This window comes from Scyliorhinus torazame, chromosome 1 (genome assembly GCF_047496885.1).
Source record: "Scyliorhinus torazame isolate Kashiwa2021f chromosome 1, sScyTor2.1, whole genome shotgun sequence".
In the NCBI taxonomy this organism is placed as follows: Eukaryota; Metazoa; Chordata; class Chondrichthyes; order Carcharhiniformes; family Scyliorhinidae; genus Scyliorhinus; species Scyliorhinus torazame.
The window spans coordinates 340879476-341023654 of record NC_092707.1 but is presented as its reverse complement, the minus strand read 5'-3'; positions in this window follow the sequence as shown (position 1 = coordinate 341023654).

Below are 144179 nucleotides of genomic sequence, written 5' to 3'. Positions count from 1 at the left end.
AGCTGTATCTCTAACATTCAGTACACTGGTAGTGTCTGTGTGTAAAATATTGGTCTTTTCTTTAAATGGGTGTATTTTCCCAGTCTAGAATAATTAAAATTAACATTTAAAATGTGCTTATTTAGTAAAAGCAATCCACTCCCTAATGGGAATGGAAATTCTGTAATGTATCGCTGAGTGTATTGCTGTCTACCTGCCAAGTGTAATATTATACAAATATCCAATGGAGCTATTGTCCAAAAACTGGTAGGCATCTACATTTTCCCCTTGTAAATTGAACGTTATTATAAATTGAGTAATATGGTAACTGTTATTTGTGGCAGCAAGGGAATAATAACTTAAACGCACTAAATTATTGCAATCGGTGAAAATAAGCCAAAAACTTGATCATGCTCTTGGTTTTCCACATAAAACTGTAATTTTCAACCCGAATATTTGAGAAGACTGTAATAGAAGCATGTTGGAGGTCTTCAGTGAGATTGCCTAATTAAGTGTAATTTTAAGCTAAGGTTATATTGGCAAAACTTAAGCTAACCTTAAGTCTGCAGCAAGAATGCAGAGTAATTTATTAACAACACATAAGGAACGAGCAAAAACAAAAGCCCTAATTTTAACTGAGGAGGGGGAGTGGGGTGTTTGAGAATACCTCTGAAGTGGGTTGTACACATGAGAGTGAGCGTTACATTGAAGCCTGGCCTTTTGTAGTCTTTGCACCTAATTTCCAAGCCATTATCAGGGTGGCTGTTCCTCAGTTGTAGGTCACCCTCCCACACATCACAACTTCCAGAGGGAGTTATGCCAGTATTTGAAAAATTGAATGCACCTCTTAAAGGGTAATTCACTGAAGAAAAATACCAGTGTAAGTTGCTGCAGAAACGCTGCAAAAGTTTCAGGATGACTGACATGAAAACACAGGTGGTCCCAAGGTGGCAGTGATCATAATGTGATTGAACTTTGCACTCAGTTTGAGGGAGAGATGAGTGGTTCTCAGACTAGTGTTCCAAACCGAAATAAATGCTTGAAATATAAGAGCTCGCTAAAGTGATCAGAGAAATTAGGTTAAGGGATCGGTCAGTAGAGATACAATGGCATACAATAAATTATGTTTCATAACACTCAGCAAAGATACATAAGTAAGGTAAAGATATATCAAATGGAAGGAAAAAGCCTATAATTCTGTGAAGATTTGTGGCAGGTCTGAAAATTGGACAGAATATTAAAAAAATAAAGAATTACTAAAAAAAAGGGAGAAATTTGAATATGAGAGAAAGCTAGTTAGAAATGTAAAAACAGATAGTAAGAGTTTCGACAGGTGTATAAAAAGGGAAAGAGTAACTAAAGTGAATGTTTGTCTCTGGAGAGTGAGGCTGAGAATTAATAATGGAAAATAAAGAACTAGCGGATGCCCTGAACAGATATATGTCTGTCTTCATTGTAGAAGGCACAAATATCATTCCAGAAATTATTATAAATCAAGAGGTGAAAGGGAGGGAAGAAATTAGAGCAATTACAATCACCAGGGCAAGAGTACTGAGAAAATAATTAGAACTAAAGGCTGACAAGTCCCCAGGTCCAGATGAACTTCACCCGAGAGAATTAAAAAAGGGCTGCTAGGGCAGCACAGTGGGTTAGCCCTGCTGCCTCACAGTGCTGAGGTCCCAGGTTCGATCCCGGCTCTGGGTCACTCTCCGTGTAGAGTTTGCACATTATCCCCATGTTTGCATGGGTTGCGCCCCCACAATCCAAAGATGTGCAGGGTAGGTGGTTTGGCCATGCTAAATTGTCCCTTAATTGGAAAAAATAAATTGGGCACTCTAAATTTATATTTAAAAAAGGGCTGCTGAGATAGTAGATGCATTGGTTTGAACTTTCCAAATTGTCCTAGATTCTGGAAAGATTACGTCAGAATGGAAAATAGCAAATATAACTCCTCTATTCAAAAAAAGAGGGAGACAGGAAACAGGAAACAAGCCAATTGACTTACCATCTGTAATAGGAAATATGCCATCAAGGAGTTTATCGCAGGGCACTTAGAAAATCCTACTGCAATCAAGCCAAATCAACTTGGTTTTGTGAAAGGGAAATCATGTTTGACTAATGTGTTAGAGTTCTTTGAGGAACTTTGAGGAACAAGCAACATAGATTAAAAAAATACAATAGATCTGATGTACTTGGATTTCCAGAAGACATTTGACAAAGTGACGCATCAAAGGTTACTCCAAAAATAATAGCTCATGACATAGGCAATAACGTATTAGCATGGGGATAGAGGACTTGTTAGCTAACAGGTAAGCAATATGCAATGATTTAGAGGCAGCACGGTAGAATAGTAGTTAGCACAGTTGCTTCACAGGTCCCAGGTTCGATTCCCGGCTTGGGTCACTGTCTGTGTGGAGTCTGCACGTACTCCTTGCGTCTGTGTGGGTTTTCTCCGGGTGCTCCGGTTTCCTTCCACAGTCCAAAGATGTGCAGGTTAGGTAGATTGATCATGCTAAATAAGAGAATAAATAGAAAGGACCATTGCAGTGTTGGTGAGCCACATCCAGAGTACTGTGTACTGTTTGGGCTCCTTATTTGAAAGTACAGAGAAGGCTCACTCCTGGGATGAGGGGGTTATCTTATGGGGAAGGGTTCGACAGATTGTGCCTGCATCCATTAGAGTTTAGAAGAATGAGAGGTGATCTTAATGAAACAGAAAAGATCCTGAGGGGGCTTGACAGGGTGGATGCTGAGAGAATGTTTTCCTTTGTAGGAGAACTAGAACTAGGGGACATAGCTTAAAAATAAGGGGTCGCCCATTTAAATTGGAGATTAGGAGAATTTCTTTCTCTCTGTGCTAAGAATGGTTGAAGGAGGGTCATTGAATTTTTTCAGGCCGTTAGATGAACACCCTTGTCAATCAATTATCTAAGGTTATAAGTGTTAGGAATAAATATGGAGTTGAGGCCACAATCTGATCAACCATGAGCTAATTGAATGGCGGAGCAGGCTCGAGAGGCTGACTAGCGTAGCCCTGCTCCTAATTTTTATGTTCATATGTACCCAGAAGGTCACACATCTTCACACCTCTTACCCTTCTTCCTCCTGCAGCTTAATTTCCCTCTGGTATACTATGTTGTGTCGGCCACAGCATGCCACAATGATTCACAGCTAGAGAAACTGTCAGCAGTGCACAAACCTATTAAGGCACCAAGGTCTTACTTTGAGGATCCTAATGTCCAGCTCAGTGATGCAGCTTGGTGTGACATGCTTCTTGTTTTCTCTGTTCAGGAGTGACGGATTTTTAAAGGGTGCCATCACTCACGTCAGAAAGGAACAATCCTTTTACCAAAGAGGCATCATGTACGATTACGCCAAGTTGGAATAGTGGGAGGATATTGGAGTTCTGTAAACTGAAAGTAACCCTTCCTGGATGGCAGGCACAGAGTTGCAAGGGCTTCTCCTTGTGATCACGTAAAAGCTGCACATTTATTGAATGAACATTTATTCCATCATAAAAGCTCCCGGCTTGTCGTGAGATTCTCTGATGGTTACAAGTGTTCGGTCAGTCATGTCCAAGCTACATGTGTGCAGTCAGTCATGTCCGAGCTACATGTGTTCAGTCAGTCATGTCCAAGCTACATGTGTGCAGTCAGTCATGTCCGAGCTACATGTGTTCAGTCAGCCATGTCTGAGCTACATGTGTGCAATCAGTCATGTCCACTCGGAGAAAGCAAAGCAAAGCAGCGAAGTCCAAGTTTTCCTCATTCTGACTGTTTTATCTGTTCTGAAAGAGATATGTTGATTAGTCCTGGTAAATAGTACCTTTGCACTCTTGGATGCACGTGTGGAAAGCTAACTGAGATATTCTCAAGACGAGATATTCTTTTGCGCCCCGACCTCAACCCTGGTAGTCTGGAAGAATTCAGAGACAGACGAATTGAGGGCATTTAAATTAATGAAACAGTGAGATTGTGCATAATAATTCTTCCATTATTACATGATAATTTGCAATTGGGTAATGAGAGTGATTGTCACTTTTACAGCCACAGGCATGGTATGGCTATCCGATCCAGCAGGCAGCAAATTTTATTTAAGAAGGACAAAGGTTTCAATGATGACCTGTCTGAATATTCATAGCTTTCCGAGGCTGACAGCTCCAGGAGGGTGGATTCTATACTCTGTGAGGTGGTTAAGGCCCACATGAGTAAGCCTGAACTTCCACAGCCTACCCAGTTCAACCACTGCCTTCTCGGTGGCCTTGCTGCAGCTCTGTCTTCTTCTTAAGTCCTCTGATCCAACCGCACTTACTGGTGTTCTTTCTCCCCTTGCATCCAGTTCAGGCCAACTAAAGCAGAACCTATTCTAGGTTTTTCCGGCTGCAATCACATAGGGATTCAGAAAATACTGTGGAAACCCAATAAAATGAAAACACATAGCCAGGTTTACTTGGGCAAATGGTTTTATCTCCTTCCATGTGGAAAATTAATATCACCATGGAATTGCCGGAGTAATCACTGTTTCAGATGCCTGCATCTATCTGGAGCGTCCTGCCATAAAATCCATCTACGTTTTCAATGACTAGTAGTTTGCTGCAAAAGGCATCAACAAATCGGCCCATTGGGTTACCAACTGTGACTAAATATATTCCAGGAGGTTTCATCACATGACCCACCTACACGCTCCAGCCCTTTGTTGGCCATCCTTGTGATGCACTGCCTTCATACGCCAATTGAAAGGCAAAAAAACTCATTGATGATGTTTGACTGTCAGCAAAATAGCCTTTTTCCCCCAATTTCCCCATTTTCAATATTTTTATATCAGGTAAAGGGAAGACAAAAAAGTTATTTTAATGTTTGGGGCTTTTTTTTCCAGAATTGGGCACAACAGTCTTCTGAAGATTGATCTTAATTTCTTGGCAATTCAAGCCAATCCTGGAATGTTGGCAACCGTGGTAGTCACAGGTATGGGAAACAGAAACCAGTAAGAGTGGTTTGTATAAGGCAGATGCATATGGGACACAGGGTGGATAAGGTGGATTCAAAATTGGCCTAACTGTAGGAGACAGAAGGTGGTGATTAAAGCCTGCTTTAGTGACTGGAAGTCAGTGTCCAGTGGCATACATACCACAGGGATCTGTGCTGGGTCCACTATTATTCGTTATCTATATAAATGACATAGATGACTATGGGGGGGAAGTGGTAGGATCAGTAAATTTGCAGAAGACGCAAAGATCAGTTGAGTGGTTAGCAGTGAGGTTGCGTTTCTTGGGTTATAGGAAGATATAGATGGGATGGTCAAATGGGCAGATACGTAGCAGATGGATTCAACCCTTAAAACTGTGAGCTGATACACTTTGATAAGGAAGTATCAATGAATGGCACAACACTAGGAAGCTCTGAGGAACAAAGGGACCTTGGCGTATTTCTCCATAGATTTCTGAAGGCAGAAGAGCTAGTTAATAGGTGGTGAAAAAGGCATATGGGAAATTCGTCTTTACCAATCAAGGCATAGATTACAAAAGCAGGGAGATCATGTCGGAGTTGTTTAGAACTTTGGTGAGGCCACAGCTAGAGTACTGTGTGCAGTTCTGGTCGCCACTTTATAGGAAGGATGTGATTGCACTGGAGGGGGTGCAGAGGAGATTCACCAGGATCTTGCCTGGGATGGACCATTTAAGTTATGAAGAGAGGTTGGATAGGCTTGGGTATTTTTCATTGGAACAGAGCAGACTGAGGGGCGACCTGATCAATGTGTACAAGATTATGGGGGCATGGACAGGGTGGATAGGGAGCAGCTGTTCCCCTTAGTTGAAGGGTCAGTCATGAGCGAACACAAGTTCAAGGTGAGGGTTAAGAGGTTTAGAGGGGGATGTGGGGAAAAAACTTTTACCCAGAGGGTGTTGATGGTCTGGAACACACTGTCTGTGTGGATGGCAGAGGCGGGTTGCCTCACATCCTTTGAAAAGTACCTGGCATTCAAGGTTATGGGCCAAGTGCTGGCAAATGGGATTAAGTCAGGTGTTTTACATGTGTCGGTGCAGATTTGATGGACTGAAGTGCCACTTCTGCAATGTGATTCTGTGATAAATACTTCAGAAGAAAACGCACTGCCAAATATAAGTGCTCTCATGAATTTCTCTACCAATGGACCTTCTTTCAACTTGGAAAATTGCCTGCTGCATTGACAGTGTTGTCTATACCTTCTGCATGGTCATCTGTAAATATGCCTTTTTCTGTGGTGTGTTTATATCTCTCTCACATACCTCACAAAGATCTCATCAATGAAACTCGAGAACAAAAGCCACCAAATTGTTGCAAGAATATTCTCTGCACACACATTAGCACAAACAATTTTTTTAAAATAACCAAATGTAGTCTTCTTCTGAGTACCACAGTACATACTCTTGAAGTGGCAGCTACGTCCATGTCTACATAATAACCTCCTTGGATTGAGGTGGCTTTCACCTCTTGGCGGCTGGGATCTGAGACAGACCAATTGAAAGTTGTGACAGCTCCATGACTGTATGGGCCTGCATGCTTATTTGTTAACTCGAGAGAGGTTCTAATCAATTTCTCAAGGGCATGTTCCTCTCTCCTCATTTTGAAGTAATTTTGTTTTTCTGCTGGCCATGAGATATTTACAGGAAGCACCCACCCACTTGCCCATGGATATGTTCAAATGAATGCCCAATACAACGATGAGATTGTGTGTCATACATTAATTTACAAATGTCACAATCAACACCTGAAGAAGCCAACATACTCCAGGACCATGACAAAGAGGCCAATTAGAAGGCGTTTCCAGTACGCTCTACATTGATATGACAAAATGCTGGACCACTTTTCCTGAACAGCTGTTTACTTTGTTGCCTTTTGTCCATTGATTTCTCCACTTCCTCAGAGGCCTTGGCAAGGTTCATTCACCCTGACTACATTCTGTCTCTCCCGATTATTATGGTCCATCTTCTCCTGGAAGAAAACTCAGGCTTGGACAGGCTTGTATTAGGCAGGAAATGCATATGGGCAGATAGGGCATGAAATGCTGCAAACAAACTGAAACACCTTTGAGATGTCTTTGAAGGGGGAGAATGCAGATAACATTGGACAGAAAAGTTAATTTGCAGGTGAGAGTACAAAGGTGTTATGGATACTGACTGCAGCCTTATAATCTGTTGAAGCCATTAAATGCAGGAATGTATTTGAACTCTTTAAAATTACTGATAAGATTGTCCGGCCCCTAACCCCCCCCCCCTTCGCCACGCATTTTCCAGCAGTGGAAACAGGTCGCCATTGGCCACTGGTGGGATCTTCCTGTCCTGCTGATGACTACTGTGTTTTGTGTTGCTCGCCCATCCCACCAGTGGGGAATCCACTGCGGTGGGGGGAGGTTGAAGCCGCCTTCGGTGGGACCGGAAGATCTCGCTGGTAAGAAGGGCTGGAAAATCCCACCCGTTGTTAACAGGGCTGTAACAGCCTGGGCCACGCTGATGTTTTGCTTGTCTCCATTTTTAAAGGATTGTTCCGATAGCAGTCAAAAACACTTAACCTAAAGGGCGAGGTGATAGTGCAGAGGCATTGTCACCCTCGATAATGCCCTGCGGAACGTGGTTCGAATCCCACCATCAAAATGGTGACATTTGAATTCCATAAAAATCTGGATTTAGAAGTTTAATGATGACATGAAAGCATTGTCATAAAAACCCATCTGGTTCACTAATGTCCTTGAGGGAAGGAAATCTGCCATCCTTATCTGGTTTGGGCCTACATATGTCTTAGATCCACAGCAACCTGATTGTGGTTGACTCTTAGAATCCTCTTAAGTGGCCTAGCAAGCCATTCAGTTCAAGGCGAATTAGAGATGGATGATAAATGCTGGCCCAGGCTGTGACGCCGACATCCCATGAATGGATGAGCAAAAAGTAAAATAAAGGACTGCCTCAAGGCTCTGGCACTATGTTCAAAAAATAAAGAGAACATAAAACATCCCTCCAGCCCTCACCTTTCTCACTTCCCACACATTCTCCATCCCACCTCATGGTCATGCATAACAATACCCCTGTTACCACCACCATAGTCCCTCATATCCTCCTATGTCCACTTCGTGTCTACTCATGCAAACACATGCCTTTTACCAAGATGGTGCCGGAGCGAGGCGACTCTCTGCATGCTCTCCCAAACAGATCCACTTTTTACTTAACTTATACTCGTTCTAATCTTTTAAAAATTAATTCTAAAACTAACATTATTACTAACCTCTCTCTTTTATCTTCTCTTGCAGGCTTGAACATCCTCCGAGGCCCTTGGAGACCTTTTGACCCGACCCGACCTGACCTCCGCGACCTGGAAGAAGATCAGGCCTGTGGTGATACACCACTGTACCTCCCTACCATTGTACATAGTATATAATAGTTGTGCGTAACGTGGCCCTGTAATACTGTGTATTGTACTGTAACTCTGCAGAGGTTCGGTCACTGGTAGGTAACCCGACCTGGCCACGGAGAGCTCCGCCTTAGCCACTCCCCCGGGAGTCAGTATAAGAACCTCTTCTGGGACAGCCCCCATTCTGTCTGGGGTCGTCTGTGTCGGGTAAGCCTCCCATGTAGTATATTAAAGCCTGAGTTAAAGTCTCACATGTCTTTGTGGTTCTTGACGCTTAGCGCATCAATTTAATATACTACAGTTATAATGGAGGCTGCTCTGAAACCCGACAAGCTCTCGCTCGACCCCCACGCTCCACGCGCGGATCACCTTTTCAACTGCTGGCTCCGGTGTTTCGAGGCCTACCTGGAAGCATCCTCCGCCTTCGCCAAAACGGACGCCGACCGACTCAATCTCCTGTGCTCACGGCTCGACTACGGGCTTTTCGACCTCATCACGGGAACAACGACCTATGCCGATGCCATCGTGAAGCTCAAAAGCCGGTATGCACGAACTGTTAATTCTATTTACGCCCGCCACCGCCTCGCCTCCCGGCACCAGCAGCCGGGTGAACCCCTATCCGTGTTTGTTCGGGACCTCCGTGCCCTCGCGCTCACCTGCAACGCGCCAGCAGTCTCCGCTGAGCAGAACACTGAGGCCCTGGCGCTTGATGCCTTTGTAGCTGGCATCGCTTCCGTCCCGATTCGCCAACTCCTTCTGGCACAAACTACCCTGACTCTGGACACGGCAGTCACTATGGCAGAGGCCCAACAGGCAGCCTACGACAATAATGCGTCCTACACGCCTGCACGAACTTCCTATGCTCCTGTCCACGCTCCCTACGTGGCCGCTACCTCCCAGCAACAACCACTGCAAGTCAGGGCCCACCCAGCCACTCCAGCAGTAAAAATGCCTGGGCCCCAGTGTTATTTTTGTGGCCAGGCAAAACACCCCAGGAAACGCTGCCCTGCTAGAGATGCTACCTGTTCAGCCTGTGGCAAGAAAGGCCACTTTGCAAACGTCTGCCGCTCCACTGCTGCCTCGGGGTCCAACGCCGCGGTCTGCTACTCCGGGGTGCCGCCGTCCTCCATTCCCGGCTCGCTGTTCAACATGTGCGACGCAAGGGCGCCGCCATCTTTGATCATCCCCGGCCCGGCTCACTTCACTCCCGGTTCGCCGATCGTCACTTCCGGTTCGCCGATCGTCACTTCCGGTTCACCGATCGTCACTTCCGGTTCGCCGATCTTCGCTTCCGGTCCGTTGCCGATCGTCACTTCCGGTCCGTCGCCGATCGTCGCTTCCAGGTCCGCCCCGCCACCGAATTGCGTCACTTCCGGTCCACCGCCGATCGTCACTTCCGGTCCTGCGCACTGGACCGAAATGCTACAAACAAAGGAGATGCAGCCACCAACAGCAACCTGGCCTCCAGCAGCAGCCTACGACGCCTGGGCGCTGCCACCTTCTCCCACAGGCCGCTCCTCGGATCCAGCACCCTTCTCCAACAGCTCCACCATCGCATCCATCGTCCTCGACCAGGACCGACCGCATCAGCTCGCCAGATCCACCATGGAGGTTCAGGTAAACTGTTTCACTGTCAACTGCCTCTTCGACAGCGGCAGCACGGAGAGCTTCCTCCACCCGGACACCGTGCGCCACTGCTCCCTCAAGGTACTACCCACGCGCAGGCATATTTTCATGGCCTCCAACTCCCAGTCGGCCGAGGTTTCGGGCTACTGCGTCGTCACCCTCTCAGTGAACGGCGCGGTGTTCCAGGATTTCAAATTCATGGTCCTCCCTCACCTCTGCGCCCCCGCGCTCCTCGGCCTGGACTTCCAATGCCACCTGCGCAGCCTCACCTTGCATTTTAACGGCCCCCTCCCCCCCCCCTCTCGGTCTCCAACCCCCAGTTCTTCCCTGATTCCCCCCCGGATCCCACCTGTAGTCTCTCCACCCTCAGGATCCCCCCCCTTCACTGTTTGCTAATCTCACCCCCAACTGCAAGCCCGTGGCTACTAAAAGTCGGCGTTACAGTTTCGGGGACCGCCAATTCATTCGAGCGGAGATTAAGCGCCTTCTCTCGGAAAATATCATTGCTCCCAGCACCAGCCCCTGGCGAGCCCAAGTGGTGGTAGTCAAGTCTGGTGAGAAACACCGCATGGTCATTGACTACAGTCAGACCATCAACCGGTACACGCTGCTTGATGCGTATCCCCTGCCCCGCATATCTGACATGGTCAACCAGATTGCACAGTACCGGGTGTTCTCCACCATAGACTTGAAATCCGCCTACCACCAGCTCCCTATCCGCCCGGAGGACCGTAACTTCACGGCCTTCGAGGCGGACGGCCGCCTCTATCACTTCCTTAGGGTACCCTTTGGCGTCACCAATGGAGTCTCGGTCTTCCAACGGCAGATGGACCGAATGGTGGACCAGAACAGACTGCGGGCTACCTTCCCGTATCTGGACAACGTCACCATCTGCGGCCACAACCAGCAGGACCATGACGTCAACCTCACGAAATTCCTCCAAACTGCCAAACGCCTCAACCTCACGTACAACGAGGCAAAATGTGTTTTCGGCACCACCCGCCTCGCCATACTCGGCTACGTGGTGGAGAACGGTGTCCTCGGCCCCGATCCCGACCGTCTGCGCCCCCTTCTCGAACTCCCTATTCCCACCTGCCCCAAAGAACTGAGGCGATGCCTCGGACTCTTTGCCTACTATGCCCAGTGGGTGCCCGAGTACGCTGACAAGGCCCGACCCCTCCTCCGTTCCCCCTCATTCCCCCTCCCGCCCGAGGCCTGCCAGGCCTTCCACCTCCTAAAAACTACTATCGCCAGAGCCGCCATGCATGCGGTAGACGAGTCTGCACCATTCCAAGTCGAGAGCGATGCCTCCGACTTTGCCCTGGGTGCCACCCTCAACCAGGCGGGCAGGCCCATCGCCTTCTTTTCCCGCACACTCCAAGGCCCCGAGATCAGCCACTCCTCTGTTGAGAAGGAAGCACAAGCCATAGTGGAAGCCGTCCGGCACTGGAGGCACTACCTGGCCGGAAAACCATTTACCCTCGTTACTGACCAACGATCAGTTGCGTTCATGTTCGACAACAAACAACGAGGTAAAATAAAAAATGATAAGATATTACGGTGGAGGATCGAACTCTCCACCTACAATTATACTATCTTATACCGGCCAGGTAAGCTCAATGATCCTCCTGATGCCCTGTCCCGTAGTACTTGTGCCAACGCACAGGATGACCGGCTGCGGGCACTACATAATGACCTCTGTCACCCGGGCGTCAGGCGGCTCTACCACTACATCAAGGGCCACAACCTACCCTTCTCAGTCGAGGAGGTCAAGGCCATGACTAGGGACTGCCAAGTCTGTGCGGAGTGCAAGCCGCAATTCTACAAGCCAGACAAGGCGCACCTAATCAAGGCCACCCGCCCCTTTGAACGTCTCAGCATTGACTTCAAAGGGCCCCTCCCCACCCACAACCGCAACACGTACTTCCTCAACGTCATCGACGAGTACTCGCGGTTCCCCTTCGCCATTCCCTGCCCCGACACGACCTCCGCCACCGTCATCAAAGCGTTGCACGACCTCTTCATGCTGTTCGGTTATCCCAATTACGTTCACAGTGACCGGGGCTCCTCCTTCATGAGCGAGGAGCTGCGTCGGTACCTGCTCGCCAGGGGCGTTGCCTCGAACAGGACGACCAGCTACAACCCCCGGGGGAACGGACAGGTGGAGAGGGAGAACGCGACTGTTTGGAAGGCCGTGCTGCTAGCCCTCAAGTCCAAAGGCCTACCAGTCTCCCGTTGGCAGGAGGCCCTCCCGTCCGCACTCCACTCCATCCGGTCTCTTTTGTGTACTGCAACGAATGCTACCCCTCATGAGCGGATGTTTCTCTTCTCCAGGAGATCGGCATCCGTGACATCGCTTCCATCCTGGCTCCTGTCCCCGGGAGACGTCCTGCTCCGCAAGCACGTGCGGACCTCTAAGGCGGAGCCCCTGGTGGAGAGAGTCCGTCTCCTCCACGCCAACCCACAGTACGCGTACATAGCGTACCCCGACGGGCATGAGGAGACCGTCTCCATCAAGGACCTGGCCCCCTCTGGGGCCCCTGCCGCCCTCGCCCCGCAACCTCCACCCCACTCCCTCTCTGCTCCCGTCGATCCCTCGGCCTGTTACTACTCCGTGCCAGCCGCTGTCATCCCGCAGTTTCGCCTCGAGCCAGCCGAAGCGGTGGGGGAAGTCATGCCGCCTCGCGAACCAGCACCACCGACCGCACGGATACCGCCGGACACTACCTCAGCGCCGCAGCTCCGACGTTCAAAGAGATCGACCAAACCCATCGTTCGTCTCGACCTTTGACGACACGGAACCTCCTGATGGACTCTGTTCACTGCTCCAAATTTTCACCCCGGACTTCCTTCTAAACAAGGGGTGAATGTGGTGATACACCACTGTACCTCCCTACCATTGTACATAGTATATAATAGTTGTGCGTAACGTGGCCCTGTAATACTGTGTATTGTACTGTAACTCTGCAGAGGTTCGGTCACATGTCTTCAACTGCATAAAACTTAATAATAACAAACACTTCATTAACATGCACAATCACTTATAACATAAAGCACAGACATTCCTAGTCCCATTTCAAAGAGCCGATAATCACTTGGAGCTCTCAACCAAACTGTGAAATGACAGACACTCTATTGAGATAATGGATGGTTGTGAAATCAGTCATGCAGCAGCGATTCAAGAATGAAAACCCTCAGGTGTTTGTCAACAGCGAGAGTGAAATAGCAAGCAAATGTTTTTTAGCATTCTAGACGTTGGGCCGGATTTAACTAAATGGGAACAAAGTCCCATAGCGGGCGTGTTTAGCCGGGTGATTCCCGGCACTCGCAGTGCTGAGAAACACAACACTATAAAATGCCTCAGCAGGGAATGTGCGGCCAAGATCGCACATAACCCCGATCTTTGGAGCCTCCGAAGCGATCGTTGCCTCCCAAGCCCCAACACACTATGGGAGGGTCCCTAGTGTGGCACTTTGGCAGTGGCAACCTGACATCATGGCAGTGCCAGAGGGCTGGATTCTCCGATCTCCGACGGCGAAATTGCGTTTGGCGATCGGCCGGAGAATCCCCGTTTACGCCGGAATTGGGGGGCGGAGCCGTTTTTGCGATGCTCTGCCCCCTCAAAAACGGCATACTCGGGGAGTGCATCGCAAGACGTATGGATGGCCTCAGGACCTTCCCACTCTCAGAGGGAGGAATGGTGTGGATTAGAGATCAGCAGCGAGAAGATACTGTGATGGAAATATTACAACAACCAAGATCATAACACCTGAAGAAACAGGAAGGTCTTGATTTCAATGAAGAGTAACGCATTAGGAGGATGGGCTGATCCTCAGGGGCCGTCACACTTGCAGGACCACTAACAAGGGAAAGAGGGAGTGGCAACTCTCAGTGAACGAGTTTGGAGTGAACAGAGCCACAACAATCTCAAAAAGAACTTTGCACACATTCCAGGAGATTGGTGGTAAACCAAGGGGTCTATCTCTTTAAATATAGAAGCTTTGAGGAGTGATGGCATAGGATGTGTAGTCAATGGTGGAGGGATAAAGATTTGCAGGAGAGATGTAGGGCGCGATCTAATAGCCTCAACTTGGGATGCAGTGAGGCCAGTAAATCTCGCGAGATGCTCATTACGCTTCATGAGATCTAACGAGATCTTGTGAGGCGTTGTGATCTGGATCTTTCCCTCAATGGGCGTGATCCAGATTTGCATATTCAAGTGCGCAGTTATGTCTGCGCTGGAGTTACTCAAAGCGCGGGATCCAATGGTCTCGGAGACGCCGAGTAGGTGCCGTTTAGCAATGGTTTCCATAAACGTGGAGCAGATATACCAGCATTTGGGGGAGGTCTCCCAATTGATCGAGGCTCCCCAGGTGTTCAGGCTCTTAGCTGGGTGGTTTTCCTGGCACTCCTGATGCTACCCTGGCACAGTGGCACTGCCAGCCTTGCACCCCAGCAGTGCCACCTGGACAGCCTGGTGGTTCCCAGGTGGCACTATCAGGGTTCTCAGGTGGCACTGTCAGCCTGGCAGAGGCACTGCCAGGGTTCCAGGCTGGCAGTGCCACGGTGCCCAGGTGGCATCTTGCCTGGGCTAGGAGTTGGGCTCAGGGTGCCTTGCCCTTGTAACGTGGGGTGCGTGGTGCTCGAGGACCCCGAAATTGGTAACTGTAGCATTGGGGGGCCGGAGGCCGAAGGGGGTGTCCAGAGATCATGGCTCGTTAGTGCAGGAAATGAGCCTAAGTGCAGCCCTGGTGGGGCGTTCTCGGCGCTACAAGCATCCTATTAAACACGCCTAAAACGAGACTGTTTTATTTCTATTAAATCGTGCCCATAGAGTAAAGGATTAACTCTAACCTACGTTAAGAATAACTATTGAAGGGCAGCACGGTGGCACAGTGATTAGCACTGCTGCCTCACGGCACCGAGGTCCCAGGTTCGATCCCGGCTCTGGGTCACTGTCCGTGTGGAGTTTGCACATTCTCCCCGTGCTTGTGTGGGTTTCGCCCCCTCAACCCAAAGATGTGCAAGGTAGGTGGATTGGCCATGCTAAATTGCCCCCTAATTGGAAAAAATGAATTGGGCACTCTGAATTTATTTTTAAAAAAGAATAACAATTGAATATGTGTGTCACGAGTTATGTCAAAATGGTGTCACTCAGAGAGAAAGAGTGAGAAGAATCTAAGAGCAGAACGGTGGCTCTGTCCTATGATCTGTACTCTTGTATATAGAAAAGTTGTGTTCATATAAGTAGTTTTCAGGAAAGATCTTTGCATGCAGCCAGACTACTTACGAGAGTCAGATACCCAATGGTTTTGAGGCAACCCAACAATAATAGAGTATGACCGCAATGACAATTTTAAGGGACACTTTGATGGATTGTGTGCCAACCGTATGATCTAGCTGTAAGGGACGGCAGCATGGTAGCACAGTGGTTAGTACTGCTGCCTCACGGCGCCGAGGTCCCAAGTTCGATCCTGACTCTGGTCACTGTCCATGTGGAGTTTGCACATTCTCCCGGTGTTTGCGTGGGTTTCGCCCCCACAACCCAAAGATGTGCAAGGTAGGTGGATTGGTCATGCAAAATTGCCCCTTAATTGGGAAAAATGAATTGGGCACTCTGAATTTTTTTTAAAAAATAAATGAAGGGACTGCTGTTTGTCATTCCAAAAACATCCCCCAAAATCTGCATCTGTTATTTTGTGAATCATGAAGAGCTGTGTCTTCCTAGCACCACTGTCATCAAAGCTAACAAGCCCTCTCTGAATCCCCTGCCAGGATTTACCTTTGGGATGGCTCAGTGCCAGCACTGACTGGAATTCCTTCGGATTCAAACCAAGGAGCTGAATCAGATGTCTCCTTAGTATCCAAACCTGCTGATTTGATTAAAAAAGGCCTAGGCCTCAAAATGGTTTTGACCTCTTTGTTACTGGAGGTGGCAACCAACTGATACATTGCATCAAGCAGCTGGCACACTCCACCGGAAGGCTGACAGTCTTCCCCCTATTGCCTCCAACCTCATAGTTTTACAATCTCAAACAGCCTGTTTCTACTTCCTTCCTAAACTCCATGAACAAAATTGCCCCGGTGAACCCATTCTTTCAGCCTCTTTGTGCCCCACAGAACTTGTGGGGAACTCAACTCAATTTTTTTCTCCATTGTTCAATCTCTTCCTACTTACATTTTTGACTCTCCTGATGCCCTGCTTCACTTCAACAATTTCCACCTACTTGGTCCAAACTGCGTCCCTTGCAAAATGGACATTTAATCCATCGACACCTTCAGCCCCTGACAGAATCGTCTCAGAGCTCTTCACTTTTTCTCCGGTCGAGGCCCAACCAGTGTCCATCCATTACCACCCTCCTCTGCCTGGCTGAACTTGTTCACACATTGAATGACTTTTTCCTCAACTCCATTCACTTCCTCCAAAGAAAAGGTGTTGTGATGGGTACCCACATTGGTCCCAGTTATTCCTACCTTTTTATGGAATATGTGGAACGTTCATTATTCCAGTCCCTCATCTCTGTTCCTGGTTCATTGATGACTGTATTGGTGCCATTTCCTGTTCTCGACATGAACTGGAAAATTTCATTGACCAATTTTTCCAATTTTCACCCTTTCTTCACCCACACCTCGTCCATCTCTGACTCTTCCCTTCTCTTCCTTTTTCTTCTCTGTCTCCAGTCCTGGAGACAGGCTATCCATTAGTGTTCACTCAAAACCCATGGACTCGCACAGCAAGCTCGACTACACTTCCTCATATTTTGCTTCCTGCGAGGACTCCATTCCATTCTTCCAGCTTCTCCACCACAGTCTAATGTATTCTGATGATTAAACCTCCCACACCAGTGCTTTCGACATATTTTCCTTTATTCTCAACTGAGGATTCCCACCCAGAGTTGGTGACAGAGCCATCTGATGTATCTGATCCATTTCACACACCTCTTTTTCTAACCTCTCCTTTCTGTGCTCCACAAGGACTGTTCCCCCCACAACACTCTGATTCATTCCTCAGGCACCCCTAACAACCCCTCCCTTCTCTCGCTGCAAACATGGGAGATGCAACACCTGCTCTTTCATCTCCTCCCTTCTCACTGTCCAAGGCTCCAAACACACCTTCCAGGTGAAACAGAGATTTACCTGTGGTTCTTTCAATTTAATGTACTGTATCCGCTGTTTATGATCAAGTGACCCCTACATTGAGGAAGCCCGACGCAGACTGGGTGACCGAGTTCAGGCCACCTCCATTCAGTCTACAAGAGTGTCCCTGAGCTTCTGGTTGCTTGTCATTTTAATTCTCCATCTTCCACCCATGCTGACCTTTCTGTCCATGGCCACCTACAGTATTCCAGTGACATTCAGCGAAACTGCTGTCCAGTGGAGGAGTCGAGGAATTATGTTTCATCTTGCCACTCCACAGCCTTCTGGAATCAACTTCAAGTCGAACAACTTTAGATCATAACCTCTGCCTTCTACTTGTTCTGTGTGCATCTTCTCCTTTTTATTGCTTTGTTGAGTCAGCTCTGCCTTGTCTGTTTCTTTATCCCTCCATGTCATGTTCAGATGGTTTGTATGTAGCAATTCACACCTAATTTGGACACAACGAGCGGGATTCTCTGACCCCGTGCCGGGTGGGAGAATCGCCAGGGGGGGACGCGAATCACGCGACACTGCTCCGACACCGGTCCGCCGATTCTCCGCCGACTGGAGAAACGGCACCAATGGCGCTGCCACGGTCACCGTGGCGCCAGTCGGGGGCTGCTCAACATGGCCTCTCGGCGATTCTCCACGCTCGATGGGCCGAGTGCCCGTCGCGTTCGGCTAAGTCCCGCCGGTGTCATTCGCGTGTGGTCCTCCCCGGCAGGACCTCGGCGTTCATGCTGTGGGGGCAGTCCTGGTGTTGGGGAGGGGGAATCCGACTCCAGGCAGGGCCTCCACGGTGGCCAGGCCCGCGATCAGGGCCTACCGATCGGTGGGCGGGCTAATCCCGGGGGGGGCCTATGTTCCTCGGCACCGGACCCTGTAGGGCTCCGCCATGTTGCCCGTGGGCCGGCACGGAGAAGGCAACCCACGCGCATGCACGGACTCGCGCCGGCCGTGGCGCGCATGCGTGGACCTGCACCGACCGTGCTGGCGTCTGTATCGGCAGCTGGAGCTGCGTCTAATGCTTCAGTGCCATGCAGGCTCCCTGTGCGACGCAGGATCACTGCTCCTGGGGGCCAGATGATATCGTCGTAAAATGTTAAGTCTGTCTCTCTCTCTCCAGATGCTGCCTGACCTGATGAGATTTTCCAGCATTTTTTGTTCTTATTCTGGCTGAGACATTCCACCGAATGAGGGCACTCTCCACTGGACAACTGACACACTCCATCCATTAGCTGAAAAGCTCCACTGCGCGGCTGCTGAAAAACGAAAATGATACCATCACTGAGGAACTGTTTTCAGCATGTAGCAGAATGTGAACACTTTTACCTTACCTAGATTTGTGACGTCATTGAACTTTTTTCAGCACTGCACAATTGTTCAGGGTGACATGAAGGTGCTTACCACTTGTATCCGTATATTGTCTTTCTTTCGTGTTTTTGCTGCTTCCTTATAATGCCTCAGAACTTTAAGTCCCACCAGCTACAAGTCTTTTCAAGTCAACAGCACAAGAAGTCAATTCCTCACATTGTTAAAATTAGCTGGCTCTGGGTAGGATGTAGGAATTCACCAGCCACATATGTGTGCAATCTTGCATAACAATTTTGCAGTTTACCATGAAGCGTGTAGCAACTGATTTTTCTATGAATGCTTAAACTACTGCCATGGAGGCCTTGCATTCCGGAGAAAAATTGGCTCTCTCTTCCGATTTTGACATCCTTGCAGATCACCCAGCGTGAATTATGAGGCATGGCTTTATTGATTTCATTTGTGCCATTAAATTTACTGTCACATTGAACACAAGCCATGGTAAAGGAGTGCACAGCAACCGGTGCATGGGTTTAAAGGGGACAGATGATGGCACCATGTCTCAAGATGGCCAAATCTTGATACACTGCCAGCCTTCCGAACAAGGGCACGTGCTAGCCTGCGTGTGAAGGATCTGGCCAGCCTGTTAATTGGTGGATCTATCTCAGGCACCAGCTACCAGGTTCAAGGTCACCTTAATTTGCAAAAGGCCCCTGGGGATACACAGCAAGCAACCAATGAGGAATCAGGGGTTTCAGGGAGAAGGCAGGAGACTAGGGATGAGAAACATATCAGATATAATCGAATAGCGGAGCAGACGTGATGGGCCGAATGGCTTAATTCTGCTCCTATATCTTACGGTCTTATTCAAACTATCCTGTCCGCTTAGGTTTTGTCATGGAATTGCTCTCACTGCTGCTTCAGACCCTGCTGCATTTGTTGATACCTTTGTTCCAGCTAAAGGTTTTATCCCTTCCGGGCCTCCCTGATGCCTTTTTTTACAGGACGAAGTTGTGCAGCATGCATAACGTCACCACAATCCAGAGCTGGACTGCAGGCTGGCTCCAGATCTCTGTGAGTACCTGAAGCACTGCTTCAACATGCTGACCATGTGCTCCAATGTCTCTCTGATGTGTGCATGCATCTTATTGTATCTCTTTTAAGCGATGTCTTTGCATTTCAGAAAAATAACAAGAGTCATAACCACAAAGAATATCCTTGTCCAGGAGCCCTTTGCCATTGTGGATGGGCCAAATATTAGTGGGACAGTGAAATATAGAGCATATTATGTACAATAATACAGGCTGAAAGATCAATGATTTTGGTAAAGAATTTGGGATAGATAAATAATTATTAGTTCAATGCCTTGGAACTGAATGAAGGAAGGATTTCAGTTCCTTATAATGACACAGTACTATGTGCATACAGCCAGGAGGAGCAACACCATCTCTATTTTCATATTTGTATCTTGATATAATTTTCAGTTCTTTGTATTTTTTCTTTTAAAAATGTTTGTTTTCCAATTAAGGGGCAATTTAGCATGGCCAATTCACCTACCCTGCACATCTTTGGGTTGTGGGGTGAGGGCAAATGTTGAGGGCAAATCAACATCTGACATGTGGGAGGCTTTCAAGTGGCAGTTGAAAGGAATACAGGACCGGCATGTTCCTGTGAGGAAGAAAGATAAATACGGCAATTTTCGGGAACCTTGGATGACGAGTGATATTGTAGGCCTCGTCAAAAAGAAAAAGGAGGCATTTGTCAGGGCTAAAAGGCTGGGAACAGACGAAGCCTGCGTGGAATATAAGGAAAGTAGGAAGGAACTTAAGCAAGGAGTCAGGAGGGCTAGAAGGGGTCACGAAATGTCATTGGCAAATAGGGTTAAGGAAAATCCCAAGGCGTTTTACACGTACATAAAAAGCAAGAGGGTAGCCAGGGAAAGGGTTGGCCCACTGAAGGATAGGCAAGGGAATCTATGTGTGGAGCCAGAGGAAATGGGCGAGGTACTAAATGAATACTTTGCATCAGTATTCACCAAAGAGAAGGAATTGGTAGATGTTGAGTCTGGAGAAGGGGGTGTAGATAGCCTGGGTCACATTGTGATCCAAAAAGACGAGGTGTTGGGTGTCTTAAAAAATATTAAGGTAGATAAGTCCCCAGGGCCTGATGGGATCTACCCCAGAATACTGAAGGAGGCTGGAGAGGAAATTGCTGAGGCCTTGACAGAAATCTTTGGATCCTCGCTGTCTTCAGGGGATGTCCCGGAGGACTGAAGAATAGCCAATGTTGTTCCTCTGCTTAAGAAGGGTAGCAAGGATAATCCCGGGAACTACAGGCCGGTGAGCCTTACTTCAGTGGTAGGGAAATTAATGGAGAGAATTCTTCGAGGCAGGATCTATTCCCATTTGGAAGCAAATGGACGTATTAGTGAGAGGCAGCACGGTTTTGTGAAGGGGAGGTCGTGTCTCACTAACTTGATAGAGTTTTTCGAGGAGGTCACTAAGATGATTGATGCAGGTAGGGCAGTAGATGTTGTCTATATGGACTTCAGTAAGACCTTTGACAAGGTCCCTCATGGTAGACTAGTACAAAAGGTGAAGTCACACGGGATCAGGGGTGAGCTGGCAAGGTGGATACAGAACTGGCTAGGCCATAGAAGGCAGAGAGTAGCAATGGAGGGATGCTTTTCTAATTGGAGGGCTCTGACCAGTGGTGTTCCACAGGGATCAGTGCTGGGACCTTTGCTCTTTGTAGTATATATAAATGATTTGGAGGAAAATGTAACTGGTCTGATTAGTAAGTTTGCAGACGACACAAAGGTTGGTGGAATTGCGGATAGCGATGAAGACTGTCGGAGGATGCAGCAGGATTTAGATTGTCAGGAGACTTGGGCGGAGAGATGGCAGATGGAGTTTGATCCGGACAAATGTGAGGTAATGCATTTTGGAAGGTCTAATGCAGGTAGGGAATATACAGTGAATGGTAGAACCCTCAAGAGTATTGAAAGTCAAAGAGATCTAGGAGTTCAGGTCCACAGGTCATTGAAAGGGGCAACACAGGCGGAGAAGGTAGTCAAGAAGGCATATGGCATGCTTGCCTTCATTGGCCGGGGCATTGAGTATAAGAATTGGCAAGTCATGTTGCAGCTGTATAGAACCTTAGTTAGGCCACACTTGGAGTATAGTGTTCAATTCTGGTCGCCACACTACCAGAAGGATGTGGAGGCTTTAGAGAGGGTGCAGAAGAGATTTACCAGAATGTTGCCTGGTATGGAGGGCATTAGCTATGAGGAGCGATTGAATAAACTCGGTTTGTTCTCACTGGAACGAAGGAGGTTGAGGGGAGACCTGATAGAGGTATACAAAATTATGAGGGGCATAGACAGAGTGGATAGTCAGAGGCTTTTCCCCAGGGTAGAGGGGTCAATTACTCGGGGGCATAGGTTTAAGGTGAGAGGGGCAAGGTTTAGAGTAGATGTACGAGGCAAGTTTTTTACGCAGAGGGTAGTGGGTGCCTGGAACTCGCTACCGGAGGAGGTAGTGGAAGCAGGGACGATAGGGACATTTAAGGGGCATCTTGACAAATATATGAATAGGATGGGAATAGAAGGATACGGACCCAGGAAGTGTAGAGGATTGTAGTTTAGTCGGGCAGCATGGTCGGCACGGGCTTGGAGGGCCGAAGGGCCTGTTCCTCTGCTGTACATTTCTTTGTTCTTTGTCTTTGTTCTTTGAGATCCATGCAGACAAGGGGGGAATGTGCAAACTCCACACGAACAGTGATCCCGGAACAGCACCACTGTGCCATCTCAAGGGAGAGTTCTTTGTAAAAATAAAATGATCTGTGATCTGAAAAGCCACAGAATCAAGTTGCCCGTTGCACTGTGTGAGAATCTACTGTTACCAGGATACGATAAATAAGTGGATCATTTCAAGCACTGACTTCATAACTGATCCCCCTCATTTGACAAATACAAATCTATAGTATGACCACCCACTGCGATTGAATCTTTGTCAAATGGAATAAATACTGGTTTGCTTTCAGCAATTGCTGGTGTTAAACAGAAATAAGTTTTCATGATATTTAAGTCTCTGTATTAAGTGTTAATTGTAATGTTTCTTTTTCAGAAGTGTTGAAATTTAGCACAAAAAAGCACGAGAAGTAGGAGCATGCTTCAAAAACTTTGCAAAAAGCGAGTTAGTGATTTTTAGTAAAAGAAATGTTTTACTCTCCAAGCTTTCGGCATTGCATTTAAAATATATATTTTATTACATTTACAAAATGGAAATAAGCCAATAGATAATGATGTAATGAGAACAACTTACATTTATATGGTGCACTTAAAGTAGAAGAATGTTACAGAGGCGTAAAGGTAAAAATGCTCCCAATCCAAAGAACAAGAGATTAGGAGCAGGAATCGAAAGCTAAATGGCCAAAGCGACTTTAACGAGGGGTTGAGGGATGGAATTCCAAAGAGTGGGATGAATTCAGCTGAACAACCGGCAATAGTGAGGCAGAAGGACAGAGGTTCACAGAAGGCCAGAATCAATGAGGGTTTCCCAATGGCGGGTATGGCAAGCCATTCAAATCTCTGTTGACTTTGGCAAGACTGGACGATCCCACCGGTGGGAGGGGTCGGAAAATGCAGCCCAGAGAATTTGCAAGGGAGCTTGTAAGGCTAGAGAAGGTTACAGAGATAGTAAAAATTATTTCCCTCAAAAGGCTGTGGCTGCTGGGACAATTGAAGCTTTCAATTTGAGCTGAATAAATTTTTATTCAGTAAAGTTATCAAGGGTGGAGCTAAGTTGGGCCAATTAAACTGAGATACAGATCAACCGTGATCTAATTGAATGATGGAGCCAGCTGGAGATTTTAAGCAGCCTACTCCTGTTCTTATGTTGCAGAGATAGGGAGGGCCGAGATCATTAATTTAACAAGTAGCAGTGCGGCGCAGTTTCCAGGCTCAAGTACAGCAGGCCTATGAATTAGTAAGACATCTGAGGTGGAACTGTCTTTCCTGTCTTCAAGCTTAAGTACCACTGTTTAGATTAGTTTAGGCTTCTAGAGATAGACTGCTCAGTGGGAACTCTTGCATGGGTGAAATAACACATCATTTCATGCCATGTCCACATCGGCAGCCATATTCTGCAGCATTACCACAATGATTACACTTCAAAATAGATGTGAAGCACTTTGGGATCTCTCAAGGTCATGCAAGATGCGAAATGAAAGCAATTTGTTTATTATTGATTTTATTTTAATCCCCAAAAAAGCTCTGATCACAAGATGTGATGTGCAAGTGGGTTAATGGCTGTTGCATCACATTTGGTTGCATGTTTTTGGAAGGTGGACTGTTCACACCACCTGGAAGTAAAGTCAGCCAGAAGCTGACTCATTCCATGTCAGCATGCCCCACAGCCATGACACATTGCTGACAGGTTAGATTGGTGGTGAGTGGGACTTTGTCCTTCATTCGGGGAGAAGTCCCGCCCTCAGGAGCTGCTGTCCAATCCGGTTGGCCAGCTGCTCCACTGCTCCTGGCAGCGCCAGAACTGAGTCGAGGGGATCAGCAGGGCTGCAGGACAAAAGCTGCAGAGGAACATGGCTGCCCTGAGAAGCTAAGTCCCGGGTTTGAGGGTGGGGAAGATCGCAGAGCCCGATGAGGGTGGAGAGTGGAAGGGGGTCAGAAGGAAGGGGAGTGTTTCCGCTGTGTTCAACAGCACCCACGAATGAGGTGCCCCTTTCCTTTCCACCTTTATCCTTACTAGCCATTAAAAAAGACCTGACTATATCTGCCCAACCTCCCATTCCAATTGTGTTATGTTGAGGACAGGGCATTGATCAGGTTACTAGGCTTGTTAACAAGCCTAAATAATCCTTCTTTATTTACTTACTGATGCACGATCAATAACTCCAGAAGTGAGATTGGAGACAATTGAAGGCTTTAATACACTAGATGTTTCCCCCAGCAGCGCAGGTACAGAAGGAGGCTGCTGGGGCGGCACGGGCTCTTATACCCTGCCTTGCAGGGCGGGGCTAACATACATGCTTAACCAATGGGAACAAATACATTCTCCACCAATGGTATTCCGGCATTACCAGGGACCGTAATCCTAACACAGACTACCACATTCACCCCCTGTTAAAAAAGAGTCCGGCGGGGGTGGTGGCTTTGTATTACAATGTGGTAAAGTGGTAGAAGTTATAGTTATGAAGGTACCGTAATACCTCCGTACAGCGTTTTGCCTTATTACATATTAACTATTTACAACAGTAATGTACATTTCAAAATGAAGCAATTAGTCGATCGGGGGCCCTGGTCGTCCTCTGCGATCGTCGTAACTTTGGTGGGGATGCTGGTGGAGGTTCGGGCGTCTGTGATTCTGGGAGCGTGGTTTTGGCTTCTGTGGCAGCTTCATCACCCCTAGACGGGGCCGGTGGAAGGACCGACTGACCTGGGAAGGGGGCGGCTGTGGGGTGCGCCGGTAGGCGGGAGGGCCTAGACGGGGCCGGTGGAAGAACCGATCCACTTGGGAAGGGGGCGGCTGTGGGGTGTGCTGGTGGGAGGGAGGGTGGGACTGGTGTGTGTGGGGATCCAACAGGCGCCAGGTCCCGTAGGGAGACCGTATCCTGTCAGCCGTCGGGGTACGCCACGTAGGCGTACTGAGGGTTAGCGTGTAGGAGACCCTCTCGACCAGTCAGGTCGGGAGCAAGGTGCCAGAGGAGGACTTCCTGGGGTAGACAAGGAGACGTTCGTGAAGTGTTTGGTTGGTCGTGGTACAAAGCAGTGACCGGATGGAATGGAGGGCATCCGGGAGGACTTCCTGCCAGAGGGAGACTGGGAGATTCCCGGACCGCAGGGCCAGTAGGACGGTCTTCCAGACCGTTCCATTCTCCCTCTCTACCTGTCCGTTTCCCCGGGGGTTGTAACTGGTCGTCCTGCTCGAGGCAATGTCCTTGCTGAGCAGGAATTGACGCAGTTTGTCGCTCATGAAGGAGGACCCCCTATCACTGTGTATGTAGGCGGGGAAACTGAACAGCGTAAAGATACCATGGAGGGCTTTTATGACGGTGGTTGCGGTCATGTCAGGGCAGGGGATGGCGGATGGGGACCGGGAGTACTCGTCAACCACGTTCAGGAAGAACGTGTTGCGGTCAGTGGAGGGGAGGGGGCCTTTGAAATCCATACTGAGGCGTTCAAAGGGACGGGTAGCCTTTATCAGGTGCGCTTTCTCTGGCCTCTAGAAGTGCGGCTTGCACTCCGCGCAGATTTGGCAATTCCTGGTGGCTGTCCTGACGTCCTCGATGGAGTAGGGCAGGTTGCAGGTCTTGATGAAGTGGAAAAATCGAGTGACCTCCGGGTGGCAGAGGTCCTCGTGGAGGGCTTGGAAGCGGTCCACTTATGCGTTGGCACATGTGCTGCAGGATAGGGCATCAGGAGGCTCGTGTAGCTTCCCGGGACGATACAAGATCTCAGAGTTGTAGGTGGAGAGTTTGATCCTCCACCGTAAGATCTTGTCGTTTTTTATCTTGCCCCGCTGTGCATTATCGAACATGAAAGCAACCGACCATTGGTCAGTGAGGAGAGTGAATCTCCTGCTGGTCAGGTAATGCCTCCAGTGTCGCACAGCTTCTACTGTGGCCTGGGCCTCCTTTTCGACTGAGGAATGGTGGATTTCAGAGGCGTGGAGGGTGCGTGAGAAGAAGGCCACGGGTCTGCCCGCTTGGTTGTGGGTGGCCGCCAGAGCTACATCAGACGCGTCGCTCTCGACCTGGAAGGGGAGGGACTCGTCGATGGCGTGCATCATGGCCTTTGCAATGTCTGCTTTGATGCGGCTGAAGGCCTTGCGGGCCTTTATCGACAGGGGAAAAACCGTGGATTGGATTAGGGGACAGGCCTTGTCCGCATAGTTGGGGACCCACTGGGCATAGTAGGAAAAAAACCCTAGGCAGCGCTTCAGGGCCTTAGAGCAGAGCGGGAGGGTGGATTTGGAGGTTGCACTGAAAGTCCAACCCTAGGAGTGTGGCCGCGCAGAGGTGGGGAAGGACGTAGAGTCGGTAGTTTTTGAACTCCCTTCCCTGGACCGTGAGGTTAGCTACACAAAACCCCTTGATCACTACTGCGTGAGATCCGGAGGCCAGGGAGATTTTTTGATTAACCGGGTGGACTGGGAGACAACAGCGTCTTACCTTGTCGAGGTGTACGAAGCTCTCCGTGCTCCCAGAGTCGATTAGGCAGGACGTTTTATGCCCGTTGATAAGCACCGTCGTCGTAGTAGTCGAGAGTGTTCGGGGCCGAGACTGGTCCAGGGTCACCGAGGCTAATCGTGGCAGCAGTTGGATGTTTTCTTCGGGCGGTGTGTGGTCAGCCGAACTGGGGTCCTGGGAGTCCATCCAAGATGCGGGAAGCTGCAGTTTCTCCCCAACACCAGGAGCGCACTGTAGAATTCTTCCAGTGATTTCCCAGGGATTTGTCGCCTCGTCACTAGTAGATGTCGGGCGTAGACCTGGTTTACAGGGCGAATATAATATCCTTTCAGCAGCTCTATTGTGGCATCGAAATGGTCCGCGTCCTCGATGAGGGTGTAGATTTCTGAGCTCACCCTCGAGTGCAGAACTTGTAGTTTCTGTTCTCCCGTGGGTGTGTTTTCGGCCGTCTCGAGATATCTGTTGAAGCACGCTAGCCAGTGCTTGAAGGTTGCCGCTGAGTTTGCCGCCTGGGGGCTGAGTTGCAGACACTCCGGCTTGATTCAGAGCTCCATCCTTTAAAACTAGCGTATTAAATTGATGCACGATCAATAACTCCAGAAGCGAGATTGGAGACAATTGAAGGCTTTAATATGCTAGATGTTTCCCCCAGCAGCGCAGGTACAGAAGAAAGCTGCTGGGGCGGCATGGGCTCTGATACCCTGCCTTGCAGGGCGGAGCTAACATACAGGCTTAACCAATGGGAACAAGTACATTCTCCACCAATGGTATTCCGGCATTACCAGGTACCGTAACCCTACTAACACAGACTACCACACTTATATTCAGTGGGCAGACAGTTGATTTTAGTACCCATGCGTGTGGCGTATTATGGGTGGGAGCTCGGTGTTGGATGGGAAGGTGGTGGCTAGCTACCCAAACTATTTTACATTCCCGCTCCTGCCAAAAGCTAGCCTGGCGGGTGTAGAAATATTGGGTTCCAATAACTGGTGATCAGGGACTAACAACAGTATATGTCTATTAACAGTAACTGAGCAGCTCTTCCATGTTGTGCTTCTGCACACCTGCACTTCTGACACATATCCCCTTTTGAAATCACGTCATCCCAACACCCACATGACCACCCGGCCTACATCTTCCCCAACAAGTTGGGACAACGGGTAGTACAGAGGTATAACCATGTTGGAGAACAGTCAAAAAGTATAAACTATTTACACATATAAAATTAATCAGGCAAAACAATATGTATCTATTTAACAAGGTGCAAAATACTGATTAGGCTACTTGAAGCTGGCCCATTGCCCATTGCGGTCCCCCCCCCCCCCCCCCCCGTTTAAAACAAAGTCCATTCGTAGATCAGTCAGTTCATCACATCGTCATTGAACCTAGGATTTGGTTGGCTCAGGAGCCCACGGCATGTGATTGTACTAGTTGGCGGCACCTGAGATGACCTTGGGTTGGTATCTTCAGTGCGAATGGCTGCAGGTATCCCTGCAGTGTATCCAAAACTGCAGTGCACACAGTATTGGCCTCTGGAGGGGTCTCCATTTTTATTGGTGTGGAAGACCTAGACTTTCGGCTGGATAGGTGAGGTATGGTACATGAGCCTGGTGCTGCAGAGATTATACATCTGGCCAAGGGTGAATTAACCCCAGTGTGCTGCTGTCCCAAAGGCCCAAAAGCGGCTTCACATTTTCGTCAACAGCATAAAACTGAAAAGTGCCCTGCATGCAGCGGAGGGTGATCCATACCTTCTGTGCGGATCATTTTCTGCCAGGTGTCCACCAGATCCACTTGAGCTTTGGGATCTGATGCACCATATGGGTCAATTTCCTGCAACAACTGACTGAGCAAAACATTACACTTAGTTCCTGTGTCGATCTTTACTTTTAGTTTTGCCTTGCTGTAGAACATAGAACAGTACAGCACAGTACAGGCCCTTTGGCCCACGATGTTGTGCCGACCATTTATCCTAATCTAAGATTAATCTAACCTACATCCCTTCAATTTACTGCTGTCCATGTGCCTGTCCATGTGGGCTTAAAAGTCCCTAATGACTCTGACTCCACCACCTCTGCTGGCAGTGCATTCCACACACCCACCACTCTGTGTAAAGAACCTACCTCTGACATCTTCCCTATACCTTCCTCCAATCACCTTAAAATTATGTCCTCTCGTGACAGCCATTTCCGCCCTGGAAAAAAGTCCCTGGCTATCCACTCTATCCATGCCCCTCATCACCTTGTACACCTCTATCAAGTCACCTCTCTTCCTTCACCGCTCCAGTGAGAAAAGCCCTAGCTCCCTCAACCTTTCTTCATAAGACATGCCCTCCAGTCCAGCAGCATCCTGGTAAATCTCCTCTGTACCCTCTCCAAAGCATCCGCATCCTTCCTATAATGAGGCGACCAGAACTGGACACAATATTCCAAGTATGGTCTAACTAGGGTTTTATAAAACTGCAGCAAAACCTCGCAGCTCTTAAACTCAAGCCCCCGTGAATGAAAGCCAACACATTATACGCTTTCTTAACAACCAGGTGTACAGTAGGCACTGCTTAACATAGTAAAAATCTCACCCTTCTCCGTAATGGTGTTGCCGCTCTCACAGAAAAGTAATTTTGGAGGCTCTGTGACTTGGTTACTCTGATTACACCCCAATTCATTGACCATGTTCGCGCTCCGGAACCTGGAGAACTGGCCCGCTGCGATGTCACTGCTGACATGGGCAGGCCGCTGTGACTTGGATCTGCAGCATTATGTGAAATGGTTCCAATTGCCACACTTGTTACAGCATTTGCCAAATGCCAGACATGTTGTTCTGTTCTGTGAGTGATGGCTGCTGCAGTTGGAGCAGGATGTGCCCTGTACCACGAAAACCTTTGTTTCCTTATTAGCTCTTTGCTGCTTATTTCTGTCTGTTTGTTCAGCATAAAAATACTGGCAGAAGATTCCAAGCTTAAACCTTTTTCGCTGGGAGGCTGCTTGTGGACAACATCACTGTGAACCCCACACACCATGCGATCCCTCACCAACTCATCGGTGAGTGTGCTGTCATGTGAGAGTACCTTTAAGAAATGGGTGTTTGAGAAATGTACCTTTAAGAAATGGGTGTTCATCAGTGATGTCAGAGTGTGGGTGGAGCTGGGCTGTCTGTCAGCTTTTTACTTTTGTTTTAGACTGTTTACTGCAGGGTGTGTTTTAGTTTCGTTTTCAGTGTGGCAGCTGAAGCCAGGCAAAGCAGGTGTACTGCTGTTCTCTCTGCCATCAAAAGACTATCTCTTGATCATTTGGTGAATTCAGAATTATAAATGTTCTCAGTAATGAATGTAAATCTAATGTGCTTCTGTTAAAAGGTGTTTCTTTTGTCTTCTGGATGTTGTTTGGGAAGTTATTAAGGATTACTTAGTGTTGTATTCTTTGGGGGTTGTATTTGAATTGATGGTTGCTAAGATGTTCACTGTATGTTTTTATCGTGGAAATCATAATAAAAACAAATTCCTCGAGGTTCAATTTAAGGAAATTTATTTACACAAATATATTTGCGGAGAGAGAGTGTTCCAGAAGCAAAAGTCAGTGCACTGCACTCTGACATTCGATTGAAGGAAGCATATTTTTTATAGTTTGAATAACAGTTTGAAGTAAACAGCCATGTTTATATTAAATAGACCTTGGAAAGTACGTAAGCTGAAATACGTAGGACTAAAAACAACTCGAGTACACTTTTTGTTATCTTTTGGAGGACAATATGCTTTCATAATAAGGCCAAGACCAGAATATTAAGCAGTATTTTGTTTATGTTACCTGACCTACTTATTTTCACTAAAAAGCAGTGTTATCTATAGTCAAGCATTTCCCAGCATGCTTCGAAGTTGGTTTATGTTAATTTCCCTTCCACAATTCCCTCCTTGTTGATCTTTTGATCAACACCTTTTAGTAAATTATCGTGTCCTCCGTAGAGAAGGTGGTTTATAATGTAAGGAGACCAGACGTATGACAGTTCCCTGCGTGTTCTGAGCCTGGTAACAAGGAGGCAAGGCGGCCAGGGCTGTTCTCCCATGTTAGTACAATAAAAATATCTTGCGCAACATTAAAACAGTAACCATGCGACAATCAAGATTATAATGGCGATTATAATCCAGAACACAATCCTCTGTCCTGACAATCCTAACCACCCAAAGCAAGACCCATCCCTCATTTTCATGTAAGCTTGTCACCTCTCTACAAATGTGATCCACCAGATTATCAATTTTCTCTGAGTTATCAGGGATGTATGTGCAACAGTCAAGTACCCCCCTTTTCAGCTAACAAGAAGTCAAGAGCCATTCTATTCTGCAGGGCAACCGCTCGTATAGCAACCAACACAGTTTCTGTCTGGTTAACAGCTTCTGCAGTGCCATTAGCTACCTGATCAAGGATGTCTCGTAGTTCGCTTAGTTCATATGCATTAGTGGCTATTCCTAATGTGGTATCATTATTCCCAGCATTTGTGCACATGTCATAATACTTTGTGTCGCCCTATGATGGGGATGGTCCTGCAGTTGCTGAATGTGATGCACATAAGTGACTACGTATCCCAAATAGCAGGAGCCTTCCCAATTTTCTGCTATGGCCACAGATAAAATACGTGCCGTTATATGCGGTCAGGTTTCCTTTACCATCAGTCATCATTAGTCTAATCGGATCCCCTTCCCAGGAGCCTCCATTCGTTTGATTTTCAACTCCTGGCTAATCAAAGATGAATAACCCTTCAGCTGTAAGGTGGAACATAGGGGGTTGCCAATTCAAGGTCTGGTCACACTGACTCGTGCCTACTGAGTGGGTCCCATATGTTTTATGATTCTTAAAGCATATACTTCCTTTTGGGACTCCAGTATAATTGGGAAGGATCAACCAGGGCGGTTGACGTGTTACATTAAACCTCGGCCCCAACCATTCCTCAAACCTATTCATATCGTATCCAGCTAATCTCCAATCTAACATATTCTGTGTATCTTCCCCATGCCCTGTCTTATTTTGTCTTAAAGCCCATTCTGCTATCTCTTTACTGGTGAATGGGATAGGTCGCACAGGGAAGCCCTCCCCCGAGCATCTGGGAATTTGTGTACAAACCCAACAACTGAATTTATTTACCCTCTCTGCGTATGAGTGAGACATGTATATTAAGGTGTTAATATGCAGTTTACCCTCTACATGATATTGGATTAATATGATAATACATAAGAACAGTAGCGCCGTCGTTCTCTTCAAGCCAGCGTTTCACTAGTACTCACAAAGTTCCGTATGGTGTAGTTTACATAAGTTGCGTGGATCCCATTTGGCTTTTCTTTTACTTTAACGGCTGTTCGGGATGTTAGCACCACTTGGTAGGCTCCATTCCACCAAGGAGAAACATAATCTTTGTTTAGTGCTTTCACATATACTTGATCTCCAGGTTTAAAGGGTGTGTATTTCCCTCTTTTGGATGCATCTGAGCCTGTCGCAACTTTTCATGTTTTACAAAAAAAAAATTTTCAGCGGTTTCACACATGGCCTGGGTATATTTTAGTGATGCCTCATCTGCCCATATTAAGGCTACTGCCGCTGGGGTCATTGGGGGTTTAGTTCCAATTGTCATGGGACGTTCCATTAATATCTCATACGGGGTTAAACCCGTATTACGACTTCTCTGATTTCTCAGGGCATACATTACTATGGGTATGGCATCTGGCCATAGCAGCCCATTTTGTTGACACACTTTTGCAAGTGCAGTTTTAATTATTCCGTTGTTGGTGGTATAGAAGACAAAATGACATTTGTGTCCGGCACCAATGGAGCAATAGTGATAACAATTTTATTGATGGCTCTAAGATCTTGCACAAACCACCACTCGTTGGGTCTTCCCACCTTTGGAATGGGGAGTATAGAGGTGTTACAGGGGCTTTGTGTTCTTTTCAGCACCCCTTGCTGTAATAGTGCATTGATCACTCCCTCTATCCCTTTTTCTGCTTCTGGTGCCAACCTGTATAGTTTTAAGTAGGGCAGGGCAACGTTCTTCTGTAACTGCACCCTATGCGCTGGGGCAGAATGTACTTTTCCAACATGATTTTTATGTTGGACCCATAGATGTGGCAGTACCTGGGCCAGCACTGAAGGGAGTAAATGAAAGGTGGGATCAGACATTAAAGCCAATGTCGAGGGTTTATTGTCATGATTATCCAGTGGATTGGGATAAAGGAATTCCATTCATACTGTTTGCAATTAGGGATGCACCTAATGAGTCAACCAAATTTAGTCCTTTTGGACTAATTTTTGGTCATGAGGTAAGAGGATCACTTAAATTGATGAAGGAAAAATTGGTGAGTGAGAATCAGAAATTACATTATTGGATGACCTGCCAAATTTTAGGGAACGATTAAATAGAGCAGGTGAATTGGCTAGACAACATTTAAAATGTGATGAAACGGGTAGCGGACAAGAAATCCAAAGTCGTAGTTTTGCCAGTGGAAATAAAGTTTTAGTATTATTACCAGTGGTAGGTGAACCTTTAAAAGCTAGGTTTTGTGGACCTTATCAGATTGAAAGGAAATTAAGTGAGGTGAATTATGTGGTAAAAACACCAGATAGAAGGAAGACTCACCGAGTGTGTCATGTGAATACGCTTAAAAGGTACTTTGAAAGGGAAGGAGAGAAAAAGGAGGTTTTACTGATTTTAACTCAAAGTGACGAACCAAATGCAGATGACTGTGAATTAAATTGGAAAATGAGGATGTTCTTAAAAATTGGGATAAATTGTTGAGTTACCTTCGAGAGGAAAAACAAACTGACCTGAAAGAGTTATTGATATCACATGGGCAAGTTTGTGGAGATAAATTGGGAAGTACTAAAATGGCTATACATGATGTAGATGTGGGAAAGGCTGTTCCAGTCAAACAACATCCATATAGACGTAACCCTTTAAAATTGGCATAGGCTAACAAAGAGATTGAGAGTATGCTTAAAAATGGCATAATTGAAGTGGGTTGCAGCTAATGGAGTTCACCCATAGTGATGGTACCTAAACCAGATGGTACCCAACGGTTGTGTGTGGACTATAGAAAGGTTAATGCAGTTACAAGAACGGACTTTTATCCTATCCCACGTTTGGAGGATTGCATTGAGAAAGTGGGACAATCAGCTTTTACTTAAAGGTTTACTTAAAGGTTACTGGCAGGTACCTTTATCTGAAAGGGCAAAGGAGATTTCAGCTTTTGTGACTCCAGATGGTATATACCAATTCCAAGTTATGCCATTTGGCATGAAAAACGCCCCAGACACATTTCAACGGTTAACTAACAAAGTTGTTTCAGGATTATCCAATTGTGCGGTATCCATCGACGATCTGGTAATTTTCAGTCAGACATGGACAGAACATTTGAAACATCTGATGGAGTTATCCGATCGACTTCAGGAGACTGGTTTGGTGATAAACCTAGCCAAAAGTGAATTTGGAAAGGCTCAAGTCACTTTCCTTGGCCATACAATTAGACAGTGTTGAATGGTCACACGGGATGTGAAACCAACAGTTATTGAGGAGTTTTTAATACCGTCAAGACAAAGGGAAATAATACGATTTCTTGTCATGAGTGGATTTGATTGAACATTTGTGCAAAAGGTTTGTAGTGTGAAATTGGTCCACTGATGGTCTTGCTGAAGAAACGTCGAAAATTTCAATGGACAGCGGAGTTTCAACAGACATTTGACTGCCTGAAAGCTGTGATAACCAATGCTCCTGGTGAATTACAAGGGACTCTGATCAGATTGAACTAAAGTATCTGACTTTAAAAAGACATGCCGAGGCATAGATAAATGGATGGATCGTGCAGAGACCTTCTTGTTCAAAGAGACTGTCAATCAAGAAGGATTCCAGTTGGAGGAAGAAGAAAAAAAATGGACTATATTATTATACCTGTTTGCGTGTTGTTTTTTGAAATGACAAAGTATCTTTACTATGTGCATTTGTTGAAGGATAGTGAAAAGGTGAAAAATGAAACCATCTTGAAGTTGATGGTTTTTTTCTTTTTCTTGGGGGGAGGTGTCATGTGAGAATACCTTTAAGAAATGGGTGTTTAAGAAATATACCTTTAAGAAATGGGTGTTTCTCACTGATGTCAGAGTGTGGGTGGAGCTGGGCTGTCTGTCAGCTTTTTACTTTCGTTTTAGGCTGTTTGCTGCAGTGTGTGTTTTAGTTTTGTTTTCAGTGTGGCAGCAAAAGCCAGACAAAGCAGGTGTACTGCTGTTCTTTCTGCCATGAAAAGACCATCTCTTGATCATTTGGTGAATTCAGAATTATAAATGTTCTCAGTAGTGAATGTAAACCTAATGTGCTTCTGTTAAAAGGTGTTTCTTTTGCCTTCTGGATGTTGTTTGGGATGTTATTAAGGATTACTTAGTGTTGTATTCTTTGGGGGTTGTATTTGAATTGATGGTTGCCAACATGTTCACTGTATGTTTTAAAAAGGTTAACTTGAGTTCATAGAATAAACATTGTTTTGCTTTTAAAAATACTTTTCCATTTCTGCTGTACCACACCTGTAGAGTGGGCCGTGTGCTCCCCATATCACAATCTATTAAAAGTTGTGGGTCAGGTGAACTCCATGGTACACTTTGGTGTTCTCTAAACCCTGGCCCATAACAATGCCAAACTCATTTCTTTGCTCAAACTTTTAAGGTCACAGCTTATCACTGAACAGGCTTATCAAATCTTTGGTTGGTTCTATTGAATGCATGTCTATCCCGTATAGTCTTCTTTACTGGCACACATAAGTGATTAACTTTTTTTGGCAATATTTCGGGATCCTCTTTCCCTTCTTCCCATTTCAAAAATCAAGGACTCATATCTCTCAACTGCCCTGGAACCGGCTAAATTCAGGAGAGTGTACGCCTGTACTTTCTTTGATTTGTCTGAGAGGCCGCCACCCGCAGTAGATATGCCACTTTCTTTGGAATTTTTTTCAGTTGTCTGCGATGTTTGAATTAAACACGAGCGGGTCAATGCCACAAAGTCCCTGTGCCATTGTGCCAACTCCTGATGCCATGTGAAAGTATTGGGTTCAAATAACTGACAACCAGAGACTATCAACTGTAGATGTTTATTAACAATAGCTCAGCAGCTCTTACGCACTGTGTCTCGGCCTGGGCTCCGGGAGAACTCCAAGACTCCCGACACGTGACTCCTTTTGTACCTGTGTTATCCCAACAATTAAGATTTTGCCCATTGACATCCACTTATTTTCAGAGCTGTCACCACAGTACTATGTTTGCTGTTTATTTTTATTTCTTCAACATTTAGCGTGTGACGTTGCAATAGAAAACATAAGTATCATGGACTGCTCGGCCAAAATAAATTGTTCAATGCACAAGGTTTCAGTGTTCACCACTCAATTGAAAATCATTGTATAATGATAAGAGAATCTGGAGTGCTGAGTAGCTTCACATTGCCTGGGGCATCGTAAAATAGAACATGCATTAATGTTCCAATTGTTTTCCATGGGAAAAGAGTTACAAACAGTTCATCCTCTCCATCCCATCTGACTTATATAAAGGAATCAATAAAAACACGATTTTCAATTTTAAAGATTCGTACAATGCTTTAGAAAACAAATTATATTGGCAGTGATTTACTCTCTCCTCGAATCTCAGCACTGTGGAATTTATTACCTCCCTCACCCTTTTCCTCCTACAATCTTCATTTTTGCTTTAAAAAAGCTAAATCTTACCATCACCTCATCATTCCTCCCTGATTTACCACAGCTTCACTCATGCTCTTTTAAACCTTGGCTCTTCACGAGTTATTTTACGAAGGTGAAAAGTGCTCTCACAATTTTTAAAAAAAGCTTTCCTACCGTCTAATGTTTTATGTCATAAAATGCAATGCCTTTGAGTTCTGCCATGCCTGGTCACTGAACTCTTTGTATACAGTGTGGAAATACCATTCCCCTTTCTTTTGAATGATGGGCATATCATACAGTAAAGAACAAATGATAATGTTCTATGTTTCATCCTTTGAAGAATTAAAAACTCACATTAGACTCACTGTTCCTCTTTGTAGATATTCTTGGATTACTCGAGTGAGGGTCACTACAAAGCCTGCAGATATATATCATTAGTTTCTGTACAGCTCATGTTACTACCCAAAAGCAATTACGAATAGACCTCCTCTGTTTCAAGCAGGTATTTTCCTGAGACAGCACTCTGTCCGTCTATTCATAATTTGAATATTTATTTATACTGCACTTAAGAACAGCTGAATAATCATTTTTTTAAAAATTTAAACTGAATCAATCACAGTGAAGAATGTTATTCTCCTGGCCCTTTAACGTAACTTACTGTCACCACTCATATTTTATTGTGCTGTTAGAATATTTGGATGGTTGAAACCAGCTTTCTACAAACAACTGTAAAAAGAGCAGCTCTCCGTGCTGTGTTTCAGTGTGTCTGTCAGAGTACTTTATGTGTATTTTCACAGAATTGAGCTTTCTCAAATCACTGCCATCATTGTTAGTACTTGAAGTAAAGCAAGCACAAGACATATCAAAATATAGATTGTATTTTGTTAGGTTGTGGAACTTCAATTTATTCTTCTCTCTTGTGGCTGTACAATTCTCTGCAAATTAATTGATGTGGCTGAGGGGGGTTCAGGGACAACCTCTAAACCTTGCCCAGTCCATTGGCATCGCTTTTCTACCGAGCAAATTGAAGAAAAAATAGACTTTTCAATGCTTTCTCACACATGCCAACTGACAATGTTTCTGAAGGCTTGTCAGTGAGTCCATCCCAGACCCCTCAATGTTTATGGCTCGAGTTGCTGGAGGCTGAAATTGTGCCAGATGTTATTTTGTGGGTACACAAATATAGAACGTTTTTTTGCAGCTGTTGCCAACTTCTGTATGTTGGTGGTATTTGCGCATAGACAAAATTAATAAAGTCACATGGCGAGGTAGGACGCGTGGGTCATGTGCTGGCTTCAGTGCGAAGACAACTTATAATTTAAGGTGGCCGTACTTTTGTACAACAGTTTGGGTCTGTACTGATGTGATGTAGAAGAAATAATCATCATAATATTGTTACCACTGAAATCCATCAATAGCCTTTTCGAGGCCAGAAAATAGTAAATATTGCTTCAATGCAAGTAAAATTCTTTTGATGGCTTTGGTAGCTTAGTTGACTGGTTGGTAAGTGTGTGGTACAGAATAATATCAATAGCTTGGGCTCAACTCCTGTACTGACTGAGCCAGTTCTTGGGACCTACCTCCTTTGCTTTGCTCTTTGGGACCTAAGCAACCCTTAGATGATGAGGTCCTAACATAGAGACAGCAAAAGGTTTAACCAAAAACCTAAACGACCCTCTTATGGACTGACCTCATTAACACTGCACCTCTGTATGCTTCACCCGATGCCGGTGTTTATGTAGTTACATTGTGGATCTTGTGTTGCCCTATTATGTATTTTCTTTTATTTCCTTTTCTTTTCATGTACTTAATGATCTGTTAAACTGCTCGTGGAAAAATACTTTTCACTGTACCTTGGTACACGTGACAATAAAAAAAAACAAGCAAACAAGCAATTTGTCTTGAAACGTGGGATATTTTACTGTTCGTTTTGCCACTTTTAACCCTGTATATATAAGTACTACTATGATCCTAGTCCCTTTATGGAAATCTATGTGAGCAAGTAGAGGATACTCTATTCCAGATTATACAAGGAATATTGGCGAAATTGTCCATTTGGGAAACAAAAGGCATGTTTTAACGGAAACATTTCCAAGTCATTTGGGCGCTATTGTCATTTTGGGAACTTTTGTCATTTTGGACGCTATTGGCGAGATCCTGGCTCATATTTAACAGCACTCAGTGCCGAAATGAGCTCCCATCATCCTCTTACCATCACTGGCTGTCTAGTCAGAATCGAGCCTCAGCGTCTCGCTGCTAACAAGGGGGTCTGCTTTTAAACACTCCCTTGCCACTCACTCCAGTCAACACACAAACGTGGCAGCGTGCAGACCAGCTCCTCGCTTTGGGGATGCCGACCTGACCAGGCTTCTCAACGCTGCAGATGAGACGGGACATCCTGTTCCCCCGAGGGTTGGAAGGCCAGAAGTAGGGTCACCAATGCCACCTGAGAGGCTGTGGCAGTGGCTGTCAGTGCCAGTCGATGTCAGTGCGGGCGCATGACCAGGAGCACCAGCGTCCAATGTCGGAAGAAGACCATTGACCTCCACTGAGCTGCAACGGTAAGTTATCACCTCCCTCCTGGCATCAGTTCTTCCTGCCACCCCTCAAATTCCCAGCCCCTCCCCTCCACAAATCATTGGCTGACACCTCGCGCCCTCCCCGCATCCGATCTTCATGCTTGTTCCTCAGCACTCACTGGCACCCACCAGCATAACCCCTTCTTGTCCAGTTGCGTTGCCTGCACTTACCATATTTCAATGCAAGAGGCCTAACAGGCAAGGTAGATGAACTCAGGGCATGGATAGGTACATGGGACTGGGATATTATAGCTATTACTGAAACATGGCTAAAGGAGGGGCAGGACTGGCAGCTCAATGTTCCAGGGTATCAATGCTATAGGAAAGGTAGACCAGGCGATGGGAGAGGAGGGGGAGTTGCGTTTTTGATTAGGGACAACATCACGGCAGTACAGAGAGAGGATTTATCCAAGGGTTCACCCACTGAGTTTATATGGGTAGAACTAAAAAATAAGAAGGGTGAGGCACTTTGATAGGACTGTACTATAGGCCCTCGAATAGTCAGTGGGAAATCGAGAAGCAAATATGTAAGGAGATTACAGAAAGCTGCCAGAAAAATAGGGTGGTAATAGTAGGGGATTTTAACTTTCCCAACATTAACTGGGAAAGCCATAGCACTAGGGGTTTGGATGGTGAGAAATCTGTTGCGTGTATTCATGAAGAATTCCTCATTCAATAAGTAGATGACCCGACTAGAGAGGGGGCAAAATTTGACCTCCTCTTGGGGAATAAGGAAGGGCAGGTGACGGAAGCGTTAGTGAGGGATCACTTTGGGACCAGTGACCAAAATTCCATTAGTTTTAAGATAGCTATGGAGAATGATAGTTCTGGCCCAAAAGTTAAAATTCTAAATTGGGGCAAGGCCAATTTCAATGGTATTTGTCGGGAACTTTCAAAAGTTGATTGGGGGTGCCTGTTTACAGGCGAGGGGACAGCTGCTAAGTGGGAGTCTTTCAAAAGTGTGTTAACTAGGGTGAGCACATTCCTCTTAGAGTAAAAGGTAAGGCTGGTAGAAGGAGGGAACCCTGGATGATTTGGGATATTGAGGCCATGGTCAAAAGGAAGAAGGAGGCATATGACATGCAAAGGCAGCTGGGATCAAGTGGATCCCTTGAAGAGTATAGGGCTTGTCGGAGTAGAGTTGAGAAATCAGGAGGACAAAAAGGGGACATGAGATTGTCTTGGCAGATAAGGCAAAGGAAAACCCAAAGAGCTTTTACAGATACATAAAGGGCAAAAGGGTGACTAGGGAGAGGGTAGGGCCTCTTAAAGATAAACAAGGTAATCTATGTGCGGATCCACAAGGGATGGGAGAGGTCCTAAATGAATGTTTCTCATCAGTATTTACTGTTGAAAAAGGCACGAATGTTAGGGAAATTGGGGAAATAAAAAGTGATGTCTTGAGGAGTGTACATATTACAGAGAAGGAGGTTCTGGAGGTATTAAAGCGCATCAAGATAGATAACTCCCCAGAACCTGATGAAATGTATCCCAGGACATTGTGGGAGACTAGGGAGGAAATTGCCGGTCCCCTTGCTGAGAAATTTAAATAATCGACAGGCACAGGAGAGGTGCCTGAAGATTGGAAGGTAGCAAATGTTGTGCCCTTGTTTAGGAAGGCTGCAGGGATAAGCCCGGGAAATACCAACCGGCAGATGTTTCAGTAGGGGAGCATTTTGGTAAAAGTGACCACATTTCGGTAACAGTGACCACAATTCAGTAAGTTTTAAAGTACTGGTGGACAAGGATAAGAGTGGTCCTAGGATGTATGTGCTAAATTGGGGGAAGGCTAATTATAACAATATTAGGCGGGAACTAAAGAACATAGATTGGGGGCGGATGTTTGAGGGCAAATCAACATCTGACATGTGGGAGGCTTTCAAGTGTCAGTTGAAAGGAATTCAGGACCGGCATGTTCCTGCGAGGAAGAAGGATAAATACGGCAATTTTCGGGTACCTCGGATAACGAGAGATATTGTAGGCCTCGTCAAAAAGATAAAGGAGGCATTTGTCAGGGCTAAAAGGCTGGGAACAGACGAAGCCTGCGTGGAATATAAGGAAAGTAGGAAGGAACTTAAGCAAGGAGTCAGGAGGGCTAGAAGGTGTCACGAAAAGTCATTGGCAAATAGGGTTAAGGAAAATCCCAAGGCTTTTTACACGTACATAAAAAGCAAGAGGGTAGCCAGGGAAAGGGTTGGCCCACTGAAGGATAGGCAAGGGAATCTATGTGTGGAGCCAGAGGAAATGGGCGAGGTACTAAAGGAATACTTTGCATCAGTATTCACCAAAGAGAAGAAATTGGTAGATGTTGAGTCTGGAGAAGGGTGTGTAGATAGCCTGGGTCACATTGAGATCCAAAAAGACGAGGTGTTGGGTGTCTTAAAAAATATTAAGGTAGATAAGTCCCCAGGGCCTGATGGGATCTACCCCAGAATACTGAAGGAGGCTGGAGAGGAAATTGCTGAGGCCTTGACAGAAATCTTTGGATCCTCACTGTCTTCAGGGGATGTCCCGGAGGACTGGAGAATAGCCAATGTTGTTCCTCTGTTAAAGAAGGGTAGCAAGGATAATCCAGGGAACTACAGGCCGGTGAGCCTTACTTCAGTGGTAGGGAAATTACTGGAGAGAATTCTTCGAGACAGGATCTACTTCCATTTGGAAGCAAATGGACGTATTAGTGAGAGGCAGCATGGTTTTGTGAAGGGGAGGTCGTGTCTCACTAACTTGATAGAGTTTTTCAAGGAGGTCACTAAGATGATTGATGCAGGTAGGGCAGTGGATGTTGTCTATATGGACTTCAGTAAGGCCTTAGACAAGGTCCCTCATGGTAGACTAGGACAAAAGGTGAAGTCACACAGGATCAGGGGTGAAGGCAGAGAGTAGCAATGGAAGGATGCTTTTCTAATTGGAGGGCTGTGACCAGTGGTGTTCCACAGGGATCAGTGCTGGGACCTTTGCTCTTTGTAGTATATATAAATGATTTGGAGGAAAATGTAACTGGTCTGATTAGTAAGTTTGCAGATGACACAAAGGTTGGTGGAATTGCGGATAGCGATGAGGACTGTCAGAGGATACAGCAGGATTTAGATTGTTTGGAGACTTGGGCGGAGAGATGGCAGATGGAGTTTAATCCGGACAAATGTGAGGTCATGCATTTTGGAAGGTCTAATGCAGGTAGGGAATATACAGTGAATGGTAGAACCCTCAAGAGTATTGAAAGTCAAAGAGATCTAGGAGTACAGGTCCACAGGTCACTGAAAGGGGCAACACAGGTGGAGAAGGTAGTCTAGAATGCATACGGCATGCTTGCCTTCATTGGCCGGGGCATTGAGTACAAGAATTGGCAAGTCATGTTGCAGCTGTATAGAACCTTAGTTAGGCCACACTTGGAGTATAGTGTTCAATTCTGGTCGCCACACTACCAGAAGGATGTGGAGGCTTTCGAGAGGGTGCAGAAGAGATTTACCAGAATGTTGCCTGGTATGGAGGGCATTAGCTATGAGGAGCAGTTGAATAAACTCGGTTTGTTCTCACTGGAACGAAGGAGATTGAGGGGTGACCTGATAGAGGTCTACAAAATTATGAGGGGCATAGACAGAGTGGATAGTCAGAGGCTTTTCCCCGGGGTAGAGGGGTCAATTACTAGGGGGCATAGGTTTAAGGTGAGAGGGGCAAGGTTTAGAGTAGATGTACGAGGCAAGTTTTTTACGCAGAGGGTAGTGGGTGCCTGGAACTCGCTACCGGAGGAGGTGGTGGGAGCAGGGACGATAGTGACATTTAAGGGGCATCTTGACAAATACATGAATAGGATGGGAATAGAGGGATACAGACCCAGGAAGTGTAGAAATTGTAGTTTAGTCGGGCAGCATGGTCGGCATGGGCTTGGAGGGCCGAAGGGCCTGTTCCTGTGCTGTACATTTCTTTGTTCTTTGTTCTTGTTGTTCTTACTTCTGTAGTGGGTAAGTTGTTAGAAGGTATTTTCAGGGACAGAATCAATAGGCATTTAGACACGCAAGGGCGAATTAGTGAAAGTCAGCATGGCTTTGTAAGGGGAAATCATGTCTCACGAATTTGATTGAGTTTTTTGAAGGAGTAACCAAGAAGGTAGATGAGGGCAGTGCGGTTGATGTTGTCTACATGGACTTTAGCAAGGCCTTTGACAAGGTACCGCATGGTAGGTTGTTGCAAAAGGTTAAACCTCACGGAATCCTGGGTGAGGTAGCCAATTTGATACAAAACTGGCTTGGCAACCGAAGCCAAAGGGTGGTTGTGGAGGGTTGTTTTTCAAACTGGAGGCCTGTGACCAGCGGTGTGCCTCGGGGATCGGATCTGGGGTGGGATTCTCCAACCCCCCGCCGGGCCGTAGAATCGGCGGGGGGTGGCGTGAATCCTGCCCCCGCCGGCTGCTGAATTCTCCGGCACCGGGGTTTTGGCGGGGCGGAATCGCGCCGCGCCGGTCGGCGGGTGCCCCCCCCCGGCAATTCTCCGGCCAGCGATGGGCCGAGCGGCCGCCCGTTTTAGGTCGGTCCCGCCGGCGTAAAGTAGACCTGGTACAAACCGGTGGGAACGGCTCTGCAGGTGGCCTCCAGGGTCTTCGGGGGGGGCGTGGGAGGATCTGGTTCCGAGGGGTGCCCCCATGGTGGCCTGGCACACGATTGGAGCCCACCGATCCGCGGGCAGGCCTGTGCCATGGGGGCACGCTTTCCCTCCGCAATGGCTGCTGTGGACCTCTGGCATGGCCGGTGCAGAGACGAACCCCCCCTGTGCATGCGCTGGGATGACGCCAGCACAGGCTGGCACTCCTGCGCATGCGCCAACTCGCTCCGTCCGGCGGAGGCCTTTCCCCGCCGGTTGGCGCGGCGTCAATCCCCTTCAGCGCCGTTTGGCGCGGCGCCAACCCCGACGGTGCCAGCCTAGCCCCTGAAGGAGCAGAGGATTCCTCACCTTCCAGGCGGCCCGACGCCGGAGTGGTTCACGCCACTCCTTGGCGCCAGGACCGCCCGCCCCGCCGGGTAGGGGAGAATCCCGTCCCTGGTACCACTGTTATTTATGCGTTTGCAGATGACACCAAGATTGGTGGCATAGTGGATAGTGAAGAAGGTTATATAAGATTGCAACAGGATCTTGACCAATTGGGCCAGTGGGCCGATGACCGGCAGATCGAGTTTAATTTGGATAAATGTGTCCTGATGCATTTTGGTAGATCAAATCAGGGCAGGACCTAATCAGTTAATGGTAGGAATTTGGGGACAGTTACAGAACAAAGAGATCTAGGAATACAGGTTCATAGCTTCTTGAAGGTGGAGTCGCAGGTGGACAGGGTGGTGAAGGAGGCATTCAGCATGCTAGGTTTTATTGGTCAGAATATTAAATAAAAGAGTTGGGAGGTCTTGTTGAAGTTGTACAGGACTTTGGTACGATCACACATGGAATACTGTGTTCAGTTCTGGTCACCCTATTATAGGAAGGATATTGTTAAACTAGAAACGCAGAAGAGATTTATGAGGATGCTACCAGGACTTGATGGCCTGAGTTATAAGGAGAGGCTGGATAGGCTGGGACTCTTTTCCCCTGGAGTGTAGGATGCTTAGGAGTGATCTTATCGAGGCCTATAAAATAATGAGAGCATTGATAAGGTAGATAGTTGACAGCTTTTCCCAAAGGTAGAGGAGTTGAGAACTGGAGGGCACATGTTTAAGGTGCGAGGGGAGAGATACAAAAGAGACCAGAGGGGAAATTTCTTCACACAGAGGGTGGTGAGCATCTGGAACGGGCTGCCAGAGACAGTGGTAGAGGCGGGTCCAATTTTGCCCTTTAAAAAACAGTTAGACAGATACATAGGCAGGATGGGTATAGGGGGATACAGGCCAAATGCAGGCAAGTGGGACTAGCTTAGTGATGGAAACTGGGCAGCATGGACCAGCTGGCCGACGGGCAAGTTTCCATGCTGTAGACGTTTATGACTCTATGACCACCAGTATACACCACCCTGATCCCTAAAATGCGCCGCTTACAAGGCCCTCTCTTTCAGGGAGTACCAGAGATCCGAGTGCTTACCCCTTAGGAACGGACCCTGGAGATCGCGGGGTTCACCAAAGGGAGAGCTCTCACTGACAGCGAGGTTGACCTGCGCCGCAGAGGTGAGGATCCATTGTCCCTTCACCCAGATGACCTGTCTAAAGTGAATTGTTCATGTCAGACAAAATGATCCCTCCCTTTCACTGACCACATGTCAATTCTCTCGCAGGATCTCCATGTGATGGGGCTGAACCATCCAGAGTCATTACCCCACTGCAACCCAAAAGGCAACCTCGGAGGAGAGCTCCGAGGAGATCACCATCAAGGCAGCATAACTATCACTTCCATCTTCCACCAGAGCAGAGACACACACCTCGTTGCGGGTATCAGTGGACAGACATCTGGGGCACAATCTGGTGAGCACCACAAAGTCGCTGATGCACATCAGGTGCAGGCAGGAATATCCAAGGGAGTCAGCAGTCGGAGGTCTGCTGGATCCCAGGACTCAGCTGGGTCCCACTCAGATGCTGAGCCTCTCGACAAGGTTATCCCAGGTCAGCGCCTTGAGTGGTGGTGTCCAAGGCAGGTCTCAGTCTGTTACAACCATGGCTGAGGGCCTCGACATCCATACGCAGGTGGATATTCCCAGAGCTCGCAGAACGTGGCCCAGTCACTGAGAGCATCGCTGAGGGCACAATACCATGGTGCAGACAATGGGGATCCGCAAGGACTTGAAGAGCAAGATGATGCAGGGGCCCCTGGAGCTCACTCCAGCTGCCCCTCTTTCCCATGGAGCCCTCAGGGACCTATGGGCGCCATCAGGGAGGTGGAAGCAGTAGAGGCCAACCCATCGTCTGCCACCAAGGAGTCGACAGCAGACTCCAGTTCTTCTGAAGCTCCTCCTCCTGACACCGGCGCATCTTGAGGACAGCGGGCAGAACAGCGTGGCAAAGCAATGCCTATGACACCTGTAACTTAGCCAGGGCCCTCTGGCTCAAGGCCCTTGAGAGGTCATCCGCCAAGGGCACCAAAAGCCACAAAGCGCAGAAAGCAGCAGACTGCACCTACTGCTGATGTTCACCCCGGGGACACATCTCGATGTAGCAGTAGACCATAAAAGAGCAAGAAGAGAGAGGATCGCTGAGTGGGCACGTGAGTGGGGGGTAGGATGAGGGGGGAGCTATTTTTAGCTAGGGGGAATGGAAATGCCCAATGTTAACATGTCAAACATGTTATACCTGATGCATGTGAAGCCGTTATCATGTTAATCTTCATAGCAGGCCTGCCTGCAACCCCACCCACAGTTGGACACCGCTCCCCCCACCCCTCATTCCCCACAGTGGTCCAAGATCAAACATCCCGATGCAGACCCCATTCAGAGAATGGGTGTCAGCAGAAGACAGGATTGAGACTTTGGCATAATTTGAGGAGTATCAAAGCTTACCTCTCAGTGGGTTATCATCACTCCCCTGCCTTGGTAAATTGTCCCTCTGACGGTGCCGACACAGGCCCATCATGCTAGGATGATATTGCACAGACCCTTGGAGGATGGAAAAGGATAGTCGGGGGCGGGTGGGGGGGGGGGGTGCAGACGAAGGACAGGAATGATGGGGGAGATGGGGGAAGGAGGCGACTAGGCAGGTGTAGGAGAATGGGGGGGGAAGGAGGGAAATGGGGGGAAGGATGGGAATGGGGGGAGGGGGTGAGCTGACAGACAAAGCCGTGTCCTATGAGAAGCAGGTGAGGGCCTCCCTGGTCCTCCGGGCATGCCGGACCCTCACCGCCATCTATCGTCCATCATCTGCTTCCCCCTGCGGGTCCTCTCCGGGCTCGTCCACCATCCCTTCCTGGTCCCACTGCTCCTCCTCCTCAGCCGAGGTCGCATGTCCTTTCTCCTCCTCCTCCAGCATGTCGATCCACTGCTGTGCCAAGTTGTGGAGGGCACAGCAGACCGCCACAAAGCAGGAGACCCTCCGGGGAGTGTACTGCAGTGCACCACCAGAGCGGTCCAGGCATTGGAACCGCATTTTGAACAGTCCAATGCACCGCTCAATGCAAACACGGGTGACAATATGGGCCTCATTATATCGGGTCTCCACCTCAGTCTCCGGCCTCTTCACTTTCATCATCAGCCAGGACCTCAGCGGACACCCCTTATCCCCCAAGGACCAACCCGTCATCCTGGGGTGGCCTCGAAGACATCAGGGATCTCCGAGTGTCTCAGGATGTAGCTGTCATGCACACTCCCTGGGAAGCATGCACCCACGTGCATGGTCCAGAGGTGGCAGACAAGTTGAACATTCAGGAACCCCTTCCTGTTAATGAAGGGCACTTCCTGCTGCCCAAGTGTGTGCAAAGCAACATGCGTGCCACCAATTACACCTGGGCCTGGAGCATCTCTGCGATGTTGAAGAATGCTGCTGTCCGGGTATCTTGGTGGACTTTGTCCAGCTCAAAGTTGATAAAATCTGATGCCTGGGCATACAGGATGTACGTGACCTCATGGATACGCTTGTGGGCTGTAGCTTCTGAAATGCTGCATGAGTCACTGTTCGAGCCCTGGAATGAACCGGTTGCTTAGAACCTCAGGGTTGCGGTGACCTTCAGGGCCACCGTGATGTGGGTGTCCTCCTCCTTCATAGGGTGTCAAGTGCATGAGAACATAGCGTAAGTACCACACTGTCTCTTTGTTGAGACGGAGTCTCCTGCGGCACACACTATCTGTCATCTCCTCGAACGGCCAACGACACTTGTACACGTTGGGCTGTCGCTGGCGTCCCACTCTGGGTTTCTCTCCCATCTGATCAGGGTGTGCGGTGACCCCCTGCACATGGGACATGGGGCACCACCTCCAGCCTGTGTCGGCACTGCTGCCGCCTTCTTCAGCATCTGGCCGCCCGGGTTGCCATCAGCACCCAAGGGCATCCTCTGTGGGACTGACACCACTATTCATTTTGGTATCTGTAAGGAATTGGAGAAGGGAAAGACAAACAAACAGTTCAGGCTTCCACCCCGTGACCCTCAAATCTCGCAATCCTCCCCCACCCTTACATGACCTGCCTCCTCTCAGAGTGCCATCCAGCAGGGAGTGTGCATGACAGCTACATCAGGAGGCCGTTATATTCAACTTCAAATTTGCTGATTGTTGTGTGATGCTTCTTCATGTAGCATAAGCTGCCTCCTTGATGTATGCTCTGACAAAGGAAGGTTCAGACTTGGAGATAGGTTTAACATATTTATTGAACAGTTAACAATTCTCCTACTTGAGTTTGACTCTCCTGCTCATCTTACTGTAGTAACTCAGTCTAACTAACCAGTCTGCTCTAAGCCCCGTGGTGGGTGTGATGCTTCTGATCTGCCCCGTCCTTCTGTCTGTGTCGCCTGTGGAAAGAGAAAAAGCATGTGTGCCCTGTCCCTTTATATGGGTTGCCCCCTGGTGGTAGTGTCACCTCTGGGTGTCTTGGTCTGCCCATTGGTCGTGTCCTATTCTAAGTGTTCATTAGCTGTATGTCTGCATGTCATGATGTCTCTGGTGCTCCCTCTAGTGTTTACTTGGTCTTAGTGTATTTATATTAACCCCTTGTGTATTTACAGTGATGCATATCACCACATCTCCCCTTTATTCGTGTTACATATTTTCTGTACAGTGCTAAAGAAAATTGAACAAAATAGGTAGATAAGTGATGATATGTACAAGTCATGATGACAGTGATGATTACACAATACCAAATAATATTTATGAGTCCAAAGTTTATGAATTGGAATGATCGAGTGGCTTTCTTCTTTTGTTGATGAAGTGTCGATGTTGATGTTGTCATTGCTTTGTGAACGCCGTCAATGACCCTGTGCTTAAGGAACCAAGAAGTCATCAGGAGGTGTGCAAATGATCAAAGCACTTTGTTGTCTGATTTGGACTCTTTTTCTTCTATGCTTGTGGTAGCGATGTAGTATATAATCTGTGTTGAAAGCTGGTTTGCTTGTTCGTAGTGGAGCAAACTCATCTGCCTTGAAAGCTGGTTTTCTTGTTTGTTGTGGAGCAAACTTGAATCGGTGAGATTTGCTGTCATACCATGGTATGGCTGTACTCTTGCCAGTGTTAGGAGCTGTGCTGTTACATGTCCTGCATTTGTAGAGTTGTACCATGTCGTACCAGTCGTTGCTCCAGTGTTGTTGTTTTTGTCATGCTTGTTGTTGACGTTGGTGTCTTTGGTACGCTTCTTGTTGTTGTCTTTGTAGGTTTTGTTGTTTTCGTGGGTTGTGTTGTTGTGTTTGTTGCGCTCAACCGAGTGGAGAATTCGAATCCTTCACAAAATTACTTGTGTCAATGTCCTTTGTGGCATCTGCTGTTTCATTGAGCGTGCCGACTCTGATTCCTCGGCGCTCCCCATCTGGAGTCATGTCCGGTTCACCAGAATTATCTTTGGCTTATCGATGCTCCCCATCTGGAGTCCTTTCTGGTTCACCTGAATCAGCATTGGTTTCTTGACACTCCCCGTCTGGAGTCATTTCAGGTTCACTTGAATCATCTGGGGGTGTCTTGATGCTCCCCGTCCGGAGTCAAAATGTTCAGGAATGCATTTTCTTGTGGAGAGGCTCGAGTGGATGTGATTTGAATTAACGTGGTGTCACTGGTGTCACTAGTAACCTCACTTTGATCGTCGAGTGCCTCTGTACATACTAGCTGAGGTCTGTCAGTCTAGCTGAGATGTCGCACATCTTGTATGGGAATTGTGAAGTCTTTGTCACTTGTCGCACATACAGTGGGTAGACCTTCAGTGTCTTCTTGTCAGTTAGATGAGCTGGGTAGACTGTCAGAGGTTTCTTCTGGTGGCTCAAATAATCTGGGTAGACTGTCATAGCCTTCTTGCTGTTCACTTGAGTGTGGCAGACTTGCATCATCTGCTGCTGGTTGCTCAGATAAGGTTGCTCGACCTTCATGGTCTTGTTCATGCAAGGACGGTGCTCTGGAGTCTTGCGTTGCTTCCATTGTGGAGTCTATCAACGAGCTCGCTGTGGAGGCTTGTACCGCTCTCTCTGTGGCGTCTGGCATCGTTCCCTGTGTGGAATCATGCAGTGGTCTCGCTGTGGAGTCGGTCTGTGTGCTCTCAACGGAGTCGTGCAGTGGTCTCACTGTGGAATCTTTCTGTGTTCTCTGTGTGGTGATGTGCGGTGGTCTCGCTGTGGAGTCTTTCTGTGTTCTCTGTGTGGAGACGTGCAGTATGTTTGAAACTTTTCCAGGACTGTCTGGAAGTCTCCCTTGTCTTGCCCTTTGGAGTACTTGAAGGTCTTGAAGATTTCTGCTGCACTTGCACTCGCAATGGTGAGCAGAAGCTTTACTTTCTCTGCATCCTCCACGCCATCTAGGACAGACGCTACCAGGTAGATCTCAAATCTCTGCCTGAATGCACGCCAGTTTGCACTGAGATTGCCGTGGTACCTGAGCTGCTGTGGAACCGGAATCTAGAACATCTTGCCTGGGTGCTGTTGCTGGTTGTCACGGATATGTTGAGTTTAACTATATAGATTCAACAGGCACTCCTGGAACCATGTTGTGTTATGCTTCTTCATGTAGCATAAGCTGCTTCCTTGATGTATGCTCTGACAAAGGAAGGTTCAGACTTGGAGATAGGTTTAACACATTTATTGAACAGTTAACAATTCTCCTACTTGAGTTTGACTCTCCTGCTAATCTTGCTACAGTAACTCAGTCTAACTAACCAGTCTGCTCTGAGCCATGCGGTGGGTGTGATGCTTCTGATCTGCCCCGTCCTTCTCTCTGAGTGTCGCCTGCGGAAAGAGAAAGAGCATGTGTGCCCTGTCCTTTTATATGGGTTGCCCCCTGGTGGTAGTGTCACCTCTGGGTGTCTTGACTGCCCATTGGTCATGTCCTATTCTAAGTGTTCATTAGCTGTATGTCTGCATATCATGATGTCTCTGGTGCTCCCTCTAGTGTTTGCTTTGTCTTAGTGTATTTACATTAACCCCTTGTGTATTTACAGTGATGCATATCACCACACTGATGAGATGGAAATTGATGCCAATTGGGGTAAATGATACGCTCGCCATAGTTGAGGGAGATCCGGAAGTCGGCGTAGGGAGCGGGCCGGTTAGATGGCAAACTGCTTCATTTTGGCCTTTCCCGCTATTTAACCAGGGTGCCCAGATCCATGCTGGGTGCAACGCGGTGGTTAAATCATGCCCTAAGTATTGACACTGGGACTGAATTGCATGCGGTTCATGTTCCCGTTGGGGGCTCTATTGGGGGATCAATGCAGAATGCGTTTATGGGCCAGCATTCTGCTGGCACAAATTCTGAGAAATGCCTAGCCCAGCAGGCGTTCTAACTGACGGGCCCGGAGTTAGCGCCAAAGGGCTTTGCAACTGGAACTGTTTTTAAGTCCTTCACTTACCACACACTCACTGCAGCTACAAGATGGCTCAGAGAAGACCTGCACCCTGAGGTTGGGAATCCGAGGTGGACACATGCTAGTGAGGAGCTGAGGGACATTTTCTTTCCCAGCGTGGGATGCAGACTCAAGCCTATCCCCCTGAACACTGCCTGGGAGGTGGTGGCAGAGGCATTCAGCATTGTCAGTCTCATCAGGAGACAGCTGGGTGATCCGTAGGGGTGGGGGTCACTAATGAGTCCTCTGAGAGGGGGCAGAGAACCAGGAAGGGTTCCAAAGGCTGCGGTGTAGGTGTCCTCTGGTTGGGGTGAGCTCTGTTGGTCAGTTACTTCCTCTGCAAGGGACAGCACTTCTGACGCGTGCCAACACCTGGTGGGCTCCTGATTGAGCTTGGCCTTTGATGGTACAGCTGGGGTATGAAGGTGTCCAGAGAGGCAGTCGCGGTGGGCTCCCTGATGGCCAGAGGCCTTCTTAGCATTTAAAGGACACAGGCAGCACTGTATGAGCAGCAGGAACCTGTATGTATTTAAAAGGCAGACTCCAGCAATGGCAATCTGAGCCATGCCACCATGATCCCAAGGGGGACACCCCAAGTCCACAGACTTGGCACAAGGTCACTACCCGTTACTACCCTGGCCTGGGCAGTAATCTCCCAGCAAGCCCCTGAGTTTTCAATGGTTTTTCAGTGTTTATTTTAACCTCCTGCTCCCCCTCCATAACAGTGGCACCCAGTCCACGTTTGTAAATACATTCATCTGAGAGGAACGGAACATTGTGGAAGAGCGGAGCATATTGTATCCAACCCGCTAATCACATTTAAATGCATGCAAATGCCAGTTTTGCATGCCCCTACCAGTGTGGGGCACAAACCTTGCCACTAGCGAGGGACTAGAGCATGGCTCCCGAATCGACAGACCTCAATTTTGGCTGGACACTTGGGGCGGGATTCTCCAATAATGGGGCTGTATCCCCACTCCAGCGTCAAAACGCAGGCATTTCACTCTGGGCTTTCCTTAAGAAAGTCCAGAGTGAGTTTCCTACCTGCAGGGAACTAGCAGGGCCCCGGAGTACTCCTAGCAGCTCTGGCTGCGGATACAGGGCCCTGCATGCCCGGTCGGGAATCCACGCAAGCACATGGCGGCGGCCGCCCCGTGCAACATGGCAGACTCACAGTGTGGACCATGATGAATGAAGTAGGTCCCCCAGAGATCGCGCGGGCCCACGGATCAGTGCCGCCCGATCGCTTGCCTGGACGTCTGTGAGCACCCCCCCCCCCGGTGAAGGATGCCCCCACCTCCCACCAGGGCGAACGCGGACTGAGTCCGCAGCCGACACCGGCCGTTCCTGACAGACAAAACGTGGTTAGAACCACGCCATCGGGAACTCGGCCAGTTTTCCTGGGAGAATTGCCGCGGGGGCTTCTGTCAATAGTCCCCTACCCGCGCCGCGTAGACCCTGTGCGCGCGATTCGTGGCTATTCTCCGTGGATCGGAGAATCACGGGAGCGCCGTTAGACCTGATTTCGGTTTTGAAGCCCATTCTCCGCCCCTGCGCCGATCGCGATTTTGGCACGGAGGCTCGGAGAAACCCCCCCCGATTCTCCACCCGATCGCGGTTCACATTTGCAGCATTAGTGGGCGGGATTCTCCGATCCCCCGCCGGGTTGGAGAACCGCCCCAATGCTGGCTGCCGAATTCTCCAGCGCCGGGGTTTTGGTTGGGGCGGAAATCGCGCCGTGCTGGTCGGCGGCTGCTGGCAGCAGCCACCCGTTTTCGAAGGGTCCCGCCGGCGTAAATCAAACCAGGTCCGTACCGGCGGGACCTGGCTCTGCGGGCGGCCTGCAGAGTCCTTGGAGGGGTGCGGGGGACAGGCCCCGGGGGGTGCCCCACACGGTGGCCTGGCTCGCAATCGGGGCCTACTGATCCGCGGGTGGGCCTGTGCCGTGGGGGCACTCTTTCCCTCCCCACCGGCTGCTGTCAACCTCCGCCATGGCCAGCACGGAGAAGAAACCGCCCTGCGCATGCTCTGGGATGACGCCACCACACGCTGGCGCTCCCGCGCCTGCGCCAACTTGCGCCGGCTGGCGGAGGCCCTTCCGCGCCGGCTGGCGCGGCGCCAACCCCGCCAGCGCCGGCCTAGCCGCTGAAGGTGCGGAGGGTTCCACACATTCCGGGCGGCCCGACGCCGGAGTGGTTCACGCCACACCTCGGCGCCGGTACAGCCCACCCTGCCAGGTAGGGGAGAATCCCGCCCATGGTCTTTAGACTTTTAAATTAAAAATTATAAATGCCCCAATAAAATTTTTTCTAAAAAAATAAAATTAGACTTTCAAATTACATTTAATTCAAATTTCACCATCTGCTATGGTAGGGTTCAGACCCAGGATTACCCTGGGTCTCCAGAATACTAGGTCAGTGACAGTACCACCACCACCACCACTCCGGCGTTGGGCCGCCCGGAAGGTGCGGAATCCTCCGCACCTTCAGGGGCTAGGCCGGTGCCGGCAGGGTTGGCGCCATGCCAGCCGGCGCCGAAGGGCCTCCACCGGCTGGCGTGAGTTGGCGCATGCGCGGGAGCACGAGCATGTGCTGGCGTCATCCCAGTGCATGCGCAGGGAGGTTCTTCTCTGCGCCGGCCATGGCGGACCGTTACTGCGGCCGACACGGAGGGAAAGAGTGCCCCCACGGCACAGGCCCGCCCGCAGATCGGTGGGCCCCGATCGCAGGCCAGGCCACCGTGGGAGCCCCCCGTGTCCCCCCCCCCCCCCCACCGAGGACTCCGCAGGCCGCCTGCAGCGCCAGGCATATTTTACGCTGGCAGGGACCCACCAAAAACGGACGGCCACTCGGCTCGCTGCCAACTGCCCCCGTCCGGCACTGCGCAATTCCCGGCCCCGCCGAAAAACCGGCGCCGGAGAATCCAGCAGCCAGCACCGGGGCGGGATTCACGCCGCTCCCCCGGCGATTCTCCTGCCCGGCGGGGGGGGTCGGAGAATCCCGCCCCAGAATTCCGGACAAAAAAGTCACTTGAGCAATTGTGGGTTAATTACGGACAGCGAGCATGCATTTGTTAAAAGCAAATCATATTTGACATGAGATTTTTTGATGAGGTAGTATAAGGGTTGATGAGGATAATGCTGCAGATTTGTGTTTGTGAACTTCCAAAAGGAATTTTTTAATGTACCACCCAGCAGACTTGAGAGCAAAGTTAGGGCTCATGGAATAAATGGAGCAGCTGCAAACATGGACGTGATATTATCTGAGTGACAGGAAGCAGAGAATAGTGGTTAATGGTTATTTTTCACAATGGAATAAGGTTTACAGTGAAGTTCCTTAAAGATCAGTGTTCGGGCCCCTGCTCTTCCTGATATATATAGATGACCTAGAAATTGGTGAACAGGGAAAAATTACAAAATTTGCGGATGATACAAAACTTGGAGCTAATGTGACCATGAGGAGGATTGTGTAGAACTTCAAAAGGTTCATCGACACATTGGGGCAATTGTTGTGCAAGATGAAATTCAATGCAGGGAAATGTGAAGTAATTCATTTTGATTGGCAGGGTGTGGAGAGGCAACATAAAACTAAACATCCAACTCTCTAGGGGATGCAGGAGCAGAGGGACCTTGGGGTATATGGGCATAAATCAATTACAACAGCAGGACAGTTTGAGGAAGCAATTAATAAAGCATACAGTATTCTGGGCTTTATAAATATGAGAATGGGGGAACCTTACGCTCTCGCTGGAGGTAAGCATGGAAGTGGGGAGGGTTGCTGCTTGGCTGCTCTCGATAGGCAAGACCTCCACCCTTGGGGTCCTGTTTTCATGAGAAAGCCTGCTGTTGGTCTCACCACAGCCTGATTGATGCGTGGTTCAGTGGGCCTTCCTGAAAAGTGGCACTGCGGGTCTCTTGTCAACTCTCCAGCCAGAAGGCAAGATCCCCGATGTCTCAGCAAGGTTCTGCCCATAGAATAAAACTACAAGGATGCTGCCTTAAACCAGTATAAAATGCTGGTTCAGCCTCAATGGAGCATCCAGTTCTGGGTGCTACACTTTAGGAAGGATGTAAAGGTAAAAGAGAGGGGGCAGATAAGATTCACGAGAATGACGACAGGAATGAGGGACTTCAGCAACGTAAATAGATTGCAGAAGTTGGGACTGACTCCTTCAAGAAGAGAAGGTGGAAAGGAGACTTGATAGACGTATTGTGATGAATGTAGGATGTTTAAAATTTATATTGTCTTATGTGTCTGTTGCAGTAATGTTATTAAAATAATCTAGGTTAAGGTATCCAGATTGTACGTTTGCTAAAGATGTAATTAAGGGAATAACAGTTAGGCAGGTTGTGATGTCACTCATGGGAGTGGCTGGGTCTGTTTTTTCCATTTTGATTTTAGCCCTGCCCTGGGCCTGCTACTTGTAATTTCATTTATTAGAATTCTGCTTTGGATTCTAAGGAATGGAGGTGTGTTTCTCCAATTGGCTTCTGAAAGCTTCTCCACCAAGGAGTTTGTGAATAAATCTATAAGCCACTGAGTGTTAACTTGATTAATACGTGGCATTTGAGCTGTGTGTGTGGATTTTGTCAATTGAAATTTTAGAAGTAGATAGGAAAGTAAACTCAAAGACCTTTCTTTACTTTTGTGTAAGAATTGTGTAACTGTTAATTGAAAAGCTGTTTTTCCTTGGTTGCTAATGGGGTTAATCCTGTGTTAGGTGTCCTAGACTGGGTACTGTGTAATGAGAACAGAATCATTGGCGACTAGTTATGTAATACCCTTTGGGGATGAGCAACCATAATATGCAGAATTTTTCATCAATATTGATGCGTTGGGTGTTCTGGATCACAAACAGGTCACCAACACTGGAAGTGGTGCAACTCTGTTTTAGTATAAGGTTAACTATATTAACATCCTTGAACTGTGGGTAAATGCAATACCAGCTTTAACTGTTGACCCTTGCCTAGTCCTAACCAGGTGATGCAGTCAGCACATGGTGAATGTCTGTGTTGCAGACTGTGAGCTCTGTGCTCCGAGCTGGCTGCTACTAGAATGAGCGGGAACTCGCCTGTCCCCTGTCTTTATAGTGCGTGTGCTCTCACTGGTGATTGGCTGCGGTGTTGTGTATGCTGATTGGTCCCACTGCATGTCCATTAGTGTGTGTGTGTCTGCACCATAATGTACTGGTGTATATTATGACATCCCCCCTTTTATATAAAGAACATGTGCCTGTGTGACAATAAATATCGTGTAGTGAATGTACCTGACTATGTGTGTGCGTGTTATTTACATGACGATGTACATGAGGCTAATCTATTTGCACGGGAAGGTGCCTGGTGCAGAGAAATAGGGTGTCACACCAACAACAAAATGAACATTATACACAAACTACTGGAACGATGAAACAGGATAACAGAACAGATCAAAGAGTCCAACACTGTAAAACTCATAAGTCAAGTCTCTGAGGTGGGCAATGAATTCTGGTTGTCCGCCTCAAGGGTGGGTCAGGAGCCACCAGCTGAGGAACGGGCTGGGCCACGGAAGAGTGAGGAGGTTGCAGAGTATTCTGAATCTCCACATAGTCCAGGTTGGGGACAACAGGAGGGCGTGGCACCGGTGGAGGATCACGTAGCAGGCGTGGAACGAGATGAAGGGCACACCGATTGCGGTGGCGAATGGAACCATCTGGCAGACGAACCAGGAACGAGCGGGGAGACACCTGCCAAAGAACCACAGCAGTTGCAGACCAGCCACCCTCCAGAAGATGGATGCGGACGTTGTCATCCGGCGCCAGAGCAGGGAGATCAGTCGCCCAAGCGGCATGCGCCGCCTTGTGTTGTGCACGAGACTGTTGCATCCGCTGAAGGACCGGATACGTGGTCGAGGTCTGGGACGTGAATGGACGACACCGTGGTCCTGAGGGTGCGACCCATGAGCAGCTGGGCTGGCGACAGGCCCGTGGAAAGTGGGGCCGAACGATAGGCCAGCAAGGCGAGGTAGAAGTCGGATCCTGCACCTGCAGCCTTGCAGAGGAGCCGTATGACGATGTGGACGCCCTTTTCCGCTTTGCCATTGGATTGGGGTGCAGAGGACTGGATATCACATGCACAAAGTTGTACCTGCTGGCAAAGTTGGACCATTCCTGGCTCGCGAAGCAAGGGCCATTGTCCGACATCACAGTGAGTGGGATGCCGTGATGAGCAAAGGTCTCCTTGCAGGCATGGATGACCGCCGATGATGTGATGTCGTGCAGGCGTACGACCTCCAGGTAGTTCGAAAAAGAGTCTACAATCAGAACATAGTCCCTGCCGAGCGCATGGAACAGGTCAACGCCTACCTTAGACCAAGGGGACGTGACCAACTCATGGGGCTGTAGGGTCTGACGTGGTTGGGCCGGCTGGAAGCGCTGACAGGTGGGGCAGTTGAGCACTGTGTTGGCGATGTCGTCATTGATGCCGGGCCAGTCCACAGCCTCTCGGGCCCTCCATCGGCACTTCTCCACACCAAGATGGCCCTCGTGTAGCTGTTCCAAAACGAGCTGGCGCATGCTGTGCGGGATCACGATGCGGTCCAGCTTCAGGAGGACACCATAGACTACTGCCAGATCATCTCTGATATTGTAGAACTGCGGGCATTGGCCCTTGAGCCACCCGTCCGTCATGTGGTGCATGACACACTGTAGTAGGGGGTCAGCCGCAGTCTCGCGGTGAATGTGGATAAGGCGTTAATCCGTGACCGGCAGATTGGAGGTCGTGAAGACCACATGGGCGTCAACCTGGCAGATGAACCCCTCTGGGTCACACGGGGTGTTGACTGCCCTGGACAGAGCGTCGGCTATGATCAGGTCCTTGTCCGGGGTGTATAGGAGCTGGAAATCGTACCGCCGGAGGGGTCATATCATTCAGTTCTTTTTGTATAATGTTGACCAGCGGGCGATGGTCGGTCTTGACAGTGAATTGGGGGAGGCCGTACACGTAATCATGAAATTTGTCGACCATAGTCAACAGGCCCAGGCACTCCTTTTCGATCTGCATGTAGCGCTGTTCCGTGGGGGTCATGGCACGTGACGCATATTCAACGGGGGCCCATGATGAGGCCTCATCGCATTACAGGAGCATTGCCCCAATGCCGGATTGGCTGGCATCCGTTGAAATTTTTGTTTCGTTCGTGGGATCAAAAAATGCCAATACCGGGGCCGTGGTAAGCTTGGTCTTAAGCTCCTCCCATTCGCGCTCGTGGGCGGGAAGCCATTGGAAGTCTGTCGTCTTCCTGACCAGGTTCCGGAGAGCTATGGTATGGGAGGCGAGATTGGGGATGAACTTCCCCAAGAAGTTGACCATGCCCAAAAATCGGAGGACCGCCTTCTTATCCGCTGGCTTCTGCATGGCCGTGATGGCTGCCACCTTGTCCGCATCCGGCTGCACACACAACCGGGAGATGTGGTCCCCTAGGAACTTGAGTTCCGTCTGGCCGAAGGAACATTTGGCTCTGTTGAGGCGAAGGCCTTGGTCCCGTATTCGTTTGAAAACATGCTGGAGGCGACTGATATGCTCCTGCGGGGTGGTGGACCAAATGTTGATGTCGTCAACATAGACGTGTACACCCTCAATGCCCTCCATCATTTGCTCCATGATCCGGTGGAATACTTCTGATGCCGATATAATCCCAAACGGCATCCTGTTGTAGCAGTATCTGCCAAAAGGTACACAGCTTTCTGCTGGACCTGTCTAGTTGAATTTGCCAGAATCCCTTTGAGGCGTCAAGTTTGGTGAAGATGTTGGCCCGAGCCATCTCGCACGTGATCTCCTCGCGCTTGGGGATAGGGTAATGCTCCCTCATTACGTTGCGATTCAGATCCTTTGGGTCAATGCAGATACGGAGCTCACCGGAAGGTTTCTTTACGCACACCATGGAACTGACCCAGTCAGTTGGTTCCGTCACTCTGGAGAGCACTCCTTGGTCCTGGAGGTCCTATAGCTGCTGCTTGAAGTGGTCCTTGAGGGGTGCTGGGACTCTGCGAGGTGCATGAACCACAGGCACGGCGTCTTGTTTGAGCAGGATTTTGTAAGTGTATGGAAGCGTGCCCATGCCTTCGAAAACATCGTGGTGCTAGTCGATGATGGCATTGAGTTGAGTCCTGAAGTCCGCATCCTGGAAGGCAGACGTGTCCTCTGGAGAGAGAGAGAGTGTACTCGTTGAACGAGTTTTAGGAGTTTGCACGCCTGTGCGCCTAGTAGAGAGTCCTTCGAGGAGCCCACGATCTCGAAGGGAAGGATGGCTTTTTGCGAGTTGTGCGTCACTTCGAGTTGGCATGAACTGGTAGCAGGAATGACGTTGCCATTGTAGTCCACTAGTTAGCAGGTCGACGGAAGAATGGTTGGTTTAACCCAAGGGTCTGAAAGTCTGACCACACTAGGAGATTAGTGGAAGCACCAGTGTCCAGGCGGAATCGTATCTGGGATCGGTTGACCGTCAGGGTGGCACACCACTTGTCATCTGGATCAATGCTGTGCACCGACAGCGGCTGATGGTATTGATTCGGGGACAGCCTGTTCTTTGTTATAACAGCGACTCGAAAAGGCTCCCTCAGGTCCTCAGTGTCACTGATCTGCGGGAAGTCGGAATCGAACTCGGTGAACGTGGGTTGAATTGCCCGAACGTTCCTGCGAGGCTGGCTGAAGCAATGCGAATTGGCAGGCTGAGCTGTTCGACAGCAGGCAGCATAGTGGCCAAGTCTGCCACATCGTAGGCATTGTCGCGATTTTGCAGGACATTGCCGCTTTAAATGGGCGGAGCCACAGTTGCCGAACGTCGTGACGTCAGTACACTCGTTGCGCCACCGCGCATGCGCGGTGCGGTCCTGTGTGACGTTCCTCCACGTCACCGTCCCCTCGTTTGGCGCGTACAAGCGCGGGAGGCCGTGAAAATCGTGCAAAATGGCCGCCCTCATCCAGGCTGCAGCCTTGGAGGTGTTCAATTGTTTGGACCCGTTCCGCCTCATGTGGACCTTGCTGCGCCGTTTCAGCCGCCTGTATGTGGGAGTACCGGCTGGAGGCATTTTCATGCAGGACACAGGTCTCAATGGCAGTCGCTAGGGTGAGTTGCTTAATTTTGAGGAGCTGCTGACGCAGGGGGTCCGACAGAACACCAAGTACGATCTGGTCGCGTATCATGGAGTCGGAGGTGGGCCCGTAGCCTCAGGACTGCGCAAGGATGCGGAGGTGTGTTAAAAAGGATTGGAAAGGTTAATCCTTACCCTGCAAGCGCTGCTGGAACAGGTATCTTCCGAAGCTTTCATTGACCTCTATGCTGAAGTGGGTATCGAATTTGAGGAGAACTGTCTTGTACTTTGTCTTGTCCTCGTCATCTGCAAATGTGAGGGAGTTGAAGATGTGGATGGCGTGTTGCCCGGCCGTGGAGAGGAGCAGATCAATCTTCCTGGTGTCCGAGGCGTTCTCCCTGTCCGTGGCTTCGAGGAAGAGCTGGAAGTGCTGTTTAACAATCTTCCAATTGACCCCGAGATTGCCGGCAATGCAGAGCGGCGGCGGCGGGTTGATGTTCTCCATACTTCAGGATGCCGGAATGCTGATTAGTTGCAGGTGGGTCTCAGAAGTGCTAGTATGCAACCACTCCTTGTACCATGATGTGTTGGGTGTTCTGGATCACAAACAGGTCACCAACACTGGAAGTGGAGCAACTCTATTTTATTATAAGGTTAACTATATTAACATACTTGAAATGTGGGCAAATGCAATACCAGCTTTAACTGTTGACCCTTGCCTAGTCCTAACCAGGTGATGCACTCAGCACATGGTGAATGTCTGTGTTGCAGGCTGTGAGCTCTGTGCTCCGAGCTGGCTGCTGCTAGAATGAGCGGGAACTCTCCTGTCCCCTGTCTTTATAGTGCGTGTGCTCTCACTGGTGATTGGCTGCGGTGTTGTGTATACTGATTGGTCCCACTGCATGTCCATCAGTGTGTGTGTGTGTGTCTGCACCATAATATACTGGTGTGTATTGTGACAAATATGGATAGTGACATAGCTGCTTCTGAGACTAGAGTCCCGAATCTTAATAAAGGATGATGTGGAGATGCCGGCGTTGGACTGGGGTGGGCACAGTAAGAAGTCTTACAACACCAGGTTAAAGTCCAACAGGTTTGTTTCAAACACTAGCTTTCGGAGCACTGAGGAAGGAGCAGCGCTCCGAAAGCTAGTATATGAAACAAACCTGTTGGACTTTAACCTGGTGTTGTCAGACTTCTTACTTAATAAAGGAAACCACGACGACATGAGGGTCAAGTTGGCTATGATCGATTGGGAAATGTTACTTAAAGGGATGACTGGATAGATAATGGCAAACATTCACGGAGCACTTGGGTGAGCTGCAATAATTGTTTATTCCTGTCTGGCACAAAAGTAAAGCAGAGAAAGTGGCCAAATCATGGCTTACACAGGAAATTAGAGATAGTATTTGATTCAAGGAAGAAGCATACAAATTGGCCAAGAAAAACAACAGGGGCGAAATTCTCCGGTATCGGCGCAATGTCCGCCAACTGGCGCCCAAAATGGCGCAAATCAGACGGGCATCGTGCCACCCCAAAGGTGCGGAATGAATCTTGGGGGGCCGAGTCCCAACCTTAAGGGGCTAGGCCCGCGCCGGACGAATTTCCGCCCCGCCACCTGGCAAAAAAGGCCTTTGGTGCCCCGCCAGCTGGCGCGGAAATTACATCTCCGGGCGGCGCATGCGCGGGAGCGTTAGCGGCCGCTGATGGCATTCCGCGCATGCGCAGTGGAGGGAGTCTCTTCCGCCTCCGCCATGGTGGAGACCGTGGCGAAGGCGGAAGGAAAAGAGTGCCCCCACGGCACAGGCCCGCCCGCGGATCGGTGGGCCTCGAGCGCGGGCCAGGCTACCGTGGGGGCACCCCCCAGGGCCAGATCGCCCCGCGCCACCCCAGGACCCCGGAGCCCGCCCACGCCGCCTTGTCTCGCCGGTAAGGTAGGTGGTTTAATCTACGCCGGCGGGACAGGCATTTTCGCGGCTGGACTTCGGCCCATCCGAATCGCGGGGGGGGGGGGGGCGCCAACCGGCACGGCGCGATTCCCACCCCCGCCGAATATCCGGTGCCAGAGAATTCGGCAACCGGCGGGATTCACGCCAGCCCCCGGTGATTCTCTGACCCGGCGGGGGGGTTGGAGAATCTCGTCCCAGGTCTGAGGATTGGGAGCAGTTTAGAATTCAGCAAAGGAGAACCAAGGGATTGAATAAGAAGGGGAAAATAGAGTACGAAAGTAAGCTTGCAGTGAACATACAAACTAGCTGTAAACATTTCTATAGGTATGTGAAGAGAAAAAAATTGGTGAAGACAAATATAAGTGCCTTACAGTCAGAAGCAGGGGAATTTATAATGGGGGACAGAGAACTGGCTGAGCAACTAAATACATACTTTGGTTTTTTCTTCACAAATGAGGGCACAAATAAGATACCAGAAATATTGGAGAACACAGGGTTTAGTGAGAGGGAGGAACTGAAGGAGATCAATATCAGTAGAGAAATGGTGTTCGGGATATTGATGGGATTGAAGGCTGATAAAGTCCCAGGGCCTGATAATCTACATGCTAGAGTACTTAAGGAAGTGGCCCCAGAAATAGTGGATGACCTGATGGTATTCTTCCAAGATTCTATAGACTCTGGAACAGTTTCTACAGAATAGAGGGCAGCTAATGTAACCCCACTATTTAAAAAGGGGGGTAGAGAGAAAACCTGGAATTATAGATGAGTAAGCCTGATAAGTCGTACTGACCCATTTGCATTTATTTAGCGGGCCCAGCGCCCTATGCTCCATTCTCACACGCTACCCCAGTCCCCGCGGCCGGGAATCACATGGACGAAGTTCACTTGTGGTCTCTGCAATTGTGGCCCAGATGTACTGGACCTCGCAGTGGGCCAAGGGGAACCATTACCCTCTTAGCCCACTGCGAGGTCCACCATGCCAGGGCCACGATGGTAGACACCATCTGAGGCCATAAATCTGCACCATAAATCAGCTCCAACCCCCACCTTCCCCCCTCACAACAGCCCCAATCCCTGGATTGCCTGAGCGCTCCCCCCCTCCTACCCCCAAGTAAGGGTGACCCGATAACCCCCCCCCCCCCAGGTACCCCTGTAATAGATTAATCCCCCCCACAATGTCTCTTATAATTGTGGGACTCCCTAGGAAACCCTGAAAAAAAGCAGTGATCCTTGTAATATCTTCTATATTTCGATGTCAATAACAATTTTTTTTTAATATAAAAGGTCCCTCGTTGTCAGTGGAATCACTCGTGGAGCGAAGTATCCTTTCCTCACAGTTTACAAATTTGAAAATAGGTGGGGGTCTCGTAAGGTTTCTTCATTTAAGTGGGGTCTGCTCCAGGTACCGCAACAGTACTCAACATCATGAGGGATCTGGACAGAGTGGACAGGGAGAAACTGTTCCCTTTTTTGTTCCCTTTGATGAAGGACCAAGTACACAGATAGACTTTAATTGGCTAAAGAAGTAATAGTGATACGACAGAAGACTTATTTTACATTGTTATCAGTTAGAATCTGGAATTCACTGCCTGAAAATGAGGTGGAGGCAAGTTTAATCAATGCATTCAAGAGGAAATTGTCTATCTGAAAGGAAGAATAGGCACGGCTCTGTGAAGTAGGTGGGAATTGTTCCTTCAGAGAGCAGGCACACATGACGGGCTAAATGGCCTCATTCACAGATTTTTAGCCTCAATCTTGACCATCAATTGTCAGATTTCTGGGGCGTGTATGATCGGTGAAGTAATTTGCCAACTATTGTGATTTACTAGCTTCATATGTAGACATTCTTTTTGGAGAAGGATTTCTAGTTGGTCCAATTCAACTGTTTTAAAAAGAAACTCTTCAGAATCCAGGCGAGAGATTTGAGTTATAGTCATGGAAAACATGTATAATTTTATAACTGAAGCTGGTCGCAAGAAGGTTGATGAATGATGAAAGCCAAGATGTGGAGATGCCGGCGTTGGACTGGGGTGAGCACAGTACGAAGTCTTACAACACCAGGTTAAAGTCCAACAGGTTTGTTTCGATGTCACTAGCTTTCGGAGCGCTGCTCCTTCCTCAGGTGAATTCACCTGATGATGAAAGCAGCAGAGATAAGTTAAAAACCACTGGGAAATGAGTTTAGTTCTCCATCAGGAATAAGAAGAGAGAATTACAGAGCATGACAAGCTGAGAGTGGAAGTAACGCAAGATATTCCTCTATGGAGGGGAGAGAAATAATTGCTATTGACTGGTGAATACAATAACTCAATAAGTTTCTAGTCTTCAAAAGAGCTATGATTGGGGATTCTTCTCTGATTTCCCATACATTTTAGCGAAATTTGGAGGTGATATTATAATGTTGCCTCTAGTTCAGTGGTCACAGTCTAAGTTTTTAAAAATAAATTTAGAGTACCCAATTACTTTTCTCCAATTAAGGGCAATTTAGCATTACCAATCCACCTACCTTGCACATTTTTGGGTTGTGGGGATGAGACTCACGCAGACACGGGGAGAATGTGCAAACCCCACACAGGAGGGCACTGGTGATTTCTTTAAGTGCATGGCCCCTTTGATTACTTTTCCAGATCTGCAACCACACACAATCATTTAAAGGGGCCGACTTGTGGGTTGCTGATTGGCCGTGCAACCTAGAGGGAAGGTTGCTCAGTGCTATTCTGGAGTGTGCTCAAAGCCTGAAAGGAGCTTGAACCTGCATCCTTCCAAATTCAAAGATGAAAGTGTTACTAACCGAGGCAAACAGTACCCACCGTTTGAAATCATCTTTGCTGTCCTTCCTTAAACTAATTGATTGTATGAACACTGACTGCTGGGATGGGGGGGGTCGAAAAGCTGAGCAAGCTAAACAAAAGTTAGTTTACGCAGGCTACTACCTCAGAATATCGGATTAAAACATTGGCTCTGGCTTTCTTCATTGACGTTTGGTTTATTTTATAAGATTAACTCGATGACAATATCACATTGCTCCTGTAATCCTGCCACTTGAAAAAACTGCGTGCTAAGCTACAAAAAAGCAAAGCTTGTGTCTGGATATCTGTGGCAATGTCTGGAGCTTTTGTAGATATGCTTTAACTATCCTTTCACATGTTTACTCTGGTGTTTGGTGCTTCTGCAGGATGACCTAGAATTTTCAGCGTTTGGATTCCTGCACCTCATCCTGCAAAGGTCATAACTGAATCCAATACCATGCAGACATATATTGTGCTGTTAATTCAGAAATGAACCAATTCACATGTATTTTGAGGAAAAGATGTAGCGACAGTCAAGTAAAGTGAGATGAAAAGTCCTCTACTGAATCGTCTACCCTAAAAAAAGCCCATTGTTTCCATGCTGGAACCACACCTCACTGCATTTGAAAAGCAGAGAGGGAAACACAAGTACCTCTTTGATTCCTCCCTTAATTTTGACCCATTGATTATCTCTGAAATCACTATCACTGTCTGTGTTGCAGGCTGTGAGCTCTGTCCTCCTAGCTAGCAGCAACTCGAATGAGCGGGAACTCTGATGCCCCCTGTCTTTATAGTGCGTGTGCTCTCACTGGTGATTGGCTGCGGTGTTGTGTGTGTTGATTGGTCCCACTGTGTGTCCATCAGTGTGTGTCTGCACCATGATATACTGGTGTATATTATGACATCCCCCTTTTTATAAAAAATGTACCTGCGTGGCAATAAATGGTGTATGGTGAATGTTCCTGACTACGTGTGCACGAAATATTTACAGGACTATGTACATAAAAACGAAGCTATTTACATGGGAAAGCGCCTGGTGCAGAAAAACAGTGTCACAAGAATAACGAGATGGACACTATATACAAACCACTTGAACGATTAAACGGAAGTACAGAACAAATCAGAAAGTCCACAAAGTTCACAAATTAAGTCTCTGAGGTGGGCGCCGAATTCTGGTTGACCGCCTCAAGGATGGGTCGGGAGCCGCCGGCTGAGGAGGGGCTGGACTGCGTCAGGGTGAGGAGGATGCAGAGTGACCGGAATCTCTGCATAGTCCAGGTCAGGGTGAACAGGAGGGCGTGGAAATGGTGGAGGATCACTTAGCGAGCACGGAACGAGATGAAGGGCACATCGATTGCGGCACAGAATGGAACCATCCGGTAGATGAACCAGGAACGAGAGGGGAGACACCTGCCGAAGAACCACAGCGGTTGCAGATCAGCCACCATCCGGAAGATGGATGCGGACGTTGTCATCTGGAGCCAGAGCAGGGAGATCAACTGCACGGGCGTCATGAGCCGCCTTGTGCTGTGCACGAGACAGTTGCATCCGTCGAAGGACCGGAACATGGTCGAGGTCTGGGACAAGAATGGACGGCACCGTCGTCCTCAGGGTGCGACCCATGAGCAGCTGGGCTGGCGACAGGCCAGTGGACAGTGGGGCCGAGCGATAGGCCAGCAGGGCGAGGTAGAAATCGGACCCAGCATCGGCAGCCTTGCAGAGGAGCCGCTTGACTATGTGGACGTCCACTTTGCCATTGGATTGTGGGTACAGGGGACTTGATGTCACATGCACAAAGTTGTACCTCCTGGCAAAGTTGGACCATTCCTGGCTTGCGAAGCAGGGGCCATTGTCCGACATCACAGTGAGTGGGATGCCGTGTCGAGCAAAGGTGTCCTTACAGGCACGGATGACTGCAGACGATGTGATATCGTGCAACCGTATCACCTCCGGGTAATTTGAAAAGTAGTCTACGATCAGGACATAGTCTCTAACCAGCGCGTGGAACAGGTCGATGCCGACCTTGGACCAAGGGGACGTGACCAACTCATGGGGCAGCAGGGTCTCACGTGGTTGGGCCGGCTGTAAGCGCAGACAAATGGGGCAGTTGAGCACTGTGTAGGCGATGTCGTCATTGATGCCGGGCCAGTACACTGCCTCTCGGGCCTGTCGGCGGCAATTCTCCACGCCAAGATGGCCCTCGTGTAGCTGTTCCAGGACGAGCTGGCACATGCTGTGCGGGATAACAATGCGATCCAGCTTCAGGAGGACACCATCGACTAACGCCAGATCGTCTCTAATGTTGCAGAACTGTGGGCATTGGCCCTTGAGCCACCCGTCTGTTAGGTGGCGCATGACACGCTGTAGCAAAAGGTCAGCCGCTGTCTCGCGGCAAATTTGGGTGAGGTGTTCATCCACGGCAGGTAGATTGGAGGCCACGAAGGCCACATGGGCGTCAACCTGGCAGACGAATCCCGCTGGGTCACACGGTGTGTTGACTGCCCTGGAGAGAGCGTCGGCGGTGATTAGGTCTTTGCCCAGGGTGTACACCAGCTGGAAGTCGTATCGCCGGAGCTTGAGCAGAATACGCTGGAGGCGAGGCGTTATGTCGTTAAAGTCTTTCTGTATTATATTGACCAGCGGGCGATGGTCGGTCTCGACGGTGAATTGGGGAAGGCCGGATACATAGTCATGAAACTTGACGTCACCGGTCAAAAGGCCCAGGCACTCCTTTTCTATCTGCGCTTAGCGCTGTTCCGTGGGAGTCATGGCGCGTGACGCATATGCAACGGGGGCCCATGATGAGGCCTCATCGCGTTGCAGGAGCACTGCCCCAATGCCGGATTGGCTGGCATCGGTCGAAATTTTTGTCTCTTTCGCTGAATCAAAAAAAGTTAAGACCGGGGCAGTGGTGAGTTTGGTTTTGAGTTCTCTCCATTTGCACTCGTGGGCAGGGAGCTATTCGAAGTCTGTCGTCTTCCTGACCAGGGGCGTCATTCTCTGACCCCCCGCCGGGTTGGAGAATGGCCGTTGGCCGCCGTGAATCCCGCCCCCGCCCCCGCCGAAGTCTCCGCTCCCGGAGATTGGGCGGGGGCGGGAATCCGGCCGCGCCGGTTGGCGGGACCCCCCGCTGGATTCTCCGGCCCGGATGGGCCGAAGTCCCGCCCAGGTATTGCCTGTCCCGCCGGCGTAAATCAAACCTGGTATTTACCAGCAGGACCAGGCGGCGTGGGCGGGCTCCGGGGTCCTGGGGGGGGGCGCGGGGCGATCTGGCCCCGGGGGGTGCCCCCACGGTGGCCTGGCCCGCGATCGGGGCCCACCGATCCGCGGGCGGGCCTGTGCCGTGAGGGCACTCTTTCCCTTCCGCCTCTGCCACGGTCTCCACCATGGCGGAGGCGGAAGTGACTCTCCCCACTGCGCATGCGCGGGAAACTGACAGCGGCCGCTGCCGCTCCCACGCATGCGCTGGGAAACTGACAGCGGCCGCTGACGCTCCCGCGTATGCGCCGCATTTCCGCGCCAGCTGGCGGGGCAACAAACGCCATTTCCGCCAGCTGGCGGGGCGGAAATCCCTCCGGCGTCGGCCTAGCCCCTCAATGTTGGGGCTAGGCCGCCAAAGATGCGGAGACTTCCGCACCTTTTTGCCGGCGCGATGCCCGTCTGATTTGCGCCGGCTTTGGCGCCAGTCGGCGGGCATCCCGCCGTTGGGGGAGAATTTCGCCCCAGGTTCCTGAGAGCCGTGGTATATGATACGAAGTTAGGGATGAACTTCCCTAGGAAGTTGACCATGCCCAGAAATCGGAGGACCGCCTTCTTGTCCTCTGCCATTTTCATGGCTGTGATAGCAGCCACCTTGCCCGCATCTGGCCGCACACCCAACTGGGAGATGTGGTGCCCTAGGAAATTGAGTTCCGTCTGACCAAAGGAGCATTTGGCTCTGTTGAGGCGTAGGCCCTGCTCATGTATACGTCTGAATACGCGCTGGAGGCGACTGATATGCTCCTGCAGGGTGGTGAACCAAATGATTATGTCGACGACATAAACGCGAACACCTTCAATGCCTTCCATCATTTGTTCCATGATCCTGTGGAACACTTCTGAAACCGATATGATCCCAAACAGCATCCTGTTGTAACAATATCTGCCAAAGGGGGTGTTAAAGGTACACAGTTTCCTGCTGGATTTGTCGAGCTGTATTTGCCAGAATCCTTTCGAGGCGTCAAGTTTGGTGAAGAGCTTGGCGCGAGCCATCTCGCATGTGATCTCTTCGCGCTTGGGAATTGGATAATGCTCCCTCATGATATTGCGATTCAGATCCTTGGGATCGATGCAAATTCTCAGCTCGTCGAAAGGCTTTTATACGCACACCATGGAACTGACCCAGTCGGTTGGTACCGTGACTCTGGAGATCACTCCTTGGTCTTGGAGGTCCTGCAGCTGCTGCTTGAGGCGGTCCTTGAGGGGTGCTGGGACTCTGTGAGGTGCATGCACCACAGGAGTGGCGTTCTGTTTGAGTAGGATCTTGTAAATATATGGGAGCGTGCCCATGCCTTCAAAGACGTTGCAGCGCTGGTCGATGATGGCGTCGAGTTGCACCCTGAAGTCAGTGTCCCGGAAGGAGGGTGTGTCATCAGGAGAGAGAGAGTGAACTCTTTGAACAAGGTTCAACAGCTTGCACGCCTGTGCGCCAAGCAGGGAGTCCTTCGAGGAGCCCACGATCTCGAAAGGAAGGATGGCTTTCCGTGACTTGTGAGTCACTTCAAGTTGGCACGAGCCGGTAGCAGGAATGATGTTGCCATTGTAGTCCAATAGCTGGCAGGCCGATGGAAGGATGGCTGGTTTGACATGAAGGCTTTGGAAAGCAGACCACGCCATGAGATTGGCAGAGGCACCAGTGTCCAGGCAGAATCGTATTTGGGACCGATTGACCATCAGGGTGGCACACCACTCATCGTCTGAATCGATGCTGTATACCAACAGCGGCTGGTGTCTTTGCTTCGGGGACAGTCTGTTTTTCGTAACGACACCGACTTGAAAAGGCGCCTTCGGGTCCTCGGTGTCACTGCTGTGTGGGAGGTCCGCATCGGACTCGGTGACCGTGGGTTGAATTGCCCGAACATTCCTGCGAGGCTGGCTGAAGCGATATGAGTTGGCAGGCTGAGCTGCTCGACAGCAGGCAGCATAGTGGCCAAGTCTTCCACGTCGTGGACATTGTCGAGATTTTGCGGGGCATTACCGCTTTAAATGGGCGGAGCCGCAGTTGCCGCACGTTGTGACGTCAGCATGTTCGCTGCGCCACCGTGCATGTGCGATGCAGTCGTGTGTCGTGCGCGCCTGCGCATTACGTTCCTCAATGTCGCCGTCCCCTCGTTTGGTGCGTACAAGCGCGGGAGTCTGCAAAAAGCGTGCAAAATGGCCGCCCTCATCCAGGCTGAGGCCCTAGAGGTCCTCAATCACTTGGACCCGTTCCGCCTCGTGGCGACCTTGCCGCGCCGTTTCAGCCGCTTGTATATGAGAATACCGACTCGTGGCGTTTTCATGTAAGGCACAGATCTCGATGGCGGTCGCTAGGGTTCTGCTGACGTAGGGGGTCCGACTGAACACTGAAAACGATCTGGTCGCATATCATGGAGTCGGAGGTGGGCCCGTAGCTACACGATTGCGCAAGGATGCGGAGGTGCGTAAGAAAGGATTGGAAAGTTCATCCTTACCCTGCAAACGCTGCTGGAACACGTAGCGTTCAAAACTTTCATTCACCTCTACACTGCAGTGAGTGTCAAACTTGAGGAGGACCGTCTTGAACTTCGTCTTGTCTTCATCATCTGCAAAGGTGAGAGAGTTGAAAATGTGGATGGCATAGTCCCCGGCCGTGTAGAGGAGAAGAGCAATCTTTCTGGTGTCCGAGGTGCCCTCCCTGTCCGTGGCTTCGAGGTAGAGCTGGAAGCGCTGTTTGAAAATCTTCCAGTTGGCCCCGAGGTTGCCGGCAATGCGGAGCGGCGGCGGAGGGCTGATGTTGTCCATGTCGCAGGATGACGGACTTGCAGGTAGGTCTAAGAAGTGCTAGTATCCCACCACACCTAGTATCATGATGTGTCACATACAGGTCACCATTACTTGAAATAGTGCAACACTATTTTATTGAATCATGTTTAAACTTACTTAGACTGTGGGTTAATACGATACTAGCTTTAACTAAAGACCTTTGCCTTGTCATAACCAGTCGATGCACTCAGCCCATGGTGAATGTCTGTGTTGCAGGCTGTGAGCTCTGTCCTCCTAGCTAGCTGCAACTCGAATGAGCGGGAACTCTGATGCCCCCTGTCTTTATAGTGCGTGTGCTCTCACTGGTGATTGGCTGCGGTGTTGTGTGTGTTGATTGGTCCCACTGTGTGTCCATCAGTGTGTGTCTGCACCATGATATACTGGTGTATATTATGACACGAGTATCTTCCGCCTGATTAGCTGTTGATGACTTGTTTTGGATTGCGCTTTGTCTGGTACTTCTCCTCCAACCTTGCCATCATGGGTGACTCTGCCAGGAGTTTAAAAAAATGACGGCATCGTTCTTGGGATCAACGGAACGCTCAAGGATCTCCATCATAGCAAAGTGACAATCCCCTTTAGGGAAGGAAATTTGCTATCCTTACCTGGCCTGGCCGATGAGTTCAGATCGACAGTAATGTGATTGGTTGCGAAATGACCGAGGAAGTTACTCAGTTCAAGGGCAATTAGTGATCGATAACAAATGCTGTCCACACCAGCGATGCCCACATCCCATTAAAGAATAAATAATAAAGAAACATGGTTTTCCCATCTATGTAGAGGCTTATGGTTCCAAAGCTGTATTAGGTTTCTTTTTAGCTCTTGATAGGCTTAACGACTGATTGGAAAGAACCATTCTGATATGCTTGAGACTGTTAGCTATGTAATTATGCTGGAAAATAGCATTTGTGGTATAGTGTCTATAATAGGCATAAATGACAACTCTGTTCCTCAGAATGGAACACGCCTGGATCCTCTGCCAAAGCTCTATTGATGTCAGAAATTTCTCAGAGTGAGAGATCATGCAGTTAAGGAGCTTTTGGGGCACAATCGAATGGCCTCATCATGCCTGACTCCGTGACGTGATGAGGCTGTTAAATCTCGCGAGAGGCCTCACGCGATGATTTGCGATGCTCAGAACGTCTCGCGAGATCTTAGATCTCACGAGATGCTGCAATCTCGATTTCTCCCTCGCTAGGCGAGATCCCAATTTACATATTTAAATGAGCAGTCAGGCCCACTTAAATATGTCGTCGCCCGAAGTTCCCGAGGCCCAGGAGCGAACGCCCGCACCTGGGAAACCTCGCCAAGGTGCAATTTAGCACTGGTCCACATAAACATGGACCAGGCATAACAGCACCTTGGGGGGGGGGTGGTCTCTCAGGCCATTGGGAGCCCCCAGGTGGTCGGGCTCTGGGCAGTGTGGTGTCCTGGCAGTCCTGCTGCCACTAAGACACCTTGGCGCTGCCACCCCAGCACCTTGGCAGTGCAACCTGGGCACTCTGGCACTGACAGGGTGGTATTGCCAGGGTGCCCGGCTGGCAGTGCCAAGATGTCCCGGTGCTAGGTTGCCCGTGTCAGGGATCGGGTTCGGGGTGCCTGCCTCTATGAGGTGGGTGAAAGGGGACTCAAGGACCCCCTAATAAGTATATTAGAGAGTTGGGGAGGTCCGGAGACCACAGTGGGGATGCCAAGGGGGGGTCGAAAGATCAGATGAGGACATCAGGAATGGCGCCCCACCCCTTCCTGCACTGATGAGGTGAGCAGGAAATTAAGGCGTTTCCGACTGAGGCCAAAAATAAAATCAGACTCCGGTTTGATAGCGGGGTCGTCCTTGACACTTCAGGCTAAATGTGTCCAAAATGAATCTTTTTTTTCCCATTATATTGCACCCTTTATGTTTGCAGCTGTCCCAGCTCATGGCAAAGTGGCAAAGAACCACTTTGATCCTGAATGTGTACACAAGCGATAATTTGTTTATTCACCTGTCCCTGTGATTGCATTTAAATAAAACACCAGGTTAGCTTCATGAGGACCTGCGTCATGCACTTTGATCCAGGAGAAGCCCCAAAGAACCTAACAATTGGCATTCACACTTATCAGATGTGGGATTATTAAATAATTGACTACATCATTGATGATAGAATACCCTTGCTATGGCTTTGTGTCATGTTTCTCTTGGTGAAAAGATTATTAATTTTGGTAGTTGAGTGGGAAAGTTAAGGCATTATAGGTAGAGAGTATTGGAAAGCTAAATCTCACAGCCCGCTGGCACTACTGCTACTAATCCATCAGATGAAAGAAAGAAAGAAAAAGACATCAACGTCTTCTGATAAGGCTCCTTTGAAGCACTTTAGTCATCAGCGCAGGCTCTAGTAACCCTAGCAACCATTTAAATCACCAGGTAACGGGCAGCATGGTGATGCAGTGGTTAGCACTGCTGCCTCACGGCGCCGAGGTCCCAGGTTCGATCCCGGCTCTGGGTCACTGTCCGTGTGGAGTTTGCATATTCTCCCCGTGTTTGCGTGGGTTTCACCCCCACAACCCAAAGATCTGCAGGCTAGGTGGATTGGCCACACTAAATTGCCCCTTAATTGGAAAAAATGAATTGGGTACTCTAAAAATTTTTTTTTTTAAAATCATCAGGTAAATGAGTCAGTGATACACCGGTGTGGACATCAGGAAATTGCGTGAAGGATGTTAATAGAACACTCGGAGGATCATTAACATATCCAAACATTTAAACTTGGAAGATGCCAGAAGAAAATGCCGCCAGAGATTGTGCTCTTACAGATACACATGTCTACACTTACTTTCCAATCGACATTTTCCAAATTATGTCCATTTATCAGACAACTGATTAGTGAATCTAAGCTTGCATGTCAACAGACTACTTCACTCTGGGGATACCACAGCTGAGCCTGAATTCATTCTCAGCCCATTACTGCACTCATTTCCAGCATTAGTTATTGACTGACGATCAGATGTAGCAATTGAGTCTGAATTCTTTTCACCTCCTTATCCCAGAAGTGTAAGACCAATATTAGAACTCAGGCCACTTCCTAAACTGACTGAAGGATGAGGGATTAATTGCCAATTTTTCTTCAAGCATTTGGCAAGTCAATTCAAATGTGTTCTGTGGCAATTTAGCTTTCATCTGCACCACTGCCTCCCACTGGCCCGGGACCCCGGAAGGAGCCTGGGGAGATCCCGCCTGTTGATGATCCCGGTGGCGTCGAGGCAGGCCCTGGGTTGGTTGGTGGACCTGTGTCGCCCGCCGCACTCAGTGTGTTGGAGGATTCAGACCCGGAGGGCGACTGTCCGAAGGCTGTCAGCCGCCCAGTGTCGGGAGCGTAAGGTGCACATGAGGCTCTCTGCAGTGGTGTGCAGGGCTCACTCGTGCCTGTCACTGTGTCGCCCCTCACCCCCTCTGGGAGACTTCCGGAATCTGACAATCGTAATTGAAGGTTCTTTGGTTTTCCTGCCTCCGTATGTAGTTCGGGCAGTGTCCTATTGGGACCCCCTCCACCAACACCCCGACTCCCTCCCTTCCCCCCCCCCCTCCTTTCCCCTCTCCCCCCCCTCTCTCCTTTCCTTTCTATTGGCACAGAGGCGAGAATATCTGGTCTCTCCAGCACAAAGTTTGGTCCTTGTACCATTTGTTTTTTGTAGATATGTGTTGTGAGCTGTTTTCATAATCAGGGTATCTTACCCCCCCCTCCCCTGTTTCTCCAACACAAAATTAGTGTTAGTACCGTTTGGCCTTGTGTATATTTTTTACTGTTTTAATAAAAAGATATGGAGCACATTTTTTGTTTTTGGTGTTAACAAAGATCAGCTGAGATATCCCAAATTACTACTCAATAATGTATAGATTCAACTGTAAATCTCAAGAAAATGTAATTGAAAGCTTCTAGATAATGACCTAAAAATTACATATTTTAAAAAAGGGAGAAGTTACATTTTATTCATCAGGAGCTGGAACATTTCTAACCTTTTCAATATGAAGCAGCTCAATGGAACCCAGGCCGTGTTGGTGTTTTTTTTCTGTCTGCATTTAGTGTAAATTATATATGCTGAGAGGGATGGATATAGTAGTGTGTTACCATGGCAATGACTAGGTGACTTACACCTGGGAAGTTGCAGTCGAAACTTTAAAACTTCAAACACCGATCATGGAAAAGATTGTTTTCACCTGCTTACACCTGCTGGAGTTTTGAAAGCTTGATTTTTCTATTATTTTTGTTGTTTGGGTGCTTTAATCAGTCAGATGTGCCACATTTCTGTTCTATAATGTTCAAAATTGGAATCGAAGTTTCTGCTTGTGTCTTGAAAACAGAACTTGGATTGACAGAATCCCTTATCACGGCTGGATTCTCCGATTTGAAGACTATGTGCTGACGCTGGTGTGGGAACAGTGGCATTTTACGCCGAAAAAATGGCGCAAAAGCTGCACCGGTCCTCCGTCTGGTGGGGGACTAGCAGGCACGCAACATAGAGCCCCCAGCTTTAGCTGCGGATACGGCTGGAGAATTACCGGGTCTGTGGCCGCGCATGCGCACCGCAGCGGCCTACAGCGGCCGCACCGTGCAACATGGCAGCGGCCGCATGTCACCCGGCGTGCCAAAAACTGCCCCGCCTTTGACCAGGCTCATCACCCCTGACCACCCCGCACCAGTGCCCCTAGCCCCCGCCAAAGCCTCCCCTACCCGCGGAACAGCTCCCCCGACTGTGATGGTGCTGGAACTAGTCTGCAGCCGCCAAACCGGGTTCCCGAAAAAAAATGGCACATGAGTCCTACGCTGTCGGGAACGCGCCCCATCGGTGCGGAACATCGGGGGAGGGCCTCGGGTGACATCCTGAGGCCACCCCGACGGCGTGCAGCGTACTCTGCAAGTACGCCAATGTGGTAGTCGGTACTAGAGGTATTATGGTACCTTGTAATGTTGTAAGACCATTGGTGTCGGAGGTACTGTTTTCGTCGGTTAAGCCTGCCTGCTGGTTCCACCCAATAAGGCGGAGTATAAGAGCCCGTGTCTCCCCAGCAGCTGCCTTCTGTACCCGTGTTGCTGGGGGAAACATCTAGTGTAATAAAGCCTTCAATTGTCTCCAATCTTGCTTCTGGAGATATTGATCAAGCATCAATTTATTGCACTAGATTTTAAAGAATGGAGCTCCGAATCAAGCCGGAGTGTCTGCAACTAAGCCCCCAAAGGGCAAATTCAGCGGCAACCTTCAAGCACTGGCTGGTGTGTTTTAATGGATATCTCAGGACGGCCACAATTACACCCATGGAGGACCAGAAAATGAAAGTTCTGCACTCGAGGGTGAGCCCAGAGATCTACACTCTCATCGAGGACGCAGACGATTTCGAGGCCGCAATGAATCTGCTGAAAGGACACTATAGTTGTCCTGTAAACCAGGTCTACGCCCGACATCTACTAACGACGAGGCGACAAATCCCTGGGGAATCGCTGGAGGAGTTCTACCGTGCATCCTGGCGTTGGGGAGGAACTGTAACTGCCCACAAGTTTCGGCCTGCGAACACACAGAACTTTTGATCCGGGTCGCATTTGTTGCAGGTATGCTGTCCTCCCAAATCCGCCAGCAATTGCTGGAGAAAGAGACACTAGGCCTCAAGGAGGTACGGGCGCTTGCTAGCTCCCTGGATGTGGCCTCCCGAAACGCCCGCTTACGTCCCCGAACGCGCGGTAGCCCCTTGGAACCCCCCCCGCGACCGACTCCGATGCGTCCCCCATCCCCCCATAAGCTTGTGCTGCGAGACTGCCAGGCAACCCCGGGGGGCCCCGCTGCTATTTTTGCAGGCAAGCCAAGCACCCCCGACAGCGCTGTCCGGCCCGCTCAGCCCTCTGCAAAGGATGCGGCAAAAAGGGCCACTTTGTGGCGGTATGCCAGGCCCGGGCGGTCGCTGTGGTCCCAGGAGGCGAATACGGAACACCACCACAACCCTCTCCACAGGCCCCGTGCGGCCAGCGGGAACCACCATCTTCCTCCTTCAGGGCCATCATGTCTCTCGGACACCACGTGTGATGGATGGGCGCCGCCATCTTGTGCACCCCCAGCCATGTGCGACCCGTGGGCGCCGCCACCTTGGCTGGACTCTCAGGACCCCAACTCGGATGACCACACACCGCCCGAGGAGAACATCCAACTTCTGCCACGACTAGCCTCGGTGACCCTGGACCAGTCTCTGCACCGAACAATCACGACTGCAACGACGACCGTGCTCATCAACGGGCATGAAACATCCTGTCTGATCGACTCTCGGAGCATGGAGAGCTTCATACACCCCAACACGGTAAGGCGCTGTTCTCTCCGCATTCACCCAGTTAACCAAGAAATCTCCCTGGCCTCCGAGTCTCATTCAGTGGAGATCAAGGGGTTCTGCATAGCGAACCTCACGGTCCAGGGAAGGGAGTTTAAAAATTACCGGCTCTACATCCTTCCCCACCTCTGCGCTGCCACACTCCTAGGGTTAGATTTTCAATGCAACCTCCAAAGCATCACCTTTAAATTCGGCGGCCCTATAACCCCCCTCACTGTCTGCAGCCTCGCGACCCTCAAGGTCGATCCGCCTGACCTGTTTGCGAACCTCACCCCGGATTGCAAACCCGTCGCCACCAGGAGCAGACGGTACAGTGCCCAGGTCCGGACCTTTGTTAGGTCGGAGGTCTAGCGATTACTGAGGGAATGTGTCATTGAGGCTAGCAACAGTCCCTGGAGAACTCAAGTATTGGTTGTAAAGACCGGGGAGAAGCATAGGATGGTCATCGATTATAGCCAGACCATCAACAGGTATACGCAGCTTGACGCGTACCCTCTCCCCGCATATCCGATCTGGTCAACAGAATCGCACAATATAAGGTCTTTTCCACGGTGGATCTAAAGTCCACCTACCACCAGCTCCCTATCCACCCTAGCGACCGCAAATACACTGCTTTCGAAGCAGATGGGCGGCTCTACCACTTCCTAAGGGTTCCCTTCCGTGTCACTAATGGAGTCCTGGTCTTCCAACGAGAGATGGACCGAATGGTTGACCGGTATGGTTTGCGGGCCACGTTTCCATACCTCAATAATGTCACCATCTGCGGCCACGACCAGCAGGACCACGACACCAACCTCCGAAAATTCCTCCAAACCGCAAAAATCCTTAATCTCACACATAACAAGGATAAATGCGTGTTCAGCACGGACCGTCTAGCCATCCTCGGCTACGTAGTGCATGATAGAGTTATAGGCCTGTGGTGAACCACTGTACACCTGTATTAGGGGATGTAAGGTAGGACCTGTCTTACAGGTTCGCCGGTAGCCCCTGCCGGCTGGCTCCGCCCAGTAGGAGGAGTATAAATATACGTGTCCTCCATTCAGCTGCCATTTCGCCAGCTGCAGCAGGAGGCCACGCATCTGACTGCAATAAAGCCACAGTTGTACAACCTTAGTCTTTGTGCAATTGGTCATGCATCAATTTATTGCAGTCAGATTTTCTACAGGATGGACATGCGTATCGAACCAGACCGCCTGCAGCTGGATCCGCAATCGACCGATGCCAGAAAAGACTTTAATCACTGGCTAGCTTGCTTCGAAGCCTGCATTAACTCAGAGACCACCCCACCGATGGAGGCTCAGAAGATACAGGTCCTGTATTCCAGGTTGAGCTCGAGCTCAAGTGTGTTCCCGCTGATCCAGGACGCCCCGACTTATGCAGAAGCCATGGCACTCCTCAAAGAGAACGACGCGCAGAAAGCGGACACACTCTTCGCCAGGCACGCACTCGCCACTCACTCTCAACTCCCTGGTGAGTCCATCAAAGACTTCTGGCGGGCCCTAATCCCACTTGTCTGGGACTTTTACTGCCAGGCCGTTATGGCCGCCGAACATTCTAATCTCCTCATGCGTGATGCTTTCGTAACGGGGATTGGGTCGGACCTCATCCGACAACGATTGCTGGAAGGCGCCACACTCGACCTAGCGGAGACAAAAAAATTAGCGCTCTCCATGACGGTCGCCTCCCGTAATGTTCAGGCCTGCCCCTCCAGCCGCGCGGCCCACCCCTCTTATCCCTCCTGGACCCCGCAAACGACCCAGCTGGGGCCCTGCCTAGCCAATACGCCTGCGCCACACGCAAAACCGTGTGGGTCCCCGGGGGTCCCCGATGCTATTTCTGCGGTCAGCAGAACCACCCCCGCCAGCGCTGCCCAGCCCGCGCCGCCATTTGCAAGGCTTGCGGCAAAAAGGGCCACTTCGCTGCAGTGTGCCAGGTCCGCGCAATCGCCGCAATCGCCCCCTCCCCCCTGCCAAACGCACAATGGGCGCCGCTCTCTTCATGCCCACGGACCACGCGCGGCCAGTGGCCGCCGCCATCTTCACCTCCCGGGGCCACGTGCGGCCCATGGGCGCCGCCATCTTGTCCTGCTCCACCAACGTGTGGCCCATGGGCGCCGCCATTTTGTTCCCCGCAGGACCTCCAGGCGCCGCCATCTTGCCTTCCCAACGGGGCATGGACGCCAATGACCTGGGCCCCAACGCTCTTTGTCTGAAACCAGTGACGATCACCCGCAGCTCGCCTCGATGACGCTGGACCAGTCTCGTCCACACAACCTGGCCACCGCTTCAACAACGGTGAAAGTCAAGGCCACGTGACCTCTTGCCTGCTGGACTCCGGGAGCACCGAAAGCTTCATACACCCGGATACGGAAAGGTGCTGCTCCCTCGCAGTCCACCCCGCGAATCAACGGATCTCCCTAGCCTCCGGGTCCCAGTCTGTCCCGATCCGAGTTTTCTGCATAGTCACTCTCACAGTCCAGGGCGTAGAGTTCAGCGGCTTTCGCCTCTACGTCCTTCCTAACATCTGCGCTAAACAATTGCTAGGCATGGATTTTCAGTGCAAACTCCAGAGCCTCACCCTCAAATTTGGCGGGCCCATTCCACCCCTCACTGTGTGCGGCCTCACGACCCTAAAGCTCGATCCCCCCTCCACCTTTGCCAATCTTACTTCAGATTGCAAGCCATCGCCACCAGGAGCAGACGGTACAGCACCCAGGACAAGACCTTCATCAGGTCCGAGGTCCAGCCGCTGCTTCGGGAGGGTGTCATCGAGGCCAGCAACAGCCCCTGGAGAGCCCAAATGGTAGTCGTTAAAACTGCGGAGAAACACCGGATGGTCGTGGACTACAGCCAGACTATCAATCGGTACACGCAGCTCAACGCGTACCACTCCCACGCATATCTGATATGGTCAATCAGATTGTGCAGTATCGGGTCTTCTCAATGATTTACCTAAAATCCGCCTACCACCAGCTCCCCATCCGTAAATCCAACCGCCTGCACTGCCTTCGAGGCGGACGGTCGTCTCTACCGTTTTCTTAGGGTTCCCTTTGGTGTCACTAATGAGGTCTCAGTCTTCCAAAGGGAGATGGACCGAATGGTCGACCGGCACGGTTTGCGGGCCACGTTCCTGTACCTAGACAATGTCACCATCTGCGGCCATGATCAGCAGGACCACGATGCCAACCTCGCTAAATTTCTCCACACCGCCACTCTCCTCAATCTTACTCATAACAAAGAGAAGTGTGCGTTCAGCACGACCCGCTTAGCCATCCTCGGCTATGTGGTACAGAATGGAGTTCTGGGGCCCGATCCCGACCGCATGCACTCCCCTCCCCCACTGCCCCAAGGCCCTCAAACGCTGCCTGGGGTTCTTTTCGTACTACGCTCAGTGGGTCCCAAACTCCAAACTATGCGGACAAGACCCGCCCACTCATACAGTCCACCCAGTTCCCCCTCACGGCGAGGCACAACAGGCCTTCGCCCGGATCAGAGCTGATATAGCCAAGGCAGGGATGCACGCAGTGGACGAGACACTGCCCTTTCAAGTAGAAAGCGACGTATCAGATGTTGCCCTTGCCGCCACCCTCAATCAGGCAGGCAGATCCGTGGCGTTCTTTTCCCGCACCCTTCATGCCTCTGAAATTCAGCACTCATCCGTCGAAAAAGAGGCCCAGGCTATCGTTGAAACTGTGCGGCATTGGAGGCATTACCTGGCTGGCAGGAGAATCACTCTCCTCCCTGACCAACGGTCGGTAGCCTTCATGTTCAACAACACACAGCGGGGCAAGATCAAAAATGATAAAATCTTGTGGTGGAGAATCGAGCTCTCCACCTATAATTACGAGATTTTGTACCGCCCCGGCAAGCTCAAAGAGCCCCCGATGCCCTCTCCTGAAGTACATGTGCCAGCGCACAAGTGGACCAACTCCGGGCCCTAAACGACAGCCTTTGTCACCCGAGGGTCACAAGACTGTACCATCTCATCAAGGCTCGCAACCTGCCCTACTCCGTCGAGGAGGTACGGACTGTCACCAGGGACTGCCAGGTCTGTGTAGAGTGCAAGCCGCACTTCTACCGGCCGGACCGTGCATGCCTGGTGAAGGCCTCCCGCTCCTTTGAAAGCCTCAGCGTGGATTTCAAAGGGCCCCTCCCCTCCACCGACCGTAACACGTATATTATCAGTGTGGTTGATAAGTACTCCAAGTTCCCCTTCGCCATCCTATGCCCGGATATGACGTCCGCCACTGTCATCAAAGCCCTCAACACAATCTTCGCTCTGTTCGGTTTCCCCGCCTACATCCACAGTGACAGGGGATCCTTATTCATGAGTGATGAGCTGCGTCAGTTCCTGCTCAGCAGGAGTATCACCTCCAGCAGAACGACCAGCTACAACCCCCGGGGAAACGGACTGGTAAAAAGGGAGAACGGGATGGTTTGAAAGGCCTTGCAGCTGGCCCTACGGTCCAGGAACCTCCCAGCCTCTCGCTGGCAGGAGGTCCTCCCTGATGCACTGCTCCATCCGGTCACTACTGTGCACCACTATGAATAACACACCCCATGAACGTATTTTTACCTTCCCCAGGAAGTCCACATCCGGGGCGTCGCTCCCGACTTGGCTCGCAGCTTCCGGACCGGTCCTGCTCCGTAGGCACGTCCGACTCCACAAGGCGGACCCGTTGGTGGATAGGGTACCCTTGCTCCACGCCAACCCCCAGTATGCCTACGTTGCGTACCCCGACTGCCGCCAAGATACTGTCTTCCTCAGGACCTGGCACCGTCAGGTTTCAACCGAACACACTCCCCAGCCCCGGCGCCATCCTCCCCTTCCCAGGCACCTCCATCATTGTCCCCACCAGGCCAATCCCTCCTTCCCCTGCCCACGCAAGAGGACAACAAAGATTTTGGCCCACTCCCAGAGTCTTCTAATAGCAGGCCAGCACCGCCAGCACCGCTGTCGCCACCACCGTTACGATGCTCCCAGTGGAACGTCAAGGCTGCAGACAGATTGAACCTTTAACTGGACCTTCAAAATGGACAATTTTTTTTCTCTCTTCATGTTGTTTCTACGACACTGTAAATAATGTTCAACACTGTATATAGTTCCACACGACCCCGCCGGACTCATTTTTAACAGGGGGTGAATGTGGTGAACCACTGTACACCTGTATTAGGGAACGTAAGGTAGGACCTGTACTACAGGTTCGCTGGTAGCCCCTGCCGGCTGGCTCCGCCCAGTAGGAGGAGTATAAATATCCGTGTCCTCCATTCAGTTGCCATTTCGCCAGCTGCAGCAGGAGGCCACGCATCTGACTGCAATAAAGCCACAGTTGTACCCAACCTTAGTCTTTGTACAATTGCTCGTGCATCAAGGCCCAGACCCTGAACGCATGCGCCCCTTCATGGTGTTCCCCCTCCCTCACTGCTCCAAGGCCCTGAAACGCTGCCTGTGATTTTTCTCTTATTATGCCCAGTGGGTCCCCAACTATGCGGACAAGGCCCACCCGCTAATCCAATCCACGGTTTTTCCCCTATCAACAGAGGCCCGCCAGGCCTTCAGCCACATCAAAGCGGACATCTCAAAGGCCACGATGCACGCCATCGACGAGTCCCTCCCCTTCCAAGTCGAGAGCGACGCGTCCGACGTAGCTCTGGCGGCCACCCTCAACCAAGCGGGCAGACCTGTGGGCGTCTTCTCGCGCACCCCCCAAGCTTCAGAAATACGCCATTCCGCAGTTGAAAAGGAGGCCCAGGCCATAGTAGAAGCTGTGCGGCATTGGAGGCATTACCTGGCCGGCAGGAGATTCACTCCCCTCACTGACCAACGGTCGGTGGCCTTCATGTTCGATAATGCACAGCAGGGCAAGATAAAGAACGACAAGATCTTACGGTGGAGGATCGAACTCTCCACCTACAACTATGAGATCTTATATCGTCCCGGGAAGCTAAACGAGCCTCCTGATGCCCTATCCCGCGGCATATGTGCCAACGCACAAGTGGACCGCCTCCGAGCCCTCCACGAGGACCTCTGCCACCCGAGGGTCACTCGATTCTTCCATTTCATTAAAACCCGCAACCTGCCCTACTCCATCGAGGAGGTCAGGACAGCCACCAGGAATTGCCAAATCTGCGCCGAGTGCAAGCCGCAATTCTAAAGGCCAGAGAAAGCGCACCTGATAAAGGTTTCCCGTCCTTTTGAATGCCTCAGTGTGGACTTCAAAGGGCCCCTCCCCTCCACCGACTGCAACACGTACTTCCTGAACGTGATTGATGAGTACTCCCGGTTCCCATCTGCCATTCCCTGCCCCGACATGACCGCAGCCACCGTCACGAAACCCTCCACAGTATCTTTACGCTGTTCGGTTTCCCCACCTACATACACAGCGATAGGGGGTCCTCCTTTATGAGCGACGAACTGCGTCAATTCCTGCTCAGCAAGGGCATTGCCTCATGCAGGACGACCAGTTACAACCCCCGGGGAAACGGACAGGTAGAGAGGGAGAACGGAACGGTCTGGAAGACCGTCCTACTGGCCCTGCGGTCCAGGAATCTCCCAGTCTCCTGCTGGCAGGAGGTCCTCCCGGATGCCCTCCACTCCATCCGGTCACTGCTGTTTCCAACGGCCAACCAAACACCTCACGAACGTCTCCCCAGGAAGTCCTCCTCCGGGACCTCGCTCCCAACCTGGCTGGCAGCTCCTGGACCCATCCTGCTCCGCAAACACGTGCGGGCGCACAAATCGGGCCCATTGGTCAATAGGGGCCATCTGTCCACGATAACTCTCAGTACGCCTGACGGCCGATAGGATACGGTCTCCCTACAGGACCTGGCGCCCGCTGGATCCCCACACACACACCCACCACCAATCCCATCCTCCCTCCCACCAGCGCACCCCACAGTCGCCCCCTTTCCAGGTCGATCAGTCCTCCCACCCGTCCCATCTAGGGGTGATGAAGCTGCCGAAGAAGCCGAAGCCACAGATGCCCGAACCGGCGCCTGAATCACCACCGGAGCTAAGACGATCGCAGAGGACGACCAGGGCTCCCGATCAACTAATTGCTTCATTCTAACTGTAAATAAATGTTGTAAATAGTTGCGATGTAATGAGGCAAAACCACTGTACTGATGTATATCGGGTACCTCCATAACCTTAACCTCTACCACTGTGTAATGCGAGGCCACCACCCCCGCCAGACTATTTTTGTAACAGGGGGTGAATGTGATATTACGGTACCCTGTAATGCTGTAAGACCATTGTTGTAGGAGGTACTGTTTTCATTGGTTAAGCCTGCCTGCTGGTTCCGCCCAGTAAGGTGGAGTACAAGAGCCCGTGTCTCCCCAGCAGCTGCCTTCAGTACCCGTGCTGCTGGGGGAAACATCTAGTGTAATAAAACCTTCAATTGTCTCCAATCTCGCTCCTGGAGTTATTGATCGAGCATCAGCCATTTTGGAGGAGGCGGAGCATCACAAAAGCGGCACTGCCCCTGATTTCGGCGCAAACGGGGATTCTCCGGCCGATCGCCGAACGCGATTTTGGCTTCGGAGACCGGAGAATCCCACCCCACATCTTTCAAAGAGATCCCAGAGCACTATTTGTCGTCTCGTCGCGAGCTGGTAGCGTGCATAGACCTGGCTGACGGGCCTAATGTAGATCTCCTTCAGCAAGTTGATCGCCGCTGGGAATTCTTCCGCGCCCTCGATGAGTGAGTAGATTTCGGGACTCACCCTGGAGTGTAGGACCTGCATCTTCTGGTCTTCTGTTGGTCTGCCGGGGGCCGTTCGGAGGTATCCCTCAAAGCACGCCAGCCAGTGCTTAAATGGCGATGTTGCGTTAGCTGCTTGGGGGCCGATTCGCAGGCACTCCGGGGCGATCCGGAGCTCCATATTCCTTTTTAATTCTGCTCAATAAATTGTAGCACCATCGATCACACACGAGGCGAGACGTAAAGAACTTCAATCGAGGCTTTATTGAGCAGACTTATTCAGACTTGTTCCCCAGCAGCTCAGTCACAGAATGCAGCTGCGGGGAGTAAAACGGGTTCTTATACCCCGCCTATCTGGGTGGAGCCAAGTAGGCGGCAGATCCAATCGGGACCCAGCATCTGTCCTCCAATAGCTCCTCGGCATTCATGGTGTACCATATTACCCCTAATACATACCACCATACTGTTGCAATGGAGGTGAGTGTGGCAGCCATTTTGCACAAAGAAATGTCCCAGAAATAACCAGGAAATTAAGGACTGGTTAATTTGTTTTTCTGAGTAAAGAATGTTGGACAAGATGCCAGGAGAACTCCCTGTACTTTTTTTGAATCGTGCCGTGGGATCTTTGGAAGATGGTTTTTGACTTGATTAACACTGCTGTCCTAGAATTTTCCTCCAATGAAAGGCACTGGATAATCTTCCAGGTACTATTCTGTAAAACCTGAATGGGTGAGACAACAGGAACACATGGTAGGGGAGGAATTAACAACAGGTTTATTACAATGAATACAATAACTCCTCTCCTAGAAGGGTCACCCTCCCTCACCTGCAGCCAGGTCAGGGTTTTTATACTGTGTGGTTTTCCCTTCAGAGGAAACTCTGCCCCTAATTACCCGGGGGAGTTCATACTCAGCTGTGTAAGGGGGGGGGGGAATGAATGGAGCACAGTCCTTGGCTCCCTAGGGGGTTATAATACGTTCCATCAGTTCTCTCTTTCCCTGCCACTTTCGCTACCATTCACTGGGATGTGGATATTAGTGCAAACGTTTGAGACATCATGGCATCAGTGGAGAGAAAAACAGTTAACGTTGAATCGAATATGACTTCTTCAGAATGAAAAAATCTTGAAGAAGTCATAATATTCAACTTTAAAAGTTTACTCTGGTACTTTTGCTCAGATACTGCCAGATCTGCTGATTATTTCCAGAACCTTCTGTTTTTATCTCACACATCTTCTGTTGCTGATCCAGCATTATCATCTTTGTGAATGATCCCCTCGGCTCAGTATCTGCACCCAACTGAGCAGAGCTGAGAGTATTTTGTGCCCTCCAACAGGGACTCTCCACAGCTGACCCTGTCTGCAACACCCGCTCCTGCTCAAATGTGATGTGCACCTCATCAAGTGACAAAATAGCTCACTCCCTTCAATGCCACACTGAGGTCTGTTTTGTGCGCTACTGGGGGGGGCGGGGGGGGGGGGGGGGATGCATGAGTCATGTGACAGTGCTTGGACAGAATGCACACCCTCTTCTGAAGATTGCCAGGCCTCCTCATGCTCCAGCTCAGACACCTTCCTTGAATAAAAGAAAAATACCTCTTCGGACTGACATGCGAGAGGAGAGAATGCTGTGAAGATGTTCACATTTCATTTAGCGATGACAGCAAAGTGATATCTGTGCTTGTGATTGTTATGCACCATATGACTATGTGATTTCTAATTTTGTTCCAGATTTATGGGAAAGCACCCCCCCCATCTCTTCAGTGAAATCATGGCCGTGCATTCCACCACCCTCCAGCCTTCAAGGCCTCATCCCCAGCAGCGGTTGGAGTAGTTTTCACTTGGTAGCAACTCTGCTTCTCTGTTTCTCCCTGGAGTTCTGTGATCTCTAATGGAAGGAGAAAAATCACAGAGTTATGAATGTGAGAAATGGATTGTGTGGAAAGGAGGGAAGGATGTCATTTGTGGAGGGTGACTGTGAGGCAGCGTGAGAATATAGAATATAGAACATACAGTGCAGAAGGAGGCCATTAGGCCCATCGAGTCTGCACAGACCCACTTGTTATACCGTCAATCCACTGTGAGACCATGAGAACGAGCGAACGTTAGGCTTTAATATCCATGAACTCGCTGTACAACTTGGCTGTACAAATGAGTGCCACCCACAGGTGGCCGGTCTATATATGGCCCCGGTGAGGGCGGAGCCCACCGGGGTTCCAGTACAGTACCTGGACGTAGTCCATATCAACACTTCCAGGTCATGGGTTACATCGTTATACAGACAGTACAGACGGCTCATGCATTAGGTGAAATACATTCACCACACCACTTAAGCCCTCACTTCCACCCTATCTCCCTAACCCAATCACCCCTCCTAACCTTTTTGGACACTAAGAGCAGTTTAGCATTGCCAATCCACCTAACCTGCACGTCTTTGGACTGTGGGAGGAAACCGGAGCACCCGGAGGAAACCCACGCAGACATGGGGAGAACGTGCAGACTCCGCACAGACAGTGACCCAGCGGGGAATCGAACCTGGGATCCTGGCGCTGTGACTCTGGATATGAGATGGCAGAAAGATGAGGGTGAGGGTCGGGGTTGGCAGTTCGGGTGGGAATGTGAGGAGCTGACACGAGAGAAAAGAATGAGTGGAGCTGTGAGGTGTGTTAGTCTAACACTGATGTGCAGGAGAATGCTGGGGAAGTTAGAGTGCGGGGTTGGGCACTGAAAGTGGGATGCCACTCACCTTTCCTGCCCTCCTGAGATCTTTGAATGTCTTGGGAAGCTGCCTCCAAGTTAGAAGGACCATATTCCTGCTGCTCACTTCCTCGACCACCTCCATCTCTGCCTGCTTGGGTTGAGAGTTTGCCCTCACTTTCATCTTAACTACAGTGCCTCAGCTTCTGCAGCAGGACCTCAAGGGAAGAATCAAATAACCAGGATGTCTGTCGGGTGAGGGGGGTTACTTGGGGGTTGCTTGGGGTAGGATGATTGTGGCAGAGTAGGTATTGAAGAACTTTAAATGTCTCACTTTAATTTTTGTGGTTGCTCAATAACCAATGTGGGAATCAGCCATTCTGATTTTTGCCAGGTTTTTTGTAGCTCAAAGTTCTTGTATGGGTCGTCATCACGTCTGCACTCTGTGATTGGTCAGGCAATTTGGAAGTGGGATGCTGATGTTGTGGCTGAGTTAGACAGCAAGGGCAAAGCTCCCTTCAGTAATGGTCTACTTCCTGACTTGCTGTCGCTAACTCCCCCACCTCCCCCCCAAATTTCCCCTGCCAAACCCTGCTCTGAGCGGGTCAGTTTCATTATAATTCTACCTGTTAACTCTGTGGGCTGGACCTTCAGCTTCAAGACGGGTAGCTGGAGTTTGGAAATTTCCCGATTTGGGAGATTCAACTTTGTAGAAAGTCAGACTCAATTTTCAGTCTGGGTGGGCAGGGTGGATTTGGACCTGTTGCCCCCAGAAACAGATCAGCGGTGACTACAGGCTTAGCCAAGTGCCAAAGAAAGCTGTGTAAAAGGCCCACCTCAGTTCCTTGGATTGTGACACAGTTGTTTGCTTATATTTTAGGCCCTTAGCTTCATCCCTCATGCACCGCCATCCAGTCCCCATGCCACCTGCATTCCGACTCATGCTCTCCACACAACCCAATGATCCATCAGACCCTCCATGCCAACTCATGACACTTCCATGCCCATTCAACCAGTATACATTCTGTACAGAACCTGAATTAACTCTATCACAACAATTGCATGCAAGGAAATGCTTTAAACCCACCCGTTTACAATTTACTGATAAATCTACTATTGTTACAATCCTAAGTCAATTAGACTTTTGAAGTATCAATAACATAAGCTATAAGGATTTGACACTTATGCAAATCAACATTGAGGCCTGGACAAAAGAGATCGCAGAAAAAGTTTATTATAATGTCATAAAGCTATCAACCAAGAAAAGCTTTCCCTTCTCTCCAACTGCATCAATAAAGTGAACCTTTTTATGGTAGTCTGCCATCTCAGCCAAGCCTCATTATTCATGCTTGTCTGAGAATCCAAACTCCAATAAAAGGTTTAATTTGTCCACAGCTGGGGAGCAGGGAAAGCTTTACACGATGAACAGCTTTATGATATTATAGTAAGCTATTTTTCTTTGATATATTTTGTATTTGGCTCAATGTATATTTACACAAGATAAAGAGGTGTCAAGCGCTTATAGTTTCTGTTATTGAACTTTAAAGGTCTAATTCAGGGGTTTTCAAACTCAGTGTCATGACCCGAGGGTGGGTTGCGGGCAGGTTTTGGGAGGGTCGTGTCAGTCGTGTCAGCGCTCAGTCGTGGCGTTCCCGATCACGGCAGGTACAGCCGACTGCCGCAACCGGCCTTTAAAAATGCTGGCAGTGTAGTGACAGAATTTTGAGATTGCTGGCCATACTGACGCAACATAAAGATGATTACTTGAGATATGGCTTATTAATTGTTCCACTGCAAATCAGGATTCAAAGTTCATGTGTGTTATATGCAAGGAAGCACTGGCAAACAAAAGTTTAAAACCCTTAAAACTTCAAAGACATTTGAAGACTAAACATGACGACTATGAGGACAAACCTCTTTATTTTTTTCAACGGAAGCAGTGAGATCTTAAATCATCAGAAATGTAGCATTGAATAACAAAGCAAGTGACATCATGAATAACAAGCAGGCTCATCTGTCACATTTAACGTAAGTGAAAATGGTGGGTTACAAAGGTCAGCCGGCGTGGGTCGCAAAGGTCAGCCGGCGTGGGTCGCAAAGGTCGACCGGCGTAGGTCACGAAGGATGGCCAGTTGGCAAAAATGAGTCCCGGGCAAAGACGTTTGAAAAACACTGGTCTAATTGATTGACATTTTTATGGAGTTGTAACAACAGCATTTAAAAAAATAAATAGGTATTTTTAAAAGCAGTTCCTCGCATGTAGGGGGCAATTCTCCAATACTGGGCCTCATGAGTTTGCGCCGTCACGTTTCACGACGACGCGAACCAGGCCCAGTTACGTACGATTCTGGCCCCCATAGGGGGCAAGCACGGCGCTGGAGCAGATCACGCCGCTCCAGCCTCCTTTCGCAATGCCCAATGGGCGCCGCGCCAACCCGCGCATGCGCAGTTGGGCCAGCTCAATCCTGCGCATGCGCAGTTGGGCCGCACCATCCTGCGCATGCGTGGGCGACTTCTTTAGTGCGCCGGCCCCGACTCAACTTGGAGTCGGTGTTCAGGGCCGCGCCAGAAAGTAGGTCCGGGGGGGGGAGAGGCCGGCCTGCCGATCGGTGGGCCCCGATCGCGGGCCAGACCCCATCGGAGGCCCCCCCCAGTGAAGGAACCACCCTCCCCCCCACAGGCTGCCCTCCGACCGTTCCCGCAGAGTTCCCGCCGGTAGCGACCAGGGGTGAACGGCGCCGGAGGGACTCTGTCGTATCAGCGCGGCCACTCGGCCCAACCGGGCCGGAGAATCGGCAGCCCCGCAGATTCCAGCGGCCCACGGCCGGCGCCGCGCCAAACGCGCCAGCGTGAATGGCACCGATTCTCTGCACCTCGGAGAATTGTGCGCCGGCGATGTGACGCGGTTGCGGCGATTCTCCGGCCCGGCATGGGGCTCGGAGAATCACCCCCGTAATTATCACTATAGGGTTCATTGATTTTGGAAAGAGTGTCTCATGGATAAATGGGAATGCAACTGCCATGTTGGCATGGAGGGAGCAAGGGGCATTGGCGGTGAGTGCAGACGTGAGTTGGTATGAAGGGTATGAACTGACATTGGGGACGGGATTCTCCCAGCCCTGGGGCAGGCCGCAGAATCCTCACGACCGGGCCACGCCTGCCCGACGCCAGCACGCGATTCTCCGTTCTGCGGAGAATCGACGCCATTGGCGCCGGCGTGTTTGGCGCGACACCATTTGCGGGCCACTCTACGCGGCCAGACCGCCGTTTCTCTGGCCCGCATGGGCCGAGCGGCCGTGGAAAAAAAAACGAGTCCCGCCGGCACCATTCTAACTTGCTCTCAGCCGGCGGGAACTCGGCGTGGAAGGGTCAGGGGGGTGGCCGGTGGGGGGGGGGGCAGGGGGGGCCGACCCCGGGGGGCGGCCTCTGATGTGGCCTGGCCAGCGATCGGGACCCACCGATCGGCGGGCCGGCCTCTCTGGCTGGGGGCCTCCTTTCCTACGCGCCGCCCCCTGTAGCCCTGCGCCATGTTGCGTCGGGGCCGGTGCGTTGAAGGAGGCTACCGCGCATGCGCACATTGGCGCCGGCGCCACTGCACATGCGCGGATCCCGCGGCGCACAGTTCGCACTGGATGGGCTGCTGGAGTGGCACGAACCTCTCCAGCACCCTGCTGGCAGCGGCCCGTTCACTCTGCCGCGGGATTGGAGAATCCTGCCCTGGATGTCTGTGGGTCCATCAGCTAACATGGAAGAATGGGGTCATGGGTAAGACCTTTAGACCTCATTGTTTAAAAGGGTTCCTGAATCCAGACTCTGTACACAGCTCCTCAGGAAGTGTAAACCACAACTCGTGGAAAATCTGGCCTGACTGATTGTGGTAACTAGGAGATGCTCACCCCTGAATTGGAGCTTCCCATGTTGGGAGTGTAGAATGCAGCCTCTTTATCCATACCTTCATCCTGATCCTGCAATACCAAATATTGGACAGGAATCCCAGAATCAGGTCCCTGCCATCATTTTTAAAATCTGTTCCGACCTGAGTCATTAATGTCCAGGCATGTGTCTCTCTCCACAGGTGATGTCAGATCTGCTGAGTATTTCCAGCATTTTTTTATTTTTTTAATTCCAAGAAACTAGTACAGCATTGCAAAAGATCGTCTGTACAGGTATTGAGGCAAACGGTAATCCATGAGACACCACTTCAGTAGTGATCCAGGCATGCCTACAAGTTGCCTTACACTAGCAACCTGGGATGCGGCCTCACTAAAAATACCTGTCAATCCATTCCTCGCTGTAACATAAGTTCAATTTCTCAAAGCTAATTATAACAAATAAATGTAGGCAAAGTACAGAAAATGGCATTGCTGAGGTAGACCTCTACAAGGTCCCAAGCATGATCCTGCAGCAGTTCATCGACAAGTTTTACTTCTTGTGATGTGACCTTCCAGCCATCATCAGATCCAAAACTATCTCGGGGCTTTGCTGATCTGATTCAAGGTGTCAGTGGTAACATTAACAGGTATAAAGATTATTTTTTAAATGCGGCACAGAAGATTGGAATTAAAGAATTATAAGACCATCAGAGACCATCAAAATCCAATTAATTAAGTAAATTAATTAACTAGTTAAGGGAATTTGGTGCTCATCTTAAGGAGGTGCAGAGAAGCAGACCTGTGAGGGAGCCTCGGGAGCAATTACATCACAGCCAGTAGGTAAGTGATTGGCTTGTGACTGGTAAGTGATTTCTCTCTCTTTGACTTTCTCTTAGCTGTGTAGTGTAGTTCAAATTTAACTTCAGGTTTAAGTCATGGCAGGAGAGCTCAGACCCGTGTCATGCTCCTCTTGTGAGGTGTGGCAAGTCAGGGACCCTTCTGGTGTCCCTGACTCCTTCATCTGCAAGAAGTGTGTCCAATTGCAGCTCCTGTTAGACCGCTTGACGGCTCTGGAGCTACGGATGGATTCACTTTGGAGCATCCGCGATGCTGAGGAAGTTGTGGATAGCACATTCAGTGAGTTGGTCACACCTCAGATTAAAATTACTGAGGCAGATAAGGAATGGGTGACCAACAGACAGAGGAAGACTAGGAAGGCAGTGCAGGGATCCCCTGCGGTCATCTCCCTCCAAAACAGATTTACCGTTTTGGAAACTGTTGGGGGAGATGGCTCACCAGGGGAAGGTGGCAGCAGCCAGGTTCATGGCACTGTGGCTGGCTCTGCTGCACAGAAGGGCGGGAAAAAGAGTGGCAGAGCTATAGTGATAGGGGATTCAATTGTAAGGGGAATAGACAGGTGTTTCTGCGGACGCAAACGAGAATCCAGGTTGGTATGTTGCCTCCCTGGTGCAAGGGTCAAGGATGTCTCGGAGCGGCTGCAGGGCATTCTGGAGGGGGAGGATGAACAGCCAGCTGTCGTGGTGCATATAGGCACCAACGATATAGGTAAAAAACGGGATGAGGTCCTACAAGTTGAATTTAGGGAGTTAGGAGTTAAACTAAAAAGTAGGACCTCAAAGGTAGTAATCTCAGGATTGCTACCAGTGCCACGTGATAGTCAGAGTAGGAATGACAGGATAGCTAGGATGAATACGTGGCTTGAGAGATGGTGCAAGAGGGAGGGTTTCAAATTCCTGGGACATTGGGACCGGTTCTGGGGGAGGTGGGACCTGTAGAAATCGGACGGTCTGCATCTGGGTGGGACCGGAACCAATGTTCTCGGGGGTGTGTTTGCTAGTGCAGTTGGGGAGGGTTTAAACTAATGTGGCAGGGGGATGGGAACCGATGTAGGAAGTCAGTGGGGATGGAAACAAAAGGCAGGAAGGGAGAGTGTGTAAAGCATGACCAGAGAAAGCAGGGCAGAGAGCAAGGAAAGTCTACATTAAACTGCATTTATTTCAATGCAAGGGGCCTGACGGGCAAAGCGGATGAACTCAGGGCATGGATGGGCACATGGGACTGGGATATTATAGCTATGACTGAAACATGGCTAAGGGAGGGGCAGGACTGGCAGCTCAATGTTCCGGGGTACAGATACGATAGAAAGGATAGAACAGGAGGTAAGAGAGGAGGGGGAGTGGCGTTTTGGATTAGGGAGAACATCACGGCAGTACTTAGAGGGGATATATCCGAGGGTTCGCCCACTGAGTCTGTATGGGTGGAACTGAAAAATAAGAAGGGAGAGATCACCTTGATAGGACTGTACTACAGGCCCCCAAATAGTCAGCGGGAAATTGAGGAGCAAATATGTAAGGAGATTACAGATAGCTGCAAGAAAAATAGGGTGGTAATAGTCGGGGACTTTAACTTTCCCAACATTGACTGGGACAGCCATAGCATTAGGGGCTTGGATGGAGGGAAATTTGTTGAGTGTATTCAGGAGGAATTTCTCATTCAGTATGTGGATGGACCGACTAGAGAGGGGGCAAAACTTGACCTCGTCTTGGGGAATAAGGAAGGGCAAGTGACAGAAGTGTTAGTGAGGGATCACTTTGGGACAAGTGACCATAACTCCATTAGTTTTAAGATAGCTATGGAGAATGATAGGTCTGGCCCAAGAGTTAAAATTCTTAATTGGGGTAAGGCCAATTTTGATGGTATCAGACAGGAACTTTCAGAGGTAGATTGGGGGAGACTGTTGGCAGGCAAAGGGACGGCTGGTAAATGGGAGGCTTTTAAAAATGTGTTAACCAGGGTTCAGGGTAAGCACATTCCCTTTAGAGTGAAGGGCAAGGCTGGTAGAAGTAGGGAACCCTGGATGACTCGAGATATTGAGACTCTGGTCAAAAAAAAGAAGGAGGCATATGACGTACATAAATAACTGGGATCAAGTGGATCCCTTGAAGAGTATAGGGATTGTCGAAATAGAGTTAAGAGGGAAATCAGGAGGGCAAAAAGGGGACATGAAATTGCTTTGGCAAATAATGCAAAGGAGAATCCAAAGAGCTTCTACAGATACATAAAGGGAAAAAGAGTAACTAGGGACAGAGTAGGGCCTCTTAAGGATCAACAAGGACATCTATGTGCAGAGCCACAAGAGTTGGGTGAGATCCTGAATGAATATTTCTCATCGGTATTCACGGTGGAGAAAGGCATGGATGTTAGGAAACTAAGGGAAATAAATAGTGATGTCTTGAGAAGTGTGTATATTACAGAGGAGGAGGTGCTGGAAGTCTTAAAGCGCATCAAGGTAGATAAATCCCCGGGACCTGATGAAATGTATCCCAGGATGTTGAGGGAGGCTAGGGAGGAAATTGCGGGTCCCCTAACAGAGATATTTGTATCATCGGCAGCCACAGGTGAGGTGCCTGAAGATTGTAGAGTGGCGAATGTTGTGCACTTGTTTAAGAAGGGCAGCAGGGAAAAACCTGGGAACTACAGACCGGTGAGCCTAACGTCTGTAGTAGGTAAGTTGCTAGAAGGTATTCTGAGGGACAGGATCTAAAAGCATTTAGAGAGGCAAGGACTGATTCGGGGCAGTCAGCATGGCTTTGTGCGTGGAAAATCATGTCTCACAAATTTGATTGAGTTTTTTGAGGGGGTGACCAAGAAGGTAGATGACGGCAGTGCAGTAGACGTTGTCTACATGGACTTTAGCAAAGCCTTTGACAAGGTACCGCATGGTAGGTTGTTGCAGAAGGTTAAAGCTCACGGGATCCAGGGTGAGGTTGCCAATTGGATTCAAAATTGGCTGGACGACAGAAGACAGAGGGTGGTTGTAGAGGGTTGTTTTTCAAACTGGAGGCCTGTGACCAGTGGTGTGCCTCAGGGATCGGTGCTGGGTCCACTGTTATTTGTGATTTATATTAATGATTTGGATGAGAATTTAGGAGGCATGGTTAGTAAGTTTGCAGATGACACCAAGATTGGTGGCACAGTGGATAGTGAAGAAGGTTATCTAGGATTGCAACGGGACCTTGATCAATTAGGCCAGTGGGCCGACGAATGGCAGATGGAGTTTAATTTAGATAAATGTGAGGTGATGCATTTTGGCAGATCGAATCAGGCCAGGACCTACTCAGTTAATGGTATGGCGTTGGGGAGAGTTATAGAACAAAGAGGTCTAGGAGTACGGGTTCATAGCTCCTTGAAGGTGGAGTCGCAGGTGGACAGGGTGGTGAAGAAGGCATTCGGCATGCTTGGTTTCATTGGTCAGAACATTGAATACAGGAGTTGGGACGTCTTGTTGAAGTTGTACAAGACATTGGTACGGCCACACTTGGAATACTGTGTGCAGTTCTGGTCACCCTATTATAGAAAGGATATTATTAAACTAGAAAGAGTACAGAAAAGATTTACTAGGATGTTACCAGGACTTGATGGTTCGAGTAATAAGGAGAGGCTGGATAAACTGGGACTTTTTTCCCTGGAGCATAGGAGGGTTAGGGGTGATCTTATAGAGGTCTATAAAATAATGAGGGGCATAGATAAGGTAGATAGTCAACATCTTTTCCCAAAGGTAGGGGAGTCTAAAACTAGAGGGCATAGGTTTAAGGTGAGAGGGGAGAGATTCAGAAGGGCCCAGAGGGGCAATCTCTTCACTCAGAGGGTAGTGAGTGTCTGGAATGTGCTGCCAGAGGTAGTAGTAGAGGCGGGTACAATTGTGTCTTTTAAAAAGCATTTAGATAGTTACATGGGTAAGATGGGTATAGAGGGTTATGGGCCAAGTGCGGGCAACTGGGACTAGCTTAATGGTAAAAACTGGGCGGCATGGACTGGTTGGGCCGAAGGGCCTGTTTCCATGCTGTAAACTTCTATGATTCTCTGATTCTAGACATCGGAGCAGAATAAGGCCACTTGGCCCATCAAGTCTGCTCTGCCGTTCAATCATGCTGCTGATTGGCTGTTACGGCGAAAATTTCCATACGTCTGGTGCGGACACTCTAACTTGAAGGTGTACCTGTGCAAGAGACCCTAGCCGTTCAAGTGAAGACAAGCACCCAGGAGAGGGCAGTAGAGTGGAGCTGCTGATTGGCTGTTGCAGGGAAAATTTGCATACATCTGGTGCGGTCACTTTAACGTAAAGGTGGTTTGTGGAGGAGCTGTTGTCAAGTGACACTTAAACCCGAAACACTTCTTCAGTGTTTCCCTCCCTACCCGCTCCTCTAACCAAATTAAAAAACAACCGCTGTAAAGATCAAGAGGAAGGATCGAGGGCAGGGAGAAGTACAAACAAGTTGAACCGTGATGTCACAGCCTGCAGACAAGGGATTGGCTGGTGTCTGGTAAATCATTTTTCTTTTATTTTCCCTCAGGTGTTATCGTGTGGGGCGCAGAGGTTGCTGAGTGTGTGCTTGCTGAGAAGGGGAGTCAATAACAGGTAAGCTCTTTCTTTCTTTTTCTTTTTTTATCTAGAGGGAATGGCAGGGAAGGTAGTGCAATGTTCCTCCTGCAGAATGTTTCAGGTGAGGGACGTCATCAGTGTCCCTGCTGATTTCATCTGTGGGAAGTGCACCCATCTCCAGCTCCTCAGAAACCGCATTAGGGAACTGGAGCTGGATGAACTTCGGATCATTCGGGAAGCAGAAGTGGTCATAGATAGAAGCTTCAGGGATGTAGTTACTCCGAAGAATAAAGATAGATGGGTGACGGTGAGAGGGGCTGGGAGGAAGCAGTCAGTACAGGGATCCCCTGTGGTCGTTCCCCTTAGTAACAAGTATATCGCTTTGGATACTGTTGCAGGGGGGGGGGGTGGAGGGACTTACCAGGGGTAAGCCATGGGGTACAGGTCTCTGGTACAGAGTCTGTCCCTGTTGCTCAGAAGGGCAGGGGGGAGAGGAGCAGAGCATTAGTCATTAGAGACTCCAGAGTTAAGGGATAGATAGGAGATTCTGTGGGAACGAGAGAGACTCGCGGTTGATGTGTTGCCTCCCAGGTGCCAGGGTCCGTGATGTCCCGGATCGTGTTTTCGGGATCCTTAAGGGGGAGGGGGAGCAGCCCCAAGTCGTGGTCCACACAGGTACCAACGACATAGGTAGGAAAAGGGATAGGGATGTAAGGCAGGAATTCAGGGAGCTAGGGTGGAAACTTAGATCTAGGACAAACAGAGTTATTATCTCTGGGTTGATACCCGTGCCACGTGCTAGCGAGATGAGGATTAGGGAGAGAGAGGAGTTGAACGCGTGGCTACAGGGATGGTGCAGGAGGGAGGGTTTCAGATTTCTGGATAATTGGGCCTCATTCTGGGGTCGGTGGGACCTCTACAAATGGGATGGTCTACACCTGGACTAAAGGGGTACCAATATCCTTGGGGGGGGGGGATTTGCTAATGCTCTTCGGGAGGGTTTAAACTAGTTCAGCAGGCGCTTGGGAACCTGAATTGTAGCTCAAGTATACAGGAGGTTGAGAGTAGTGAGGTCATGAGTAAGGTACCGCGGGGCAGCACGGTAGCATTGTCGATAGCGCAATTGCTTCACAGCTCCAGGGTCCCAGGTTCGATTCCGGCTTGGGTCACTGTCTGTGCGGAGTCTATCATAGAATTTACACTGCAGAAGGAGGCCATTTGGCCCATCGAGTCTGCACCGGCTCTTGGAAAGAGCACCCTACCCATGTTCAACACCTACACCCTATCCCCATAACCCAGTAACCCCACCCAACACTAAGGGAAATTTTGGACACTAAGGGAAATTTATCATGGCCAATCCACCTAACCTGCACATCTTTGGACTGTGAGAGGAAACCGGAGCACCCGGAGGAAACCCACGCACACACGGGGAGGATGTGCAGACTCCGCACAGACAGTGACCCAAGCCGGAATCGAACCTGGGACCCTGGAGCTGTGAAGCAATTGTGCTATCCACAATGCTACCGTGCTGCCCACAATGCTACCGTGCTGCCGTGCTACCGTCTGCACATCCTCCCTGTGTGGGCGTGGGTTTCCTCCGGGTGCTCCGGTTTCCTCCCACAGTCCAAAGATGTGCAGGTTAGGTGGATTGGCCATGATAAATTTCCCTTAGTGTCCGGTTTAGATATTTCAGTAAGCTCAGGGAAGGTGGTAAAAGGGGGGAAGTGTTGCATTGTTAGTCAAGGACAGTATGACGGTGGCAGAAAGGACGTCTGATGAGGACTCATCTACTGAGGTAGTATGGGCTGAGGTTAGAAACAGGAAAGGAGAGGTCACCCTGATAGGGGATTTATATAAGCCTCCGAAAAGTTCCAGAGATGTAGAGGAAAGGATTGCAAAGATGCTTCTGGATAGGAGCGAAAGCAACAGGATAGATGTTATGGGGGACTTTAATTTTCCAAATATTGACTGGAAACGCTATAGTTCGAGTACTTTAGATGGGTCCGTTTTTGTCCAATGCGAGCAGGAGGGTTTCCTGACACAGTATGTAGATAGGCCAACAAGAGGCGAGGCCATTTTGTATTTGGTATTGGGTAATGAACCAGGACAGGTGTTAGATTTGGAGGTAGGTGAGCACTTTGGTGATAGTGACCACAATTTGATTACGTTTACTTTAGTGATGGAAAGGGATAGGTATATATCGCAGGGCAAGAGTTAAATCTGGGGGAAAGGCAATTATGATGTGATGAGGCAAGACGTAGGATGCATTGGATGGCGAGGCAATCTGCAGGGGATGGGCACAATGGAAATGTGGAGCTTGTTCAAGGAACAGCTACTGCGTGTCCTTGATAAATATGTACCTGTCAGGCAGGGAGGAAGTGGTCGAGCAAGGGGTCCGTGGTTTACAAAAGCAGTCGAAACACTTGTCAAGGGGAAGAAGGAGGCTTATGTAAAGATGAGACATGAAGGTTCAGTTAGGGCGCTCGAGAGTTACAAGTTAGCTAGGAAGGACCTAAAGAGAGAGCTAAGAAGATCCAGGAGAGGACATGAGAAGTCTTTGGCAGGTAGGATCAAGGATAACCCTAAAGCTTTCTATCGATGTGTCAGGAATAAAAGAATGACTAGGGTAAGAGGAGGGCCAGTCAAGGACAGTAGCGGGAAGTTGTGCGTGGAGTCTGAGGAGATAGGAGAGGTGCTAAATGAATATTTTTTGTCAGTATTCACACAGGAAAAAGATAATGTTGTCGAGGAGAATACTGAGATTCAGGCTACTAGACTAGAAGGGCTTGAGGTTCATAAGGAGGAGGTGTTAGCAATTTTGGAAAGTGTGAAAATAGATATGTCCCCTGGGCTGGATGGGATTTATCCTTGGATTCTCTGGGAAGCTAGGGAGGAGATTGCTGAGCCTTTGGCTTTGATCTTTAAGTCATCTTTGTCTACAGGAATAGTGCCAAAAAACTGGAGGATAGCAAATGTTGTCCCCTTGTTCAAGAAGGGACGTAGAGACAACCCCGGTAACTATAGACCAGTGAGCCTTACTTCTGTTGTGGGCAAAATCTTGGAAAGGTTTATAAGAAATAGGATGTATAGTCATCTGGAAAGGAATAATTTGATTAGAGATAGTCAACACGGTTTTGTGAAGGGTAGGTCGTGCCTCACAAACCTTATTGAGTTCTTTGAGAAGGTGACCAAACAAGTGGATGAGGCTAAAGCAGTTGATGTGGTGTATATGGATTTCAGTAAAGCGTTTGATAAGGTTCCCTACAGTAGGCTACTGCAGAAAATACGGAGGCATGGGATTCAGGGTGATTTAGCAGTTTGGATCAGAAATTGGCTAGCTGAAAGAAGACAAAGGGTGGTGGTTGATGGGAAATGTTCAGACTGGAGTACAGTTTCTAGTGGTGTACCACAAGGATCTGTTTTGGGAGCCACTGCTGTTTGTAATTTTTATAAATGACCTGGAGGAGGACGTAGAAGGATGGGTGAGTAAATTTGCAGATGACACGAAAGTCGGTGGAGTTGTGGGCAGTGAGGAAGGATGTTACAAGTTACAGAGGGACAGAGATAAGCTGCAGCGCTGGGCTGAGAGGTGGCAAATGGAGTTTAATGCAGAAAAGTGTGAGGTGATTCATTTTGGAAGGAATAACAGGAAGACAGAGTACTGGGCTAATGGTAAGATTCTTGGCAGTGTGGATGAGCAGAAAGATCTCGGTGTCCATGTACATAGATCCCTGAAAGTTGCCACCCAGGTTGAGAGGGTTGTTAAGAAGGCGTATGGTGTGTTAGCTTTTACTGGCAGAGGGATTGAGTTTCAGAGCCATGAGGTCATGTTGCAGCTGTACAAAACTCTGGTGCGGCTGCATTTGGAGTATTGCGTGCAATTCTGGTCACCGCATTATAGGAAGGATGTTGAAGCATTGGAAAGGGTGCAGAGGAGATTTACCAGAATGTTGCCTGGTATGGAGGGAAGATCTTATGAGGAAAGGCTGAGGGACTTGAGGCTGTTTTCGTTAGAGAGAAGAAGGTTAAGAGGTGACTTAATTGAGGCATACAAGATGATCAGAGGATTGGATAGGGTGGACAGTGAGAGCCTTTTTCCTCGGATGGTGATGTCTAGCACGAGGGAACATAGCTTTAAATTGAGGGGAGATAGATATAGGGCAGATGTCAGAGGTACGTTCTTTACTCAGAGAGTAGTAAGAGCGTGGAATGCCCTGCCTGCAACAGTAGTGGATTCGCCAACACTAAGAGCATTCAAATGGCCATTGGATAGACATATGGATGATAAGGGAATAGTGTAGATGGGCTTTAGAGTGGTTTCACAGATCGGCGCAACATCGAGGGCCAAAGGGCCTGTACTGCGCTGTAATGTAATGTTCTATGTTCTATCATGGCTGATATTTCTCATCCCCATTCTCCTGCCTTCTCTCCATAACCCCTGATCCCCTTATTAATCAAGAACCTCAGTATCTCTGTCTTAAAGATACTCAGTGATTTGGCCTCCACAGCCTTCTGCGGCAAAGAGTTCCACAGATTCACCACCCTCTGGCTGAAGAAATTTCTCTTCATCTCCGTTTTAAGGATCGTCCCTTTAGTCTGAGTTGGTGTCCTCTGGTTCTAGTTTCTCCTACAAGTGGAAACATCCTCTCCACGTCCACTCTATCCAGGCCTCGCAGTATCCTATAAATTTCAATAAGATCCCCCCTCATCCTTCGAGTATAGGCCCAGAGTCTTCAACCTTTCCTCATACGACCAGTTCTTCATTCCAGGGATCATTCTTGTGAGCCTCCTCTGGACCCTTTCCAAGGCCAGCACATCCTTCCTTAGATATGGGGCCCAAAACTGCTCACAATACTCCAAATGGGGTCTGACCAGAGCCTGATACAGCTTCAGAAGTACCTCCCTGGTCTTGTATTCTAGCCCTCCTGAATTGCTGTGAGAGTGGAAAATTTCGTAAAAAATATCTGCAGGATATCTTTAGTAAATCCATTCAAAAAAGCCAGAAAATTATTTGGTCAAAATTGATAATCTTTTGATGAATGGTGTAATAAGTAAGAGAGAGAGAAAAAAAAAGAGCGCTGTAAACTACATTAAAGGAACTAAATCTGAAAATGTTTGGGTCAAGAATGTAGAATAAATTCAGTCAGGGCTAAAAATGGCCTGCACTCCTGGCACATGCCATGTGCGCCAGAGTTAGTTGAGTGTTAGACCAGTAATTGGGTTATTATAATACTTTCAATAATCCTCTCTGCGTAGCTTTTTGTGAGCAGTGTCAAACCAGTTGTGACTGCAAGTACCTATAAAAGACTGCTGCACTTTTAAAGGGAGGCTGATTTCATGGCCAAAACTGTTCTCCTCAGCAGGGTGTGCCTGGAAGTCTCAATGGAGCAGGAGAGCCTTGAGAAAAGTGGTAATATTTGATGCACTGGGAAATCATTCAAGGAGAGCCAGTGCGCAGCAACCAAGGCAAAGGGGCAGCCCATCATGTCAGCACTTTCTCCCCAGTGCACAAGTCATGGGGCCAGATGAGAAAAAAAGTTCTCAGCGCTCAGGAAGAAAGCCAAGGCAGGCAACATTCATGGGGCCCACTTAAAACAAGGGCAAGCCAGCAATATGCATATACCAAATACTCAGCCCCCAATATGCTGCCACATCTGCCATGCAGTCTGCAAAGCACTGGCCCTGCCTCACACTTCTTAAACCTAAATATTTGCAGAAGCACTTCCAACTGGATAGGTGCCAAAGGCATAAGTTTTCTTTCACTCACACAACTCTGGCATGTTTTCTCACAACTCACTACGAGGTTGCAGGAATCACTTGCATGCACGCTGCTCACCCTGCTGTGCCAGGTGTGATGCAGTCTGCTTATTAGGTTGCTCCTCTGGTTAGCTACTAATACCTCAAAGAGGGACTTTGTTTCTCCTTGAAAGTAGAATGTTTCACATGACCATCAATAGCCAACCTGCAATACCGCATCCGGTACAAGCAGGTCCACTGAATGGCTGCTCTTTCGGCTGTTCAGGGAGTAAGTGAGGATGAGATTGATAGCTTTGTGCTTGTCAACAGAATCACACAGTGCAGAAGAGGCTCTTCAGCCCATCGAGTCTGCACCGACACGTGAAAAACACCTAATCCCATTTCCCAACACTTGGCCCTGAGCCTTGGATGTTATAACATGCCAAGTGCTCATCCAGGTATTTTTTAAAGGATGTGAAGCAACCTGCCTCTACCACTCTCACAGACACTGCATTCCAGACCGTCACCACCCTTTGAGTAAAAAGATTTTTCCTCACATCCCCCCTAAACCTCTTGCCCCTCACCTTGAACTTGTGTCTCCTTGTGACTGACCCTTCAACTAAGGGGAACAGCTGCTCCCTATCCACACTGTCCATGCCCCTCATAATCTTATACACCTCGATCAGGTCACCCCTCAGTCTTCTCTGATCCAACGAAAACAATCCAAGCCTAGCCAACCCCTCATCATAACTTAAATGTTCCATCCCAGGCAACATCCCGGTGAATCCCTCTGCACCCCTACCAGTGCAAACACATCCTCCCTATAATGTGGTAGCCAACACTGCACATAGTACTCCAGCTGTGGCCTCACCAAAGTTTTATACAACTCCAACATGACCTCTCTGCTTTTGTAACCTATGCCTCAAATGATAAAGGCAAGTGTCCCATATGCCTTTTCACCACCATATTAAACTTCCTCTCCACCTTCAGACATCTATGCTCAAACATGCAACGGTCCCTTTGTTCCTCCGAACTTCCTAGTATCTTGTCCTTCATTGAATACTTCCTTATCAAATTACTCGTTCCAAAGTGTATCACCTCACACTTTTCAGGGTTAAATTCCATCTGCACTTATCTGCCCATTTTACTAGCCATCTATATTTTCCTGTAACCCAAGACACTCAACCTCACTGTTAACCTCCTAGCCAATCCTTGTGTCATCCACAAAATTACTGATCCTACCCCCCACATAGTCATCTATATCGATTTTTTTAATTGACAAATAATAGGGAACCCACACAGATCCCTGTGGTACACCACTGAACACTGGCTTCTAGTCACTTAACCAGCCTCTGTCATCACCCTTTGTCTCCTACAACTAAGCCAATTTTAAATCCAGCTTATCAAGTTGCCCTGTATCCCATGTGCCTTCTTTATAAGTCTCCCATGTGGACCTTGTCAAAGGCTTTGCTGAAATCCATGTAAACTAGATCAACTGCTGTACCCTCATCTACACACTTGGTCACCTCCTCAAAAAAATTCAATCAAATTTGATAGGTATGACATCCTGACACAGCCATGCTGACAATCCCTGATCAAACCTTGCCTCTCCATGTCTCGATAGATTCTCTTCTTCATGAATTTATCGAATAGTTTCCCTACCACTGACATGAGGCTCCCTGGTCTGTAGTTCCCTGACTTAGACACATAGAATTTACAGTGCAGAAGGAGGCCATTCGGCCCATCGAGTCTGCACCGGCCCTTGGAAAGAGCACCTCACTTAAGCCCACACTTCAAACCTATGTCCGTCACCCAGGAATCCCACCTACCCTTTTTGGACATTAAAGGGGAATTTAGCATAGCCAATCCACCTAATCTTTGGACTGTGGGAGGAAATCTGGCACCCGGAGGAAACCCACGCAGACTTGGGGAGAATGTGCAAACTCCACACAGGCGGTCACCCGAGGCCGGAATTGAACCTGGGACCCTGGAGCTATGAGACATTTCTCTTTTTGTTAGCACTGAGAAGTTAAGGTAGTTGATTTTGACTGTCCTTACCTGATGTTAACATGAATGGCATCAAAATGGGGTCAGTAGTCTCCATTAACATTGGAGTTGTGACTAGCTCCATTTTGAAAAGGGCGTACCGCAGGATGTCCAAAGTAGCCCCATGTTCCATGGAAATCATGGTTCCCTGACATTAAAAGCAGTTTGATTTCTATTTTATGCCAGAACTATTTGAAGCCTGCACCATACAGTATCCAAACAATTCCACAGTTAAGGTTGGCCATAGCAATAATAATGCTGGGGAAGTCTTGATATTATTTGTGTTCAGTTCAATAAGGCATAGATAATAAGGAATACATTGGCTGGATTTTCATGGAGTCGAGGAGACTGGGTGGAGGAGTGAAAATGGCAGTTGGGATCAGACTCTGGGATTCCCGATCCCATTCCTGGGGTTTCTGATTTTCAGGAATGCTTTTAAAGGGTGTGGGCTGGTTCAGGACCCTAGCCCCCACCCATCACTCCTGACCTGTGTTGCTGATTTTCTCCTTGGTTCAATTGGCTCTGTTTTATTACCTTTGCTCTCGAGTCGCCAGGTATCCTTATGATACTGCCACGAGGTTCAAGTCCAAGTAATGATCAATAACCCAGTACACCGATTAGTAAGATTTAAATCAAAGCACATTTATTATACACAGTAATCGCTACTCATGCACAAATTCTACGTCTAAGCTATTTCTATCACTAACAGGCCAATACTTAACTTCGGACTGGCCCACCAGGCCAGGGGAACAAATGGCCTTTTGTTCAGGTTCTGGGTCTGCGGTATTCGAAGTTGGTACGGATTGGTAGCTAGGAGCGCCTATCCCGTAGCGAGCATTGAATTAAGACTTACTTCAGTCGATGATCACTGCACCGGTCACCGGTCAATGTTGGTTCGTGTTGCTGGGTGACCCGGGCAGGAAGAAGAGGGGAAGGGGAGCTGCAGAAGAGAGCGATTTGAACTTGGGGCTTAACTCTTATAGTCCCCAGGGGCTTCCCGCCTTTCGGGGCGGACCCTGTACCTGGTCCCAAGTGATTGGACTTTGTCCCAATCGCTTGGTTCGATTTTCTCCAATACTGGAGCGGTTCCCTGATCGATGGGTGGTCTTGAGGTGCTCGTTCACCTCCTTTGTGTTGGCTCCTGCTGGCGCCGAGGATTCTGGCTTTGCTTTGTGTGTCCAAAATGTTACTTATTGTTCCCGGGGATTGCTCATCAGTATGCAGATGACTGTTACTTTGTTATGCTGATGGTTGCTGGTATCGATGTTGTCTTGTCTTTGCAGAGGTAAATACACAGCAAACCTGCAGCTGCTGGTATCTGTCTATGTTGGCTGACTTTCCCATCATCCTTTGCCGTTCGCCATTTTAAATCGGGAATTGGCCAATTTAGGTGGCTGTTTCCATTGTGGGGGTATGTGTGTTCTATTCCTCTGTAATTTTCATGGAGCTGGGCCAAGTTATCAAAGAGTCATGATTCATGGCACCTCAGAGATGTCATGAAGCTTGGTCTTTATGTGGAAACCATTTGAAACATAAGTTCAAAAGGTTCTCCTCATGGCCCCTCATGCAAAGATATTACCTCCACTGACCCTTTATGGCCCTCATGCCTAGGGATACCCTCAACCTACTTCTTATGGTCTGCCTTCCCCCGAAGCCAAGCTATGGAACTTATACGCCCATTGCTTACAAACAGTGAAAAGTGGGACAATGAACACTATAGTGACATAAGGACGTGAAAAGTTGATGATAACTTTCCACTTTCTGAAAAGAAAAATCATTTTTACTACAGCCCAATAAAAGTGTTAATCACCCAGAGCGATTCAAGTATCAATAGCTAAAACTGCAAGAACTTGAAACCTCTTTATCTTCTGTAAATAAACATTTTGCAATTGACAGAAGCCAACCAGAGAGCTAGAGCTGTCAATCAAGCAATGTTTTGTCTGGGGCTCAGGTATTTCAGTATTCTAATGGATGTCTGGGCTTTCAGTCAAAAATATAAAATGAAATTGGGCTGAGAGCCCAGACATCCATTAGACACCTAAGCCCCAGGGAAACATTGTCCAATTGACAGCTTTGGCCCTCTACACACTTCTGTAAATTTCATAAAGTGTATTTACACAAGATTAAAAGTTTAAAAATGCTTGTAATTTCTGCTGTTAATACTTTTTAGGGTCTAGATGATTGACACTTTTATTGGTCTGTAGTTAAAAGGAGTGTTTTTTTAAAAGAAAGTACAAAATTATCAATTGATGACTTTTTAAAACATCTTTCTTTACACATCCTACAGTCACTATAGGGTTCATTGGTCCTATATAGTGTTGAGAGGGTGAGCAGATATGTAAATGCCACAGTTTGGCATGAACGGTCATAGGGTTTATTGGGGGGCATGAGGTGGCATGGATGGGGAGAATTTGTGGGTGGGGTGAGGGGGTGTAAGTGCTGAGCGCGAGAGGGCCTATTTTCCTCATTATAACTGGGATGAAGGCCCAAAGCACCAAAGTGGGCCTTTTAAACATTCCAACTCAGCACCTAGCAACTCCTATGGCTGCCTCTGAACTGTTTTCTGGGTTAACTAACCTGACTGCAGACCGTACCCTGCCACCCCACAATAAAAATTCAATCTTTTCCTGGCACTTGCTCCTGAGGCAGGAGGGCTGAGCCGGGTATTTTCCCAACTCCCGCTACCCAATCTCAAATATGAAAATTCAGCCCATTACATGATGTATTTGTGTTATTGGCATCTGCTTCAAGTATGCTGGTCATATTTTGGGCAAACATCTTAAATATTAAATTTTACTTCTGGCAAAAAAAAACCATACGTTACCATCAGGTGACTTGGAGTTGGCTTCACATTTTTCTTCCTGGCCTATCCAGGTTACACCAGCACAATTAATGGCTAAGTCATTGACATAGCCAAAGAGCTTTACTTGTGCTAACAAAAAATAGAATTGGCCCCATGTTTTTGTATCTGCATCATGGGTTCAACTGGAAAGACATTCTTGCAATAACACATTGCTAGATTCAGGGTGTGCTGGCCTGTTTCTCAGGCCACTTCAATGCGTCTTTCACTTGCAGAGTTAAAATAGCGTTGGAAGTGTCACTTCCAAGCAGAACAGCGCCATTGGTAATCTCAACCCATAAAAGCTAACTTGGAAGCAACCTTTTTCAAATCTTCTGGTGAATATATTAATTTCCCAGTCACAGTAATTTTTATCAGCAATAGCCAGCTAATGAGCAGTTACACAACATGAAAAGGAACCTTAAAAAAAACTAATACTCAGCTTCTAAGTTATAAATTTGAAAATATATATCTCATTAAATAAAATGAAAGTCAGCAGGAAAATTTATTGTAGGAGCCAAATTGTTGCTCACTTAAAATAAACATTTAACTATCGCAGTTCTGAACCAGCACCAAATTTCTCTTGCTGGCCACACTATTAAAATGTGCCTCTAAACTTCAAAATAGTTACTTATACATCTAAAACCAAATATTCAATGAAACATTTCAACGCCCTCGTCAGAAAAAAAGGCCTGGCTTCTCGCACTTGGTAAAAGGAAAAGACAATTTTCAAATAAAGTAATTGATACTTTTTTCCAGTTGAATTCAGAGTAGAGATGCAGTAAGGATTAGAATGTGAAATGAAACTTCACATGCACTTATTTTTTTCAAACATAAATTATTTTTACTGTCCGTGTGGAGTTTGCACATTCTCCCCATGCCTGCGTGTGCCTCACCCCCACAACCAAAAGATGTGCAGGGTGGTTGGATTGCCACGCTAAATTGCCCCTTAATCGGAAAAATAAAGATATTAATTAATTTGTATTAAGAACCCAACATTAAAAAAAACCTTCGCATTCCTCACTGTGTAAACTGCATAAAGTCAAAATAGCATTCTTCTGGTAGATTTATCATAAAACCACAGTAATTACAAAAATATATAAAGTGACAGACATGGAGAATATACGTGGGTTCTGATTTGATACCAGTTTAAACAATGAGCAGATCTGATTACATAACACACGAACTGTGGAAAGATTGTCAGCAGTTCTGCAATATTTATCAACTGATTGAATTTTCAATAAGATTTTTAACCTTGTTATTGTTTCAGCGTCTTAGTGTAGAAGATTGTAGTTTAGTCGGGCAGTATGGTCGGCACGGGCTTGGAGGGCCGAAGGGCCTGTTCCTGTGCTGTACATTTCTTTGTTCTTTGTTTGTTTGTTCAGCTGTAAGAATTAGGATAAGTCTTCATATGTTGTGTGATTTTGGAAAGACTGGATTTTAGACCATGTCTGGATCCTCCGACTGGTGAGGGGCTAGCAGGCGCGCCACGTAAAACGCCCGGTCTCCACGATATAAACGGCCGGAGAATTGCCGGGTCCGTGGCCGTGCATGCACACGGCAGCGACCTGCAGCGGTCACGCCGTAAAACATGGCACTGGCCATGCGTGACAAGACCTGCCAGATAGCGCCCCCCGGACACCCCTTCGCCACCTCCTTGGCCACCCCCCACCTACCTCCCCAGCCTTCTTGGAAGCCCCCCCTGGCCAGCAGCACGGCTCCCGCCCATCTGTGCCGTTCACGACCAATGAGATCAGGGGCGTCATTCTCCGACCCCCCCGCCGGGTTGGAGAATCGCCGGGGGCTGCCGTGAATCTCGCCCCCAGGGCAGAGACGGAAGAGTCTCCCTCCACTGCGCATGTGTGGGAAACTGTCAGCGGTCGCTGACGCTCCCGCGCATGCGCCGCCCGGGGATGTCATTTCCGCCCCAGCTGGCGGGGCAACAAAGGCCGTTTCCGCCAGCTGGCGGGGCGGAAATTCCTCCGGCGTCGGCCTAGCCCCTCAATGTTGGGGCTCAGCCCCCAAAGATGCGGAGCATTCCGCACCTTTGGGGCGGCGCGATGCCCATCTGATTGGCGCCGTTTTGGGCGCCAGTCTGCGGACATCGCGCCGTTTTAGGAGAATTTTGCCCCAGAAGTGAACCATGCCATCGTGAACTCGGCCCATCACTGGCGGAACATTGGGGGAGGGCTTTCAGGTGACGCGCTGAGGCTGTCCCAACAGCATGCGGTGTGCGAGCATACGAAACCTGCGTCAAACAGGCGCCGCCCCCAATTACGGCATCAAAAGCGCTTCTCCGCCCAATCGCCGAGTATGAAATCGGCATCGGGGAGGGCGAATCCCGTCCCACATTTTTGAAGAATTATTATTGAATGCTATTTCTTTACGATGCTGTAGATACAAACTGATCAATTCAGACAAAATAGATATTAAATCTACTGTGATGCCTAACTTTACAATGTTGCATTTCTATTTTAAACTAAGTTCATGAAATCTGAAATACAAATGGAGAATGGGGTGGCCAGTGACACTTGACAGCTGAATGCCAATGCTCAGCATCAGGGAGTGAAATGCTTATCTCCCGATTTGAGCGGCACTTATTGTGTCCCTCGTAGGGACTGATAACTTTAAACAAAAGATTTAAATACGCAGTGACCAGTTTAAGAGAATTGCATGGCAAGATTTTAAATTTTAAGACTTTTACTGTAACAAACAAACTAAAAGTAACATTCATCATAGAATTTACAGTGCAGAAGGAGGCTATTCGGCCCATCGAGTCTGCACCGGCTCTTGGAAAGAGCACCCTACCCAAGGCCAACACCGCCACCCTATCCCCATAACCCAGTAACCCCAACCAACACTAAGCACAATTTTGGACACTAAGGGCAATTTATCATGGCCAATCCACCTAACCTGCACACCTTTGGACTGTGGGAGGAAACCGGAGCACCCGGAGGAAACCCACGCACACACGGGGAGGATATGCAGACTCCGCACAGACAGTGACCCAAGCTGGAATCGAACCTGGGACCCTGGAGCTGTGAAGCAATTGTGCTATCCACAAGGCTACCGTGCTGCCCAACATTGGCCAGGGGATTATGGCTAATAATGTCATGCCCCATACATATACTTTGCAGCATGCTCTCCTCAGGATTACAGTCTTTGTAGCCAACAGTCCACTGTCACTCCCAGTTTCCAATAACTTCACACTTGATTCACCAAGTTGCAAAGTCCAGCAGCTGCCACAGGTCCTTTCCTTCAGTCTCTGGAGAGCTCCCGAACTGACGTTCAGCAGCAAGGCCCACAAGTGTGATTTCTTCTCCCGTGTGCACCTTTGAGAGTCTTTAAGTTGCCTCAGGATCCATCCCTCTTGCCAGAAAGGGTCATTTTTCCCACGTTCTGTGTGGTAGCCCACAGAGAACCTGCAACATTCTCATCCCTGCCCTCAGTCCCCATGGTAACCAACTCACACAGGCTTGCTGTCAGGAAGAACTCACAACTCCTTCACTATTCCATTTGACCTTGAATTAACAAAGCAGTCCAAAGTATAATCATCTTATAAAACTTTGCATTCATGACTCATTGTAGAGAGCAACATTGAACATGGGCAAGAGAGCTGATAGCCCGGAACTTCGCTTTCCAGGAGAACCTGTAGATGAGAAGCAGTGAATCAAAGAATTGGACAGGGACTGATAATATCAGGTACAACAATACATATGCAAACTGTTCATTGCCTCTTGGATTTTAGCACAATCTACAATCTGATGTCCTGTTTCACCATCAGTCACAGGTTTTGTGGAAGCCACCCATATAAATTGCAGTGTCGTGGGAAAACTGACACTTACCTCCAGTTGAGTCGGATGCATTCCATCCAGGTCAGGTGACATTTGGGTACATTTGGCCAACCTTGTAAGTCCTTCCTTCTGTTTTGATGCTGTTCTGTGTCTCAGTGGATACACATTCAAGTTAATTAGCAAAAGAGCCAGAAGCCATGTGAAGGGGAAAAAGTTATGCAATGAATTGTTCTGACCTGGAAAACACTCCCCGTATGGATGGTGGAAGCCGATTCAATAATAATGTTCAAAAGTGAATTGGATGAATACTTGACTTGGACAAATTTGCAGAGCTATGAGAAAGGGCAGCAAAATGTTAATTGTATTAATTGAAGCTAAATAATAGCAGGCAGATGGCATTGATTTGATGGTTACTTGAGAACATATAAGGTGACAGGGACTGGGACTAATTGAATAGCTCCTACAAAGAACTGGCACATGGAGGCACGTGACCTGTTTCTGTGCTTTATCATTGTCTTATTCTTTGAAGTGGGATCTTTTTTTCCAGAGAGAAGAATTGCTTGGACATGACTGAAAAGGGATGTGATCCCTTAAATACAACCATTGGCATAAATCATGCAGGTTAGCTTCTGTTGGCAGGTCGGATTACTCCATCATACTCAGAAAGCCTAGCATTCCAAATTATTTGAGGAAATGGGGGAATAGAGCAGGTAACTGCTAAGGTTACGTGGCTGTCACTCCTGTCAGTGTAGCTGAGTGGCAGTGCACTGAAACCCACACGTCAACATCTTTATAAAGAATATCATTACGATTCTTATACAAAAATACAGGTGCTTATACTATCCAGGGTTATTGTTTAATGTATATCAGAGAAGGTCCCTGAGCTCATGTAGCAAGTTATGCCCTGAATAATGTTGGAATTGATAAAGGAATGCAACCAGATAATGAGAAGATCTGGACTGATGAAGAGCAGCAAGTTACGTTGGAGGAAGCGGAGGAGCTTCTCGGAAGGCTTAGGGCACTCAAGCCTCTGAACAGGAAGAGCCAGTCACAGAAACATCATTCTAGATACTTTCATCTAAGTTGCCATACTGTGTAGCATCTTCATTGAATTCCTCCACCTAACATTCCTGTGCAGTAGAAAAATCCCTTGTCCATCTGGAAAGCCTCCAACATCATTGCCCTACTCAACCCTTCCATTATCTTCTGACTCACCGCCACATACTAGTGTGATTAAATTTATCTTTCCATTGTATCTGTGTTTAACTAATTCTCTCCTCTACAACGCTTCCCCTTCCCAAAAGCATGATCCTTTTATTATTTGCTAATTAATCTGGTGCTCCTCTGGAACAATCGCTCAAAGGTAGGGACAGGGCTAGGCGATGGTAGCCCAGTGCATAGCATGTGCAGGTCTAGCATGACCCTCAGAATCCATGGCTATGTGCAAATGCACTTGTAGCACTGATGCAACCAAAGCAAAATTTCAGCGCCACAATGATCAGAGAAATTCTTCCCCTGAGCTTAATTCAAGCATATCACTTTCTCTTGCATGCTTTTTTGCAAAGGAGGGGAATATTTAGGTAATCTTGCTAGTGTAAAACATGCTCAAGTACTATTTATTTTGATTATGGTCTTAAGCTGCCACATGGAACATATGCACAGCTGCCCCTGTGGGTGAAGTGCTGACAGCCACCATTGTGAGCACACTGATGGGGCACTATTCCTAACCCTGTGATTTCATACATGGCAATGTCTTTTCATACTGTGATATCATTCATTTAAGATTGTGGTTTCTGGAAATTATTGGCAGCCAATTATTTTGTCATTTAGCAGCATTTGAGGTCAGTTGCAAAACTCAGCCAACGTACGTAATAAAAAATCATTAAAGCATTTTATTGCATGAAGTTCTAGGGGACTGCGAAGGAATTCCATTACAGTCGCAACAAATTTTGATTGGTTAAAGTCAAATAGTTGAATGATAGGTAATCCTTTTTTCCCCTGACAAAACAAATAATGTGTAATTCCAGTGTATATGTGCATATAAATTGAAATAAATTTCTGTAACCAGTTTCTAAAAGTCTGCATAAGCACATGAATGTGTTTATGCTGCACAGTAAACCTAACTAACACCATGAAGCAGAAGAACAGACAAGGGCTGAATTTTGTCTTATTGCACTTATGTGTAAAACATTGGCCTGCCGCAATGCCTGGGGGAAGGTCGGTCAGGATTCTTTCCAAGAAAGCTACTTTTCTCTCCTAATCTTCCTCTGAGCTTTGCACCTTCTTACATGGAAGCTCAACAATGGGAAAATCAACCCTCAATGCTGCTTTTCTTTAATTCCTATGTTAAGCACAAGTCTGTAATACTAAATGTTTCAATATATGAACAATATATGAACTAGATAGAATTTCTTTTTTAAAATTCAGCCTCGTTTTGCAGCTACGATCAATTGATTTCACAAGGGTAATCAATAATTGAAGTAAGTAGGAAATAAAGGAAATAGGACACGGAAAGCAGTTTAACACTTTTTTTATATGTGCTAAATATATCTACTGAATTTAAAATGTTATTCATAGTGTATCCAGGTGGTTTTGTGGCACAGTGGGTAGATTAATTGCCTCTGAGCAAATAGCTCTGGATTTGAGTCATGCTCCGTGACTTGATGGCCACAGAAGGAGTGCTCGTAACAGGGTGATTATCAACCTGAAAATCCTTCGATGTGCCTGCGGCAGGCAGTAAGAGCAGGACAGTTTCCTAGTCAGCCATGCTTGATGTGTGGGCTGCCCCTCAAGCCATCCTAATTTGCTGAAATGTAGATCAGCAAAGAAAACCATAGAGAAGCAAACATCTGAATGGTTGTAATTTCATCAAATGTCATGGCTGTATTTATCGGTAATAAAAATCAACACTATTTTCCCTAGGCCTTTGATTTAAAATTGGGACAGGCAGTTTTTCTGGACAACAGGTTTGGGCAGAGGCTGCGTCCATGAGTTTAAACTCCAAAACACATTCCTTCCAAATTTGCACATTGTGATCCTTCCCGTGATCCATCCATCGAGTCCCCAGCCGTCTAATCCCCTGGTTCACGCTCGTAATGCACTAGGGGTAAATTAGAATGAGAAATATAAGACACAGCTGTTGGCAGGATCAACTGAGACAGGCGTAAGTGAGGAGATGTTGAGCCTAAAGATTGCTGAAAGTTTAAGTAATGATTACTGCATCTGGGAATAACTTTTGAGCTACTATTTTTTCATTCATGCTCGGCAGCCTTAGACATGCTTCTAACTGCCTGTAGAAGCAGATTCTGATCACACTTCCCCACCCAACCCCAAACCCACCGAAGGAGGACTTCTCCAAGCAGGAAGGGCATATTTTGTGTACGGCATTATAGAATCATAAAATTTACAGTGCAGAAGGAGACCATTCGGCCCATCAAGTCTGCACCTGCCCTTGGAAAGAGCACCCTACTTAAGACCACGCCTCCACCCTATCCCTGTAATCCTGTAACCCTACCTAACCTTTTGGACAATAAAGCGCAATTGATCATGGCCAATCCACCTCACCTGCACATCTTTGGACTGTGCGAGGAAACCGGAGCACCCTGAGGAAATCCACGCAGACACGGGTAGAAAGTACAAACACCACATAGACAGTTACCTGAGGCTGGAATTGAACCCAGGTGCCTACAGCTGTGAGGCAGCAGTGCTAACCATTGTGCCACCGATCAGAGAAGCCGAAAGAAAGGGTAGTGAGGCAGCTTTTAAGGAGGATGCATCTCACCAAAACCTAATCCCCCTGAAAGAATGTAGAGACAACAAAGACCCTCTAAAGACTTTAGTGAATACTAAATGTACATATTAGAACCATGTGCTTAACAAGAGAAGATAGAACGGCTCTGCCATTTACTGCTTGAGAATGTGTATCATACTTATCTGACCGCCCTGACAGTTGCACCTCAGTGGTAACTCTCCGCCTTCTGGTTCAGAAGGCTGTGGGTTCAAATCCAACTCCAGAGACTTGAGCACAAATTAAAATCTACGCACACCGTCCAGTGCTACATTGTTGGAGGTGTAATCTTTCAGATGAGATGTTAAACCAAGGCCCTGTTTCCCTCTCAGTTAAATGTAAAAGCTTCAATAACACAATTTACAGAAGAGTACAATTAAGAGCTCTCCCTGGTATCCGGTCAATATTTATTCTTCACCCAACATGACTGGTCATTATCACAATTTGTGAGACCTTGCTGGGCACAAATTAGCCACCACGTTTCCTACCTACATGGACTGTGCTTCAAAATTAATTGGCTGTGTGGCATCTTGGGATGTCCTGTAATGTGCTATAAAATTGCAAGCAGCGGAATTCTCAGTCGGCAGGACCCTTCAGTTTGTGGCAGCTCACTCACGCATGTGGGTTTCCTGACAGCGTAGGGTGGCCACAATGGGAAACCCCATTGGCTGGCTGCAGTAATGGAGAATCCCTCTGCCGGTGGGAGCATGCTGAGTTGGAATATGCGGCTGGCGGACCGGAGTATCCCGTTCTTGTTGCACTTCTCCGCCGATAACTATGAAAGTGATGACCACACTCAATGTTTATAGTACTGAGCCATTTCACATAGGCATGAGAAATGTCTTACCAGCCACAGTAGTGAATGGCTGTAGTGTATATGCCACAAGATGTATCCCCTGCTCCCATGATCCAAACCCTTTCATGCTTACCGGTGGCTCCCGCAGTCTGCTCCGATATTATTCAGTCAGAGTTCGATTCCTAAAGGGATGTTCTAATTCAACCCTGCCATGTGACTCTTATTCCTCTAATGGATATACAAATGAGTGGACACAAAATCCTGGAGCATTTGGCTCTGTAAAACATTCAGGTGCATCAATGCAAAGCTGGTGCAACTCACTGTGTGGAATTTTGGGATCACTTTGGCAAATTGTTTGCAGCCACCACTTCTTATGACATTGAGAAAATAGGCGTATAAATAATGTAGCAAAAATACCAGAGACATTAAATTTGCCCATAGATTTCCCAGTATTGTAGTCAACATTTAGGTGGATTGGCCATGCTAAATTGCCCTTAGCGTCCAAAAAAGATTAAGTGGGGTTGCTGGGATGGGGTGGAGGTGTGGGCTTGAGTAGGGTGCTCTGTCCAGGGGCCAGTGCAGACGCGATGGGCCGAGTGGCCTCCTTCTGCACTGTAAATTCTTTGATTCTATGATTTCTACAATACCATTTCTTTTTAGAAGTCTATCTGTGTTTTGGGGAGTTGAAACTATTGCTTTTCCTTCCATGCAGTTCTATTTCTTCACCTGGTCTTTGTTACACAGATGCATTGTCCAACATTCATATTATTTGGCTCACTTCTATTGGCACGGGATGATCAGTTGATCTCAGGCCCTAAGTTACCCATCACTTCGCAGAGCCCACCAGAAGGAAACGGAGATGCCCTGCAACAAAAGAAAAGATCAATCACTTTTTTTATTGCCTGCCGCCATGAAATTAAACCTAAACATTGGACTAGAAGTTACTGCCAACTGTAAACCCAAGTTCACACCATCAAAGAGGCTCCCATTCTCCTTCACCTTCCCTCCCTTGTCACTAAAAAGAAAAGAAGATGTCAGATCCTGGCGGTTGCCAGATCACTTAATTGATCAATTTCAAAGGCTGCGTGTTCTAGTCCTTTTGATGTTTCAGCTGCTTCAGCTGTGTGCCAAGACAGGACTGCCATCATGACACTCTCTCGTGAATTCATGCTGAACTTGCTTATGTTGAGTTCATTGTCTTTGCTGTTGATCAGAAGATGAAAAAGCCATCTTTGACATCAACAAGAAAAAAATAACCCCAGGTGTTCAAACAAATGGAAAACGAGAAGGCAGAAAAAAACTCAAGTGCATGTTGCTAGGTAAGTGAAGAAAGGTGCGCTCAAAGTGTTAGTGCACGCTCTCTGATATAACTTGACATCCATGTGAAGATTAAATGGCAGCAAGACATTTTTAGTGCAAGCTACCCACAGTGCTGTGAATGTGCAAGTTACTGGAGGATCCAAATGTATTGGCACAAATCTGCTACGTCATGATTTTTTGTAGCTGCACATTTGCAATGGTAAAGCAAATATACAGTCAATTTAATTATTTCAGTTCATTTATCGATGATTAGTAGCAATGCCATTTAAATTGGACCGAGGTTGGCTTATTTCATTGTGGCCTGTTTCTCATAGATTCCTGTTATGCAGAGAGAGAGAGAGTGAGAGAAAGAGCAGGGGATATACACAGTAGCTCAAAGAGAGAAAGAGACAGCTGAAAATAAATGTGAACATTAGGAGGGAGAAAGAAACACAGACATTGTTGGGACTGAGCTAAAAATCACTGGCATATCACAGGGATAGGAAGGAGCATGAGGTCTTTTAAAGGTATACAATCTTCAAATATGTCATCACTCTTTTCTCTCTAAAGTAGAGAGCAGGATCCTGTTGTTAATCCCTTAACTTCAACTCAGAACCACTTACAATAGTTGGGGAAGAAGGTCTCAGATCCTTCAGGGTGTCAGGGGCAAGGACAGTTCTCTTCAGCTAAAAAAAGTCCCAAAGTTTGTCTTGTATGCTCAGTAATCAGTGGATTAAAACACTTTTACAATGCAAAGCAACGAGTATTACCTGACACTGGTGACAGGTAATTATTAATAACTGATTTTGTTAATCTTGGTGCATCGAGTGAGTACGAGTTTAAGCTGTGGCTAAGCTAAGCTTCTCATTAGTACGTATTAAAATATGCTCTGACACCTTCAGGACGTACATTGCAAGATGGCACCAGCACTGTTGGAAGTGGTAATATGACCATTTTATTCAGATGCCTCTGGCCTTGTTTTTAAGTATATTTTTCCAGCCTTGTGAGCTCCATTTAAAGGGTAGCTCACATATGCTCCATTTGGATTCCTTGATGGCCCATCTCTGCGCCAGATGCTCTACTGCATCTCTGGTGAGTAGTAATAATTGCAACAATTCATTTTTTAACAATCTGTTTTCAATTTCTTCCAGAGGGTAGGATCCATAACTCTCCACAGGTCTCCAGCGATCAACCTTTCTAATGCAAGATTTCAAAGAAATTTTAGGTAGTATGACTCACTTTCACCTAATCAGTTTATAGGCTTTACACCTGCACAAATGTGTGAAGGCAACAGTTAAGTGCATAAATGTTCCATAAGACAACAATACTGTTTACTGAAGGTTTAGATCCAATAGACCATTTACTCCTAACTTAATAGCGCAGATGTTTCTGTAAATAAAAACAGCCGGCTATTAGAATTCACCATTATTTTAGGGTAAATCATCCGGCATTTGCACCTCGACAGTTAAGTGTGGAAATCCAGAAGGTGCTGTCAGAGATACCTTGCTCTTCCACAGGGTGTGCTGTGTAGTCCTCACTGATAAACCCATGATTGAAATCACTGTGATAGTGCAAACCTAGAGCGCTTGCACACTAGTTCTGCAATTAAGATGGATGAAACGTTTGGTTTAATACATTCTGGAGCAATTGCATAATGAGTGATAATTATTGCTGAACAACCTCTCTGGACCTGAAAAATTAAGTTTGTTTGGGGTTTCACACCCTCAAAGAAAATTAATGTTCCAAACTTAAATAAGTTTTTAAAAAATACGTTTTCTGTTTCTCTTTCAATTTTCCGCTTTAATCCAATTTATATGTTCCAATCTGTTTTTTTCCTTCTATATATGATTTAAATGTAACTTCTAACTCCCAATTTTTACTTCCTGGTTTGGAGTCTGTACGGCTCAATATGTGAAACTTTAGTTTGATTGGTTGAGGAATCACACTGGGTGTCCCGGCGGTGTGCAGTGGCTTCAATGGGAATTCCCATTGACAGCAGAGAGGAGCAGAGCATCCCACCGTCAGTGAATGGTATGCCGCCTCCCACCACTAAGAAACACGCAGCTGGGAGGCCGGAGAATCCCACCTGATATTTTGTGTCCTGTCCATAGACACACTATAGAGGGCACCACAGACATTGGATTAATACAAATCTCTGTTTACAAACCTGTGGGAGTCAGATGTATGAGAGTTTACTGATGAAACCCATTCCTTCGCACTGACAGCAAAACCTAGACAATTATCTTTTCTTCAAGCTATACTGCTTTATAAAATAAGGATCTAGTTAAATGCAATTAATTAAGCTGCTCTGGCATCCCGGTATGACGAGGACTCATCGGTGGGATTGAATCTGTTCTAGTTTTTCCAAATATTGTAACTTTTAGATTTTTTTAATGTGTCAGTTTTAATCCGAGGGGTAATGAAATTATACCATTTATAAAATCACTGCTGCTAAATAAATTGCATCTGGATTGATTTATATGTATTTAAAATTAAATGATGCCTAAGAAAATATCTAGTAGATGCTCATTCATGACCAAATCTTCATTGCTCAATGCCTGTGGTAATCTCTCAACTATAGACTTGAAGCTTGCTTCACCTGGTCATAAAATGGTGATGGTTCAGTCACAGAGAGAGGTCACAGCAGTGAGGCTGTGGTAGGACCAGTACTGGAATTTCCCCTCATTTCCTGCTGTCATAAGAAATGAAGTAAAAGACAAGAGACTTCTGGAGCACAAAAGACAGAAGCAAAGAGCTAAAGAGAGAGAAACAGAAGGGTCAAGAGAGACCAAAACAGCAAAAGAATGGATAAGAGAACAGCAGCGTGCAGGTAGCCGAGACAGAAAAGAGAGCGATTGTATTTGCCAATTTATCTTGGGCAATATCACAAGAGGTGAAAATATAATGCAGCCATCTGAGGCACAGCGTAAGAAAAAGCTGTTACTCAAGTTCAAAATGGCATGAGTGGTTTTCATTTCATTTCATTCCAGTTAAATCTAGGAATGGAGTCATTGTGGCCTGCATCACTAACAGAATATACCCGGGAGTCTGGATCTGTCTTGTGTGCTCTTTAAATAGCTCACAGTAAGGTTAAGGCAGAGGTTTTTCATGTGCTGCTATTGTAAGAAACAACAGCCTAATGTTGGTGAACTTAGCTGAATCGTGCCACATGCTGCATAACCAGGAAAAGTGTTTACTGTCGGAGCTATGTTCAACGTACAATCTTCTTTTCAAAGCAGAACCTATAGATTTACATTTATATTTATTATCACGTGAACCGAGGTATAGTGAAAAGTATTGTTCTACGTACAGTCCAGTCAGATCATACCATACATGAAAAACATAGGACATAAAATAGATACACAATGTGAATACATGGACAAAGACATCGGTGAAGCATACTGAGTATTGTGCTGCACAGTAGAGAAGATGGATGGTTATCACTCACTCCAGCCTTGGGTGACTGTGTGGAGTTTGCACGTCCTCCCCGTGTCTGGGTGGGTTTCCTCTGGGTACTCTGGTTTCCTCCCACTGTCCAAATATGTGAAGGTTAGGTGGACTGGCCATGCTAAATTGCTCCCTAATGTCCAAGGATGTACAGGTTAGGAGGGGTAGTGGGACGAGTTAGGGTGCTCTTTCAGAGGATTGGTGCAGGCTCGACTGACCGAATGACCTCCTCCTGCACTGTAGCGATTGTATGGATTGTGTGGATGGTTTCAGCAGTACAGATGGTAGATGGTATACACTGCTGCCATTTTGGGTTGCTGGTGGAGGATGGGACTGTTTGTGAAGGGGGTGCCAATTAAGTAGGCTGCTTTATCCTGGATGGTGTCAAGCTTCTTTAGTGTTGTTGGAGCTGCACTCATCCAGGCAAGTGGAAAGAATTCAATCAGACTCCTGACTTGTGCTTACAGATTGTGGATTGGCTTTGGGGAGTCAGAAGGTGAGTAAGTCACTGCAGGATTCTTAGCTTCTGACCTGCTCTTGTGGCCACAGTATTTATATGGCTAGTCCAATTCAGTTTCTGGTCAATGGTAACCCCCAGGATGTTGATAGTGGAGGATTCAACGATGATAATGCCACTGAACGTCAAGGGGCAAGGGTTAGATTCTCTCTTGTTGGAGATGGTCTTTTTCTAGCACATGTGTGGTGCGAATGTTATGCCCCATTTGTTGGCCCAAGCCTGGATTTGTCCAAATATCACTGCATTTGGACAAAGACTGCTTCAGTATCTGAGTAGTCGTGAATGATGCTGAATATTGTGCAATCATCAGTGAATATTGCTACACATCCCCAACAACTGCAACCATCTTCCTTTGTGACAAGTACAGCTCCAACCAATGGAGAGCTTTCCCCCTGATTCTAATTGACTCCAGCTTTGCTCGAGTTCCTTGATGCCTACCCGTTTAAATACAGCGTTGATGCTCACCTCTGGAGTTCAGTTCTTTTATATCTGAGGCTTTTATGAGGTCAGGAGCTGAACAGCCCCAGTGGAACCCAAACTGAGCATCAGTGCGCAGGCTATTGCTAATAAAGTAACGCTTGGTTGCGCTGTTGATGACCCCAACCATCACTTTGCTGATGTTCGGGATTGGACAGACGGGATGGTATTTGGTTGGGTTAGATTTGTCCTGCTTTTTGTGTGCAGGGCACACCTGGTGTCATAAAGAGCAGAATACAACCAAATTTCTTACGGGCACAGCAAACTGTTTTGAAGAAGACTTGTATTTTTAAAAGAAACACAAGCAAAAGCATTGAGCAAAACATAAAATTTCAATGTTGATTATACTTGACTGACTAGTCTTGAGAGAACATGGCATGTCGCACCCAAAAGGTGTAGGGACTTCTTCACACAGATAAGTGAAAGGGAGATAGGAAAGATGCAAAAGAGAGAACTTTAATCTCATGTGGTTGCAGAGACAACCAAGGCTGATTTTCACATAGCTCCGCGGTCCAAGTCCGCCATGGAGCACGGTGCCGCCGCTGGAAGCCCCCGACCTGCGCATGCACGGCCTCCGACCCGGAAGTACGGGGGGCCGTAACTGCAGCAACAGCTGCAAGATCTACTCCGGGTCCCTGCTAGACCCCTGCAGGGCTAGGAATTCGTGTCCCTTTGAACCAACTTTTTCTGGCGTAAAACTCTACCGTTTTGACGCCGGCGTGGGGACATAGTCCCAATAATGGAGAATCCAGCCCCAGATCACAGAACACAACATGGTACCAGGTTTGTTGAACATTTGAAGGTAACAGCAGAAAAAACGAAGCGAAACTGACCGAAGAACAAAAAAGAGAAGATTTTTCCACAACCTGGTGAACTATGGCCATTGGCGATTCAAAGCAAAAAACAGTGAAGTTTGAGATGGAAGGTTTGAAGATACCCCACCAGTTTCAAGTCTCGGGTAACGTAGACGAAAACTGGCGCGTTTTCCAAAAGCAGTTTAAACTCTATGTCTCAGTCCTTGGCCTGCAGGCACAGCCTGATGAAAGGCGCATTGCATTGATGCTCACGGTGGGAGGTCTACAAGCAAGTCCACAAGCAATTGAAATCTACAATACTTTCGCCTTTTATATCGAAGAGGAAAGCAAGAGCAACGATCGGCATTGCTCTCCGAAAAAAAATGAAACATTTGAAAGATGTATTTTTCGTATGCGTTCCCAGAAACCAGGTGAGTCTTTCGACAGTTTTGTAACCGACTTGAGGCTGAAGACTCAGTTCTGCAATTTCAGTGATCTAAAATCATCGATGATCCGCGACCAAATAGTGTTTGGCATATCGAACGATAAGCTCTGTGAAAGATTGTTACAGGAGGAAGACCTGAACTTGGAAAATGCTATTGAGATTTGCCATGCGAGTGAATTGGCTGCACGCCAGTTCAATACACTTACTTTGAAACATTTTGGTGCCAACATGGAAGAAGCCGCAGCGCCATCAGCAGTTCAATAAGAAACGTGGTCTCAGTGCAGGTGGCCATTTTAAGCCACTGACAGGAGCCGCCATCTTATACCAGAAATGTGGCAACTGACATGGCCCATGGCAATGCCCACATATGGAAACGTATGTTCCAGGTGTGGCCACATAAATCATTTTGTGAAACAATGTTTTATGCATCCTACAGTGGACCAAACAGGGTCAATCAATGCAATGGATGAGATGCCCTTTGACTAATTATTTTTTGTTGATCTAATTTCAACCAAGGACACGATGGTTCCGAATACAAAAGAAGGAGAAGTCTGAATGACCAATTGGAACAACAGTGAGGATCAGCTGATACTATCGAAAACAGATAGACCATTCCAGTGATGCTAAATGACACACTGATAAAATGCAAGCTCGACAAGGGAGTGAGTGAAAACCTCCTCAGTCTGTGCGATTTGCACGGGCTGCGAACTCCACCAAAAATCAAAACGGGTGGCAGGATTAGCGCTGTTGCTTCACAACACCAGGGCCCCAGGTTCGATTCCTGACTTGGGTCACTGTCTGTGCAGAGTCTGCACGTTCTCCCCGTGCGTGCGTGGGTTTCCTCCAGGTGAACAAACAACAAAGAACAAAGAAATGTACAGCACAGGAACAGGCCCTTCGGCCCTCAAAGCCCGTGCCGACCATGCTGCCCGGCTAAACTACAATCTTCTACACTTCCTGGGTTCGTATCCCTCTATTCCCATCCTATTCATGTATTTGTCAAGGTGCCCCTTAAATGTCACTATCGTCCCTGCTTCCACCACCTCCTCCGGTAGCGAGTTCCAGGCACCCACTACCCTCTGCGTAAAAAACTTGCCTCGTACATCTACTCTAAACCTTGCCCCTCTCACCTTAAACCTATGCCCCCTAGTAATTGACCCCTCTACCCTGGGGAAAAGCCTCTGACTATCCACTCTGTCTATGCCCCTCATAATTTTGTAGACCTCTATCAGGTCGATCCTCAACCTCCTTCGTTCCAGTGAGAACAAACCGAGTTTATTCAACCGCTCCTCATAGCTAATGCCCTCCATACCAGGCAACATTCTGGTAAATCTCTTCTGCACCCTCTCTAAAGCCTCCACATCCTTCTGGCAGTGTGGCGACCAGAATTGAACACTATACTCCAAGTGTGGCCTAACTAAGGTTCTATACAGCTGCAACATGACTTGCCAATTCTTATACTCAATGCCCCGGCCAATGAAGGCAAGCATGCCGTATGCCTTCTTGACTACCTTCTCCACCTGTGTTGCCCCTTTCAATGACCTGTGGACCTGTACTCCTAGATCTCTTTGACTTTCAATACTCTTGAGGGTTCTACCATTCACTGTATATTCCCTACCTGCATTAGACCTTCCAAAATGCATTACCTCACATTTGTCCGGATTAAACTCCATCTGCCATTTCTCCGCCCAAGTCTCCAAACAATCTAAATCCTGCTGTATCCTCTGACAGCCCTCATCGCTATCCGCAATTCCACCAACCTTTGTGTCGTCTGCAAACTTACTAATCAGACCAGTTACATTTTCCTCCAAATCATTTATATATACTACAAACAGCAAAGGTCCCAGCACTGATCCCTGTGGAACACCACTGGTCACAGCCCTCCAATTAGAAAAGCATCCTTCCATTGCTACTCTCTGCCTTCTATGACCTAGCCAGTTCTGTATCCACCTTGCCAGCTCACCCCTGATCCCGTGTGACTTCACCTTTTGTACTAGTCTACCATGAGGGACCTTGTCAAAGGCCTTACTGAAGTCCATATAGACAACATCCACTGCCCTACCTGCATCAATCATCTTAGTGACCTCCTCGAAAAACTCTATCAAGTTAGTGAGACACGACCTCCCCTTCACAAAACCATGCTGCCTCTCACTAATACGTCCATTTGCTTCCAAATGGGAGTAGATCCTGTCTCGAAGAATTCTCTCCAGTAATTTCCCTAACACTGAAGTAAGGCTCACCGGCCTGTAGTTCCCTGGATTATCCTTGCTACCCTTCTTAAACAGAGGAACAACATTGGCTATTCTCCAGTCCTCCGGGACATCCCCTGAAGACAGTGAGGATCCAAAGATTTCTGTCAAGGCCTCAGCAATTTCCTCTCCAGCCTCCTTCAGTATTCTGGGGTAGATCCCATCAGGCCCTGGGGACTTATCTACCTTAATATTTTTTAAGACACCCAACACCTCGTCTTTTTGGATCTCAATGTGACCCAGGCTATCTACACACCCTTCTCCAGACTCAACATCTACCAATTTCTTCTCTTTGGTGAATACTGATGCAAAGTATTCCTTTAGTACCTCGCCCATTTCCTCTGGCTCCACACATAGATTCCCTTGCCTATCCTTCAGTGGGCCAACCCTTTCCCTGGCTACCCTCTTGCTTTTTAATGTACGTGTAAAAAGCCTTGGGATTTTCCTTAACCCTATTTGCCAATGACTTTTCGTGACCCCTTCTAGCCCTCCTGACTCCTTGTTTAAGTTCCTTCCTACTTTCCTTATATTCCACGCAGGCTTCGTCTGTTCCCAGCCTTTTAGCCCTGACAAATGCTTCCTTTTTCTTTATGACGAGGCCTACAATATCTCTCGTTATCCAAGGTTCCCGAAAATTGCCATATTTATCCTCTGGTTGCTCTGGTTTTCCAGGTGCTCTGGTTTTCCCCCACTAGTCCTGAAAAGACGTGCTGTTAGGTGAATTGGACAGTCTGAATTCTCCCTCTGTGTACCAGAACAGGCGCCGGTGACTCGGGGATTTTCACAGTAACTTCATTGCAGTGTTAATGTAAGCCTACTTGTGACAATAAAGATCATTAAGTTATTAAATCAACCAAGATCACTCATAGATTTCAGTGGAAATGAGTTTGAGATGCTGGGGGAATGTGAACTCAATGTCTGGGTACAAAACAGAAGACACATTGCACCATTTTCCATTGTGGACATGAAACATGAGTCCACAATAAGGGTGGATGCGTGTAAGGCCCTGAACCTAGTGGAGCGGCTGTACGTCTCAATTAGCGAGGTGACAAAAGAATACTGCGACTCGCAACTCCATACAGTGGCGCAATTACCCGATGAGATACAAGTGATAGTGAAAGTGGAGAAAGATCAACTAGAGACAGAGATGGAGGATCCAAAGGACACTGCAGAGTTCTGGTTAGTGGTCTTTGAAAATGAAATCTTTCTGTATCATGCTCAGTCACATGATACAGGAGCATGCTGAGCCTATCCTGCAGCATCTACAAGATGTTGCCAGAACATTCTTGGATCCCGGTCAGCCAATGAGCTTCACTTTGGAGTTCAAGTTTGAATTGAATGAGTACGTCAACAAATGAAGCACTCGCAAAAACATACCAGATGGAGTGGCGGCCTGATGGAGCAGGCTTCTTCATATTTACAATCACAGGGTGCACAGGCTGCCACATCGACTGGAAGAAAGGAAAAAGTGTCACAATGAAAACCATTAGAATGACGCAGTCGCATAAGGGTCAGGGTACTCATGAAGCAGTCATAAGAACTGCACTAAATGAATCTTTTTTTCAGCTTCTTCACTCCTCCTGAGGTTCCAGAGTATGGAGTGTTAGATGGAAGCTCTGCAGCAAGACTCGCTGCAGATTTGAAAATAGGTCAATTCCTGCATGAACACATAATTCCATGAGTCGTGTTATACTTCACGGAAGACGATGACGATGAGTACAATGATATTGACTCTGATGATGAGGAATACGAGGATATTTACGAGGACCATAAATACGATGAAGAAAGTGAAGGCTTGGAGGGCGGGTTAGCTGAGGACGACGAGGAAACGCTAGTAAGATTGTTTTGCGGGGGTGATGAGGTGATCACAAGGGGCGCCCAGTCTGTGCAGGACACTGAGAAGTGTGAAAGCTCTAAGATGGTGTATGCAGAGACTGAAAGTGAAATTGCAGTAGCAGAAATCGTAGGGACAGCACCCAATGTTGGGGATGTGAATCCCAACCCAGACATCAGAGTGCAAGGCTCTGCAGCCAGCCATTGAAGATACAGACCTGACCATGACTGCACAGTCCCTGAGAAGCATGCCAACACAAGACATCTCAACAGACGACCCACACACTGCTACTCCCATAGCGCAGGCCAGCGGCAAGATGGGGGTTAATAAACTCAAGCGAGAAAAGAGGAGCAGTCACAGGATCAGTCACAAAATCGTTCTCAAAACAAAAAAAAGGACGAGGAGAGTGGAATATATCGTGAGTCCCACTGAAGACACCAAGCAAGAAAACATCGGCAATATGGCTGACAGGCTAGAGAATACACAACAACGCAGCAGCAAAAAGCATCATGTAAGGATACGGAAAAAGCTTGTGACGATAGAGAGTACAGTACAACGCAGCAGCAAAAAGCATTGCATAAGGATATGAGAAAGGCGTGGCCAGCAAGGAACCGACCTTCAAAAAGCATCGCTTGCAAGGATAAGGCACAAAAGACCGGCACGGAAACCAGTCTTCCAGAAAGCTGACAAGAGCCCAGACGATCATTGGGATGATGCGGTTGGAGAGGCACAAAGAGCTGTGCACAAGAGACACACATACAGGCATATCATGTCAATGGGCGTATAGTTAAATCGGTATATGCATGCGTCAAATGTGTAAAATAATGATACCAATCATGATGTGTATATAAATGTTAACATCTCCAAAGGAAGGGGGATGTGGTGATATACCTGTGAGTAATATCGTATATAGTTAGCAGTGCGACCTCCAACCAGCTGGTGGCGTCAGACATCGGTCATGTGATATCTGACTCTCACCAGTTGATGGTAAGGTTACAACAGGACAGTCTGACATAGGGTAATTCCAGGAGAGTTCACAAGACTCAAATAGTAACTTAGTTTGTTATCTTTCCACATGTTAATCAATAAATCATCATTCTAGTTAAGTCACTAGCAGTTCTGTATGAATCATTACAAAGACAAGTGACGGGATTCTCCGAGCCTCCACTCCAAAATTGCGATCGGCACGGGGGTGGAGAATGGGCGTGAATCCGCAATCCGGCGCGACGCCGCTCCCACAATTCTTAGGTCCTCAGAGAATCGCCGCGAATCGCGTGTGCGCGGTCTGCATGGCGCCATTGACAGAGGGGCAGGGGGCCATTGACAGAGGCCCCCACGGCGATTCTCCGACGAAAACTGGCCGAGTTCCCAAAAGCGTGGTTCTAAACATTCTTTGCCTGTTGGGAACGGCCAGTGGCGGCTGCAAAGTCAGTCTGTGGCCGCCCTGGTAGGGGGGCGTGGGAATCCTTCACCCCGGGGGGGGGGGTGCTCATGATCAGCCGGGCTAACGATCGGGGGCCACTGATCCACGGGCACGTGCAATCTCGGGGGGGGGGGGCTATATTTTCAGGGCCGGTCCGCGGTGTGAGCCCTTCATGTCGCACGAGGCAGCCGCCAAAGGCTACCACCGTGCCCATGCGCGGACTCCCGACTGGAAGTGGAGGGCCCCATATCAGCAGTCAGAGCTTCGAGGGGTACTTCAGGGCCCGGCTAGCCCCCTTCAGGTAGGAGAATCACTCTGGACTTTCTTCAGAAAATCCAGAGTGAAACGCCCGCGTTTTGATGCTGGAGTTGGGACATAGCCCCTTTAGTGGAGAATCCCGCCTCTTGTCACAGAACACAACAGTGGGATTTGGACCCAGGTCCCCAGATCTTGCCCTGGATCTCTGGTCCAGTGACAATACCACTGCGCCACTGCCTCCCCTACACAATTGTATACAGTCTTGTGTTGTAGCGGGACAAGTGGTCTGGGACTTTGTAAGGTATGATTCCGTAAGCATGACTATAACAGCCTGTTGTTTGACTGGTCTGTGAGTCAGCTCTCAAAATTTAGGCACAAGCCCTCAGGTATTAGTAAGGAGGACTTTGCAGGGTTGACAGACTGAGCTTGCCATTGTTGTTTCTGGTGTCTAGGTCAATGTGAGTGGACTGCCTGGTTTCATTCCTTTGAGATTTTTTAATGGTTTGGTGCAACTGTAGTGGGATTTAAATCTGGGTCCCCAGAACATTCCCCTTGGTTTCTGGAGGCAATACCACTACACCATTACCTCCCGCCGTTTAGCCTAGACGGCTATAAGGTGCCTATTCGGAAGGTGGGGTGATGTTCCTCTACCTTGTGTGGACTTCATTGGAACATTTCAGCAGCCAAGGACAGAAATGTTAACATGAGAGGAGGGTGTTGAGTTGAAATGGCAAGCAACCAGAAGGTCAGAGTCAGGCATGCGGATTGAGCTGAGGTGTTTCACAAGTAAGTCACCAGTATGCATTTGGTGTCTCAAGCGTGGAGGACACCGCATTGTCGGGCAGTACGGTAGCACAGTGGTTAACACTGCTGCTACACAGCGCCAGGGACCCAGGTTCGATTCCCGGTTTGGGTCACTGTCTGTGTGGAGTCTGCACGTTGCCCCTGTCTGTGTGGGTTTCCTCCGGGTGCTCCGGTTTCCTCCCGCAAGTCCCAAAAGACTTGTTAGGTCATTTGGACATTGTGAATTCTCCCTCTGTGTACCCAAACAGGCGACTAGGGATCTTCACAGTAACTTCATTGCAGTGTTAATGAAAGTCTGCTTGTGACACTAATAAAGATTATTCTTGTGAGCACTGAATACAGTAAAATAAATTGAAAGAAGTACAAGTGCACTTCTTTGTCACCTGGAAGGAGAGTTTTGATGCATTGGATGGTGAGGAGAAAGGAGGTAAAGTGGCAGGAGTTACACCTCCTGCGATTGCATGGGAAGGTGTTGTGGGAAGGGTGCAAGGTGTTGGGGTTGATAGAGAAATGGATCAGGGTGTTGTGGAGGTGATGGTCCCTTCGGAATGCTGACTGGAGAGGGGAGAAGTAGGGAAGATGTGTTTGGTGGTGGCATTATGCTGGAGGTAATGGAAATGACGGAGGATGATCCTTTGAACACCAAAGGTTTGTGGTGTGGAAAGTGAGGACAAGAGAACCCCATTGTGGTTCTGGGGAACGGATGAGGTCAGAAATGTAAGAGATGGATCGGGCATGGTTGAGTATCATGTCAACCAGAGTGGGGGTAATGCTTGGTTCAGGTAAGCGGGAGACATGTTGGATGTGTCATTGTGGAAGGTAGTATCATCAGAACAAAGGTGTCAGAGATGGAGAAACTGTGCAATTTCTAAAACAGAGTCCCAATTTAAATTAAATGAAATATAAATTTAAAGCTTTGAAGATTTTAAAGGCTCGGTGGCAGAAATGAGAAATTTACACTGCAATAGTTGCTGCAACAAGGCAGTGACGCTGGGTGGGATTTTCTGGCCCTGCTAGCCAGTTGGATCTTCCGGTCCCACCGTAGTCAACCCCCCAAGGCAGCGCCCCCCCCCCCCCCCCATCCGGCACCCCCCTCCCCACAATGGACAGGCGAGCCATGCAAAATGCCCTACAATCGGCAGGACAAAAGATCCCACCGGCAGCCAATGGTGAACCTCCTCTGCTGCCGGAAATCACACCGCGGGAGGGCCAGAAAATCCCACCCTCTAAACATTTTCACAGCATTCTGCATCTTATAAGACATGTCACTAACTCCTGGGAATGGCATAGATGGATGGAACTGGCTCTCCGCAGTTTGCTTGAATATTTCATTGGCCTCATTTTCGAAGGTCCACTGGGGTTTTCGCTCTCGTGGATAAGAATGAATATTTTCTTTGAAATGGGTGAAACCATATATGTTTATGTCGCTTCTACATAAGGGTTACTTCGTGACCATCAGAAAGAACAAGCCGCAAACTGTACAGTCTTCCTGGGTGATAAAACAGTGATAGGGCAGGATGGTCTTGCCCAATCGTATTTACTGGGAAATCAGAAGAAAGCCGCTTTATTTGGGCGGAGTCTTCATAGGAAACATATGCAGTCATTTATGCAATGGAAAAATCAACACAGGTGAATTCTATATAGACATGCGCAGGTTAAAGGGCTAAGGCTACAGATGGTTGCACCATGCTCAATATCTTGAAATGTTATTTGCTAACAAGCACACAGTGTGGGAGTTACATGTGGCTACCGTATGAATCTTGTTTATACATTGAGTGATCATTTATTCTGACCATTATATTTAGACTTATTCACAGAATGTTCATTCATTTCACAGTGCAATCCTCATACAAATTTTCTGCCCTCTTAATTTCATGCTGATTTACTTGTAATGGAACATCCTTTACAAACTGTGGCTCTTTATATATAATCATTCTTAACTCAGTGCAATTTAGTTCACTGGAATGAAAGGTTAGATTATATGTACTTGTTGCACATGTTGCAATTATAACACAAAATTCATTTTTGGAATGGAACCAAACCTCAAGACAGCTCGTCGTGGATTTAGCATGAGTTTTATTAGCATGTATCTGCTACTGGACGAAGAATCGATTTTGTCCCTGGCACTATGGTTTAGAAGTGATTTAAGTTGGTGCGGGGATCTGGTGCTGCAGTGTCCATTTTCTCCACTTGCCACTGGAGAGCAGCAGCTTGTAATACAAGCAGGTTTAAAGCTATATAAAACATTTCTGAAGCCTCTTGTTGTGAAACCCTGCTTTATATAAAAATGATTTTTGAATTTAATGGCTGGAGACCCCTAAATGAATATTTTTAAAGAAGCTAAAACCACATCCCAGTGACTAGGGATCACAGTCAAGGACGGCTGTACATTTGCGTCACTGCAGCATGTAGTCCAAAATCATTGCAATGGAGGCAACCTTTCTGCAAAGCCGCACAGGAACAATGACCTTACAGGAGTATGATTGGCAGCCATCTCCTAACCCATTAGCAAAGCACCCAGACAATTACCTGGGAACTCAATGGGGTGAGGACAACCCATTCGACATAATCACTGAGACAATGGGACCCTGGCTGAGGGAAGAATTCCCAGCCATGGTCTAGTCAGGTTACAACTGGGATACAATAGCCAAGACCATATTTGGGACATTGGGTAGTTGGGCAGATGGGTAATGTAACAAGCCACTCCTTTGTGTGTTTAAGCAACTTTTTTTCTGTAGAACTAGAGAAGCAAGTGAGACAAGTAAGCACAGCGAAGGGTGGAGGGGTTTGCCTCCTCATCAACTCCTCCTGGTGCTTGGATGTGGTGACCCTGGCGACCTACTGCTCCCCGGACCTGGAATACCTGACCGTGAATTGCCGCCCATACTATCTTCCACGTGAGTTCACTTCAGCCATTATCACAGCGGTCTACATCCCACCCCAGGCAGAAGTGAGGAAGGCCCTGGACGAATTGTACACAGTTAGAAACAACTACGAAACAGAACACCCGGAGGCCTTGTTCATCGTTGCCGGAGATTTCAACAAGGCCAACCTCAAGAGTGTACGACCAAAATTCCACCAGCACATCTCCTGTCCCACCAGGGGCGACAACATTCTTGACCACTGCTACTCAAAAATCAAGGGCGCCTACCGTTCCATCCCCCGACAGCACTTTGGGAAATCAGACCATAAGACGGTACTCCTTCTCCCGGCATACAAGCAGAAACTCAAGCGGGAGAATCCAGCTAAGAAGGTTGTGCCGTGCTGGTCCGAGGAGACAGAAAAGCTCTTACGTGACTGCTTAGAGACAGTGGACTGGTCCATATTTAAGAACTCAGTGACCAACTTAAATGAGTATGCCACCACCGTCACAGACTTCATCAGCAAATGTGTGGACGACTGCGTGCCAAAGAAAGCAGTACGTACATTCCCCAACCGGAAACCATGGCTCAATCGCGAGATTGACTCCCTACTGAAGGACAGATCTGAGGCGTTCAAGTCAGACAACCCTGAACTGGACAAGAAATTCAGGTACGATCTCCACAAAGCCATCCGAGATGCCAAGAGAGAATATCAAACGAAGCTAGAGTCACAGACAGACTCTCGGCGGTTGTGGCAAGGACTAAACAACATAACGGGATACAAAGCGAAGCCGAGCTGTATCTCCGGCAGCAACGCACCCCTCCCCGATGAACTCAATGCATTCTATGCTCGGTTTGAGCAGGTAACCAACAATCCGCTGTCGAGTGCCCCAGCAGTCCATAACTCACCCATACCCACCATCACAGCTTCCGAAGTCAGATTGGCCTTCCTGAAAGTGAACCCTCGGAAGGCGACGGGATCCCTGGTCGTGCACTCAGAGTGCACGGACTAGCTGGCAGAGGTATTCGCGGACATCTTTAACCTCTCTCTACTCCACTCCGAGGTCCCCACCTGCTTCAAGAAGACCAACATTATACCGGTGCCAAAGAAGAACCAGGCAACGTGCCTCAAGGACTACCGTCCGGTGGCCCTGACTTCAGTTGTAATGGAGTGTTTCGAGAGGTTGATCATGAAGCGCATCACCTCCATACTCCCAGAACGCCTTGATCCACTGCAATTCGCATACCGTCGCAACCGGTCCACAGCAGACGCCATTTCCCTGGCCCTACACTCATCCCTGGAGCATATTGACAACAAGGACTCATACATCAGACTCCTATTTATTGACTACAGCTCCGCCTTCAACACCATAATCCCAGCTAAGCTCATATCAAAGCTCCAAAACCTAGGACTTGCAACTGGATCCTCAATTTTCTGACCAACAGACCACAATCAGTAAGAATGAACAACAACACCTCCTCCACAATAGTCCTCAACACCGGGGCCCCGCAAGGCTGCATACTTAGCCCTCTACTCTACTCCCTGTACACACATGACTGCGTGGCAAAATTTGGTTCCAACTCCATCTACAAGTTTGCTGATGATACGACCATAGTGGGCCGGATCTCGAATAACGACGAGTCCGAATACAGGAGGGAGATAGAGAACCTAGTGGAGTGGTGCAGCGACAACAATCTCTCCCTCAATGCCAGCAAAACTAAAGAGCCGGTCATTGACTTCAGGAAGCAAAGTACTGGACACACCCCTGTCAGCATCAACGGGGCCAAGGTGGAGATGGTTAGCAGTTTCAAATTCCTAGGGGTGCACATCTCCAAAAATCTGTCCTGGTCCACCCACGTCAACGTTACCACCAAGAAAGCACAACAGCGCCTATACTTCCTCAGGAAACTAAGGAAATTCGGCATGTCCACATTAACCCTTACCAACTTTTACAGATGCACCATAGAAAGCATCCTATCAGGCTGCATCACAGCCTGGTATGGCAACTGCTCGGCCCAGGGCCGCAAGAAACTTCAGAGAGTCATGAACACCGCCCAGTCCATCACACGAACCTGCCTCCCATCCATTGATTCCAGTTACACCTCCTGCTGCCTGGGGAAAGCGTGAGAACACGCATGAACAGACTCAAAAACAGCTTCTTCCCTGCTGTTACCAGACTCCTAAATGACCCTCTTATGGACTGACCTCATTAACACTGTATGCTTCATCCGATGCCGGTGTTTATGTAGTTAGATTGTATAACTTGTGTTATGTATTTTCTTTTATTCCCATTTCTTCACATGGGCTGGTTTAGCACAGTGGACTAAACAGCTGGCTTGTAATGCAGAACAATACCAACAGCGCAGGTTCAATTCCCGTACTGGCCTCCCCGAACAGGCGCCGGAATGTGGTGACTAGGGGCTTTTCACAGTAACTTCATTGAAGCCTACTTGAGACAATAAGCGATTATCAGGGGCTGGTTTAGCTCACTGGGCTAAATCGCTGGCTTTTAAAGCAGACCATGGCAGGCCAGCAGCACGGTTCAGTTCCCGTACCAGCCTCCCCGAACAGGCGCCGGAATGTGGCGACTAGGGGCTTTTCACAGTAACTTCATTGAAGCCTACTCGTGACAATAAGCGATTTTCATTTCATTTCATTTTCACATGTACTTAATGATCTGTTGAGCTTCTCGCAGAACAATACATTTCACTGTACCTCAGTACACGTGACAATAAACATATCCAATCCAATCCAAGATGCTGAAGGAGCAAGACCCTCTCTCTCTCCATCCAACTAGCAAGTTTTAAACCCGATCTACTGTTTTGACGATCTATGTGCTACAAATGGATTTTATTTTTAAAGTTACTCAAATCCACAGCTGCTAGTTTCAGAAGAACTGATGAATCATCCACCTACATCTTTAAATTGCCTCAATGTCAAAACCAGCAGGACCACTGTGTTTAGCTTGAAGCCAGCCAAGTCACCAACCTTCAAAAGCCATATATCCCTGTAATTGTACTGGAATTTAAATTGCTTGATCTATTCTCCCCACTCTGTAATCTATTTTTATGTGGGTGAACATCAAGTATGTATGCATGTGAAAATCAGAGCACTTTTGTTATGTTTCTTTGATGAAGTTAAATACAATAAAAACTATCTTCTAACTGTTCTGGCCCATGTGGTGTAGGCACACCCACAATGCTGTTAGGAAGGGAGTTTCACATGAGCAGGATAATTTCAAGTCAGGATGGTGTGATGCTTGGAGGGTAATGTGCCGGTAGTGGTGTTCGGATACATCAGCTGCCACTGCCCTTCCTGGTTGGAGAGTTTGCGTGTTTGCAAGGTTCTAGCGAAGGAGCCAAGGTGAGTTGTTGCAGTGCATCTTGTAAATGGTACACAATGCTGCCACTATGCAGCACGGTAGCACAGTGGTTAACACAATTGCTTCACAATTCCAGGGTCCCAGGTTCGATTCCGGTTTGGGTCACTGTCTGTGTGGAGTCTGCACATCCTCCCCGTGTGTGCGTGGGTTTCCTCAGGGTGCTCCGGTTTCCTCCCACAGTCCAAAGATGTGCAGGTTAGGTGGATTGGCCACGCTAAATTGCCCTTGGTGTCCAAAATTGCCCTTAGTGTTGGGTGGCGTTACTGGGTTATGGGGATAGGGTGTAGGTATGGGCTTGGGTAGGGCGCGCTTTCCAAGAGCCGGTGCAGACTAGATGGGCCGAATGGCCTCCTTCTGCACTGTAAATTCTATGACATTTCTATGCATCGGTAGTAGAGGGAGTGAAGGTTTAAGGTGGTGGATGGGGTGCCAATCAAGCGGCTTGCTTTGTCATGGATGTCATCCAAGCAAATGAAGAATGTTCCATAACAAACCTGACTTGTGTCTTGGAAATGGTGGACAGAAATAACCTATTAATTGACACTCAGTTTGGGTTCCACCAGGCCCACTCAGCTCCTGACCTCATTACAACCTTGGTACAAACATGGACTAAAGAACTGAAAGCAAGGCCTGAGGTGAGAGTGGCTGTGCTTGATATCAAGACTGCATTTGATTAAGTGTGGCATCAAGGAGCCCGAGCAAAACTGAAGCCAATGACAATCAGTGGGAACACGTTTCACTGGTTGAAGGCATGTCTCTTGTTTCTTTGTTTCTTTTCTTGCCTCATCGTCGATCCCTCTGGCCCTATATGACTCTTAACCCTGTACCTCTTCTGCCATTCAATTTGCCATTTCTTCAACCCTATCATAGCCCTTCCTTTTGTTCTTGTCCCACACACACGTTGCTCAATCCCTGTTGGGCGGGACAAGCATTAACCAGGCAGGGAAAAGCCTCAAGAAAGAGCTGCATAACTAATAATGTTGAATTAACACACTGTGGTGGAGGTATGTAATCTACTGAGTACAGTCTTCACTGGTTCTTTGCAGTTTCCTCACCCTTTCTGTTCTCCATCTTACCCTACCCTCATCCCCCTTCAGAGCTATTTCAAAGCACCGTAAGTTGTTCAGTTTCTGTTACTGTTTGTGAGCCCAGGTGACATCAAGGCACCTTCAGATATAACCTTCAGATAAGAAATCAGGGGCGAAATTCTCCTACCCGCCCCGCCACATTTCTGCTCCGACCGGCCGGCGGGAGTCTCCGTAACACCGGCCGGTCAATGGGGTTTCCCATTGTGGGGCAGCCCCACGCCGTCGGGAAACCCCGGGCGCTGGCAGAACGGAGACTCCCGCCGGCGGAGAATGACGCCCCTGATCTGTAAAGAAAATTCTCAGAACATTTACCAAGCCCTACTTCCCTTGAGGATGAGTGGTTTCCATTTTTAAATATTGTCCCAATTGTCTTGGGCACCATGCAAAGCTCCCTGACCCATTCTTTCATTGTGATCCTCGTTCATCATAGTTCCAAGTCTTCTAATCATGCTCTTCTCCCTGGTCCGACTTCAAGGATGTTCTCCACTTTTGGGCTATTCCATTCCCTTGTTTATTTTATTGCCCAGAGCACTTCACTCCTCAGCACCATCCTGCACTCTGTTGCCTCTCACTCTGGGCGGGATTTTCCGACACCCCGCAGGGTCGGAGAATCCCTGGGGGCGGCGCAAATCCCGCCCCACCGCCCTGACGCCAGCTGCCGTGTTCTCTGCCGCCGTTTTTTGGGCGGCGGCAGGATTCCCGCCATGCCGGTCGGGGGCCGTTGCGGCCGTCCATTTTTGGCCAGTCCTGCCGGCGTGAGTTACTCACCTCACGCACGGTGGGACCTGGCAGATGAGTATGCGTGGGCGGTCCTCGGGGGGGGGGGGCGTGGAGGGATCCGACCCTGGGGAGGGCCCCCGTGGTGGCCTGACCCGTGATCGGGGCCCACTGATCTGCGGGCGGGCTCGTTCCGTGGGTGCACTTCTTTCTTCCGCGCCGGGCCCCTTTAGGGTTCCACCATACTGCCAGTGGGCCGGCGCGGAGAAGAGAACTCCCCGGGCATTCTGGAAATACGCCGGCCAGTCTGCGCATGCGTGGGATCACGCCAGTCAATCTGCACACGTGCGGACTCGCGTCGGCCCTTCGGTGCCAACTGGAGTGGCGCCAACCCCTCCGGTGTCCACCTATCCCCCGAAAATGCAGAGAATTCCGTACTTTCAGGGGCTGTTGACGCCAGAGTGGTTGGTGCCGGTTTTCCTGGCGGCGTGAGGACTTACTCCCCAGAAGGGAGAACCCGACTCTGTTTTTTATAGAATCTACGGCATGGAGACAGGCCCTTCGGCCCATACTGATCCATGACAACCAAAAAGCCCATCTAAGCTCACCCTATTTGCCTGCATTTGCCAGTTCTGTACTCTACTCTCGGCATGCTGACCTTCATCGGTCGAACATTGAATATAAAAATTGGCCGTCATGTTGCAGCTGTGCAGGACCTTAGTTAGGCCTCATTTGGAATATTGTGTACAATTCTGGTCACCACACTTGCAGAATGATGTAGATGCTTTGGAGAGGGTACAGAAGCAGTTTACTAGGATGTTGCCTGGTATGGAGGGCATTAGCTATGAGGAGAGGTTAGATAAACTCGGTCTGTTCTCATTGGAACGACGGAGGTTGAACGCGAACTGATAGAGGTCTACAAGATTTTCAATGGCATGGACAGAGTGGATAGTCAGATGCTCTTTCCTTGGGTAGGAGAGTCAAGTACTAGGGCGCATAAGTTTAAAGTGCGTGGGAAAAGTTTAGAACAGGTGTGCGAGACAAGTCTTTTACACAGAGGGTGTAAATATATGGAACGCGCTGCCTGGGGAGGTGGTGGGAGCAGGTACGATAGTGGCATTTAATGTACATCTAGACAAATATATGAATAGGATGGGAATGGAAGGATACGGACTCCGTAAGTGCAGACAGTTTTAGTTTAGGCAGGTACCAGGGTCGGCGCAGACTTGGAGGGCCGAAGGGCCTGTTCCTGTGCTGTATTGTTCTTTGTTCTTTGTTTTTGTTCTATCCCTCATTCTCCACCATGACATGCTTCCAGACCATTGGTGGTTTTCGACTCCCTGATTTCACTATTCTGTGGTCCTCAACTTGGAAGAACCATCAGAATTGTACTCCAAACCGCAGACTATCAATGGTCAATGCTACAGAAGATCAGATAGTCTGCATAAGTTCAAATACAACAAATACTTTCATTTGTATAATCCTTGTAATATAATAAAACCTCCCAAAATGTTTCACAGGTGTGTTACCAAGCAAAATTCAACATCAGGCCGCAGGACAGGTGATCAAATGTTTGGTCAGTGAAGTAGATTTTAAGGAACAACTTTAAGTAGGAGGAGGAAAGAAGGAGGCTGAAAGGATTAAGGAGAGAATTCCCGAATTATGTCCTAGGCAGCTGGAATTATGGCAGTCAATAATGTTATCATCTTTTGTGTGTCAAATGGAGTTCTACCATGTTTAAAAAGGAGGCAATAAAAATCAGAAATGTGCACCAGACCCGAATTGGAAGAGTGCAGATATCTCCAAGAATTGTCGTGCTGAAGGAGTTTTAGAAGGTAAGGAGGGGTAAAGTCATTGAGGTACATTAAACCAAATATGAGGATTTTAAACCTGAAGTGTTACTGTCAAGGAACCAATGTAGGTTAATAAGCACATGGATGATGGGTGAATGGGATATTGGGCAAGTTAGGATGGGCAGCAGAGGTTCGGATGAACTAAAGTTTATTGGAGGTTGCAAAGTGGACAGTTGACCATGATAACATTAGACTGGTCGAAGCTAAGAGATAACAATAGCATGGGCGAGGGCTTTCAGGAGCAGGAAAGCTGAGGCTGATGTAGAAGCTTGTGTAATGTTATTGGTGTATTGGAGATTGGAAGCTTTGCTCAATGTCAAACAAAAGTCTGAGGGTACAAACAGTCTGCCTCCACCTCAGTCTGTGACAAGGAGAGGGATGGAGACCGTGGCTGGGGACTGGAGCTAATCACTGCAAAAAATAACCACACAGACATTTCTTTTGTATTTCAAATGGAGTTCTGCCATGTTTAAAAAGGAGGCAATATATTACTGTGCATCGCAACTTAAACACCCAGTTCAGTCCAGTGACTGTGTGTAATGTCAGTGGTGTGTTACATGACAATGTTATGAATGCGGTTCTATTGATAAGGTGAGGAGAAGGCAGAATGAGGAGAATGGATCGGATTGGGGAGATTGTTTCCACTTTCAGAGCATTTACTCTGTTACTGTTGTATTGATTTTGGAATAATTATTTTCAGCATTGTCACTAACATCAAGAAAGATTGAGAAAAACAATTCACTTTCTGATTTCCTTTCTGTCCCACATGTTTCAATTCTGCACAAGCTGTTAGCAAGGTCTAAGCAAGAAAACGGCTGTAAATGAGATTTTCTGATGTAACCTTCGATGACTAACCTCCAACCTGCCTCCTTCCACCCCTTACTACCACTTGTTTCTCTCCACCCCCTGACCCTCCGCCCCTCCCCCAATCAAATGTTATACCTGGAGTCATTCGTACACGTGATGAAGACTCCATGGCCTTTGCTGGGGGTCACACTGAAATCCAGATTGAAGACTACAGCAGCAGACTTACCACATCGAAAGCAAGTCGACAATTGCTGTACTGCCAGATAAATTACCCAATATCTTGTGTGACATTTATTTTTCCTCTTCTGCAGCCTATGCGTGGCAATGTTCTGGCAGCCATAACCCAGGCTGTCACATTTAGTGTCTTTATTCACCACCTCCGCTGACCTCCAAACCATTGGACACCTGGGCTGAACAGTCTGGACTTAGCCTTCGGCATTCTCCTGACACAATGCTGGCAAGTACATCAGAGGATGGGTTTCCTCATTCAACCTGCCCACACTCTGCATCCTAATCGAACCTGGGCCCAGAGAAATGGACGGGGAGGTAAGAAGCAGTCTCTACCAAGGAGCTGCTGAACATAGAGCTGAAAAATCCAGGATTACTGTTTGTAACTTTTAATTTTCATGTACCCATTTTTGGATAGGAAGCATGTAGGGAAAGTTGTTTTCCACTAATATTACATCAACCTTTATGAATGGCTCTTGTCTGTCTGCAAATGAAGATCAGCAAAAAGTCTGGTCCAGAATTACCTGAATTCATACATCACAATTATTTTGGGTTTTATAAAATTATGGTTTGCATAAACTAGTTTTCCATTGCAGTTTGAGTGAAGTCATAAGGCCACGAGAGGCTGGATTCTCCCTCCCCGACGCCGAAAGCGCGTTCGGCAACAGGGCGGAGAATCCATTTTGACGCCGAAATCGGGAGTAGCACCGGTTTTCGGATTGTCCGCTCGCTGAAAAGCGGCGTACTCCGCCACGTATCCATGGCCTCAGGCCATTGCCTGAGGCCCGCCCCGCCATGCTCCGTCCCCGACAGGTCGAGTTTCCGATGGTGTGGGACACGTGTGCTCACACCGTCCGGGACCCTCACATGGCGGCTGCAGACTCAGTCAGCGCCGCCACAATCGGGGGAGGGCCGATCTGTGGGTGGGGGGGGCTTCATTCGGGGTTGGCGCGCAAGCGGCCGAAGGGGCGACTATTTTTGCGGGCTGGGTCCGCGGGCTGAGTCCGCCATGAAGCACGCGCGGCCGTTGCAGGTCACCGCCGTGCGCTTGTGCAGTCACGGACCCAGAAATGCTGCAGGCCATATCGGCAGCTAGAGCTTGGAGCTCTACGCTGTCTCCCTGCTAGCCCCAGCAAACTGGTGAATCGGTGGTCATTTTGCACCAGTTTTCCTGGTGTGAAACACCACTATTTTGACGCCGGCGTTGGGACGTGGTCTCCCAAACGGAGAATCCAGCCCCGGGAGTCCACACCGAGTAAAGTAAGAACAACATTTTATTTACACAAATGATAAATACACTACCCGCTAGTTCCCTCTTCCCTGGTCAGTGCCTTACTGGCCGACCTTATATATAGTAGTTAACTGAGATACCCAGCCCTTAGCGGGGAAGCTCGTACTCTGCAAGGAGCACGGGGAAGACAAGCATTCCCTGTAGGTACCATATGGAATATTACAGTCACAGTGGTGGAAAGGGAGTAACTATCAGGAAATCCTGATCCTTTAATATTTGTTGCATGCACTTCTCTGGAGTTTCAACAATTTTCCTTGAGCTCAATTCTTGGGTGCATTCTGGGGGTAACTTTACAAGTCCTGACTTCTGGCAAGGGCCCCTGTCCATGCGGAGTGCATTGTAGAAATTCAGGCACGCTGCCCATGATTTTACAACAATTAAAATATATGGTTGGAAAATGGTGGGCATTGCACATCTGAATTTCAGATTTGCATTCCCAGTGGGCGAAGTTCTCTGTTGGAAGTTCACAAAAGCAAAATTACCCTGTCTGTGTATACCACTGATACATATTGTTATGTGAAAGCATAGCCAAAGGCACCAGATGCTGTATTTTGGCAAAAAAAAACACTTTTCATGGCAGATTTTATTTCCTGCATGCTTTGTTATTTTCCTCATTTTTCTTTATTTTTGAATATGGATTCCAATTGTTCCTCAGCCATTGATTTATCAACAATCGTAGCATTTGGAGTTTTGTGGATGAGAAAATAATGTGAAAGCAGTAGGATGAGTTTGCTCAATGGGAGTCTGCTTGTGTAAGTGTCCATGGTGGTGAGTGGTGGTAGAGTGTGGGTGGCATGTGTGGGTGTGTGTGTTTTTGTGTGTATGATGGGAGGGACTGATAGGGTTGGGTGAGCATCAAAACTAACATAACATTGCAATTACAGAAGATCTTGATAGACTCCAAATGCTTTCATGGTCTCTTTATCATAATCATGCGTTTTGTTTATTTCATGATCAGCTTTTCAGAATATTCATACTGCAATGCTTTTGCTACGTTTTGTTCAGCATTGGATTTTACAAGCTCACATTTAACATTTGAACGTTTACAACCTCTGAGACGCGACATACGGACTGACGGGACCATTGGGGCTTCTTCCAACCATCTACTTTAGTGGATCAGATTGTACTAAAATTCCTCGGCTCTGGTTTTACATTTGTAACTCTCTTTGGACCTTATCTTTCTCCCCTCTTTTCAGCTTTAATTACTTCCTTCTTTCATCTTCATTCTTCTGTTTGCTCCATTTCGATTAACAGTTGACAGCAATTCCCTATGATCCAATAGACTTGAAATTAACGTCCCAATGGAACTCTTTTCTCTCTTTGAAATCAAACACTTTACTGATGTAATACTTTATAATACTTGATTTGAAATTTGCAGCTGATTTATGACTATGCACACTACACAAAACTGCATGAGGCAGTGATGATTTTTAAATTTCTCATGAAGAAGGCAACCTCTTGCGATAATAAAACTGAACGACTCCTGAAACATTTTCAGCTACTGCAGCCTCTTGCGGTCCTGAATAGGACACAACAAAAGATTGTCAAGAACCTGGGATATATAACAAAGTATTGTTCATTAAAGGCCTGATTTTAACCCATCTTCTTGTTGATACGATGCAGGCGGGTGAGGATGGGTTAAGATGATGAAGGGGGAAAAAAAAAGATGATGAAGGGGACCACACTGCACTCCTATCATGTGTCCGCACCCCCATCTCAACTTGCTTCAATTCAGCATCAGAAGACTGCCCAACCAGATGAGCGAGGGCCACATTTTAATGGCCACGTTTCATTCTGGTGATTTCATTTGAATGTACCCGCCATTTTGTGGACCTAACTAAGGGCTGCACAGGCTCAAACCTTTAGAGTCCATTCCAGATCCACACAGCATTCATTGCTGACTTATTTTGCTGGGGACAATTTAGTGAGTCCCTGGTATCAGCCTGATCCCCATGCATGTCAGCTCCCACTTGCAGACGATGACATAATTCCCACAATTAAACATTACTGGAGCATGTTAATGAAGCCTGGGTGTTGGAATCTCCTTGCCATCACATTTTGAGAGGGGAACCAGATTGAGTGCTACCTGTTCTAGGTCATAACTCCCAATTTCTGCCATTAGTAGATCTTGTGGTGCAGTAGCAACACCCCTACCCCTGTACCAACGCCAGGACATGTTGACCACGTATAATGTTCATAACACGGTTCAACAG